Genomic DNA, 144179 nt, shown 5'->3' with positions numbered 1-144179 from the left:
CCGAAAAGGTCAAACTACAGTACAATATATTAGAGAATACAGAGCAGTGTGGTGTGGTCATGAATAAGTTACATAATAATCATAAAGAGTTAAGGAATCATGAAGAGTAATAAATTCATCAGAACAAAATGACTGAATAATAACAAAGCACCAACTAGATAAGAATTTCCATGTCAGCAGAATTACAAATGCATTAGGAGAAAACCCTTGATTTGTAAATTTGTGTTGTGTTTAATAACTACTTTCCATACAATATCCTTTCAACTATTGTGCAAATTTTGAGGATAATTACTTGCCCCAGAATTGTGTAGTTATAATAAGGTAAATTTTTGTTAAAACCAAAATATTCTGACTTTATGTTTGCTATTCTTTTTACTCTGTTGGGTAAAATTCCAATCACACAGAACTGGGATTGCTTATTTAACCAATGGATTATTCATCTCTCTAAAAATAGAGAATTTATGTTCATCAAGTAATTTTGGCAGGTTCAAATTTACTATCTAGCCAGTAGCTGATTGATTCTGCTCATAAACATTCACATTTAACAATCTACCTTTTTCTATGTTTATAGTCTTAAATGCGAATGTTTGATATTGAATCACTGGTGATATTTGAATAATGGAGTTTTATCAGTGAATTAAGTTACCACAGTGAACTCTCACAAAAGGTTCATGAAAGGCTTACCTGCTGTTTCTCAGTACATTTTAATGATACATTTGTATGAATTAAAATCACCCAGCTGTTGTCTAGACCTGAGAAAAATGACTTTTAATAGTATTTAAGATAAAAACTTAATAAATTGCCTATGAACAATCCAAATATAACTCAATAACCCTGACTCCTACCTAGTCCACAAGATTTTAGAGTATGAGCGTAGCAGATAGCTATTGCGTGTTTACACATCCAGTATCCATGCCCCTTTCTTCTGGTACAGTAGCATCTGGATTTTCCTTGAGGGAGTCACCCTTCCCTACTTGTAGTCTAGGCTCCAGAGGTGGGCACTCCAGGCCTGCTCACTAAAAATTCTTCTGGTGCTCTTAGGAAAGAAGAGCTCTTTCTCACACTGGGCTTGCAAAGATGGAGGAAACAGCCTGAAGCTGCTGAGGCCATCTTGCTACCAGATGTTGAGAGCTTGCTAGTAAATGAAATCAACACAGAGAAAAGGAAAGCTAAGAAACTGAATAATATAGATTCCTAGTATTATTTCTTCACACCAATTATAGCCAGGTTTTACTTTTGGACTTCAGTGAAGTGAGCCAATATTTCATTCATCCATCCATTCATTTAGTTATTTCATAAGCCTGTCTGATTTGTGTTTCTGTTACTTGTAACTGAAAATGTCCTTTGGGCACCTGGTGGCTCAGTCCGTTAGGCGTCCGACTTGGGCTCAGGTCATGATCTCGGGGTTCGTGAGTTCAAGCCCCGCGTCGGGCTCTGTGCTGATAGCTCAGAGCCTGGAGCCTGCTTTGGATTCTGAGTCTCCCTCTCTCTCTCTCTCGGTCTCTCCCCCACTCAAACTCTCTCTCAAAAATATACAAACATTAAAAAACAATGAAAGAAAATGTACTGATTATTACAATGTGTGGATGGATAATTTTAGTCCAAGACATTATGAGTTCAAAGTGAACAACTTTGAAAATTTTGTGAAGGCATGTTGGACCTCAAATATGAATTAGGGCCTTAAATATGTTTTTGTGCAACAACAGGGACTCATTTATTCAACTGTAGCTGCCAGTAATGAGATATATGAATACCTATGCTAGTGTGCCTGTTTAGTGTTACACACACACAAATAGGAGGATTTCCTTTCAGAATGGCAGGTGAAGTAGAGAATGATCAAATTATATGAATTAAGGATGAATCAAGTCTAGTGAATGTAATTTATAATTAAAAGTATATGAGGTTTTTTTCTGAAAGTAAGTCCAGGCTTACTCTTTATATCAAATAATATGAAAGAAATATGTTCCCCTAAAAAGGCCAAAACTTTTTTAGAACATACCTTTAATTTCTTCTTTAAGATAGTGACAAGAGATTTGCTCCTTTAAAAGTGACAGCCTTTTTGGGGTGCCTGGGTGGCTCATTTGGTTAAGTGACCAACTTCAGCTCAGGTAGTGATCTCACCATTTTGAGTTCGAGTTCCACATCGGGCTCTGTGCTGACAGCTCAGAGCCTGGAGCCGGCTTCGGATTCTGTGTCTTTGTCCCTCTCTGCCCCTTCTCCACTCATTCTCTCTCTCTTTCTGTCTCTCTCTCTCTCTCTCTCTCTCTTTCTGTCTCTCTCTCTCTCTCTCTCTCTCTCTCTCAAAAATAAACATTAAGAAAAAAATTTTTAAAAAGTGGCAACCTTCGTGTTCAGTTTCTGAGCCTCTTCTCCTTCCCTTTTCTCCCTCCACAAACATTTATGGTGGTACTGTCTGTTTCAGACACTGCTCAGTGCAAGTGTTGGAGGAGCGACAAGTTTGACATGAGTCCATTTCTTGTAGATAACTTGTAAATTTTATCATAAAGTTGTTACAGAAAAGGTACAAAAGTGTTCTAAGGTTTACCAAAATTAGAGATGCGTCCATTCCCTAGGCAAGACCGTACTGTAGGTATTTTATGCCAGGCAATGAGGTAGGAACTGCATGACATCATTTGCATTGTAGTCAGGTCAGGAAACAAATCCTTAGGAAGCTTCCTTCTAAAAAATAAGATGGAAGTTTCATTTATGTTCCCTTCCCTAACAAATTTAGTACCAAGTAACGACTCTTATCACTGCCACTGCTTCTGCCTTTTGTCTCAGAAGTCCCTTTTCAAGTATCTGAAAAGTTCTGGACCCTGAAAGGTGGCACGGCTCACTTGGCCATGGGGATTGATGGCAAAGGTTGCCCAAGTTACCCTGAAAACACAAACAGGAAGGCTTACCAAGAAACTGACCTTTTTTATTCATCTTTTTAGGAAGAAATTTTGGTTTAGGTGGCAGAGAAGTCACAACTTATTTTTAATAAATTTTGGTACCGAAAAGTTTCACCTATTCTATTAAAGTGACTTAAAAGGCAAACAAGAAAGTAGGACTGCTGGGCAAAGTGAAACTTAATTTTTTTAATTATTTACTTATTCATTTATTTTTGAGAGACAGAGAGCACAAGACAGCAAGGGGCAAAGAGAGAGGGAGAGCGAGTATCGCATGAGGTACAGATAGAGAGGAAGAAAGAGGGAGAGAGAGTGTGAAGCCCAGTGTGGGGCTGAAGCTCACGAACTGTGGGATAATGATCTGACTAAAGGTAGGTGCTTAACTGACTGAGCCAGCCAAGATCCCCAAAATGAAACTTAGGTTTATCAAGGATTTGTAGTGTGCTATGTTATTCTTCAGCATTGACTATGTAGGCTATTTCTAGGAAGGGTCATACATAGTTCTTGACATACACAATTGAAGGACAACAGACAGAATGGCGGTCTGTTCTGTGGTGGTCAATCTCATTAGTTTCCTTTGATAGAAAAGGTACCCTGTATATGATAGTGTAAGGGAGTTAGGTCCTTTGTAAAAGATATCCTCAAGGATTTCCTTTGAAAATGACAGCTTCAAGGGCACTTAGCTCATGCCTGGTGAATGGTATCTCTAGTCTCTTGACTAAATCTGTGCCAATTGACCTTTATCTAATTGTGGGTTAAAGTGTTTTCTCAATTTCTCTGTTTACATTAGGACTTCTCAGATAATTAACTATGTTGGGGCACCTCAGTGGCTCAATGGATTAAGCGGCTGACTTTGGCTCATGATCTCACAGTTTGTGAGTTCAAGCCTCACATTGGGCTCTCTGCTGTCAGCACAGAGTTTGCTCTGTCCCCCTCTCTCTCTGCCCCTCCCCTGTGTGTGCATGTGCACTCTTCCTCTTTCTCTCTCTCAAAAATAAACATTAAAAAAAGATTATTAAATATGTTAACACAAATGGTCAGTGACCAATAGAGATAGTATGTAGCATTTCCCCAAATTATTTGACCAACGACATTACATTTTTCTCTTGGAATTTATTAGTACTAGTGTTCTGCACGATGATTTTCATGAAGTTTATTGCTGATCTAGAAATGAGCATTTTCTCTGCTAAAATCAGTCAACTGGTTTTATTTATTTTTTAATTTTTTAATGTTTATTTATTTTTGATAGAGAAAGAGAGAGAAACAGAGCATGAGTAGGGGAGGGGCAGACAGAGAGGAAGACATAGAATCTGAAACAGGCTCCAGGCTCTGAGCTGTCAGCACACAGCCTGTCACGGGGCTTGAACTCCTGGAGAGTGAGATCATGACCCAAGCCGAAGTCAGACACTCAACCGACTGAGCCACCCAGGTGCCGCAACTGGTTTTATTTCAAATAGTGTCTGGAGAATTGTCACATTTAATGTGAAAATTAATAGACTGTATGAAAGCAATGGCTGTAATTTCTTTGTTATTTTTTTCAGCTTTATTGAGAAAAAATACACATGAAACACTATGTAAATTTAAGGTGTACAGTGTGATTTGATATACACATATATATGAAATGACCACACCAGTAAGGTTAGTTAAAACCTCCATCACCTCACATAACCTTTTGTGTCTGTGTGTGTGTATGGTAAGAACATTTAAGACTTACTCTCTTAGCAACCTTCAAATATATACTACAGTATTGTTAACTATAGTCTCGAAGCTATACATCAGATCCCACAGAACTTACTCATCTTACAACTGGAAGTTGTATCCTTTGACCAACATCTCTCTATTTTCTTCAAACTGCAGCCTCTGGCAACCACCATACTACTCTCTGTTTCTATAGGCTCGACTTTTTTTAGACTCTACACTTAAGTGAGATTCTTCTTTAAGTCTCTGTCTGACTTATTTCACTCAGCATAATGCCCTCAAGCACATCCATGTTATCCTAAAAGGCAAGATTTCCTTTTTTTTTAAGGTTGAATAATATTCCATTGTATACAAACACATTTTCTTTCTCTATTCACCTGTATACAAATACTTAGGTTGTTTTCATGTGTTGGCTACTATGGATAATGCTGTACAGAACTCAGGGGTACAGATATCTCTTTATGCATGTGATTTCATTTCCTTTGTATATATATATATATCCAGAAGTAGGATTGCTGGATTATATGGTAGTCCTTTTTGAGAAACATCCAGATTGGTTTTTATAGTGGCTGTACTAATTCACATTTCCACCAAGAGTGCACAAGAGTTCCCTTTTCTCAACATCCTCTTCAACACTTGTAATCTCTTGTCTTTTGATAATAACTTCTAATAGGTGTGAGGTAATATCTCATTATGGTGCTGATTTGCATTTCCCTGATGATTACTGTTATTGAAGACCTTTTCATGTACCTGTTGACCACTTATATGTCTTTGGAGAAATATATTTTCAAACCCTTTGCCTATTTTTAAATGAAATTGTTTCCTTTCCTTTCCTTCCTTCCTTTCATTTTTGCTATTGGGTTGTGTAAGTCTATTATTTATTTTAGATGTTAACCCCTTATGAGATACATTATTTATAATTATTTTCTCCCTTTACATAGGTTGCCTTTTCGTTCTGTTGATCGTTTCCTTTGCTGTGCAGAAGGATTTTAGTGTGAAGTAGTTTCATTTATTTTTGCTCATGTTGCTTGTGCTTTTGGTGTTAACCAAAATATTATTGCAAAGTCCAATGTCAAGAAGCTTTTCTCTGTTTTCTTCTAGGAGTTTTAAGTTTCATGTATTAATCCATTTTGAGTTAATTTTTGTGAATGGTTTAAGATGGAGGTCCAATTACATTCTTTTGCATGTGGATATCCAGTTTTCCCACTACCATAACGAGGCTCTTTAATGAAGAGTCTATCTTTCCCCATTGAGCATTTGTGGCTACCTTATAAAATATTATTTGACAATATTTGCATGGGTTTGTTTCCACACTCTCAGTTCTGTTCCATCTGTCTGTGTGTCTGTTTTTATATCAGTACCAATTTCTTTTTATTACTATAGCTTTGTAGTGCAGTTTGAAATCAGAAAGTACAAGTTCCTTAATGGCCATCTAGAAGAGACTTTAACTTTGTTAAGGAACCCTTTCTTTGGGCTGTTTCTAAATATCAAATCTACTTTAAAAAATGTTTATTTATGTTTTTGAGAGAGAGAGTGAGTGAGTGAGCCAGGGGCAGAGAAAGAGAGAGGGAGAGAGAGAATCCCAAGCAGGGGATGACAGCCCAGAGCCCAAAGCAGGGCTCCATTTCAGGAACCGTGAGATCATAACCTGAGCCAAAATGAAGAATTGGATGCTTAACTGACTAAGCTACCCAGGTGCCCCTCAAATCACTTTTAAAAGAAAGATTTGGTTTTCACTTATGACCAATTTGGAAAAAGAGGGACCAGATTATTTTCTCACCTGCCTGGAGCTTATTCCTTCTGATGCTGCTGCATCTGGACTCTCTCCCTTCTGCCTCTGTTCCAGAGTGCTATCTTTTTCCATATTTAAAGTCTATTTTTTTCTTGTAACATAAGAAAAGCAGCCTTAGCAACCTCCACACTAAAGCATTTCACACACAAGCTCTTTCTCATTCTTCTGACTTCCTCGCTAGAATGGAGGTAGGTGAGAAGAGATGGAGGACGGGGCACCCTATAGTTTCTTAAACACGGTAGATTGAAATGACCTTTTGTAAAGAGGAAGAATAAATAAATGAGTAGTAATAAGGTAATACTTTTGACCCTTCTTTTAAACTACTTTTGTATTTGCATTTTTGTCTTGCCCTTCAAACTTGTTTTGGCTATGACAAACATTGAGCCTTGTCCTGCTGATATTCCATTGTGTGTGCCTATACAGACATACAAAGCATGAGCAGGTCCTCAGAAATTCTAGCCTGTCTTTCAGTTTCTGGTCTTTGTTATTTCCTCCTGGTAAAATATTCTGTGCCTCACTTTTCACTTACCAGCTCCTATCCTTCCTCCAGATATCAGCTCAGATATCACTTCCTCCAGGAAAACTTACAGCTTAAGATTGGGATAGATGTTACTCCTGTGTGCTCCCAAAATACTCCCTGGTTAACATTTCCTATAGCCCTTCAAATTCTGTGTTGAAATTGCCTATTCTTTTCTGATTCTCCTGTTAAATTTTAAACTTCTTTGGGCGAGGATTATATCTTGTTCACTCATGTGTACCCAGTGCTCAGCATGGTGCCTGGAACATGAAAGCTTCTCAAAAATATTCTGGTTATTAGTCCAGGGTTACATAGCGAATGAGTGGCAGATCTGGATTCAAATCTGTGTACCTATGGGACATTTGTTTTGTGCTGTTACCTCTTACTACCATACACACTCATCTAAACACGTAGCTATTAAAAATCTAGTCTTAAAAGTACTGCATGGTACAGACAGTTTTTGTTAGGGAATGATCCACAGCTAAAGAAAAATTTTCTAAATACCTTCACTGAAGTGTGACAAAAGTTGGCACCACTTGTGGTGTTTCTACTACAGTGTGCTTTGTCCAACGAATGGGCCCTGATGCATTTCTCATGTGATGGAACAATAATAATCCTACAATCGAGCCATTTGGAATGAATAGATCATGGGTGAATTGCACAAAGTCTCCTTCTCCAATCAAACAATGTTATTGCATAAAATATATCTAAAAGTTAGCAATGTGTTCGTTTAGGTTAGGAGGAATGAACTGTTTTGTAAGTGTTTCTAATAATGGAAGAAATTACAGTTTAAATCTTTTCACTTAAGTATATTTTAACTGAATTGTCATTATGTGTTGTAATTTATAATGTATTTGTGCTACAAGACAATGTGTCTTTCAGTCCCAGCTGCAATGATGAATTATGCAAAAGTCTCCAAGTGTTTTTTCTTCTTAATCATTTTGGTGTTCAACTTTTAGATTATGGTAGCATTACAGGCTGCTGCAGCTGAAGAGAGAAAAGAGAATTTGATAATCATTCCTACAGCTGTACGCAGTGTATTTTATACCCTTGTTACTGAGAAAGTTTATTTGTAATTCAAGTGGCACAGGCTGAACACATAATCTATTCACTGTATTTATTCACCCTTTTTTAATGGTTTGTTGTTTGAAGGCCTTAATTGCCAATATCTACCTAGAGTAGAAGTAGTCAATCACATGGTGGTTTAAAAGCAAATGAGTTAAAATTTTTAAATTGAGAGATTTAGTCTCAAAATACATATTTCTGAGGTCTGAAAAACCAGGCAATCTGGGACAGATGCCTGCCTGTGCAGCATAATCTCTTGGAGTGATATAGCTGCTGCCTGGTTCCTTTCAGTCACCAGTATCTCTAGTCCCTTACGCCCACACATTTCCCCCTTTTTTGTTATCTCCTTGGCTCTCTTGGCATTGATTTCTTTCTTTCTTTCTTTTTTTTTCTGGCCATAAACATTCTTTTTTCAAGTTTGTATTTAAATTCCGGTTAGTTAACATGGTGTAATACTAGTTTCAGGTGTAGAATTTAGTGACTCGTCACTTACATACAACACCCAGTGCTCATCAAAAGTGCCCTCGTTAATCCCTATCACCCATTTAACCCATCCCACCCACCTACCTCCCCTCCAGTAACCATCAGTTTGTTCCTATAGTTAAGAATCTGTTTTATGGTTTGCCTCTCAGGGTTCCCCCTTATGTTCATCTGTTTTGTTTCTTAAATTACACATATGAGTGAAATTGTATTGTATTTGTCTTTCTCTGATTGACTTATTTCACTTAGCATAATACATTCTAGTCCATCCAGATCATTGCAAATTTCATTTTTTTGATGGCTGAATAATATTCCATTGTGTGTGCTGTATAATACACATACACATTATATACACATATATACATATGTATATACATACATACACATATATATATACACATATATACATACATATATACACATATATATGTATATATACATATATACATACATATATACACATGTATATACATATATACACCGTATCTTCTTTATCCATTCATCAGTCAGTGGACATTTGGGCTCTATCCATAATTCAGATATTGTTCATAATGCTGGTATAAACACTGGGGCTCATGTATCCCTTCAAATCAGCATTTTTGAATGCTTTGGGTAAATAACTATCAATTAGTGAAATTGTTGGATCATAGTGTAGTGATATTTTTAAATTTTGAAGAGCTTCCATACTGTTTTCCAGAGTGGCTGCACCAGTTTGCAATCCCAGCAACAGTAAAAGAGGGCTCTCCCTTCTCCGCAACCTTGCCAACATTTGTTGTTTCCTGTGTTATTGATTTTAGCCATTATGACAGGTGTGAGGTGGTATCTCATTGTGGTTTTGATTTATATTTTCCTGATGCTAAGGGATGTTGAGTATGTTTATATGTGTCTGTTAGTTTTGGATGTCTTCTTTGGAAAATGTGTATTCATGTCTTCTCCCCATTTCTTAACTGGACTATTTGTTTTTTAGGTGTTAAGTTTGATAAGTTCTTTATATACTTTGGATGATAACCATTTATCAGATGTCATTTGTAAATATCTTTTCCCATTCTGTAGGTTACCTTTTAGTTTTGTTGATTGTTTCCTTTATTGTGCAGAGTTTTTTTATCTTGATGAAATCACAATAATTTGTTTTTGCTTTTGTTTCTCTTGCCTCAGGAAACAGATCTAGGAAGAAGTTTCTATGGCCAACATCAAAGAGGTTGCTGCCTGTGTTCTCTTCTAGGATTTTGATGGTTTCCTGTCTTGCATTTAGGTCTTTCATCCATTTTGAATTTGTTTTTTGTGTATGGTGTAAAAAAGTGGTCCGATTTCATTATTTTGCATATTGCTATCCATTTTTCGCAACACCATTTGTTGAAGAGACTGTCTTTTTTTCCACTGGATATTCTTTCCTGCTTGGTTGAAGATTAATTTGCAATATAGTTGTGAGTTTATTTCTGTGTTTTCTGTTGTGTTTCAATGATCTATGTGTCTGTTTTTCTGCCAGTACCATACTGTCTTGATGACTATAGCTTTGTAATATAAATTGTGATGCCTCCAGCTTTACTTTTCTTCTACAAATTTGCTTTGGCTATCTGGGATCTTTTGTTGTACCATGCATTTTTAAGGACTGTTTGTTATAGCTCTGTGAAAAATGCTGGTGTGGTATTTTGATAGGGATTGCATTAAATGTGTAGATTGCTTTGGGTAGTACATACATTTTAACAATATTTGTTCTTCCAATCCATGACTACGGAATGTTTTTCCACTTCTTTGTGTCCTCTTCAATTTCTTTTATAAGTGTTCTATAGTTTTTAGCATATAGAACCTTTGCCTCTTTTGTTAGGTTTATTCCTAGGTATCTTATGGTTTTTGCTGTAATTTTATTTTTTATTTTTTAAAACTTTTTTTTAATGTTTATTTATTTTTGAGGGAGACAGAGACAGAATGCAAGTGCGTTAGGGGCAGAGAGAGAGGGAGACACAGAATCCGAAGCAGGCTCCAAGCCATCAGCCCAGAGCCCAATGCGGGGCTCAAACTCACAGAGCTGTGAGATCATGACCTGAGCCAAAGTCAGGTGCTCAACCGACTGAGCCACCCAGGTGCCCCTTTTGGTGCAATTTTAAATGGGATTGATTCCTTGATTTCTCTTTCTGCTGCTTCATTATTGGTGTATGGAAATGCAACAGATTTCTGTATGGTGATTTTGTATCCTACAACTTCAATGAATTCATGCATTAGTTCCAGCTTGTTTTTGGTGGAGTCTTTCAGGTTTTCTACTTAGAGTATCATGTCACCTGCAAATAGTGAAAGTTTGACCTCTTCCTTGCCAATTTGAATGCCTTTTATTTCTTTTTGTTGTCCAATTACTGAGAATAAGACTTCCTGTATGATGCTAAATAGCAGTGGTAAGAGCAGACATCCCTGTCTTGTTCCTGATCATGGAGGAAAAGCTCTCAGTTTTTCTGCATTGAGGATGATATTAGTTGTGGGTTTTTCATATATGACCTTTATGATGTTGAGGTATGTTCCCTCTGTCCCTACTTTTTGAGGGTTTTTATCTTGAAGGGATGTTGTACTTTTCAAATGATTTTTCTGCATCTATTGAGAGAATCATATGGTTCGTATCCTTTCTTTTATTAATGTGGTGTATCATGTTGCTTGATTTACAAATATTGAACCACCTTTGCAAACGAGGAATAAATCCTACTTGATAGTGGTGAATGATTCTCTTAATGTACTGTTGGATTCAATTTGCTACTATTTTGTTGAGAATTTTTGCATGCATATTCATCAAAGATATTGGACTGTAGTTCTCTTTTTTAGTGGAATCTTTATCTTATTTTGGAGTTGGGGTAGATTGAGGTGGGAAGTTTTCCTTCCATTTATATTTTTTGGAATAGTTTGAGAAGAAAAGGTATTAAGTCTTCTTTTAGTGTTTGGTAGAATTCCCTTGTGAAGACTTCTGGCCCTGGACTTTTGTTTGTTGGAAGATTTTTGTTGTTGTTGTTGTTGTTGTTGTTGGGGGATTTTTGATTACTGATTCATTTTCTCTACTGGTTATCTGTCTGTTCAACTTTTCTGTTTCTTCCTGTTTCAGTTTTGGTAGTTTATACGTTTCTAGGAATTTATCCATTTCTTCCAGATTGTTTGATTTGTTGGCATATAATTTTCCTAATATTCTTCTAAAATTGTTTGCATATCTGTGGTGTCAGTGGTTATTTATTTTCTCTCATTTGTGATTTTATTTATTTGAGTTCTTTCTCTTTTCTTGTTGATACATCTGGCTACAGGTGAATCAATGTTAGTAATTTTTTCAAAGAACCAGCTCTTGGTTTCATTGATCTGTTCTACTGTTTGTTTTTTTTTTTCACTTCTATATCATTATTTCTGCTTTAATATTTATTATTTCTATTCTGCTGGCTTTAGGTTTTGTTTGTTGTTGTTTTTGTAGCTCCTTTAGGTGGAAAGTTAGGTTGTTTATTTGAGATTTTTCTTGCTTCTTGAGGTAGGCCTGTATTGCTATATACTCCCCTCTTATGACCACTTTGGCTGCATCCCAAAGGTTTGGGACCATGGTGTTTTTACTTTCATTTGTTTCTGTATATTTTTTTTAATTTTTTCTTTAATTTTCTGGTTGACCCATTCATTCTTTAGTATGATGTTCTTTAACCTACATGTATGTGTTCTTTCCAAAATTTTTGTGGTTGACTTCAAGTTTCAGAGTGTTGTGGTCAGAAAATATGCATGGCATGATCTTGGTCTTTTTGTACCTGTTGAGGGCTGATTTACAACCCCATATGTTATCTATTCTGGAGAATGTCCCATGTACACTTGAAAAGAATGTGTATTCTGCTGCTGCTGCTTTAGGATAAAATATTCTAGATACATCTGTTAAGTCCATCTGGTCTTGTGTATCATTCAAAGCCATTGTTTCCTTGTTGATTTTCTGTTTAGATGATCTGCCCATTGTTATAAGTGGGATATTAAAGTCCCATAGTATCATTATATTATTATCAATGTGTTCCTTTATATTTTTCTTAATTGTTTGATATATTTGGATTCTTCCAAGTCGGGGCATAAATATTTACAATTGTTAGATCTTCTAGTTGTGTTGTCTTGCTGCTCTTAGGATTTTTTTTCTTTATCACTATATTTTGCAAATTTAACTACAATATATCTTGGAGTTGGTCTGCTTTTGCTGATTTTGTTGGGAACTCTCTATGCCTCCTAGATTTGGATGTTTATTTCTTTCCCCAGATTAGGGAAGTTTTCAGGTATAATTTCTTCACATAAACCTTTTGCCCCCTTTTCTCTCTCTTCTTCTTCTGGGACTTCTGTGATATGGATATTATTACTTTTGATGGAGTCACTGACCCCTAAATCTACTTTCATGATCCAAAATTTTTCATTCTCTCTTTTTTCAGCTTCATTATTTTCCATAATTCTGTGTTCTATATCACTTATTCATTCATCTGATTCTTCCATCCTTGTGGTCACTCCATTCAGTCAGTTTGGAATCTTGGTTATTGCATTTTTCATTTCAGCTTGGTTTTTTAGCCCTTTTATCTCGGTGGTAAGTGTCTCCCTGATGTCTTCCATGCTTTTCTCAAGCCCAGTGAGTAGCCTTATGTTTGTTGCTTTAAATTCTGCATTAGGGTTGGACTTAGGCCTGGCCACGGTGACTCAGACTCTGGCTACCATTGTCCTTGGTCTTGCCAGGAGACATCACACTGCTTCCGACCCTGTGATATGCCCTGTGTCTGTTTCCTAATAAAAGAAGAAAGTGAGAAAAAAAATTCTGCATCAGGCATATTACATCTTTTTCAATTAGATCCCTGGTTGCAACCTTTTCTAGTTCTTTTTTGGAGGGAATGGATTCTTCATCTTGGCATTTTGTCTAGCTCTTTGTCTTTTTTGTGTTAGAAAGGCCTGTTTTGTTTCCTGCTCTTGAGAATGATGACTTTATTAAGAAGAGGTCATATAATGTTCAGGACCTGGTACTTCAAGCAGTGTCTCTGGTGTGTGCTGAATTCACTGTGCTGCTGTGTTTTGGCTGCTCTATCCTTCAGGTCAATTGTCTGCAGAGATTCTCCTTGCCCAGAGTGGGGAGTGTTTGGACCTTGTCAAGAGTGTGGTGAATTTTAACTAGTTGTGCTCTGATCTGCTTGCTAAAAGAGACCTGATGCTATTTCCCCTAGAACTGAAGCTTTGCAGAACACTATGGTTAGTAGACATGGTATCTGTGGGGGCTTGTGCTGGTTTCCTAGGGAAGGACCCTGCCACACTGGTTCTTAGGCACACCTGCCAGAGAGAAGCAGTACCCTGGCAGAGGATAGGGGGGCAGGACTTGCTGTAAACAGGTTAGGCAGCTAGCGTAGGCACTGTGCTATTTACTGAAGTTAGCTTATGCTGAAGGGTAGAGGAGGGAAATGATGTCATTTCACTCCTTTGTCCCCGGAGAAGGGTCTCTGTGTTTGCTGCTCTCAGGGAAGCACTTTCAAAGGAGAGAATCCTTTCCTCTCATGCATTACAGGCATTTATCAGATCGCTGTTCTCACACTGTCTGTTTCTGTGTCACTTTCTTGCCTGGAGCCCTGCAGCACACCTTGGGCTCTACCTTAGCTAGCCTGCTGACTTTTAAAATTCCAAACTTTAGGGGCCTGCTGTGGCAAAGACATATGCTGATCCTCTGGGAAGTGGTCTTGCCACTTCTGGTCATGCCAGAGCACAAGGCATGGGCTTTGGAGCAAAGAAGGCTGAACAGACAGTGTCTGGGTTAGCTGCCCTCAACAGGTGTCTCTGTGCCTATGCTGAGGGATGGGGAAGAGAAATGGTGCCTGCCAACCCTATTGTCCCCATAGAAACAATGCCATCTCTCATAGATGGACTCCAAAAAATACAAACAGTCTCTCCTCATACAACTTAGGTGAACCTCAGGTCACACAGTTTGCCCTGGGGTTGTTTCTTGCCTCCTCCACAGAAACAAGGCACCGTCCTCAGGTCTCTATCCCAGCCATGCCCAAGGCCCTCTAAAACTCTAGTCTTTGAGTCCTACTGGTTGCAAAAACTCACAAAAATCAACCTTTCTCATTTTCCCAGCCAATGCCTTTGGAGAAGTGTTCTCCTTATGCCCCTGTACACTCAACTCTTTCTCACCTCTCTCTGTAACAAGGGCTCCCTCCCTCCACAGCACCCATGATCCCTTTCTCCCCCAAATCATGTCTCTGCACTTCCTTCCTGCCTTCCTCAATGTGACCTCTTCTCTCTCTCTAGTCGTGCAATTTGTTCTATCAGTCTTTAGGTTGATTTCATGGTTATTCAGAATGATTTCATAGTTATCTAGCTCTGTTTGAGGAACAAGGCAATCCTAGGGTCCTCCTACTACACCACCATCTTAGTTCTACCCCCCCTCCCCCGCCTTTTTTTAAAGTAAGTTCTATATCCAAGGTTGGGCTTGGTCAAATCATGGGCATTGATTTCTTAGTATCTGGGCTAAACTATTCCTGTTTGAGTAAATAATAACTTTGTCAACCAATCAAATGGATCCAAACAAAATCTATTTTCAAGACAAATAGCTATTGAGTTCTTTAATTTGTAAGTGCTGGGGAACATTTTTTTAAAAGAAGAAAGATGATATCATCCCTCAAATAAGTGAAATTTTGGCCACTATTATTTTGTATATGACTTACCTTTGTCCAGTAAGCATGTATTAAACATCTATCTATGAAGCCCTGAGGATGTAGCCATCTTCTTTCAAGGAATTTATAAATTTTCTCTACCTGTATCATTCAATCTCAACAAAACAGTAAAAAGACTGTGGGTTTGGGGTGGGATGGACTTCAGCCTGTTCAATAAAACAGGGTTAGAAGAATTCAACTTTTAAGAGCTATTTAGAAACATGTTAGTTCATAAATAAAGGTCATGGAATTTTCATTAAAGTGAAAGGAAACATAAATCTTTAAGTGATATTCTTTACCCCCACTTCCAACATCCCCAACACTCAAAAAAAAACCTAAATGTTTTGTAAGTAATTATTTTTCCTCTTAGGGAAAAAATGGAGAGTCCTTGAAAAGTAAAGTTCACTTGTGCTCTCACGGAGTATAGTTGTAGAAAGTAGGTCATGCTTTCCCCACCAAATTAACTAAATATGTTAGCCCTTGAACTTCAAAAAAAAAAAAAAATCACATTGTTAATGCTAGAACAACCATGGTGTTCTTCAAGGATCTGTTCCCTAGTTAGGAAACAGCTGTTTACATGTTCTTTGTCCTGGTTATTGCCTTCTAAATGCTTCAGTGTTTCTTCCACTTTCAAGACAGAAGGACACAGAGATTTGCCAATTCCTGGCACCAACTCTCTGGTGATAGCCCTAATATGGCATTTTGATTTTGATTTCTCTTATTAGTTTGATCTAATTCTCTATATTCATGGTAGCATAATGAAATGAATCCAGAATGAAAAGACAAAGTTATAAATCAGTTATCAAGCTTCAAGTCTATGAGTTTATTTTTTACTCCAAAACTGCTTCTTAATCTCCTTTAAAAATCCTGTGATTTTGGGGGCGCCTGGGTAGCTCAGTCAGTTAAGCATCTGACTTCGGTTCAGGTCATGATCTCACAGCTTGGGAGTTTGAGCCCTGCATCGTGCTCTGTGCTGACAGCTCAGAGCCTGGAGCCTGCTTTGGATTTTGTGTCTCCCTCTCTCTCCCTGCCCCTCCCCTACTCACACTCTGTCTCTCTCTCTCAAAAAATAAATAAACATTAAAATTTTTTTTTTTAAATCCTGTGATTTTTACCACCAATAAATACCACTTTTAAGATGGTACTGGTCTCATAAGTAAGTAGAAATTTCATACTTATTGGTTTTGCCCTATAGCCATGTTGACTTTCTTGAAGTCTCTACCAAACTCTACACACACAAATCAGTATTTTTGCTCCTGAAGTCCCTCTAAATGAAATCTCAGTACCTTCTTTCCATTCGATGACTTCCTAACTTTCTCAAACTGTAGCACAATTTCTGCTTTCACTATTCCATCAACAGATCTGCTTTAGCTGAGGTATCTAAGGAGATGCACATTGCCAAATTCAATAGATTCTCCTCAGTCTTTACATCTTTCTGCAGTGTTTGACTCTTTCCTTGGAACTGCTTTACCTTGTGACATGACACTACATTCTCCTAGTTTCTTCTTCCTTTCCTACTTAGTTTCTTTCACAGATTTCTCTTCCTCTGCCTCTTCCTTAAATAAAACAAAACACACTTTGTTTTTGGAACTTTCATGTACTTGTCTGTTCCTGGAGTGACCCACTACATACTTACGTATGGAGACACACTCTTATGCCACTAGCTCTCAAAGCTGTATCCTTAGTATAGATCTTTTTTTTCTTTCCCCACACTTTAATGTCCAACACTTGAATACACATATTCACTTATAAGGACTACAGTATTTCAACTTCAATTTACATTTTTGCATCCAAGCCTAATCCTACTTTTATCCCTTACCATTGGTGCCTTTACGTATGCAAAACCCTAAATTAAAACCTGAGACTAATCCTGATCTGCTTTCTCTTAATATGGAGTTCAATCATTTAATCCAGGGAGGTGGAAGAGAGTTCCAAAGACCATTTGCTTCTGTTCCAGTGACCTGCTCTTCATCCTGCCTGTGGCCTTCTGGGAATAGGCTCCCAGATCTTTACTTGGGTGATCTAATTATTCTTAGGATCTAATCTCAGCCTCCTTCTACCTCTACTAAAATCTAGTCAATGACTTCTTGAAACGTAAATCTGTCCAAATTACTCTCTGAAACAAATTTCCCTTTCACAAGCTCATTGCCTATAATAGAGGTTTAGAAACCTTTTTTTTAAATAAAGGAAATGTTATTTAGAAGCCCAAACAGTTAAAAGCTAAGAAACTTTTACTTCCAGCAAGCCCTAAGGAGACTCTATTCTATACCTTGAAAACCACTGGCATATAGTATAGAATCCAAATTCTTCCATATGGCAAACAAGCCCCTCTCTATCCAATCTTCCCTACCCTCATATTTTTTTTAACCTGCTGTGCACTGAATTGATCTCCCTATTTTTCCCTAAACTGGTCACTTTGGTTTGGGGCCTCTCTGCTGTTTCACATCCACTACTGGATGCCTAAATATTCTGCCTCAACTTGTATGACTGGTAACATCTGGCTTATCTTTGAGACTGTCCCCTTAGAGGCATATTTCAATGCTCCCCCCGTCCTGCTTATACCCTATATCCCCAGCAGCATAGATTGCTCCTGCTTCTGAGCACAGTAGTGTGTGTGTGTGTGTATGTGTGTGTGTGTGTAATTTTTATGTCTATTTTATGTCTATTTTATGTCTATTTTACATATATTTTAGGTTGTTTGTGAATTAATTTCTCCCTTGATACTATAAATTTCTTTAAAGTGAGCTCTATACTCATCTTTGTATTCCCAGCCTTTAGTGGAATGCTTGGATCAAATTCAACATCTGTTACCTTTTGCAGTGATTTTAGGTAATTTTCCTTTTTCTGGAAAGACATCTAATCTTTATCTTTAGAAGCACAACTGCACTTACCCCCTTCTGCACAGTTCTACAGTGTCCTATTGTGGTTCCTTTAGTTACGATAACAATAAGTACCAGCCAAGTGATTCACCTTCATACATTTTCATTTAAAATTTTAGAAGTTTTTTAAGATCTCTCATTCATTTGTTAATATATACAACAAGCATCCATTAAGAATCTATAGTATAGTAGGTACAGAGGAGAGAAAAGAAATGAGGAACGAAAGAGAAGCAGGGATATCCATTTTCCTATGTTAAGTCTTGCTGTCCATGGTGATAGCTTTCAAACTTAACACATTCTGGAACCTTTGAATTTGGCTTTTAATACACTAATCCTTAGAGCACATGGTGAAATTTAGGAAAGAAAGAATAAAGCCTTCACAATTCAGCCTTTACTTTTAATGTGTCTACCATACTGAAGTCATTATCACTTCAGAAAGGTATACTTATATGATGTGAAACTATAGCCAGAATTCATTTTCTATCTAAGAATTCTGTGATGTCTTCCTTATATTAAGGTAACTATGAAAGTTTCTTTGATTTTCAGTATTTCATGTCTATTACTTGTGTAATATATGTGTAAAGTGGTTTTTCTCATTTGAGTATATTTGATACACGATGTTACATTAGTTTCAGGTGTACTGTTTAGTAATTAGGTAAGTTTATATATTATGCTATGTTCACTACAAGGTAGCTACCTGTTACATTGTGTTACAGTGTCCCATTATATTGCTATTACAGAACCAAGGAATTTTTATCCATTTGGGAGGGGTGTGTGGTTTGGTTCATATGGCTGTAGGTCATTAAACTGAGAATCAAGAAGTGATTATATTATCTTTATAAAAAGTCCTGAGTTTATTATTGGGGAAAAAAAAGACACTATAATTAAAGATAACCCATGACTGCCAAACTCAAGCTATTTATTGCTTGGAATGTTCAAATTTTTATGCAATACACAGAGAAAACACTTGGCTTTTCTTGGATTGCTTTGCATTTTTAGGAAAAGAAAAAGGAAACTAATATTTATTGAATGTCCTTTATGTACTAGGATAACATCAGATACTTTTCCTTTAATCTTTCCCATGAAACTTGAAACAAGAGGTGTGACCTACATTTTTGCCAAAGTGGGAGATGGATCTCAGGGGAAGTGAGTAATTTCCCAAATTCTTCCCTAGAAATTGACAGAGTCTGATTTAGAATTCAGAGCTCCAAAGTCCATCCACGCTCTTTCTGTATGCAATATTGCCTCGGACACAAATGTTCAAGGCCAGTGATGAATAATATTACCCAAGAAAATGGGAAAAAGTATGCCATTTTAAAGTGGTAACATTTTAGACCTGACCTTTTGCTATTTGTTTCAGTGGCACATTCTATCTATTTGTAATGATGACTCACTTTTCACTATTCATAGCTCATTTCTAGTTCTTTCCTAAGGCTGGGAAGCTTATTAGAGTTGTTCTTATAGTGCAGTATACAGGACCTATAAGTCTACTAACTAGAAATAACAATTTAAAAAATTATTTTGGACATCAGCATAACAAGCATTTGTTTTTCTTACTGAATGGAAGGGAATATTGAGTGAACATTCCTTTTTTCTGCCTTATTTGACCCTGATGCAAAAATTTCTTTCTAATTATCTGTTCTTTTAAATTATTATGTGTTTTGTGGTTACTGAGGCTTTCAGAAGTCTCACATTCTTTTGTGATTATATGGTACACTGTAGTCCAGTTTTTGTATATTATGTAAAGAGATTCGCTGTGCAAATATAAGATTGCTGCAAGGGAAGTCTGTTCTAGAACAGCAGGCTTGGAACTAATGTGAAGTTTGATACTTTTTTATTGAATTAGAAATTTCATATTACAATTTTATCTCAAAGCTTTAAAATACATTGCAGTTATTACTTGAACAGTGGAATACTGTGTAAAATTTTTAAAAGATGTATGTTACCATGATTTCCATTATTTCTCTCCAGATCATATTAAAGGTTTCTACACACTCAGATGACAACTAAATATACTTCATTAACACTTATTCACAAACTTACTACAGTGTCATACACTTATCATAGCAGTAAGATGGCTACAGACTTTTCTTAGGCAAGAAAAAAATTAACAAATTTCAGCTTGTGCTTTTCAAATGAAGGCAGGCCATTATTAAAACAAATTGCAATCTAAAACAATGGAATAATGAATAGGAGGAATTAGATCTATATTTTAATATACTCACTTTTATGTTTCCATAAGCTTTAATAAAAGCTAAATTTAGCAATACTTCAAATTATAAATTAATAACTGAATATTTGAAATAACTGTATGACAGTTTTATTATTTTCTACAATTTCAATTAGATTCTGCTTTGAATTCTTACCAGTTTTATTTTGCAGAACAGAGAATCAAAAGAGGAAACTCGTATTTTTAAAATAGTAACTGAATAACAAAATTATGTCAATGCTTATCCTGTCCTGTATGCTAATCTAATAACTTCCTGGGTGTAAAGATTTCTTTATAGACACTGGCTATCTCCCTGCCACTTCTCCTGCCCATCCCCCCACAACTCTATCCTATGAAACAATCTGAGTTTCTTAATAGACACTTAGTAAGAAATAATTTTTGGTGAATTGAATCAAACACAGAAAAGAAGATGCTTTTTTTTTCTTAATCATCTATGTCGTTTGACACAGATGAAAGCCATAATCTCTGCCTACATTGTCACATTTGGTGGCAGAACCAAGTCTAAAATCTAAACCTCGACTGATATTTATGCCACACCACACTGTTGCTTATACTGAGTTCAACCAAGGATTTTCCCATGGTTTGTGCTGTGCATATAAGTATATTGCCTTGACATCTCACAGATTTTAAGGGATATTCATTCATCCCACAGGTGTTTATTGAGTATCTACTATATGCTAGAGATACAGTTATGACTTAGATGAACAAATTCCTCGCCTTACATTCTAGTAAGGGAGATGGACAATAAATAAAGTGTCAGATCTATAAGATAGTAATAGGTATTCAGAGCAAGGTAGGGGTTTAGAGTATTTTGGATAGTAACTTTGTGAATGTATTGTTTGGGTATATTACTTTTTTCAGTGTTTATTTTTGAGAGAGGGAGAGTGCACACATGAGTGGGTGAAGGGCAGAAATGGGGGGGAGGGAGAGAGAGAGGGGAAAAGAGAGAGGGGGACAGAGGATGCCAAGCGGGCATCTCTGTGCTGACAACAGAGAGCCAGAGACAAGAGAGCCTGAAGCAGGGTTTGAACTCAGGAACTATGAGTTCATGACCTGAGCTGAAGTCGGACGCTTAACCCAGATACCCCATATTAGTTTTTCAAGTAAGGATGGAATTGAGACGTTTTGGGGAATGTATTGACAGAAGGTATGCTTTTAACAACTTTAGCCTTTGTAATTAATTCAGTATATTCGCATACTCATGGACACACACACACACACACACATACACACAAAGTGGGTTAGTTAGATTGGCATGGCTTTTCTGAAGAATTATTAAAATGCTATTTTTAATACAGATTCATCTCTTTCATTGTGAGTGCTGCCATTCTCTTTTACTCCAATTTATTTTTTTAAAGAAACTTCCTTGTTTTTAAATTTTTTTAATGTTTATTTTTTGAGAGAGAGACACAGAGAGAGAGAGAGAGAGAGAGAGAGCACAAGCAGAGGAGGGACAGAGAGAGAGGGAGACACAGAATCTGAAGCAGGCTCCAGGCTCTGAGCTGTCTTCACAGAACCTGACTCAGGGCTTGAACTCATGAACCACGAGATCATGACCTGAGCTGAAGTCAGGCGCTCAACCAACTGAGCCACCCAGGTGCCCCTACTCCAGTTTATTTCAATGGAATTTTTATCTAACAATGTTAACACACCTAACTATTGATATAAAACTTGAAAGGCCAAGAAATACAGAAAAAATACAACAGAATGACTTAACAAAACAAAAAACACACTGGGGTCTCTTCATACAACTGTGAAGAAACTTTTCCCATTCCTGGAGGATTCCAGTGTATTGTGGAGAAGAAAGGCCTTATGTTCCCTCTCATCCTGTTTTATCAGGAAAGAGTAATGATGGTATTCATAACTTCTGAATGTCCATAAAGCAAGTAGCAAACGTTTTCTTTTTATCTCCTCTACTTTAATCAAATATCTGAGTTTCCTTCTGCAACTGAAAAACAATCATAAAATTGGTAATGATAATAGCTAACATCCAGCTAATATCAAGCTCTTACCACATTCTTAACATTAGCACTAGGAATTACTAATCACTAATAACTTCCTGGCAGTACATATGCAAGTATTTACCTGAATTATTTTACTGAATGAAAACAAAATCCCCATGAGTTAAATATTATTATGTTCATGTTGTGGGTAGTAGTCCTAAAAAGATTAAACATTTTGCTCAAGGTCACACATATAATTGGGGGAGTGGACACGGACCCTAGCAATTAGACTTACATTGTTAACTCTTAAGCAAAAGCCATCTATGTGAATCTTTTATTCTGATAAATAAACTTGTGGTTCTGGTTCTAAGTGACAAGTGGGGAAAAAAGGAACTGCATGCCATTAAGCACAAAATGTCTGAAGGTGCTGTTTGGTCATGATCAGTGCGTACTCCACTGTGGTGAAAGATTGTGGTTTTTCTAAGTATCTGTCCACTTTTCCTGAGGGTGATCCCCATGAGCACTACAGAGTTTTTAAACACATAGGTTGGTAGAAACAGAAACCTTGGAGAAAATTAGATAATTTTTTCCCTGTTGTATTTTAGACAAGTCCTCTGGGTAAAGCATTTCTAGAGTATGTTTGGAAAGACCAGGGAAAAGCCTCACAAATATCAACCAAAATCAAAAGAGTACTTGTGGTTGGTGGATACATGGCTTTCTGGTTTCTGCTTCTTCTTCTTCTGTCTCTTGTGGCTACTGAGAGTGAAATTATTCACATTTGCAGACACTTTCCTGATCATCTATTTATTCAACCAATATTTATTGAGCACCTACTCTATGTGAAGCATGGGGCTACAAAGTTGAGGTTTATAGAGATTAAAGAACAAATTCCTACTTTAAAAGAACTTATGGAATATTCCTTCTCTCCTTCCTATAGTCATTAACACATATTATGAGAGTAAATCATATGCAATATACTGCTTGGTTCTGGCTTACAACCAAAAACAAGGGAAAATATTTACCTGAGCTTGTACAGTAGGCATTCTAAAGACAAGACAAAATAATCAAGTAAACAAATACAGGCAGATTATGATTATTGCTGTGAAGGAATTCAGCAGAGTGCTGTGAGAGAAAATAATAAAATGTCTCACTTTATGGAGGGGAGATTACGAAAACCTCTCTAAAGAGGTGATATATAAGCTGAAATGGAAAGATGAGGTAGAGACAGTAATGGAGAAAGCCAGTCAAAAAGAAGTCCAGACAAAGGAAATGAAAGACTTAACATGGGAAGTAAGAAAAATAGGAGGAGGGGAATTTAGTGACTTAATATAGATTAAGAAAAAAAAAATTTGCAGAATCAAGAAAATCAGGTTTTCAGAGACTTATTCCCATGATTTCTGTTTTACTCTCCTGTTTCCAAGACAGTAAAATGAGTATTAAATGGACTGAGGAGCCATGAGGAGGAAAAAATTCTTTCAAATTTTAGCTGGTCTTCAAGATACTAAGGGACAAATTATATATCCAGAGAATTAATAATGCTTCATAGAGTAATAATCAAGATAAAATCCTTAGGTTACACATTCTTCACTTGCAAAAATATGTTATTTCCCAATAGTTAATTGAGACAGTGGGATGGTAGATGAGTTGTAAAAAATTTTTTGAAACTTCAAATAAAAGGCTTTATTGAAAATATTTGTCATGACAGTACCCCACTTAATGCTTTAGAAGAGTCATTGTTGAGGTCAATATCTGTGGAAAAAACTGACGTTATTTTTGTTTCGGCTCAAAAGTGGCAGAAATAAGTTTTCGCTAATGATTACTTCCTTATTTTAACGAGGTACTTTTTTAGTATTGTCACCCTAAGGTGCTGACACCTCATTACTCGGCAAATTTATATGGCTTTCAGATCTCTGAATTGTCGAAAGAAGACTCTGTGAAGCCCTAATTTACTCAGTTTCATTATTTATATGCCTGGCTAAAAATGAAGTCATGAGGGAAGCACTAACAATGTGACTGAAAGCCTGTGGTCAGCTGCTAGACTGTCAAAAGAATCCAACATGCACACACACGTATGCGGGCACACACGCCCAGACACACATCCTTGGACACAGACACGCACACATGAAAGCCATGTTTTCATTGAGCGTGGGCATAGGAAGGACAAGACTTTCACAAGCGCAACATTACTTCTTCATGCTTATGCTAGATGGTCCGAATACTCTTCCATACTTCACAGAGCATTGGAATGTCCCCACTCCCAAAGAGGAATGCTTCAGGGAATCTTGTTTTCATCTCTCCTTTCTTTGCAGCCCCTTCAATTTCATTCTTTCTTTCATACCTAATTCTTCATATCCTGGCTTCTTAAGGTGAGATCTATCAACCAGCAGCATCACCTGAGAGGTTATTTGAAATGCAGAATTTCAAACCCCACCTCAGTCCTGCTGAATCAAAATCTACATTTTAACAACAAACATTATATGTATATTAAAATTTGAAGCTCTCCTCCTCTACATTCAAACATGCACAGATTTTCCCTGACAAAGCTATCATCAGGCCTTGCCCCCTTCTCTTTGCTCTAATTATATTTTTCCTTTCTCTTGGGATCATACTTCCATGTGCTGCTTCATATATTCCAATTCCTTTTTGCTTTCCCCTCCATAGGACCCTGGAATCTTCCTTCGTGTCCAACAGTAGTGCACACATAAACATCACAGCCCCTCTGCATCCTTTCACCTTATCTCTCCTGGCCTCCACTACTGCTCCCTTCTCAGACTATGGTGTTCACGCCCCTCCCCCAGGGTACAGCATAGGTCCAGGTTAAGTCAAATAGTCAACCACATTCCTCCCTGCCAAGATGATTGATGCCTACAATGGGACGGGCTTGTGACCACTTAGAGTGATTGAGGAACAACCAGACTTTGTTGGGACTCCTGCAGAGGGAGATTTCTTAGTCTATTTCTGTGAGGTTTCAAGATGACAGGATGTGAGTTCTTGAGCTCCTTCTGCAATCCTTCCTGAGTTTAGACCCAGGTAGAACTGTCGTCTGACCTGGACCTTCATGCTCTGGTCTCCCCCCAGCTGTGCTTCTTAACACCAATCAAGGAATCTCTAAGGCCATGGGGAGGGATCAGGTTGCGCCCAAGACACCCCCTTATCTAGGAATCCGGGACTCTGGAATTCACTTTCCATTGACCCCCAAGTTGGCCTGCAAGGCTTGTGCATAAAGAAAAGTGCTTGTACACTTCTTGGACTATTTCCTGAAATGTATCTTGCTGCCGCTAGTGTTTGTACTTATTAGCCTGAGTGGTGTCCAGGGGAAGTTTTCTGTGAGGGGTGTGGATAGAGCTTGCTCTTGTGGGCTGTTTGAATCAAGTCTGTTTGAATCCACTCCCCACCCCTTCACCCCCTGCACCGTGGTGTAGGGTGGAGCCAGAGATGAAGAGTGGAATAGCTGTTAACAGCCATCATATTCATTTGCTCTTGGTAGCAAGAGATCCCTTCCACCATTTCTGCTCTGGAATGCCATCAATGACTTCTATGTTGCCACAACTTTACCTCTGTTTTCATTTTCTTTGTATGCTTTTCCTCTTTTTATACTATTGACTCTCTTAAATCTTTGAAAACTCAATTTTGAAGTATTTGTATTGTGTACATGTTATAAGCCTGAGTGTTGGGTCTGGTCCTCACCTTTAGGTTCTTCCAATTAAAAATTGTTTTCAATCAGTCACATCTTCAAATTCCTCACTGTGGATGTCATGTATTAGTTACTTCCTTAGATTTCAAACCAGCCCCATTCTTCTCAAATGCATCTTCTGTATAATCATGAGAGTGATCTTCTAAGAGGAAACTATTTATATATTTTCTCCTACTTATTAATCACCAGTAGTTCTTTTCCACCTATTGAATATACACAATCTTTATGATGGCTTACAAATCCCTTCAATCTCTGTCCCTTGCTTACATGTCCAACCTACTTGATTCATTAACCAAATATTTACTGAGTGTCCACTTGATGGTCGGCAGAATTCTAGGCAGTAGGATACTGTGGTCAATAAGATAGGGTGCCTGTTTTCAAGGAACTGTTAGGGTCAAATAGCTTGTAAACAATGAGCTAATAAGGGAATTTAGAAAAAAAAACATTAGTACACTCTCCTAACATAATGAAAATAGTTATTTGCTCTAGAATGATAAGGGACTAAATTAAGCTATGTGATCTGAGAAAGTTTTATAGAGGTGTGACATTTAAGCTGAGACTTGAATGGCTAGAATGTATGTGCACCTGAAGTGTAGCTGAGCGAACCTCCTACACAGAATTCATAGAGAGTGCAAAGGCCCTAAAGGACCCCAAACCTGCAATTTCTCAAGCATGCCAGGCTATTTCAAGCCTCTGGTGGTTTTGCATATGGTCTATCGCCCAGAATGCCCTATCCTTCATTCTTCCCAGACAATTAATACTCATCTTTCTAGTTCAACCCACCTGTTACCTCCTTTGTTAAGGCTGCTTCGACCACCACCCTTTGCCAAACAGATCGAGGTGTTCTCTCCTCTCTACTCCCGTCTCCTTGCATAAACTCCTGCTATAATAACCCTGTTATGGTATTGAAATTCTCTTAAAGGCAGAGAAAATGTTTTATCACCTTGTTTTTCTGGATCTTTGCGTATGTTATTCACTCAATGAGTATTTATTGAAGTTGAGGGAGGAAATTTTCATTTCAAACTGTCTCATTTATTCAGATCCCCGTGACACTCTGTTTGATTTTTTTTTAAGAACTCCCAGACTTCCTTATTTTTCTTCTTAGTGGGCTCTTCTTTCTTTTTCTCCTCCCTAGCTAGTCTTTATGATTCTCTAGTACTGAAGACTTACAGCTTTCTGGTTTGGAGATCCATTGAATTTTCAGAACTTGAACAACCACTTCTGTGTTGATTTAAATTTTTTTTTTAACTTTTGATAAGATGCTAGTATTTTCTTTTTTTAATTTTTTAAAAATGTTTTTATTTATTTTTGAGACAGAGAGAGAGCATGAGCAGGGGAGGGGCAGAGAGAGGGGGAGACACAGAATCCAAAGCAGGCTCCAGGCTCTGAGCTGTCAGCACACAGCCTGATGCGGGGCTCGAACTCACGGACTGTGAGATCATGACCTGAGCTGAAGTCGGACGCTTAACCGACTGAACCACCCAGGCGCCCCAATGCTAGTGTTTTCTTTAAAAAATATGTGTTCTTATTTATTCAGTTGATTTTCATCTCTTTGTTTTATTCCTTGTCCTTAAGATCATAAACATTATTGAGAGAGAAAAAAACAGATATTAGGCATAAATCAAACTCAATGTGTATTTTCAAGGAATCCCTGATGTCTATACATGTTATAATTGTCAAACAGCTTTGAGTTAGACACCCTAACTGCTTTATAAGTGTGCATTTAACTTTCTCAAGGGTCTTATCAAGTAGGTACTTTTATTACTTACATTTTCCAGATACGTCAAATGAGGCTTAAAGAGATTGAAAATTTGCTCTCAACTACCAGTAGCCTGTATTCTGACTCAAATCTATCTGATTCAACATTCAGCTAGTAGACCAGAAGAATACATAGGATGTGTTGTAAATATTAACCATTTTATGACAGTTCTTTACCTCCTCAATTTATCATTCTATAGCTATCTTTCAAGTAAAGCTAAGAATGCAATTCATCTTAAATTCCTGCAGCCATGGGGCAGCTGGATGGCTCAGTTGGTTAAGCATCCAACTTTTGATTTCTGCTCTTTCTGTTCAGGTCATGATCTCATGGTTTGTGAGTTCTAGCCCCGCATTTGGCTCTGTGCTGATGGTGCAGAGCCTGCTTGGGATTTTCTGTCTCTCTCTGTCTCTCTCTCTCTCTGTCTCTCTCTCTCTCTCTCTCTCTCTCTCCCCCTCTCTCTCTGCCCCTCCCCTGCTCTCTCTCTCAAAATAAATAAATAAACTAAAAAAAAAAAATGGGTTCCTACCACTACCATATCTATCTATCTATCTATCTATCTAATGTCTTTCTGAATCCAGCCACAATACTTGTGTTTCTTGAATACACTGAAACATTTTTACTACTGAAAAGGGCATGAATATGACTCAGATTGTGGTTTGGTAAAATACTTGTTATATAATTTAGAGGTTAGAAATTTGGAATTCACCAAGACTGCTAAGACAGGTACATTTTGTAAATCAAACGATGCTATAATCAGACTTCAGGTACACCAAATGGCTTCTTCCAGACAATATTTTTGAGATAAAATATTTCTCCCCTGAAGAACTGTACTGAGATCTGACAGCAATCAGATTCCATGGCTGGTTAAATACTTAGTGAGCTTCACAACTTCACACTTAGCTCCCGGACAGGCAGGATGGAGGCTTATGTGGGGGCATCCTAGCAGCTCTCCTGAGAGGAGGAAGGCAGTTAGGCCATACCTGGTCACTATAGTAATTCAATTACACACTGTAGTAATTCAATAACAACTAACATTTATTAAGACATCGCCATCACATGCCAGACACTGTTGTAGGAACTTGACGTGTGTTAACTCTGTTAACCCTTGCAAAATCCACATGATATAAGTATTATTGTCATCACTTTTGAGATGAAGGCACAAGAGAGTCATAGATCACATGGATCAGGAATCAGGCAGTGCTGTGCAGGACTCCGACTTTAACCACTCTGCCATTTGCCTCCCCAGCTCTGCAAGAACAACAAAATTCCTTCCATTTGAGTAGCAATTTATAGTTCTTGATGCATTATTTCATATCGGCACAAAAGAGATGTATAAATTAGAAGCAACAAGTATTATTAAGAAATTAAGGCTGAGCTTTGTATTCTGTAAGGTTCCACAGCTGTTCCACAGCTCTTCTATGACATGAGCTGACTTTGAGGGCAAATACTATCCAGCCTAGAAAGTGCTTACTTCTGAGTAGACAAAATGAAAAATCCAAAGGCAAGTGAATCACAGAATGGAGAAGCCAGAATACAATCTAGGAAGTGTGAGTTTTGCTTCCTAGATCTGCCAATAGACCAGCAGCTTCTTTGAGGTCTAGTCCTTGTGAGAGAAAGCCACTACTGATAGACCTCTCCATAGAACACAGTTTACCCTACAGTTTATCAGGAGTATAAATGTATTCAATGGGATTGAATTGAAGGAGAAAATGCTGCAGAGTTAGTGGGCATACAACTGCTTTGCCTCTCACTGCCCTAGGTGATCTGGCCTTGGGCATGCTCAGAAAATGAATCCATTTTCTCTGTTTTGCCCCAAGGAAGTTTTTTGGGTCACTTTGTATGAAGACAGAAGGGAATGACCATCCTTCTTCACAAAATGGGTTTAACTAACATTATATCTTTACTGTTATTATGGTTTAGTGATTAACAAACAAGTGTACAAGAATATGGGGGTTCACCCATTTATTCAACAAATATTAATCTCTGGTAAAGTGTAACATTTAAGAGAACGGGCTCTGGAGCGAGACCATGTTCAAGTCCTGTCTCTGGCTTTTACTGGCTGTGAGATTGATTAGTGTCACTGTTTCCTTACCTGTAAATTGTGGCTAATAATAGTACTTGGATCACAGGGTTGTTATGAAGATAAGATGCCTGACACATGAGTGCCCTGTTCATGTGAGTGTACTATCGAGCGCCTACTCTGTGATGACACTGTTGTAGGAATAAAGTCATAATCAAGAGAGATAAAACCTCTCACTTCCCTTGTCCTGCATTCAATCATTCTAGTCAGAAAGACAGATATTAAGCATCAAGTTCAGTATACATTTTGATCTCAAGCTGTAATCTAAATTGCATAATGGAAGTACATATTCATATGTTTAACAACATAGATAAAATTAGATGGGTCACCTAGGTGGCTCAGTCGGTTAAGCTGCCAATTTTCACTCAGGTCATGATCTTATGGCTCGAAGACTTGTGAGTCCGAGCCCCGCATTGGGCTCTGTGCTGACAGCGCAGAGCCAGGAGCCTGCTTTTGATTCTGTGTCTCCCTCTCTCTCTGCTCCTCCCCTGCTTGGGCTCTCTCTCTCTCTCTCTCTCTCTCTCTCTCTCTCTCTCTCTCAAAAATAAGCATTAAGGGGGGTGGGAGGGAGGGGAGGGTGGGTGATGGGTATTGAGGAGGGCACCTTTTGGGATGAGCACTGGGTGTTGTATGGAAACCAATTTGACAATAAATTTCATATATTAAAAAAATAAGCATTAAATTTTTTTAATATAGATAAAATTAGATAATACTCTACAGTTTTCAGGCACCTCCCACATCTCTTAAGATCATTGCAGTTATTCATTGGCCAAGAACTTATTAAGTACATATTATTTTGAATCCTCCTAAATTCTAAAAGCAAGAAACTGAGACTCAGAGAAATTCACTGTTATGGTAAGTAGTCGAGATAAAATCCAAACCTGCATTTGTATCACTTTGAAGTCAATGTCCCACAACTGACCTGTGCTGCCTCACAAGCCTGAGATTTAATGGGATGGAAATTACACCCATTTCCAACAGAGAAAATTGTGGTTCATGTTAAGTATTTTGGATCAAGGTCAAATAGCTTAGTAAGTAGAAGAGCTAGGACATGAATCCAGGTTTTTGGATTTCTTTTTCAGTTGTTTTATCTACTATTGCAAAATTGCAAAATTCCACAAGCATTTGAAGAATAGCTGAAAATGTTATCTAGTTCCTCAAACCACTCTCAAACTTTGTTGTTATTATTCATAGCATTCTAAGGCTTAAACCATGTATACTTTAAAAAATCCCTATCAAATGCGCCTGGGTCAGTTTTTTGGAATGGGAATGTAGCTCCTCAAAGCAACAATGTTCAAATAGTGGTTGGGTTCACAGATCAGCCCACAAAAGTATTATTAACATTTAGGGGCATGCAAATACAAGGTTAATGAAACCACTAGATACTTATGATTTGGATTTACATAAGGAAAGTTTTCTTTCTGGGGCAATCTTAAAGGCGTGGAGTCAGTGCTCAGTTGGGAAAGGAAATATGGAGGCTGATTGTAGAGAGGGATCACTCTGTCAACTGATGAGTCATCTTGTTAGGCAGGGAAGGCCTGAATTTTCATTGTCCCGAAAAAAATCCCATGATAGAGTGAGCATAGATGCTTCTGACTTTTGTGTGAGACAATAGTCATATTCTCTACAGTCCTTAATTGTTAAAAACTAGCATGACTGTATTCATGTCCTTCACCTCAAAGAGATTATATGTGGAAAGAGTCTTTGGAAATAACCTTCAAATTTACTATTTCTCTAGCACTCGCACAGTCTCAATGATGTTGGAAAAGGTGGCCAAAAGAGAGAACAATAGGCAAATCAATATCAGCAGCAGGGATATAAAAGGAAATTGTGTGGTGACACCACAAACTGTCCTCCTAAGGCTGTTAAACTGGCCAGAAACATTCTTTTATATTATGTGGTTTACCTTTTGGAAATACAAGCAAATGTATCCAGATGAATCCCAGAACTCTTTCATATTTCAGAACTTTTACTTTCATCTACCCACCAGTGAATATGAAAGGGACTTTTCTCTGTTTAATTTCTTCTTTGGAATCCTAAAGCATTTCCCTATAGTGTTTTTGATCCTCAAATACTTTTTTGAAAATCATTTTTCCCTTTTACTAAATGGTTCCTTTTAACCACTTAGATAAAAACATTTATTTGAAAATAGGCAGTATTATGGTTTCCAGAGTGTTGGAACATTGACGATTCCAGGAAGATTATATTAAGTGTCATGGTAAAGTGGAAACAACACTGAATTAAGAGCACAGAAAGCCAGTGTCCAGCTTGGTTCATCCACTACCACTCACTTAAATACTTTGAGTTTATTTGTTTCAGTACCTACCTGATACATTGTTGTGAGTTATACGAATAAATAATGTAGTATGGATTTACAAAATAAACGTAGGTTTTGGTGTTGGATAGAATTGTTTCTCTACATTGTACACCTGAAACTAATGTAACACTGTATGTTAACTAATTAGAATTAAAATAAAAACTTAAAAAAAAGTAAAAGTAGTCTTAATTCTGAAAAATTCTAAGTAACTTTTCAGTGTTAACTAATCTCTTTTTAGACTCTACCCTAACATCTTTCTAATAATTTTCATAATACCCACAGTGACTTGGGCATCATTTAAATCATGTTTGGCAGGATATTTCCTAGATAACTGGCAAACTATTATTTTTCTGCAAGGATGAATGGAATAGGAACAATCTATTTTATAAATTTAGATAATATCTATTTTATAGGTATAGACAACATAAGCAAATAACATTTTTATAATAGCACTAAAATTCACTGATTAGGTGTCTCCAAGAAGTTAATGCTATAAAGTGCTAAGGGAAGTTCAGAATAATTTAATTACACAGAGTAATTAATGTGAATAATCTCCCTCTGATTTCAGTCTCAAATTTGATATTTTGTCCTTCTTACATATATTGAAATTATTTTAGTCATGTTCATTTTAAAATGCCTTATTGATGACACCTGGGTCTTAAACACAGATTTGAATCTTAAAAATGTAAAATTTCTGTTGCTTAGTCCATTACTGAGGAATTGATTAATCAACTTCAAATGCAAATTATACCCTTTCAGTGAAAAGAAGCATTATTAGTTAAACAGCATTTAAAATTCTACTCAAAGAACTTTAGTAACTTAAAAGAGTTAATATATGTCTAAATTAAGACAAATTATCTCCTTCTTACTGGCAGCATCAGTCCCTAGGATGACACCAAAAATTATCACCTTGGAATTTAGGGTGACACATTGCTTTAATCACTTGTGCGTGGGGCTGTTTAATTTCATTTCCCCGAAATACGATGAAATATGCAGGCCTGTATTTACTTAAAATGGCATCCATGACTTTGAACTCTGCCTTTGGAAATTCATAAATTTCTTTTCAAATGGAAATGGGGGGAAACCACTGTAACAGTGTTCCAGTTAATTATTTTCTTTCAGCAGTGGGCATCTGGAAATGTGTCTACTCTCTACCCTAAGTATCATGTTAGGGGAATGTCCATGACATGTAATTTGGAAAAGATGAGCAACTGTGCCTCTTTTATCACTAATAATCTCATAAACAAGTTCATTTTAGCAAAAACCTCATCTAGTCCAAGAAAAAAAGTATTTCTTTATAAATTTCCCTCCTAATAAAGACCTCACTTCCTCTCTATTTTGGGGGACAATTTTAAAGAAAGATATAAATCTTGTTTCCTCTAAAATGTAGTAAACAAAAGGAATATAAATTCACCATTCAGTCATACATTCAAACTATGGTCAGCAAACACCTGCTGTATCCCACACACCAATGCTACCTGGGAAATTAATGGCGAAGAAACACAAAAATGGACCCTGCCCTCATGAAGTTTCCCTGAACAATAAATCTGAAGCTTACCTGAGCAAGAGAGAAACGTTGGTTATGATGAACCTAAGGTTTTGGGGTTTTTTTATACGTGTTAAAATCTGCTGAGAGATCAAGAAAGATGAAGACTGAAAAAAGACAATTGATTTTAGGGAAAATGTCCATAAGGAGAGCTTGATGGTAGTAAAATTCAGATTAGAAAGGGTTGAGGACTGAGAAGAAGGTAAGAAAACTGACAGCAAGTATATAGAGTTTCTGTCTACAGCTTATCAATGATGAGATGCAAAGATTATCACAGTTGCTTGGCAACAAAGTTTGCTGTTTTTGTAAAATGGGGGAGACTTAAGAGGTGTGTGAGTGAGAAAGGATTCTAATGAGAGAAAAGAGGTAGAATATGAAAGAAAATGCAAGAGAAAATAAGAGATAATTGACACTGAATATTTTTGTAATATAATAAATAAATAACCAATGAAAATGAGTGAAAAAGAAACAATGATGGAAACTTTATTTTATTTAGTTAATTTCATTCTTCTGTTTTGTTCTTGATGCCATCTGCAAGAAAAGGCAAATTCTTAGCTCATCCTCTCCATTGTGAGACTTTGGTATATTTAGAATTAGCCCTGGGCAAAACTCTAAGTAATCAATTTCTTATTTGTCTCTTTCATTAACTAGGCTCTTTCATGTTGCAAGAAATACAACACTGAAGGTGTGTTGAAAGGATAGAGAACCATGAAGGAACACAGGAAGTCACTGTGACATTTGTATGATTAAATGTAATTTGGGGCACAACTCAGTATACAACCACTAGAATATAGACACTATGAAGACATCGATTTCTGTCTGTTTTCTTCTCTGCAGTATTCTCAGCTCTTAGAACAGTCCCTGGCACATAGTAGACACTCAGTTAGTATTTGTTGAATGTGGGAATGACGAACGGCTCACCTTGCCTTGCCCTTATAAATGGGTATATCTCATAACTTGCAGTCTGTGATTCTGCCATTCCTGTGACTAACCTCTACTTTACTCTGCTTCTTTCTTTCTGTCACTGTCAATCACCACCCCTCCACCCTGCTGCTTTCTACTCCCACAGTCTCTGCATATTACTTAAGCTTTTGACTGGTTTGTGGTTTCTATTTTCCGTCTTGTCAAGGTGTTTATCTTGGTCTTGCAACACTCCAGAGCCCGAAGCTCTAGTTGAAGTTTTTCATTTGCATTCCATAAGAGAGATGATTTAATTGGTTAGTTAGTTGCAATCATATATGTGTGTGTGTATGTGTGTGTGTGTGTGTGTGTGTGTGTGTGTGTGTAATTGGGCATAGCTCTCATGCCAGAGTACCTCATAAGACCACCATTTAGCTAGGTAGTTGTCAAATTTGCCCACAGGAAGCAAAACAATTTACATTTGATCCAATATTCAAACACTCAAACACATGCACACAGACACACACTCACACACACTGAAATGAACACTTAATGAAGTAACACTCACCATTTTTAGTTCAAGGTACTCACATCTATTCTTTTCTAGTGTCTTCTATTCATTCCATGCCATTTATCTGATCAATTTTATTCTATTTCATTTCCATATACTGTATTTCACTTAAAAATGTTGACAAATTGATTCATAAACCACAGACAGGTCAAACATAGGGTGTGAAAAAATGTGGCTTAGCTTGCATATGGACAACTTTGTTTGGACATCAATTTTCAATCCAGTCATGTATAATCAGTCATCAATGGTCGGTCAGAGCAGTAGAGACATCTGTTAAAAGGCATGAAAAAGTATATCTGTGGCTAGATTCTTTCATGAGACAGGAGAGACACTCCCTTTCTACATGGGTGGGAGAGGCACTTTGTATGGTATCTCTGATACAGGCTAACTCCTACTTTTTAATTTAAATCTGCCTTTATTCCTCTTGCACTCTGTCCATTTCATAAACCATCCCTTACAAAATGTTGGCTAATGAATCTTTGTGGTGGCAATCCCTCTAAGGTATATTTCCATTTTAATATGGTCTTATTTAATTAATTGAATTGAATTGTTCTTGAGAGCAAATCACTTTTAGAACTGAATCATAGGTCTCTCAAAATTAGATAATGGGTGACTGCTGAGAAGCAGGTGATGTTTGGGTGAGGGGTGGCTCAAGGCCTTTCTTTATGCCTCTTCAATTATATATCTTCTTCTAAAATTGGTTCTGTGTGCAAATAAAACTATTTTCTTTCAACATCAGTGGGAAGTCTGTACAGGGTCCAGCTCTAATCCGAAAATACCATATAGAGTATTTCCCAAGGTGGTATACTGGCATTATAGCCAGAGTAATGGCCCCTCCAAGATGTCCACACCCTAATTCCTGGGACCTATGAATATGTTACCTGACATGCCAGGAATAACTTAGCAGATGTGATTAAGGCTCATACTTCACGATGGGGGGTTGGATATCCTGGGCTTCTCAGGTGATCTCACTATAATCATGGAGTCCTTTGCAGAGTTGCTTTCCCAGCTTCTGAGAGAGAGTGAGACAGAGAAACAGAGATAGAGTCAGATAGTGACAGAGAAAGGCAGACAGACAGAGACACCAAGAGTGGCAGAGAGACAGAAACAGAGATAAAGGGGATGCCAAGATTAGAAAGTTGTCACTTGTGAGGACTCAACCTGGTGTTACTGGCTTTAGAGTTGGAGGAAGGGAATCTAAGCTAAGGAGTATGGATGGCCTCTGGAAGTTGAAACAGGCAAGGAAATGGATTCTCCTCCAGAGTTTCTAGAAAAGAATGTACTCTTACTCCCACCTTGGTTTTAGCCTAGTGAAATTCATGTCAGCCTCCTGACCCCCAGAACTGTAAGATAATTAATTTGTGTTTAAACCACTAAATCCGTGGTGATTTGTTATGGTTGCAATGAAAAACAAACACACTCAAATGCCCTTGTTGGCACCAGCCAAATGTGTGAAAATATAAGCAGCCAACATCATATAGGTTCTGACATCCCAGATGGGAATCCTTATAGGATAGTGGATAAGTGACTTAAGACATTCCTTGTTTTCTATGTGAGAGAACACTGAATTTTTGTACCTTGTATAAACCTGTGTCTCTATGGATTTCAATCTCTTAACCCCAAGTTAGAGAATAGAGACTGTGGTTCAATACTTATTAGGAACATGCAAGATAAGAGGCAGTATTCCCATTGTATGAAATATACTGCTACTTTATTACAGAGCTTCAAATTGAGAGAAAAAATAAACTATTCCTGAAAAATGCCAATGATGGTGTCCATAGCACATAGTGGTATGTGGATAGATCTTAACATTAAAAAATGTCTTGTGTTGGGGTGCCTTGGTGGCTCAGTCAGTTAAGCCTCCTACTTTGGCTCAAGTCATGATCTCATGGTTCATGGGTTCAAGCCCCGCATTGGGCTCTGTGCTGACAGCTCAGAGCCTAGAGCCTGCTTGGTACTCTGTGTCTACATCTCTCTCTGCCCCTCTCCCACTCATGCTCTGTCTCTCTCTCCAAAAAAAATAAACATTAAAAGAAAAATTAAAAAAATGTTTTGTGTCTTTATGTAAAATTTAAAAATATTCAAGAACAGGGGTGCCTGGGTGGCTCAGTCGGTTGCGCATCCGACTTCAGCTCAGGTCATGATCTCACAGTTCATGGGTTCAAGCCCCACATCAGGCTCTGTGCTGACTGCTCGGAGCCTGGAGCCTGCCTCTGATTCGGTGTCTCCCTCTCTCTTTGCCCCTCCCCTGCTGACGCTCTGTCTCTCTCTGTCTCTCAAAAATAAATAAAGTGTAAAAAAAATTTAAAAAAAAGAAATATTCAAGAACATATATATAGTGAAGCATATTATATAAACCATATTAACAGATGAGATAGGAATATTTGCCATCCCCTTGTCTTGGCTTCTAGATTGTAGGTTTATAGAATAAAATTAAAAGTTGATATTTGACTCTCAAATAACTTACCATCTGGTATACCAGGAAGTCAGAGTAAACTCTTTTTCCCCCAAAGTACGTGCGCGCGCGCACACACACACACACACACACACACACACACACACAAAGTTACCTATTAAGTAAATGCAGAAAATCACTCTTTTAATCAAAATTCTACATTATTCTTAGGATTTAGTGACAAATATACACATATATACTTTGGAGAATTTCTGGAAAATCATGTAAGTTTGAGGGAAGTCGATGGAAAAACTGTTGAAGATTTTAACAAAAAGTGATTATGGTATAAAAGTGGCAATTGTGCCAATAAAAATATAGAGGAGTCAGCAAAAACAACTCTTTAGATTATGGTTAGGAGGCAAGTAATCCAAAGACATTCCAGAAAAAAACTGTACAGAGGGTTTTCTGTTGTTGATTAGTAGCAAAAGGGCAGCATGGAAACATCTTATGATCGTGCGAACAGTTGGCACATGTTTTTCTTGTGTGTTATCCTGAAAGCAGTGAACAAAAGAAAACAGTGATGAACTTCTCAACTTCTAAACGTCTACAGCTTGGTGGGGGTCAATTTATGGATGATTCATCTTATGGTTCAATAAGAAGCCAGAAAGATGTAATGAAGGAAAATATGAAATTGTAAGGACCATTTGGCTCACTTAATCTAGGGAAATAAGATCAATCTGACCTAAATTAACTTTGGCTGTAACATTTCACTATGATTGAGCTATTCACTGAAATTAACTGGTAAAGGCACAGTTATTAACTATTTTTGGAAAGTTACAGTGTGATCATGACTCAGGGACAAAGTGACCCAGAAAACGGATGTCACAGGCTGCCCAGGGGTCTGAGAGTTAGTACATACTGAAAGACGACAGAGAAAAAACTCCAGGGGGAACTTTCTTCTAAGCTTTAAATGTGGCCTTTCTCTCCAAGATAACCTCATACTGGGAAAAATCTAAGCATGTGGGGAATATGGCTGTTTCCTATCACTTTTTTCTTGTATATTTGTCCTACTGAGACCAAACATGAGTGACATTTAACATAGGTCATTGAAGGATACCAAGAAAATCCCCTTTTGATTATTAAGTAACACCCTGGGCATATTCAAACCACTGTTTGTGTTTGATTTCCCCCTCTGGATGCAGGAAATCACTAGCTATGCTCTCTTACTAGACACAGAGAGGGGATAAAGTCTAAATTCCAAATCAGCTGAAGAAAAAAAAAATTAGCTCTGCATTAATAAGCTACTGACAGCTTCCATGTAGTCAGAGAATTATAAAGTTAGAAGGAACTTTAAGCAAGGCTTCCTTATTTTACTGGTCAGTTTAATATAGGTCAACAAATGTGTACCATGACCAGACACTGTGGAATTTTTGGTATTTAGAAATTAAATTAGATCTAGTCCTTGATCTAATGGAGTTTAATAATAGTAGAGTAGGCAGAGGTACTGTCTGTGTCATTAAAGTAAGAGCTGTGTTAGGTGTATGTATCAGAGTTTTTGCCTCCAAGCAATAGCAAATGAGTTTGGCTGATATAAATTGAAAAGTAACACACCCACCCCATAGTTTCTAGGAAGGCTGGAGAATCAGACACACAGCTTGTGAAGCCAGAGCAGCAGCCAAAACAATGCCACTGGATACATTCATTGTTTCTGCTAACCCTAGAAATCACAGTTTGTATGATCAACATGAAGAGTTCTGGACCCTGCTTTCCATGGCCATTACAGCCACATTCAGAGTGGGACAGTGTTTACACTGCTGCCCCTGTTCACCAAGAGAGTGGATTCTTCCCTGTTCCTGATTCTTTTTGTCGCCAATTCCTAATCCCAGCTCCCAGATGGCTGTGTCTGATTAGGTATTCTAAGTGCTTTGCTCTTATCTGTCAGGATGGCTGGGTCAATGAATAACTGGCACTTCAGCTTCCATGTCGATTGTCACCATTAGATTGTGGATGGGGTGAAGCATATTTTAAATTCACAATTTAGGACATCACAATCTTCAGCTTAAATATTCTTTTGGGTGACTCCTTTTAATTTTCAATTGCTCATTTTCCTTAGTCTCGTTTTCTTTCCAAAATGGTACCTGAGTGTATGGTAGGAGGATAGACATAACATTCTGGTATGGTGAAAAGAAGGGGGGGCTGGAGCCCATGTGATGCTACTGGGTCTTGTCTGCTGCTGTGGAGTCTGGTTTGATTCTGGTGCTTGACCAATGGGCCTTTTGAGAACATTGTACAAGCATGGCATCCATCAGTGGATGATTCTTACCATTTTTCTAGAGTTGTAAAGGCATGGTGTAGCCTCTTTGCCTAGCCCCTGGCTTCTGCATGTCCACCTGGCCTCTTGGTACCTTCACATTTCCACATTTAAGGACATAGGTAGGGGCACCTGGGTGGCTCACTTAAGCACCTGACCTCGGCTCAGGTCATGATCTCGCAGTTCATGAGTTCCAGTTCTGCATCAGGCTCTGGGCTGACAGCGTGGAGCCTGGAGTCTGCTTCTGATTCTGTGTCTCCCTCTCTCTCTACCCCTCCCCCGCTCACACTCTGTCTTTCTCTCTCAGAAATAAATGAACATTAAAAAAATTATAAAAACAAAAAAGTATATAGGTATAGTTAGTACCTGCTTAGCTCTCCCAACTTGGGCAAAGCAGTACCTACCAATATGTTTCTATTGAAGCTTCCCTTAGAGTTCCATTCAAGCCTTTGTTTTGCTTTTTCACCACACACTGGGATCAATGGGGTTGGCTTTCCATTTTCTATCAGTCAGGAAATAACATTTGTCCACATTCTACTTATTTTTTAGGTACAATAAATATCATGGTTGCAAGTGATGATGATTTCATGAGTAGATGAAAATGTATTGGATTAGCATGGGCAAAATATTAACCCAGGCAGACATCTGTGTAAATCAGTACAAGAAAGATGTAAGGAGAAAAATAAAGGGTGAAGAGGTCAGAAAAGACTCTCTTTCTTTCTTTCTTTTTTTAAATTTTATTTTTTTTAATTAAAAAAATTTTTTATTAATGTTTACTTATTTTTGAGAGAGAGAGAGAGACTGAGCATGAGTGGGGGACGGGTAGAGAGAGAAAGAAGGAGACACAGAATCTAAACAGGCTCTGTGCTCTAAACTGTCAGCACAGAGCCCAAAGTGGGGCTTGAAAGTGGGAACAGCAAGATCATGACCTAGGAAAAAGATGGATGCTCAACCGACTGAGCCACCCAGGTGCCCCGGAAAAGACTTTCATAAGGAAAAACACTGAGGTATATGTTGAGGATGAACTCTGTGCCCAACTTTAGATAGCTTAGATTATGTTCTCATAGGCAGGTTAAGGGACTGACAGTCCTTATGACGTGATAGAGGAGAGTAAAGAAGACTTTTCCAGACAACAGTCACCTTCACCAGCCTGCCTTTGTGTCTGATGGTCCGTAGACATATCATTATGTGTCAGCAGGCTCTAGAAGGTTTACTTCCTCTACAGTGGCTGATAGCTACAAGACACAGTAGCGTGTGGGGACCAGGAGAATCCCGTATAAGCAGAGGTGTAAGGAACTAACTACTGCTGAGACACTTCCCTTCCTTGGGTGAGAGAGATTAGTGATTAAGAGCTATTTAAAGTAGTCCAAAGTTCACAGCTATTTCTTCAGAGTGGGGAGATTAGATTACAGGAGAAATGAGCATGAGATTCTGGAACTAGTGATCAAAAATCATAGATGAAGGCAGGGCCCAGTCTCCAAGATCCAGTCATGGGGCTGAGGGCCAGTCTTTGGGAAGGTATTAGGAAAATCAAGGACATGACAGGGCAGAGCTGGTGAAACAATTAGTGCTGATCCATGAAAGCCTTTACTTCAGGAACTGTCAGTAGTTAAAATGATAGATTTAATACCTTACCTTTTTGCAAATAATGATTGTGGAAGCCACACCAGACTAGACCATGTGGGGCGGGGTTGAGGGGGGGGGACTCTGATAACAGTACTCTATAGAGACATTTAGAAAGTTCTTTAAATGTGAATGTTTGTTTTCTGGGACAGATAGAAATGGTATTGGTATTAACATCCAGCTTAGAGTTAATATCTCATTATTTCATTCACTGATTATTTATCTGAGTTAGTGAAGGAGGAATAAAACAAGGTCTTGCCTTCATATTGGAAGGTAAGACTGCCTGTGTACACACACACACAAAACAATGAAACGAGGTATAAAACGTGTTATGACAAGACTAGATAGAATATTATGTAATTTATTAGGAAGGAGAGAAAGAAAGGAAAGAACTGAACATTTAAAGGTGGGCAAAGCATATTTTAGGGAGAAAAACACAGCACGGTAAACAAAATATATAGGGTTTGGGGAAATAGGAGAGCCATTTGTACTGGAAGGAACATAAATGACACAAAGGAAAGTTAGGTTCTAGTCAGGAGATTGAAGGACCTGTGACAAAGGAAGGGAGAACATCTCAGTTTGGATTGTGGGACCACCCGAGGGGAAAGTTCAACAGAACTCTGTGTGAGTGAAGTGGCTTGGGCACGTGGAGCCCCAGTGTTCCCTAGGCAGGTAGCACATAGAAAGGGTAGAGAGGAAATGCAGAAAAGGGAAAAGAAATTTCTCTTTTGTCACCATTCAACCACCTGCTTCCTATTATGTTTGGGGGCCCAGACCACTCCAGGGCTTGTCTATATCCATTTTCTGGATTTTGCCTGGTAGGAAATGAAAGGCTAGAAAAAGATGCTGTATGAGCAATTGGAGGAAACACATTTCTCAGCTTTTGTGTGTTTCTCTTTAACATTCTCTCTTCCCAATGTTGAAAAAAAAAATGAAACCATTATTGCACCTTTCATTTTACCCAAGTTTAAACATTTATTTTTCTTTTTTTTCCCTTCAGTTTTCGTGTTCTTGAGCAACCGGAAATAATGTGGAAACACAGAGAAGGAAAACACAAAATTAGAAAACGGAAGGAAATATCAAAAAGGGTTTCATTTTGTTCACATTAAAAAAAAATCCAGGGGATTTTTTGTAAGATGCAAAGGTGAAAGATCTCCACTGTGGCTGTAACATCTCTGAGTGGCAATCACAGGGCTGATGTAGGAGAGGCTTGTCAGACCTCCCCAGGGAAGTTCTCTTCACCTGCTCTACGAGGCAGTGAGGCATCCTTACCTCTGACTCACTCAAAGAGAATCTTGTGGGGCAGGTTCCACCCCTGCACGAGGATTTGTTTGCATGAGCAGCTCTTAGTCCTTGCCTACACCGAGGGAGCTTTCTTCTTACCTGGCAAGCATCAACCACTTTTGTTTCCTTTTATATAAATAGGTCAATATTTATAAATTATTCTTACATATACCCACCTGATCTGAATTTTTAATGCTTTACTTTACTGCTTTGCTTTTCCATTTATATACCCCTTTTTCCTAGGGTGAAACTGTAGCCATCCACTCTCTTCTCCCAGTTTCAGGTGAGAGGTCTGAATTGTGGGTATTGTAGTTCTTTTGCCTTTTGGGGTTTCTGGTTGGACAACCTTGGAGTCACAGTAGGAGGACTTCCAGTCCCAGGTGGCTCCATAAGCAGCAGGTCAGGCACCATACACAGAGGGAGACACGTTTGAAGAGAGTCCTTGGTTTTGGAAGGGTGACTTCCATTCACTAAAATAATGTTCCTGAAATGAAGAAGCTGGGGTTCATTTCCACAACTGTAAGTGTTGTTTTTTTAAAAAGGGAAGGTACTTGATATTCTGTGATTGTGTGGGACAGGGTTTAGAATAAACTTTGAGACAGAATAGAGCAATGCCTTGAAAAATGATTTTGAGTAAAATAATTTATAAAAAGAGGGGAAGAAGATATGCAACATTCAAAGTCAAATTAGAAACACACACACACACCACTTTGGCTTGCTTCAGATATTTCAGATGGTTGAAATGCTCTAAAATTGTAAGTATTTCGAAAGACAGACAGGTGTATTAAAGACTGTGGGCATTGAAGTCAGATAAAGTTGGATTTGGTGGCCCCACTGCTTTTTAGGTGTGTAACCTTTGGTAAGATGCTTCACCTTGTCAAGCCTCAGTTTCCTCATTTGTAGAGTCAATATGAAATCCACCTCATTGGGTTAATAGGGTGAAATTAGCATAATGTGCTGTACTAAATAGATAATTTGACAATAACTGAGGGACAATAAGCTTGGCTTTTTTAAATTAAGTTTCAACTAAGCCCCAAAAACAGATTAAAGAAAAAAAATACTGTATGATTCCACTTGTATTGAGGTATTGAGAGTAGGCAAATTCATAGAAACAGAAAGTAGAATGGTGGTTGCCAGGGGGTTGGGGAGGGGAAAATAGGAAATATTTAATGCGTACAGAGTTTCAGTTTTGCAATTTGAAAATGTTCTGATGATTGGTTGTATACAATGTAAATATACTTAATACCACTTGACTGTACACTCACAAATGGTCAAGTTGGTAAATTTTATGTTACGTGTTTTTCAGTAGAATTTTAAAAAATAGATCAAAAAGCATATAGTAAAAATTCTGGTGCCTTCAATTTATTAATGTGTCCCATTCTTAAAAAAATGTCTAAGTCCATTTTTATAGGGTCTAATTTCACGTTTGATATTGGATCACCTATGTTAGTATCTGGTAATCCTCTCCTTAACTTTATGTGATTATCTCCAATTTGTAATAGTGATGTTAAATATGACTTTATGGGTATTGTGCAGAATTTAGGAATTATGAAGTCAACAATTATTAGTTACAACTCAAATGCATTATTTAATTAGGTTTTCTCATCTTCCATGTAGTTAATTTATTTATTTTTATTTTTAATTTTTTTTAACGTTTATTCATCTTTGAGAGACAGAGAGAGACAGAGCATGAGCAGGGGAGGGGCAGAGAGAGAGGGAGACACAGAATCCGAAGCAGGCTCCAGGCTCTGAGGTGTCAGCACAGAGCCTGACGTGGGGCTCGAACTCATGAACTGTGAGATCATGACCTGAGCCAAAGTCAGACGCTCAACCAACTGAGCCACCCAGGTGCCCCCCATGTAGTTAATTTATAAACAGATTATTTTTATGTGTCTCAAGGCAGGATCTGTTAAACGCCACCTTATCTTAAAACGTATTGGCTAATTTGGAGGACAAAAGATAATTTGGAATTATATTGATTTGAAACTTGAAAGTTTGTCACTTTTGAACTTTTGGAAATCTTTTCTTGAAAGACCATATGTATACACGCTGTCTATTAAGACTGTTCCCTGTGGTATTTGGTGATAACTGAGAGTGAGAGCTACAAGTGTTTGTGACAAGTGTGTGAAGTTTTGCATGTGATATACCACATGAATTTAAATCCTCTCAGGAGCTATGTCAGCAAGCCCAGCATAGTACCAGAATAAACTTATAGGAGAAGAAAAGCTGCAGAAGCACTTGATAAATACCACCTAAAAGAGCCACATTGTTTTTGCCCTTCAATGCCATCTATGGCCTACTTTCTCTAGGAAGTGTCATTTATTTATTTAACAACTACTTCTATCAATCCTGCAATGTTCTCCCCCGGGCAAGGCCTGTAGTTAAAGAGTGACTGATGCATAGTCCTGAGGGAATCCTGACCTATTAGAAGAGAAATGTATTAATCCATTAATCATGCATGCCATTCATGCCATCACTGTTCATTAATTCCCCCTCCTTAGAAGGTGTGATGCTTAGTATCGGGAGATTAAAAAGAACTCCGTAAATCTTTGCTTGAACTGTAATCATTAGAGATTAGAAAAAAATAAACTTCAAAACTTTTATGTAAGTCGGTCAATAGCAAAATGGAGTGAAGAGATGTGTACAGAGATTAGCCGAGAAAGGGGAGGCCATCCTTTACTGAATATTGAGAGAACACTGTGGGAAGTGCTGAAGGTCTGGCCAGGTCTGGAAGGATGTGCGGAGCTGAAATCTGCAGAAAAACATGAAGAGACTATCTCATCTAGAGCAGTATTTCCCAGCTTTGCACGGATGAAATTATTTGGGACAATAGATAGACTGGACAATTAATAACATTGGTAATGCTATGAGAAAGTTAGTGTATTTTAAAAATTTCTTTCCATTTTTTTTACGGACAAAATTTTATTGTTGTTAATATGACTTTAAAATTCTTCCAACACTTGTTTTCCATTCTCCTTTATAAGAACTATAAACTGGAGCGCCTGGGTGGCTCAGTCGGTTAAGCGTCTGACTTCGGCTCAGGTCATGATCTTGCGGTCCGTGAGTTCAAGCCCCGCGTCAGGTTCTGTGCTGGCTGCTCAGAGCCTGGAGCCTGTTTCAGATTCTGTGTCTCCCTCTCTCTGACCCTCCCCCCGTTCATGCTCTGTTTCTCTCTGTCTCAAAAATAAATAAACATTAAAAAAAAAAAAAGAACTATAAAGTAAGTAGCAAGCTCAATGATTTTAGCAGGCAAAAGGTATTTAGTAGTAATTTAGCTATTAGAATAACATTTATTTTTATACTTATTGCCCAATAATTCCAGTAGATGCTGTTTTTTCCCCATTTAAGATACTGCTAGAAATTTGCTTTTACAATACTTATCTTAGCTAAAATGAGAGTGAATTTACAGAGAATAGTAAGTAAAAAATATTTCAGATGGCAATTGGTAATGGAAAAATAATGACGAGGTGCCAGAATCCCTAAAGTTTGGGAAATATTGAGGTAGTAACTCCACTGCAAAATTCGGAAGTGAAATTGAATTAGTTATTTTTATGTATAGCTGGGAAGGAAGGATATCTGGTATTCTACGATATATTTGGATAATGATTCAGGAATAAAGTCAAATGTAGAAGTTTTAAAGAGATTTGGACTTCAGCTTCTATGTGATGGAGGGTCCAAAAGGGCCCTGACCCAGGCACATGTTGAAAGTTGTGCTTTAGGAAGCTCATCTAATGGGGTGCTTGAGTGGCTCAGTTGTTTAAACATCCGATCGGCATCACACAGTTCGTGAGTTCAAGCCCCGCATCAGGCTCTGCACTGACAGTGCGAAGGCTGCTTAGGATTCTCTTTATCCCTCCCTCTCTGCCTTTCCCCCACTCACTCTCTCTCTCTTTCTCAGAATAAACATTTTTTTTTTAATTTACGCCCAAATTAGTTAGCATATAGTGTAACAATGATTTCAGGAGTAGATTCCTTAGTGCCCTTTACCCATTTAGTCCATCCCCCCTCCCACACCCCCTTCAGTAATCCTCTGTTTGTTCTCCATATTTATGAGTCTCTTATGTTTTGTCCCCCTCCCTGTTTTTATATTATTTTTGTTTCCCTTCCCTTATAATAAACAATTTTTTAAGGAAAATAAATATATAAATAAACTTTAAAAAAAGGGAAGATCATCTAAGAAATGGCATATAAGGGGGTTGGAGCACAGGGAACATGAATGCAAACAGAGTACTTTGAAAATAAGTCTCAATTTTCTGAGCATGGGTAAATAACAGCTGATGGGGAAAAATGGAAAAGAAGACAGAGATGAAGAAGTCAATCAACAAAAAAGAAAATTAAGTCATAATTATAAAAAGACCACCAATAAATTGCTCTTGAGTTGTTAAGTTTTGTGGCCTAAGAGAATTACAGTGACACTGAGGCAAAAGAGAAAGAGCTATTTTTTGTTGGGGAAATGATCCTTTGTGCTACAGCAGTTCGAAAATAAGATGAGTCAACCTCCCAGTGGAAAAGGAAACTGCATTGTTAATCACATGGTCCTGGAATTCTAGAAAGCCATCAGTGTTGGCCAGAGAAGTGGAGAAAGCAAGAACATACCTCCTTAAAATGAAATTTAGCCCTGCTCTCTTTCCTGTCCCACTCAAGGACACAAGAAGAGAATCTTCAGGTATCTAGGGAAGGGAAGGGGAATGGAGAAGAGGTTGACTATTTACTCCCCAAATTTTATTTTCTCTTGAGAATCCTTTCTTAATTACTATAGCCACCACCTTGCTCAGAGATGGGGCTCCTTTATAGGGTATTTCCTGAGAATAAACAAAAATATCTTCATCTTTAGCCAGGAAAATAGTCAGTCAGTGGCTTGAATTTCTAGGAAGGGTGGAGTGGAGGTTTCTGTGGGAAAGGCACTTAATTTAGATGTTTCCCTAATATGTCTAATACATAGTAGATGGATATTGAAAGATAGATATCACATACCCCCAGCTTAAATAATAAAATATTAGAAATTAAAAAACATAAAGCACTCTCCCTGATCCTGTTCCCCATTTTCCCGACTCAGAGGTTACTACTATCCTGTTTTTGTAGATTCTCTCTCCATTGTATGCTTTTATTCTCTCTGCCACTATGTGAATATGTCCAAATATATATATATAACATTGTTCTGAGTGTTTAAAATTTGTATACAAACATTAAATATATTATTCATCTGCAACTTGCTCTTTTCTCTCAACATTATACTTTGGAGATTAATTCATGTTGATTTTGTAGCACAACTTACTCATTTTCATAGCTGTATGGTATTTTACTGTGATAAGTAGCACTATAATAAATATTCTTACATATGCACTTACGTACAAATGTAAGAATTACTGTAGTGACGATATTAGGGAATAGATTTTCTGAGCCATAGGTATATGCATCTTCATTTTATGAGATACTGATAATAAATTGGTATCCAAAATATTTACACCATGTTATATTCCATGCCAGAATGAATGAGAGTTCCTGTTTCTCTCCATTCTCAACACATTTATTTATCTCAAGTGTTCCACATAAATAATTTTTCCAGATACAGCTGAAAACCAGACTCTTGTGGTATCTGAGAGAGTAAGATATATTTGGAACATTCCAATCTCTAAAGTATAATGCAAAATTTTATTTCAAATTAACTTTCTTATTTTTTAACCTATGTGAAAAATTAACTGACTTGTCCATTTAACATTTTCTTTAGTATTAATTATATTAATAATAGTGATAATAATATTAACAACCGTTAATGTCATTGAATGCCTACCATGTGCTAGGTGCTGTCCTAAGCACTTTAATTACATTGTCTTTTTAAGTTAATTTTGGAGGGCAGATAATGATATTATACCAATTTTAGAGATGAAGAAACTGATTCACAGAAATATTACATCAATAGTCAGTATGTAGGGCTGGTGGCTTTAGTATATACTCAGTGCATTCCAGCTAGGACAGGTGAGAAAGGATAGGTGGGAACAGACTGGGAAGAGAGACATTAAAGTATCATAATCCTTAACTCCACAAAATTTAGAAACCAGTTAATATTTAAATTATATCAAAATAACATAAGTAATAGGGAGTCTCAAATGAGTGCTACATTTGTAGTGGGAGAATTTAATTTTGCCTAGGAAAATTGGAAAATGATTCTTATGGATGATCAAACTTTACTGAGCCTTGGAGATGAGAAAAAAACGTTAAAGAGGCAAAAAAAGGAAGGGAGCAGCTTTAAAATTATTTTCAAATGTTTGTTTGTTTGTTTATTTATTTATTTATTTATTTATTTAGAGAGAAAGCATGCATAGGGAAGGGGGAGAGAGAATCCCAAGCAGGTTCCTCACTGTCAGCCCAGAGGCAGACATAGGGCTTGATCTCACAAACTGAGAGATCATGACCTGACCCAAAATCAAGAGTCGGATGCTTAACCGACTGAGCCATGCAGGTGACCCAGGATTAGCTTTTTATAAAGTATGAGGAAGTAGAAAGTACAAAATATATTTGGTACCGTTAATTTATCCAATCATTAATTCAACAAATAACTTCTGAACATCTGCTCTATGTGAGGCACTGAGCCAAGTTTTGGGATACAGCACTAAACAAGAAAGACACCATCCCTCCCTATAGATAGGTGTGCTTGGAGATTTGGTACTTGGAGAAATGGAAGCAAAAATATGAAGATAATAAGACTGAAAAGACAAGTTGCCTCTATTACAGAGGATTTACAAATATCAACCCTAGACGTATGCACGTTTTTCTGAAGGCAGTGACGAATCAGTATGAGTCACTGTGAGGTGAGCAGCATTATTCACTCATTTATTCAGTAAACATTTATCCTACCCATGCTTTGATGAGTGCTGGACATGTAGAGTTGGAGGAGGTCATGTGACAAAAGAAGTGACCAATAAGTATACAAAATTGATAGTACAGTGTGAGAACTAAAATGGGTTTGCATAGGATAGAGATGCCTAGCCCAGGCTGGGAAAGTGTAGCAAGGAGTGGGAGGGCCAGGGGGGGAGATACTTCAAGGTGAATTTGGGGATAAAGAAAATTTCCTAAAGAAATTGAATAACTATGTTTAGACTTTTTTTTTTTAAATTTGAGTAGAGTTGACATACAATGTTACATTACTTTCAGCTCTACAATGCAGGCTTTGGACATCTCTGTATATTAAGCTGTGCTCACAAGTGCAGCTACTATCTGTCACCATGCAACCCTATAATAATACCATTGACTATGCTGTACCTTTTATTCCTGTGACTTACTCATCGCATAACTGGAAGAAAACCTGTGTCTCCTGCTCCCCTTCACTCATTTTGCCCATCCTCCACTCCCCTCCCCTCTGGTGTTCTCTGTATGTATAGGTTAACATATACTTATTTCACTTAGCATAATACCCTCTAGACCCATCATGTTGTCACAAATGGCAAGATTGCATCATTTTTATGGCCAAGTAATATTCCTCTGTGTGTGTGTGTGTGTGTGTGTGTGTGTGTGTGTGTGTGTACTACACCTTTGTTCATTCATCTATGAGTGTAGTCTTTTATAGAATAGCATTTATTTGTATTTTTTTCCTGATTTCAAAAGTGTTGCATGTTCACTGTAGAAAACTTAAGAACCACAGTCATACCTAACAAGGATGTGCATCTTTAAGAATTGTGTGTATATCCTGTCTTGTTATGACTATAGTCGGTATTAAGAACAAATAATTTATAAAAAATGTTATGCAATCATTTTAGTTCACCTAATAATATAGTACACATTTCTGTATCATTGTATATTTTTCTATATAATATAATTTTAAGTTGCTCATTTGTCGGTGATATTATAACTTAACCAGTCCTTTAGTGTTGAAAATATCTGTTTCCCCCCATATTTGCTATTTTGAATAGTGCCACATTGAGCATTGTTGTACAAGAATCTTAGGACATATCTGAGTACTTTTAAAGATAAATTTGTAGAATCTGGATTATAGGTCATAATACCCACTAAAACTCCTGACCATATCATGCAAAAGAAGGAAAGTCCTCATATGATATTTAACTAGAAACTGAATTGATAAAACCTGCATTTTAGAAAGATTATTTTTAAAATATTGGGAATGGAGAATAGGAAAGATTGGAAGCAGCAGACCAGGTAAGATTTATTGCAGAAACCTAGGTGAGGAAAAAAATAGAGCCTACACAAATGAGGTGTAGTGTTGGGAATTAGTGTTGGAATATGGCAGACATTTTTAGAGATATTAATTTTGCAGCAATTAACAGATTAGGGGGAGTGGCTAGGGGGCAGGAATGGGGTAAAATTGTGGATTACCTCCTTGTTTCTGACATAGGTAACTAACTGGATGGTGGTGTCCTTGTTCCCTTAGATAGGGAAGATAAGAGAAAGAGATTTGGGAGCATAGATAGGTGAATTCATTTGAGGCTAGTGGACTTTGACCTGCCTGTGACTATTCACATAGATAAATTTTAAACAGTAGGACAGGTCTAGGAGTCAGGGGTATAGATAAATCAGAGAAAGATGTGGAAGTCAGCAATCCTTAGACATAGCTACAGTCATGGGTCAGGGTGGGATCTCCCAGAGGTATTGAGGACTGCACATGAGAAGAGTAGGGGGTTCATGGTGGTGCATTCTGACATAATAACATAAAGGTTTAATCAAAGGAAGAAACAACCATTATGAAGACTGTGGAGAGGCCAGAGAAATAGGAGGAAATTCATTGGAGAGTAGAGTGAGTGAAGACAAAGGAGGAGAACTTCCAATAAGGGAGAAGTTAGCAGTGAGTGTCACATGTCAGAGTAAGGCCTTAACAATAATGAATGGTGGCCTTTAAATTTCAGTGGATGTCTTGTCTAGAGCAGTTTCAATAGAGCAGCAGGGACAGACACCAGAATGCTAAGACTAGACCTGTGTTTCAATGACATGACTTTTATGGCAGTGGGCAAAATCGTGCAGGAAGGGGAGAGACAAGAAAGTGGAAGACTAGTGGAGAAGGGATTGAGGTTCCAGAAAGGATGTAATAAGGCTTAACTCGGGGCAGTTGCCATGGCATTAGTTAGAAAGAGAATGTGGCGATAAGGTGTACCAAGTAGATGGATGTGATGTGTGTGAGAGATGATGCAGTTCAAGGGGGCTCCAAGATTTTAATTTGATATAAGTGAGAAGATTGCAAAACCATCAACAAATGCAGAGTTCCTGAAAAAAAGTAGGCATTGTTTTGGTGGAGATAAAGAAGGAGAGACGAGTTCCACCGTGGATATGTTTGATCTGAGGCGTGTATGGGAAGGTATAAGGCTATGGCAGTATTCATACTGAGATACTCTGAAGGTGGCTGATAATGTTCTGCAGCTCATAGCAGAGCTCTAGTTCAAAGACAAAAATAACTGAGTTTTTCCCATAAAAATGGGACATGGAATCATAAGGAAGGCTGGAATAGCTCAAAGAGGTCACTGAGAGTGAAAAGAACAACACTAACAACAACAAAATAAATGGACAATATTTAAATAAACAGGTAATGCAAGTGGAGCCACTGAAGAAAACATGGAAAGCAAAGCAGGAAAACCATGAGGAGACTAATTCAAGAAATTAGAGAGAGAGTTTTAGGAAGCCAAGGTCATGACCAAATCAGCTGCAGGAGGACAAGCAGAAAGAAGACCAGGGAAGGCCTTCGGGATCTGGGCTACTTCTAACTTTTGCTTTATCTTGAAAAATACATTTTAGAATATTTATATTTTTCTGATACAGGGACTTATGCCGTCTTCTAGGTGTTTTTCCCTTCTTAAAAAATTTTTTAATGTTTATTTGCTTGAGAGAGAGAGAGAGAGACAGAGAAAGAGACAGACAGAGAGAGAGAGAGAGAGAGAAAGAGACAGAGAGCATGAGTGGGGCAGAGGCAGAGAGAGAGAGAGAAACACAGACCCAAGAAGGCTCCAGGCTCTGAACTGTCAGCACAGAGACGGGCGTGGGGCTTGTACTCACAAACTGCGAGATCATGACCTGAACCAAAGTTGTACGCTTAATCGACTAAGCCACCCAGGCACCCCGTTTTTTTATCCCTTATTAATTTCTGTTTTTCCTTTTGCATGGAGTTAAATACTTAACTTTGTTTAATTCTATAACACACCTTTTGATTGCTCTTCCTGACTGAAGTTACAGGAAGTATTTTATGACCTCACTTACGATACTAGAAACTAAACAGTTTTGATCTCATGAAAATTTATCAAAGGCACAATTTTATGCGGGTTTCTCTTCTTACTTTTGCCATTTTAGAGAAAATAAGTTGTGTTAATTCACATATCAATCATATACCAAACTTGTTTTTATTTACTGAAGTTTCCTCCTTGATATCTATAGCTAAGTTTAATTCTAGACCCTCAGACTAAACTACTAGGAGGGTCCTCTATCCTTGTTTGATTGAAAAATAGCAAGTCTCCAGCAAAGTGAGCAGTGTCTGCCCACTGGGTGATTCTCTTTTTGGATTATTGCAATAAACTGAAAATTCAGTAAAAAAATTATTTGTCTTTGAATATCAAGAATCAAGCATCATTTTCCAGATGTAAAGTTAACTCCTCCGTATTTACACATAGCTTACAAACTTAAAGTGTGAATGTGGTTTTATGTTATGCCTATAATCCAGTCTATTTTTCTGTATTCTCCTGGAAAAAGAAAGCATGCTTGTTATAGCTCACCCATTTGCTCAAAAATACAGACTCATTTATTCTGTCTTTGGTGTTTCAGTCAGGTTTCCAAAGGTTGATGTTATAAATGAGCTGGTTGGTTTATTTTAGGTAGCACATTTCACTCTGATTAGCATTTAGACAAATCTGTGTTAGGATGCCAGGGCTAAAAAAAAAAAAAAAAAAAAAAAAAAAAAGGTGCTAGAGACTGTGCCAAATGGAAAGACTTGAGAATAGTATTTTTAAAAAATTGGACAATCAAGAGAGGCTTTAATATCTATTCAAAATGTATTTACAAGGATATTTTTTAAAAAAACATAAAGTGATTCTTCCCCACAATGAAAAAATCCAGGTACTATATAAGCTAGAGAATGAAAAGTAAACTGAAACGCCAGATTTTGGGTTCCTAGTCTACAAACCCTCTCCCTGGAAGCACAGCATGGCAGTTTTCAGTTTCTTTTGAATTCTTCTAGGAGTAGATATTCTAAGCATATGGAGTGTTTGGTGCCCTTGATGTTTTTACTTAATATTTTGATGATTGACTCATATCATCGCATATGAAGATACCACACTCTTTTTTTTTTTTACCACAATGATCATAGATACGTCAAAATTTATTTATTGGTCTCCTATTGGCAGTTTGCACGTACTTCCTAGTCTTCAACTGTAAACACAGCTGCAGTGATCATTTTTACACAGTAACAGGATATTAAACGAAATTTTGGCTGAGATTCTAAGACAATTGATTTGAGATGCCAAAAAGAGGTATCTGACTAAAATTCCACCTGGGGATATTTTCACAGTTCTTGAGCTCCTCATTCACTTTCAGGTTATAAAGAAAGCTATAGGGAGGAAAAAATACTTGGAGGATTTTGTGAGAATGATTTTTAGAGAGCTACCCCAATGCAGAGGGGTAGAATATGAGGAACAGTACTTTTTATCTCAAGCTTTGAGGAAGTGGCTCTATTGCAAACTCCTGGAAAGCTTGATGTGTTTTTCTGGTAGAAAACAGAGCTGAGGGAGGAGTAACTGACAGAAGAATTAGATGCATTGCTCATTTCACAAGTGGTGCAGTCATGAGTTTCTCAGGATCCCTTAGAGTTCACTTGCACGCGGATGCACGCACCCACATACCCCCTCACACACCCCCCACAGTATCAGCAATAAACATCAGCAGAGACAAAACTAGCTTCCAGTCATACCAGTAGGGTAAAAATGCTCTGTTTTCTCTCTCCCTTTCTTTCCCCATTCTCTAACTTTGGAGACTTCAGTAACAGGAACTTGTAAGTTGGTGATGGAGGAGGTGAGGCTGGGAAAGAGAAGATGTGCACTGAACTCCCTCCCACAAAGGCTGTTAACCTGCAGGGCTAGGAGATCTGTTTTAAGATGGGAGATTAGTGTACTCATGAAAATATTGGATGGGACATTTTAATTTATGAAACAAAACTGCATTTTGCAACTTTAAGTAACCACAGGATTTTCTTTAGGTCAAGAGTGACCAGAAGATACACGAGGCTAACTGGGGGATTTTTATCAGTGGTATTGGAAAAAACTCCCCCCAGTGAATACATTTTTAAAAGGAAAGTGGTAGACAGAAATGCAGTTGCATTCTGATTCATCTCATGATTGTATTTAAAATGGTTATATATCTATCGTTGCCTATATATTAGGCACCATTCTTAAATAAGTGCAATATACTAGTTTATGGATTTCCAGACCAGAGTAGAGTTAACTAACTTTAAAAAGGAATAATTTAAAGTAAAACCATGTTGTAGGGTGCACTTTCCAATATGGTGATCACTGGCACATGTGCCTTTTAATTAAAATGAATTAAATTAATTAAAATAAATTAAAATTAAAAATTCATTTCCTCAGTTGCACCACCATATTTCAAGTGTTTAATAGTTACATGTAGCTCTTGACTACTGCTCTGAGAGAGCAGCTTTGGAACATTCCTAAAACCACCAAATTTTTGGACCTTATAACAGACATTAAGCCATAGAATTCTTAAAAAAACACAGCAGCAAAGGCATAATTATTATTTCCACTTAATAGATGTAAAAATCAAAGATCAGAGAGGTTTCAGAACTTGATCAAGTTCTTTTATTCCAGGTCCCATGTTCTTTCCTCTAAAACACATTAGTCAACCCTCAAAACAAATATAACATATAAAATCATTTTCACTCTACTTTAAGAATACAATGGGAATATTCTGAAATCTAGAAATCCCTAAGGGAAGGAGTCTTTGCCGTTCTCTCTGTCATTACTGTTGGTGGCAAACACCAATAGTATTTCTTGTTGTTAATACCTGCCATTTTAATATCCATGAAATTTATTCACAGAGATTGATGCAACTAAAAGATAGTTTTAATGAATGCAAAAGGTTTTAGTAGCAATAGCAAATATTAAATATCTGCACTTATCTATATTATCCCTTCACTTCAGTAGGATTCTCTAAAAAGTTTCTCACTGACTTGGATATGTATAGATTGTTTTGAGACTTGCTTTCTGTTGTTTTTACAAATGAAGATAAATGAAATTTATAATGAAACTGCTTCACACAAAACATCTAGTAGTGTGTTGGAGATGACTGTTTGGGAGGGAAATACAGGAGCATGGGGGGAAAAGGATAATTACCAGTAAGTGAGGTATGAACACACACACCCTTCCTTTATAAGAGGCCAGAAAGGTCCAGCTGGTGCTTGGACTAAGGGGGGTTATCCCCAAGTTGCATGTCCTTGGAGGCCGAAGCTCAAAAACGGAATCTAAGGAGGTCAGTTGGGCTCTGTCTACTCTCCACTCTCATGACCATTTTCCTAGTTCAGGTCGCTGCCACTTCTTGTCTCTGGTTCTGCTCCACTTTTTCTCTCCATAGTTCTACAATTCAAATCATAAATAGGATCACATCATTGCCTTGATTTAAACTCCTCTGCGTCTTCTTTCTTTTAGGCTGAAGTTCAAGTTCCTCAGATGTCTTATAAGGTCATTCACGACCAGCCCTGCTGGAGTCCATATCCTTTCCTCTTGCCACTTCTGCAGCCCTCTCACCAAACTCCAGTGTGGCTGGCATTTGAACACAGATATCACAATTTCGTAAACACTACAGGATACTATGGGGCAGACAGGCTCAGGAACCTCTCCTGTCCTTATGATCCCAGCTGCTACTTTCCTCCCTCTCGTTTATTATAACTACAGACCGTGTCAGCCTTCTTCTGGGTTGACCAGCATCCATCAAGATCATCTCTACATTTGATTCATCAATTGTGATGACTCAGTATTACTTCTCTCTCTTTAGAATATCTATTTTCAAATAAAGAAACATAAAAATAGACATCCATTCTACTAAGTAATACCCAGTCATCTTTGAGGACTTCAAAAAGGGAAATGAACAACTAGGTTGGGTAGGCTCAGATTGACACTTACCTGAGTGCAGAATGATATTCCATGTTTCTAGGCTATAATGGCAAGGGATACCTTTAGGAGCCTAACTACACATAAAGGGGAATATTTCTCCTGGCTCAAACAAACAGGAAATTAGATACTAATAGTTGTATGCATTGCTTTGTCTCCCTTCTTATGCAATTACATTGCTTGATCTCTCATGTCTCAAGTTGGGTTTGGCAGTTTCCTAAAGTTCAAATTCCCTGTGATTAACCTATGCACTCTTGCCTGTTGCAGTTTGACAGTTTATTTTCTATTCCAGGATGTGTCTTTGTGATCAGTAAGTTGGTTGAGAATGTTGATAACAGAGGTCTCTCAGTAACTTCTTTTCCTCTTGGATGCCGTCCCGTTTTTTCTTTGGTTTTTATTGTTATTATTATTTTGAAATACAACTTAGTACTGTTTGTTAATGGAGAGGTGTTTTAAAATGTATCTGTAGCTATCCATTTCTAGTACTCTTTTAAATGAGCATATGCGTGTGCATGCATGTGTGTGCGTGCGTGCACACCAAATGGTAGAGCCCCTAGTTTTTCTTTATTCTCTAGCTTGCTAATAATAATTGTATAGGATATGGCTTAATCCCAGCCACTTTAAAATTCTGCTCAAAAGACTTTTTTCCTTTATGAAAATTCACAGCTTTCTTATTCATTCATTTTACAGAACGTTTAGTTTTATTTATTTTTGAATTAAAAATTTTTTTTAATTTTATTTATTTTTGAGAGAGAGAGAGAGAGAGAGCCAGAGTGCAAGCTGGGGAGGGGCAGAGAGAGAGAGAGAGGGAGACACAGAATCTGAAGCAGGTTCCAGGCTCTGAGCTGTCAGCACAGAGCCCGATGTGGGGCTCGAACCCATGAGCTGTGTGATTGTGACCTGAGCCGAAGTTGGATGCTCAACCGACTGAGCCACCCAGGCACCCCTTACTTTTGAATTTATTTTAAACGTTATTTTTAAATAAAAATAACTATTTAGTTTTAAATTAAAATGGTCTTTTTTTTCTGAAAGAAGGTGGTAGGATTGAAAGTAGTTTCTCAAGCTTTATTTTGGATGACACTTTCTGTATTCTTAACTCACCTCTGCGATTTCCTCTTCATTCATTTTGGTGTTTAATTCTCATGTTAATAAGTGCTCTGTTGTCACTGTGTGCTTCCTATTTAATTTGAGCAATTGTACTTATTCCCTTATTCCAGCCTTGTTCAGAGCATGGTTCTGAAGTGATTACTTCCTGATGGTTATGTGATGATCTCCCTAGGGTTGATGGAGTGTGTGGAGGGGGAGGGTGGTGCTAGAGGAGGGGATTGGCTTCAGGATGCCAACGTGTCCATCCTGCTGAGCAAGGTAGACAGCCCTTTACCTGTGCATTTCACTGGTATCGCTTGGGTTGAACTGCTGCCTCCGACACTCTGACACTCCACCACACACTCTCAGGCCCCTTCTCTGTGTAATCCCCTTTTGCTTCCGATAGCTTTGTGTGGGACGGTGCCTACTTTTTGATATGTCTGGACAGGAGAAGGTCAAATCTGCCAACTCTTTATCTGTGGACCACATTCCCCCCTCTGTAGCTAAGGATTTTTCCTTCTACTCCCAGCTTCCTTGTGCAAGCCTTGTATAAGCCACACACTCTGTCTGTGTCTCAATGTCTTATCTGCAAAAAGAGCTCATAACATTGGCTACTTTTCTCCTAAGATAGCCCTGAGGATTAATAAGCTGGCATTCAAAAGCACAAGTGTCTGAGATGATAGGCCTTCCATAAATTCAAATTACCATTATTACCCTCCTCCCTTTTTACTGCCAGCAGAATAATAATTCATACAAGATCTAGTATTTATAGAGAGCTTTGCATTTTTAAAAGTATTTTATAATGTTTAATAATTTAGAAAAGCCTCCTTCCGCATAGTCTCATAATTGTACTTTTATGGACAAAGCATTTACTGAGTCTTCTGTAGATCTCTCTTTTTCATGAACTCTTCATTGTTATGCCAATTGATATTATTCTTTTATTGTCCTATTTTGTCTCTCATTTGAAAGATTTGTTTTATATCAAGGCTGATTGGGGTGCATGGCATTGATTATTCTGATTAACTGGATAATATATATGTAATTTGACTTATAAATTGGTGACCCTCATAAAAATCTTGCTTCATTAGAGGAATACTGAAGAGATTTAAAATGAGGCTGAGATTTGAAAGGAGAACCCCAGAATGGAGGCTAGGACCAGGTGCAGACTTCAGGAGATTATCAAGACGTGATTGAATAATCAAAGGGTGGACCCTGGATAAAATGTTTACTCGTCTGGGTAAGCCTTAAATGTTTACACTGACGAATTGATCCCCTTTCATCCTTTCATGCCCGCTAGGAGACCAACATCCATTAAACTCAAGTCTTTGGCAGTCCTGCTTTCTTCATTGTTTACATCCTGAAATAGCATGATTCTCTTGGCTCTTTATCCCTCTTGATCTCCCATGCTGCATTTGGATTCAGTGGCTAATTCTGGTTCAGAAAAGTCCCTGGGACTTTACTTACGCACTAGTTTAATTACTGCCAGGTTTTCCCCAGTCCTCATGAAAGGAGATCAGACATTGCTTTGATCAATATCTTTTTGTCAGGGGTTTGCTTCTTTTCCCACCATTCTCCTCCATGCCTCAGGTATCCAATGCTCTCAGGAACCTCCAGATGTTGTAGTCTTCTTGAGGTTTCATTGCTAATACCCAAACTTCAGACCTTCCTGTTATTCCCTCGACCTGAATGAGGCAGTGCCTGTCAGACAGGCAGAAGTCTGCCTTCAGGACTTTGCTGTTTCAAGGTTTCACCGCTAGAGAGTGTGGTTTTCTTCATATGATCCTTGAAATTGCTTATGTTGAAATGGTTTTTATCAAATAAATATTTCTATAAATGAAATCGCTTATATATTCTAGTTGAAAAAATAAGCCTGTATATTGTAAGGAATAAAAATGAAAACAAAGAGTAATAACATTCCTCTTAAAAGCCACTATGTTAAGTCTCATATTAGATGACCAAAATTTATTCTGTTTCACCTGAAATTGAGTGTGAAGAATTGTGATTTTGAATTTTGCAGCTCAAATATGGCTTTTAAAACTTTCCATGGCATATCCAGAGTTTGTCTAAAATCTTTGTACATAATGCAATTACATTCTATTTTCTTAGTTTTTGTCTGGAGACATTTGTAAAATAAACCATGCTTCCAAGTTAATTCATTCCTCAGTTAATTCACTCCTTAGTTCATTGATGGTGCCTACATAAGAACATGTGCAGGTTTTTCTAAATGTACAAAAGAATTTGATATGCACGCTGTTAAAAATCAAAGTCTGGCCAACTTTAAAAATGCCCAAGAAAGAAAAACAAGTTGTCACTAAGATTCCACAGAATCTTTATCTTAGCTATGCTTATTTATATACAAAAAAATGCAGGGCCACATGATTCTTTACTCATAGGGTCAAAATATTAGATCTATTGGGTTTGTACAGGGAACAGGCAAGTGACAGAGCCAGTGGAAAGCAAAACTGAAAAGAAGAGATAGCAGCTCCTTGCTGGATAGGCCTGGGAGGATGAAGAAAAGAGAGAGAACAGTGTTCGCTGCCTCACTGAGTTTAAGAAAATCTCAGAGTTTCTTAAATTTTTAACAAAATCCCAAATCACTCAACTCTTTTCAAACACCGCAATTTTAATGTTAATCCAAGATTGGGATTTATCTTTCTGTTGTAAAAGAAAATAAACATCTGGAAATCAGAGAACCTGAGATCTGGTATTGACCTTATTACCAACTAGGTAAGTGTTTTTAGATAACTCACAACTTCAATGTCTCAGTTTCCATATTTATAAAAGAAGACAAGTGAAGTTGAACAGTAGTGTTTAAATATGTACCATAGAGAACTAGGAATTCTGGGGAGTGACTCCAGAGTCCCTGTTACAGTGAACAGGGTGGATAGCAAGGTGAGGGTGGTGAGCTTTTATCCCCTTACCTTTCAACCAGATGAACTTTGCATTTATTTATTTATTTATTTATTTATTTATTTATTTATTTATTTTACAGCTATATCTTTCTAAGTTCTGGACACTATTTCCTTTAAAGAAATAGGTTATCCGTGCATGAGAGAACTAAGTTAGAAACCATTAGATTAAATAATCAATAAGGTCTTTTCAGTTCTAAAGATATGTCTTCTGTGACTATTAATGATAATATATATTGCATATAACACACACGCATATACATGTGCCAGTACACACTGTTACATATTTATATATTAACTTTACCCCATACAATTTGAAGTATCTAATCATAAACATAGACACAGAATAAAATTGAAAACCATTAACAATAGAAGCTAAGCCTCACATAATAATGACTAAGTATGGTGGATTGGGGTTGGAGGAGGAGATAACATATCAAACAAACAAACCAACAAAACATGTACAAACTGTACAAATTTCATACATGTCACATCTCATCAGTACCATGAATAAAAACCAAAGAGGTAATGCTGAGCCATCACTCTGTATAGGCCATTTTGATAGGAGCCTGGAGTAATATACTTTACTTTTTTTTTTAATGTTTATTATTTTTGAAAGACAGACAGAGTGCAAGTGGGGGAGAGGCAGAGAGAGAGGGAGACACAGAATGTGAAGCAGGCTCCAGGCACTGAGCTGTCAGCATAGAGCCTGATGCGGGGCTCGAACCCACGAACCACAAGATCATGACCTGTGCCAAAATTGGACACTTAACCGACTGAGCCACCCCGGTGCCCCATGCTTTACTTTAAAAAAAAAATTGTTTATTTATTTTGAGAGAGAAAGAGATAGTGAGCAGCAGAAGAGCAGAGAGAGAGGGAGAGTGAATCCCAAGCAGGCTCCACACTATCAATGCAAAGCCCCATGCAGGGCTCTATCTCACAACCCATGAGATCATGACCTGAGCCGAAATCAAGAGTCAGATGCTTAACCGACTGAGCCACCCAACCTTCCTATACTTTGCTTTTAATGCTGCTTTTTGATTGGAACTAATTTAGGGATAAGACTAGAAGAAGACCAGTGTGCTGTAAGTGATTTGCATATCCCCTTCTATTATAAATGTGGCTTTTTAATGGAAGTTATGTGGTAGGCAAGTTTAAATTCATCATGTGAGGACAAATCTGAAAGGAGGCTTTCCTTATTGCTCTTGAATACAGCAAAATGATGTGTTATGTGGAAGTAAAGTGCCTGAAATGGTCTTGCCTGCATAGTTGCCTCCTGTACCTCAGCCAGAAGAGGCCATAGGTTGAGTTGGCTTAGAGCCAGCACCTGCGTGAGGTACAGTGAAAAGAGTGAGGCCTACTTACGAGGCTCTTTGTACTTCTGCCACAGGGTCAGTTTAAAATGTCTTTCCCTGTGTTACTCTAAAGAAAACTAAAAGGAAAGGACATGGGAGGGGATTGTCTAGGATGTACTGTTTTCTAAGTTTGGGGAAGAGATGAAAAGCTGGGTTCCCTGCCTGTGTCACCACTGAACTGTGTCAGAGCCTGGTTTTCTGTGCCGTTCTTTTCTAGCACCTAAAATATTATCATCTGAAATTTGATCATTTAAAACTGTGATATAAAAAAGAGATAAAACCCACTCAATGGTGTGGCTTCACAAGCTCCCTACCTTTTAAATGTACCCCATTTCATTTATGAATAGAGTCCGATGGTGGTGACAGCAGACTGGAACTTGGTGATCACACCTTGACAATTCCTCCGTTTTACAAATGGAGACATGAGGCTCTCAACAAGCAAGGAGCCACTGCAGTCATATAACTGGCCAGCCACAAACCCAGAACTGGCCTCCAGATCCTGATGTTTCCCATACACCAAGCCACAATATCCAAAAAATTATTACAAAAGCTAATGGTCTCTTTAAATATGTCTACTTGAAGGTGTATCTGTGTGTGTGTGTGTGTGTGTGCATGTGTGAGTGTGTGCGTGTGCGCAGAACCATTCCTGTTTGTGTAAAGATGGCAGATATGGAGATGGCAAACAGTGTTTGCTTTTTGATTTCTGACTCCTCTAACAGTTTTATTTTGCCATTCATGAGAACAAAGGGGAAGAGAAAGAAGACAAACTTCCCCAAGAGTCTGAGTTTACCTTCCTAATGACAAATTTATTTTCCCACATCACATTTTGCAAAGATAGGAGAAGTGGCCTTCTACAACCCAGTTTGCTTTCCTGAGATTTGGGCGTTACAGCAATTCCATGAGCTTAACCACAGCTAATATCTCTTATTAAACCTCAGAAGCTGATTTCTCAGAGAGCTTGCATCAGTTACCAATGACCATAATGGGATGTGACTTAGAAGAAAAATGTGAATTAAAAAAAATTAAAGACTAAGTTGCATCTCATGACCATCACCTCAACATAACCCATTTTCACTTCTCCAAATTTCTTTCCAGTTTTTATCTGTAATGTATAATTTCTATACTTGCAATCATAGTTTACATAAACTTTCCAAATTAGATTTTTCATTTAGCCATACTATAAACAATTTCTCATGTTGTTAGAGATTCGTAACTACTTTTTAAAAAGATGACATTGTGCCCTGACTTGGTAGTTTATAATTTATTCAATTATTCATCTATTGTAGAACATTTGGGTTATTTTCAGTTTATTTTTCTATTATATATGATGCTGTGAGAAAGAGTTTTATAAACTTAGCTGTCCCTCTTCCTTTTGAACTATTTTCTTGGGGAAAATATAAATTACTGAGAAGGCTAAAAGAGTTTTAGGATTGTTAATGTGTATTCCCCAGGACAGACTCTATTTTGTGGGGCCTGAAATTTATACAATTTGGGAAGGGGAACCTTTGATAAAAATAATACAAATTAAAAACATAAATTTTTAGGGGCTCTCCCAATGCCTTTAAGGGACTCATCACATTGACGGGCCATCAGCTAAACTTGTATCAACTTCATATAGTCAAAAGAGTTTCCCTCAAATATTGTATTAATTTTCAAATTCATCATTAAGATATGACAACACTTCGGGGCGCCTGGGTGGCTCAGTCGGTTGGGCATCTAACTGCGGCTCAGGTCATGATCTCGCAGTTTGTGAGTTTGAGCCCCGTGTCGGGCTCTGTGCTGACAGCTCAGAGCCTGGTGCCTGCTTCAGATTCTGTGTCTCCTGCTCTCTCTGCCCCTCCCCCACTAGCGCTCTGTCTCTCTATCTCTCAAAAATGAATAAACGTTAAAAAAAATTTTTAAAAAGATATGACAACACTTCATTCCTGAATACTACGTTTCTATGACTTAATTACATTAGCTAGAATAACCTGGTTACCAAAATATGAATAATTTGCTTTGGTGTGCATGTTTTTGCTTATTAGAAAGACCATGTTCCATTATCTCTTGCTATGTAACAAACTATCCCAAAACTTTAGGGGCTCAAAATAAGCATTTTATTATACCTCAAAATTTGATAGCTGAAAGATTTAGGTAAGGATTGGCTGGGTGGTTTTCTGCTCATCGTGGTATGGGCTGTGGTTCTCGGCTTGCAGATGGGCGGTCTGGAGGGTCCAAGGTGGATTCACATTCATGCTTGGAACCTTGCAGGGGCTGACTCGGAGTCGGGGCTCAACTGGAACTGTTGACAAGAGCACCCATACATAGTCTCTCCAGCAAGGTGGCTGCAGGGCAGTCGGACTTTTTACATGGCAGCTGGTTTCACCCAGAGTAAGTTTTTAAGGAAACCTGGGCCCAGGCTGCAAGGTTTGGTGTGATTTAGCCTTGGCAATCCCAGCTATCCAGCAGAGCACAAAGGCTAATGTAGATTCACAGGGTTTCGCAAAGAGGAGACTAGCAAAGAATAGAATTAGAGGTCATCTTTTTTTTACCAAAGTCTAATAAATTTTTTTTTGTTTGCTTACTTCTTGCATAAGTTATCTGTTCATGAACACTATATGTTGGAATTTGAACAGGTTTAAGTAAAACATTAACATGGTTTCATGAAAGTAAGAAAAGATAGATATCATTTTGTAACTTGGAAAAATTGACTAAATGCGCCTTTATTAAAGTTGAAAAATCGGAATTTTTTAAATAGTAGGCTTAAATAGGAGCGCTTGGGTGGCTCAGTTGGTTAAGCATCCAACTTCAGCTCAGGTCATGATCTCACGGTCCATGGATTCAAGCCCTGCATTGGGCTCTGTGCTGACAACTCAGAGCCTGTTGCCTGCTTCGGATTCTGTGTCTCCCTCTCTCTCTCTGCCCTTCCACCACTCACACTATGTCTCTCAAAAGTGAATAAACGTTAAAAAAAAATAGTAGGCTTAAATAAAGTCACTAGTTTATTATCATATATTACACATTACATATTATATCCTTCTGTTATATCTTCTGTTTAGAGCTCTCTTATTTATCTATCTATCTATTTATGTATTTATTTATCTATAATTTTATTCTTTTGGTAAGATGATAAAAGTGAGATGCCAAATTCTCACTGGCATATTTAATATAACTATTTTAAATAAATATTACAGAAAAAATGTCATGGAAGATAGAAGAAGTGACAGCCATTTGCCTGTTTTCCTTTGGTTTCTCTTTTTGCTCTTCTGTGCTCTTCTATGTATTGTAGGTTTCTGATACTCCACAGATTACCTTCCAGGTTTTTATTTCCAGCAAAATTCCATTTAGGCCTTCCCAATGTGAGGTCCTAGCAAAAGACTGAGAAATGAAGGAGGAGAAAAGTAACTTACCTCCTGTTTTCAGCTTTTGGGCTCCATCTACATCAGTAAAGAGCTGTGGATTCCAGCATCCTCTGGCTATTCCAGTTATCCATAATACAGAATTCTTCCTTGGTTTCATGACTAACGCCACCTCAGATATCACAGCACTTGCCAGGTGGTGCTCCCCTCGGCTATCCCAGAACCAGCAAGCAGATCCTGTTTGTAACAAATAAACATTATTTGTTTCAGGTGAGTCTACCTCCAAGTTCGTGGTAATGTGCCAAGACAGGACATCATTCCCTTATTTCTAGAGGCCACAAACACCGACCACATTGTTGCAGACATTGTCTTAGAACTGGCAAATTCTCACACGACTAGCTGGGCGCTATAAGTCTCTGGTTATTGAAAGGATTTTTGTCCTTTGTCTCGATGTTTCAGGAAAGCCTACCTGACGAACATGTGAGCAGGTACCATGTGGTCTGTATTCAGCAATGAGTAGCTGTGAACACACGTGTAAAAAATTCAGATTCTTTTCTAAAAGGTAGATTGAAAATGGTGCTTTGCTTTATGGAATAGTCACAAAAAGAATGGGAGTGAGTGGTACCCAGCAGTTCTGGGTATACAGGGCCCATCCATGTTTTCAGACTGGTGTGTAACACACCTTGCACCAGCTTCCTTACCTCCAGCTGAGGTATGAAGGACCTCATATGGTTTCTCTTCTCCTTACAGGACCCTGTAGGTGTTGTGTTACTGCCGGTCATTTGTAGACATGGATAAAATGTCTAAGGAAGAATGTTTCAATTAGTGCAGCCGGTGTGACAGAAAGGCGAGCAACTCATTCATGAAACACTGGAGCTTTGTTTTTTGAGTTTTTAATACCCTCCCTTGTTCATAGGCTTTGTGTCACAGTACCTGTTGTGTTTTGAAGGAAAGACTGTATTTTCACAAAACATTATTGGGAGTAATGCTTGTTTTTCTTGTCCATGTCAAATTGAATTTTGTAACTGCAGAAGTCACAGGAATATGTCCACTGATCATTGTGTCATTAACCGTTCACAGGCGGGCTCTCAAAAACGAAAAAGTGGGTTATTCTTAGGAAAAAAGCTTGTGATAAAAACCTTTCCTTTTTTTCTGGTTGACAAAAACTAACAGATTTTGCCTTTGTTGCCATTTGAAGAAATGAACTGCTTTAGAATTTTCATGCTTTGGAATTTAATCTGTGTTGGGGTGCCTGGGTGGCTCAGTAGGTTAAGTGTCTGACTTCAGCTCAGGTCATGATCTCACGTTTTGTGGGTTTTAGTCCCGCATCGGACTCTGTGCTGACAGCTCGGAGCACAGAGCCTGCTTCGGATTCTGTGTCTCCCTCTCTCTCTGCCCCTCCACTGCTTGTGCTCTGTCTCTCTCTCTCTCTCTCAAATATAAATAAAAACATTAAAAAAAATTTAAGGGATTTTATCTGTGCAGTCTGTTGGACTGGAAAAAGACACTTCTAATTTGTTTTTGAACAAAAGGATCAACAGAGTAATGTTTATTTGTTAATAATGTTTATCTTATTGACTCACATCCGTTGTTCTTCAAAATTTGAATTGAGCAAAATTTTTTATTGTCAAGATAAACTAATATATTAGTGGTTTATTAGTTTATTACTTAATTTGTGGTTTCAAATATTATGTGTATGCTAAATAATAGTTAAAATAATGCAATCAAAATTTATTATTAAAGGAAGATAAGAGTAAAACTGCTTAAAATTAAACATTTAATTTGGCATTATTGTAATTATCTTTGGTATTCAGCAGACAAAAATAGTATGGTATGCATAGATTTGAATAAACATATAAAGTTGTCCTGATTTACTTTTTATCATCTTAAGCCTGGTCTTGTGACTACTAATTGGATATTTATCTTTATTATTTTTTTTAACCTTTATTTATTTTTGAGACAGAGAGAGACAGAGCATGAACGGGGGAGGGTCAGAGAGAGAGGGAGACACAGAATCTGAAACAGGCTCCAGGCTCTGAGCCATCAGCACAGAGCCTGATGCGGGGCTCGAACTCACGAACCGCGAGATCATGACCTGAGCCGAAGTCAGCCACTTAACCAACTGAGCCACCCAGGCGCCCCTGGATATTTATCTTTATAGTACAACTTATTTATAATTATTCCATGTCCTAGATGCTCTTCTTTAATTATTAAGTCACTTTGGAATACAAAGGACTGGCGTCAGTCAAGCTACCAGTTAACTTATTAAAACCAGTTGTGGCTTACTTAGTACATCACTTCATGAGACTGTTTTGTGAGCTCGGAGAACAATGCTTAAAACTAATAACAAAGGTGGGTCAAGAATGAGCTCTTCCAATCTTTACAGAATGAGGTCTTAGGATGGATGTAGACTAGAGAGAATCTAGACATTTACTAGCTCTCAAGTATATGAATCTGCAGATCATATAAGAAAGTGAAAATATTTGTGATCGTCTAGTCTACTCATAATATGTCACTTTAATCCTCTCATATAGCATAGATTAAAATATAAATGAGAAGGTAGAAGGATAGCAGTCAGAGTTTCATGTACTTTCTGGATCTCTCTCTCTCTCTTCGCTCTCCCCCTCCATCTCTCTCTCCCTCTCTGTCTCTCTGCCTGTCTATTGGACTGTCTGTCTCTGTCTCTCCCTCATCCCCTATTTGCAGGCAGTCTTTCTAGAACTCATAGATGGTGGAAATTAAATATGTCATTTCTTAGTCTTCTCAGACCTTTCACACTGTGATTGGCATTTCTTTCAAGAAGGCTGTTTAGTTAACTACCAAGAGATTCGCAAATCACCTAGAAAACCTTCACAGACTTCTGTTGATTTGTTGCACATTACTTCTGGTCTGTTAATCTAGCTTGTTTCTTTCTCAGTTTTCAAGGGGGGAGTGAAATCTGTTGAGCATTCGCTCCATAATTATTTATTGAGCACCTACTAGATATACTAGAAACGGTTCTAGGTTCTAGGGATAGAAAAGTGGACAAAAGAGACGAAGATATAAATCTTTACCCTTATGTTGTTTGCATCCTAATGTGGAGAAATGGCATATAACAAAATAGTCATATGAATTGATTATTAGATGTTATAAGTAGTATGGAGAAAAATAAAGCAGAGAACTGCTACAAGGAATGTGTGTTTGGTTATTAATTTTAAATAGGGAGATCAGAGAAGACCTCATTAATAAGGGGATATTTTAGTTAATATCTAAAGATGCTGAGGAAGTCATCATAGCTATGTGGGAAAAGAGTATTTTAGGGAGAGAAAACAGCAAGTATGAAGGCCCTGAGGCAGGAACATGCCTAGTGTGTTTGAGGAAAAGCAAGTAAGACCACTGTGAGTGGAGTCATGTGAGGAAGGAGAGGGTATTAGAAGATGACCTCATATTATACTGGCACCAGGTATTATAGAAAAGACCCATATAGGCTGTATGGCTTTCACTTTTATTTGGTTGTGAAAGGGAACCATTGTGGGGTTTTGAACAGGTAAATGATATGAACTGAGTGATATGGTCTAAATGTTTCAATAAGGAGAGAGTGATAAGCTATGTTGCCTGATACTGGTAGGTGAAATAAGATGAGGAATGAGAATTTTCCACTGAATCTGGCAATGAGAGGTCATAGGTGACCTTGAAAATAGCATTTCTCATGGAGTGGGGGGATTGGGTGAAAAAGATTGGAGAGCATGACTGAGAGGAAAAAAATACTTGTGAATAAGGAGACAAGGTATTTTGTGTGTGTGTTTGCTATAAAGGGGAGAGGAAGTGGGATGGCAGCTAGAAGGTGAAGTAAGGCCAGACAGGTTTGTTTGTTTGTTTGTTTGTTTGTTTTTTAAATGTATCAAAAGCATCAGCATGTTTTTATGCTTATGGGAAAGATGCAACACAGAGAAACACATTTCTAATGCAGGAAAGACTGAGGAGAGTTTTTGATGTGTTTCCTCTGCCTCGGTGAGCAGGTACGGGACCTGGGCACACATGGAGGGGAGAAAATTGTCTGGCAGCACCTGCAGCTCATCCACAGTAATAGGGGAGAAATCCCAGTATACGGCTCCAAATACAGGTAGTTCAAAAGATGTATATGTAGAAACAGGTAGAGTTTCTCTCTGATTGCTTCTTTTTTTAAAATCCTCAATAAAATAGAAGGAAGATCATCAGCAAAAAAAATGAGAGCCGAGAAGGGTGTTAGAGATTTGACAAGAAAGGAGAGGAAAGTGAATGTGCCAGGGACATTAAGTAAGATATCCTGGAAACATTAAGAGCTCACCTGGTTAGTTCTTTAGCTACAACCAGATCTCTGGATCATGATGAATAGATGAAATATTGGATTTGACCAAGGTATGGTCCCACTAATTGGTAAAAGAAGGATGTAGAGTTAACGAGCATGCAGGAAGGCAATTGTAATGACTGTCATTTAAACTGTGAATAGAGTAGGAGAAGGTTTGTGGGGGTGGCAGGTGAGAGCAGTGAAAAGGTGGTAAGATTGATTGGTTGCTGGTCCTTTAAGGTGAAAGGATTATTGCAATAGAGGGATTGCCAAGAAATACTAAACTAGTAAGTTTTTAGTTAGGAAACGTTTTCGGGGTTTTTTTTCAAATGTTTATTCATTTTTGAGAGAAAGAAAGAGAGAGAGAGCAGGGAAAGGGCAGAGAGAGAGAGAGAGAGAGAGAGAGAGAGAGAGGTTCCAAAGCAGGCTCTGTGCTGTCAGCATAGAGCCTGATGTGGGGCTCAAACCCACAAACCACGAGATCGTGACCTGAGCTGAAGTCCGACACTTAACTGACTGACCCACCCAGGCACACCAAGGGATTGAGATGAAATATTAATTTATGCTAGAATTGATCACAATTTTAAGAAATTTATTTTGTTCTCATTGTGATTTCTTCTTCATCCTGTTTTACTCTGCGCGTATCCCTCTTTAGAAACAAACTATGATTTAATTACCATGACCCGTTTTATGTAAAACATTTTTCATAAGAGAATATATATCATCAAACATTGGAAAATAGAGAAAAAGACAATGAAAATCAGTATTATGATTCTTACTGCTTACACACATGTACTATGGTACTTTTGACTATGTTGTTCCAGTCTTTTTTCCCTTCCTCTGATTTTGTAGAACATGATAATATAATAATAATTTTATGCATTTGATTTTGTTCAACATTTTTAAGTTTTCCATCTTACTGTCTCATAAGCATACTTTATGCTATTACATAGTTTCATCAAGATTATCTTTAATGACTACATAATATTCCAGTGAGGTGGTGTTTCATAATTTATTCAATTTTCTCTGTATTCAGGATATTTATATTAATTTGCTTTGACATTGAAATTGTAGAGTGATGAATATATCTATGCATAATTAAAATATTATTATTAGATTCCTTTAGGAATCTTTATAAATTCATTCTCTTCTTTTAACGTTTATTTATTTTTGAGAGACAGAGAGTGACAGAGCATGAATGTGGGAAGAGCAGAGAGAGAGGGAGACACAGAATGCAAAGCAGGCTCCAGGCTCTGAGCTGTCAGCACAGAGCCTGATGCAGGGCTCAAACCCATGAACTGTGAGATCATGACCTGAGCTGAAGTAGGACGCCTAACCAAGTGAGCCACCGAGGCGCCCCCCTGCCCCGTTTTTTTTTTATTCTTCCTTTTTTCAAACAAAATCATCCAAATTCTTCAAATATATTCTTAGAAATTTTGGTTTCTTTATATGAATCTTCTCAAAGTTTCCACATCGCATTTTAATAACTTTCCCACTGGATTTAAGTATAGCAGACTGATCTTACATTTTCAGTATTTCTGGCTCCTGTTTATTTATTTTATTATTTTACCCACTTTTCTATATGATTCTACATTTTTTATGCTTTCCATTCAGACCATAGCCATAAATTCTCATGTTGTTAATTAAAACAATAATTTATTTCAATTTTTAGTTACTTAGCACAGTGAATAAATATTTTATTTTTGGACTAATTTTTTTTCTGGTGAGTGTTTCCAGAACTGTTTAGAATGTTGTTGACAAATGCTTCATTTTCCTTATATTGCAAAACTCAAAATTAACATCCAGTTAGCAGGTTCCTTTCAGCGTATAAGAATCAAATGTGCTTTGAGATTGCAAGGAGAGGCGATATGAGGAATAAGAAAGAAAAACAACCCAACAAGCCAATGAGCAAGGTTTTACTGAACTAGAACCCCACTGTGGATGTAACAGGATCTCTGGCAACATGGCAGTCATTCTTGTAGTTGTTCCCTCGGAAAAGCTACTCAAGGCCTTCTGCATTAGGGTCTTCAGGGACATTTGCCTACAGATTACTCTGCTTGTGGTCACTGGGAGTGTGGACTCTGGAACAAGATTCTTGGGCTTTGACTCCTGTCCCCTTTATTTCCTACAGTATGATGTTGGATAAGTTAATTAATCGCCATGTATTTTAGTTTCCCCAACTGCAAAAAAGAGACAATAGTATTACCTATCCCACAGCCTTGCTGTGCAAGTTAGAAGAGATGACAAAGTACTTCGAACACAGCCTGGCACAGGATGCCCAGTGATTGTTAGCTATTAGTAATTACTATAAATTTAGGTTAATCTACATGAGACAGTCTTTTCCTTATTTCTGTCATATTTCTCATGTCTTCCATGTCTTTATTTTCTATTACTGTATTTTATTCACAGTGATTTAAAAATATTAAAAGTGAATTTTTCTTACTGTCCTCTATTTTCATCCTCTTCTCTTTGTAATTAAGCAGAATTAATTTTCTTTTTAATTTTTATTCATGGTTAAAATCTGTCTACAGGAAGCTTTCTATTCCCTTCCATATATTTTATAAGTGCCATTTCATTTTTAGCTTGGACATCTAAATCAGTTTTAAGAATCTTCCTTATTTCTTGCCTCTCTTCTATGATTACATATCATTTTCATTTAGTTTATGACTCTCTGACTTTATTTTTTTCTGTTCAGGTTTAATTGGAATGTTCATTTTGTTTATTGAATATGCCAGGAGATATACTTTGGAGAAATAAATGTTTTAATACAGTCTTATAAAAGCTTACAAGAAATAAGTGGCAAGGATGTTGGTAGAATTTTAAAGAACATTTTGTCTCTTATTAGTTCTTCTAGTAGCGAACTGTAGGCCTCTGTACGAATAACCATTTTTTGGTGACTCAGATTCAGTTTTTCTGCTTCTTAGAGAGGACTGATACTATTTGTCCTCTACGGTCTTACTGGGAAATGAAGAGAAATATATGTTCAGAAATGTGGAATAGGGAACATAAGGGAATATTGAAAATTTTATCAATCCAAAAGGAGGAGAAAAATAAAAGCAAATTTGTAAAACACAACATAAGATGGTAGGTAGAAATAAGTAAAAATCGTGAGGTTTTAAGTAATTGTAAAAGGATAACATTCAACTACTTAAAGACAGATTAAAAGTAAACATAATTTTTTTAAAATCCAGCTGTTTTCTGTTTGTAGTGGCATACCTAATAACCAGCCAGAGGTGTTGAAATAAAGAGGTAGAAAAAGATATGCCAGGAAAATGCTATATTTCTTTGAATTTAAGATACCATCCATTTTAAGACCCACCCTTATTTTGTGTAATAACAAATAGGAAAAAAAGCCAATTAAAATCTGACATCAATTGCATATGCATCTTGATTCCTAGAGATATTAAACTGTGTAAAAAAAGTGTCTTAAAATTGTAAAGTACAACAATGAAAAGAAAGCTGGTATGGCAATATTAATATCATATAAAACAAATTTAGGTCAAAAAGCATTTACAAGAATAAATAGAAACACTAGAGGATATTAAGAGAAAATCCATTAAGAAAACATAACCCTTGGGGCGCCTGGGTGGCTCAGTTGGTTAAGCGGCCGACTTCGGCTCAGGTCATGATCTCACGGTCCGGTCGAGCCCCACGTGGGGCTCTGTGCTGACAGCTCAGACCCTGGAGCCTGTTTCGGATTCTGTGTCTCCCTCTCTCTGACCTTCCCCCGTTCATGCTCTGTCTCTCTCTGTCTCAAAAATAAATAAACGTTAAAAAAAAAATTAAAAAAAAAAAAGAAAACATAACCCTTGCATACTTACTTGGTCTTAACAACAAAGCCCTGAACCTTATAAAGCAAAAACTGAGTGAATTACAAGAAAATTTAGCACCTTCAAAATTATAGTTGGAAATTTTATCACATCTCCTACAGAAACTTGTAAATCACACAATTGTAAAATAATTATAACAATGTAGTTCAAAAACTTCACCTAATAGACACAAAAGGACTCAGGGAGTTTTTACCTAACATCAATAATTTTTTAACTTCAGATATTTTGTGCTTTTGTATTTCCAACTATTTAAATGAGAAAAGTGATAATACATTATTATATCACCCCAAACCCTCAACTCCTTTCCTAAAAATGTTTTAAAAAATACTAAAATAAACATACACATTAAATACCACACAGTTAATGTAGTCGTATAAAAACCAAAAACTCAATATTGCTTACTGCCAGTAGCTTCAAAATTCACATGTCCTTTATTTATACTATCTTCATTTTGAAATGGCTACTTATGTTTCCAGTGTTCTACTGGCTGAATCTGAAATGAAACTTTAGGTTTTCTTGATATTGCTTAGTTAAATATGTTCCTTTGAGTTTAAGGGATTTTTTTTTTTTTAATTTTAAATACTTTTATTCCTTAGAAAGACAGTTGGCCAAAATATTGTAATGGGAGATTCACATGTTCTATAAAGTTTATGTATTAAAAACTAGAAACCTTTTTACTGGGAAAATGTTAATCAGAGAGATATTTTTTGGAATGTGCATGTGTGTGTGTGGGGGGTATGTCTAGGGAGAAAGAGAGAGCTAGAAAATGCCACCTGGAGCACAAGTAAACTTTCTTCCTAAGCTGCAGGTAAAACAAAGATTTATGCTAAAACAGCCATTTACATTATCTCAATATCAAGAAGTGTCTCCATCTAGATCTTATAATTCTAAGAAAACACAAGGAGATATGAACCGTTGCAAAGCAGTGTGAAGGAGAGAGTATTTGTCCCTAATCTAGAACAGAACTGGTCTTAGATATCATTCCTGGGCTATACTAGGAAAGGCCACACCACCCACAGAGAAGAGAGAATCCTGCAGTTTTCATTTATCACCCTGAAATCCCATGTCTAGTACAATGTCCTAATGCATGTTTTTGCCCCTGGAAGTGTTGCCATGTCGGGGTGAGCATCTTGAGCTGCCATATATTTTATTATGTCCAGTAATAAGTTTGTCTAACAAACCAAATGAAAAAAAATATTTTTATCACCTTATAATTATGTTAGTGGCTCTCAATCTTTATTGTACATCAGAATGTCTTGAGAGCTTTTTATAAAAATAATGATACCTGGGCTCCACCCCAGGATCTTGGGATAGGTTTTGGGCATCTACATATTTTTTTAAAGTTCTGAAGTTGATTTTGATGCAGAGGAACCATTGGGAACCACCATTTAATACTAACTTGGTTAGGGTAAATGGTCAGGGGACTAACCTGGACAAAGCTCCAGAACAGCAGTCCAGGAGGACCCTGACCTGGCATCCGATGGTGCTAGGGACAAAACTCTGAGCCTCCTTACAGTTTACCCATCTGCACAGGAGAAGCCCACTGAGCCCACAAAGCAGGATGGGTCTCAGCTGAGGGAAACACAACTCCTAAACCTGAGTATTACTCCTGTATGTTTATTTGTTTATTACTGTTTATTTATTTTTGAGAGAGAGAGAGAGAGAGAGAGTCCAAGTAGGGGAGGGCACAGAAAGGGCGACACAGAATCTGAAGCAGGCTCCAGGCTGTAAGTTGTCAGCACAGAGCCTGACACAGGGCTCAAACCCACAAGCCATGAGGATCATGACCTGAGCCAAAGTCGAACTCTTAACCAACTGAGCCACTCAGGCACCCTGAGTATTACTACTATTTTAAAAGAAAAGGGTCATGGAGAGGAAGAGAGAGAAAGGGCTTCTTCTTGAAAAGGTTTGCAGTCCCTTTAGGCTGCTAAGTGAGGGGGTTCAATTTTTTAGTCTGATTTAAGGAAATCAAAAGGACAATAATGGATAATTCTATTCATTCCATTCTAGACGATTTTCTTTGTTTTTAAGTTGCTGTTTTCATTAGAATTTAATACCTGAAAAGAGAATAAAAAAATAGAATTTGAACATTAAAATTAATCATTCCTGTACAACTCGGTTGTATAGATATTTGCTTCTCTTTTTCATGATAGTTTCAAATGGTTTAAAAATGTGTACAGATAGAAGGAATTTACATTGAATATTTCACAATCTCCATGTGAGGCCATGTATTTATACCCTAGTATTTGTAATTACAGTGACCAACCATCCTGGTTTTCCCTGGACTGAGAGATTCAAAACTGGATAGCCCTGGACAAACCCAGATGGATGATTGGTCTACCTACTTGTAACCCATATTTACTTGGGAAGCTGTGTTTTCCTGTTATTCGTCCTTCTAAGTAGGACTCAACACCTCTTATTATTCAATATAATTATTTTTGCATCAGTAGGTCATATGGACATTTCTGAAGATCATATGGGAGAACTAGATGGTAGGATTGGCAATGGATATGCCTAAGTGTTTCAATGAGAATATTGTCATTAGTTACATCTTCTTATTCCCCATCTCCCTTTTAGGCTGCAATCACCTGCAGTCCCAACTCCCCACCCCATCTTACCCAGGGAAATTTTGGGTTTTTTTAGCTTCCTTCTTCAGACTTCTAGTACAATCCACCGCTACTTGATACTATTTTCAAATAAGTGAAATTTTGAATATTCAATTGTCTCTCAGAAAGGAAAGAATCTAGTTTCCAGTACTCAGTGAATAGTGAAGCATTACTAATAGTAAAAAGATTTCTTGTTTGGCTAAATTATATATTATATATATATTATATATATTATAATTGTAATATATAAATATATTTATATATTCATCCATCTCTGTCCATTCATCCATCCATCTGTCTCTCTGAGTAGGACCACATGTTAGTATTTTTCAAGTTTGTGCTTTGATAAACACTTCATACTTTCCATGGTGTTCTCAGTTTACACAATTGATAAATAAAAACATGGTAATTCCCTAAAACATTACGAATTTGACATGGAGAACTTAGGGGAAACTCCTGCTTTACGCATTGGATGATGTTGCATAATGAGTGTTCCTTTTTTAAATCTTACCAGTTCTACCAAATTTTGTCCATGTGCTCATTAGTTCATGAACACTCTGTTCTCATTTAAAAGCCACTGAACGTTGAAATTTACTTTCTGCCAAGAAGGTAGACTTGTCAGATGATATGTAGATGATTCACAGCAATGTTCTAAGTTCAAACCAAGGAAGACTGTGGGTGTACACAAAATGTTTGTCAAAGGGTGTTTTTCTTTTGGCAAAGAATATTGGGAATCTTATAATTAATTCTGTCCAATAACATTGGGGCAACGGGTAGCTGAAAAACATTAGATTTTTCCTGAAAAGGGATTGATAAACTCTAGTTGGAAAATAATAGAGTATTTTTCCAATTATTCTCTTTAGAGAGGTGAAAAGAGCATTATCAGGTTGAATAATCAATTAAGCTAACATGGCAGTTAAACTTCCACGGTCCCTTTATTGTTCTCTCTTTTCCAATATTCCTTAAGTATCTTTGTCAGTAGCCACTCTTACTTCATAAAACCAAGAGAAATGACACAGATGTGAGAAAATAAAACAAACAAGAACTATCATGTTAAACAGTGATTAGTTTTAATTGGAGATTTGTGGTATTTGATTTGCACAACAGCTTTAAAAAATAAAGCTTTATTGAGATGTAATTCACATGCCATTATGACAACTACTTAAAATCTATATTTTTGCACTCTATCAATGAGAAAAAGTGATGCTCAGACCACTGTATTCATTTGTAAGCTTTGTTTTGAACCCATCTGTCTAATTTAGAAATCTGTATTGTTTCCACCATACCCTAGTGCCTCTGTTGTCAGAAACCTAGCACTCTTTCTGGCAGGAGCAATGAAAATAGGGGTGCCTGGGTGACTCAGTGGTTAAGCGTCTGACTTTGGCTCAGGTCATGATCTCATGGCTTGTAGGTTCGAGCCCCATGTTGGGCTCTTGTGCTGTCAGCTCAGAGCCTGGAGCCTGCTTCAGATTCTGTCTCCCTCCTCCTCTGCCTCTCCCCTGCTCATGCACTGTCTCTCTCCTCCATCTCTCAAATATAAATAAATATTTTAAAAAATTATTAAAAAAGAAAGAAAGAAAGAAAATAGCTGTTAAAATCCTCTATGGAGAGTGAATAAGAGACAATTGAGCCCCAAGATACAACTGGTCAGTAGTCTTTTTTTTTTTTTCTTCTAGGGAGTGAGGTCAGTGTCTCAAGCCATCTGAGGGAGAGGAACCCAAGCTTCTCAAGTGGGTCCAGTGGGAGAACTTGTTTCTACATGCTCAGGAATAATAGAAGGGAGAAATCAGAGGAAAAGAAAGAAAAAGGAATCAGCTGGTTGTACCACTTTTTATACGGTATTCCATTTGACTATTAAAGCTGCCCTATGAAGATTGTGGGCTCATTATAGAATAATAGAAGTAATACATAGTAATGTAATTCTTGCTATTCTTCTTTTTTACAGATGATAAATAACCCCACAGAAATGTTCTGTAACTTTCTCAAGTTTATACCCAGGGTCTAAAACAAGAGAATTCTAATTCCAAAGCCTGTATTCTCTGCACTTTACCAAAATGCATTTATATATAAGAAACAGAAAAACAAATACTGTTGATAGGTGAAAAACAGTGAGATCTCACAATGTCAAATATTCTATTAAATGATGGAGTTTTGTAGGATATGAAGCTTACAAAAAAAAAAAAAAAAAAAAAAAAGACAGAATTATGCCCAGGGCCTTGCAAAGGGCTTTGCAAACAAGGGTATTACAGGTTCAGCTTCGTTAGCTACCTTTAAAATCTGACTGTGGTTCCACCCCTTTTCAACCAGTAGTTGATCTCTGTATCTTTTGAAAAATACAAGCTAGGAAGCTTTTCTTGCACTGATGGGTGCAAGAAAAAGAGTCTTAGGGTCACTGTTACACAGTTCTTGTATCCAAGAACTTGCTCAACAATTGAACTTGTTCTGTTACTAGGGACAGGATTTACAGCTAGTTTATCTTTGAAGGTTTGCTAGGAGCATACATCATTTAAACTTAAACTTGAGAGGCACATCACTGAGACTATTATATGACAACAGGGGGCATTTGATAACAAATTTATTAAGTGTTTCCACAATGAAAATACTAAAGCCTTGCTCTGTGACTTAGGAAGTCATTACCACTTCCCCCACTTTTGTGGGGGAGCAATAACACAATTGTGTTCTGGGGAACATTTCAGCCCATGTCACAGCCACCAGATACAGAGGTAGAATGATCTGTTCAGGCCTACATTTGAGATATTTGTCTCAATTTTCAGAAGAATGTAACTCTCATTTTTAACTGAGTTGATTGTTTGGGTCTTCCAGAGAAAGTGCTGCTCTCAGTCCTCATCAAGAGCTAGAACTTCTAACTCCATGTGGATTAAGAACTAGAAACAGAAACTCAGTTGAAAGAACTAAATATGGTGGGTTTTACCAGATCAGATGATCTATCCTGTCTTTTTGTAACCTAACATGTATTTTTGTATCTGGTTAAGGCAGCAGATAGCTGCTTAGCTGGATCTGCTACTTTCCATCTGATTTGACCCCATTGACCTTGGGCAAAATGCCATCAGGACACATTAAGAAAGAGTTCCATGAAAGAGACCCCAGTGCTGAATACAGGGTAAAAGACGGGGTGAGGATACTGTTCCCAGCAGTCCTGGTGAGGCTGGTGCTTCTGCCAAGTGGTTTATTTGTATGGTATGGTCACTGTGAGGCTTGTAACTAACAATGTATTCCCTGCTGTGATCTCTTTGAGAAAGTGAGAGCCAAATTTGTGGCTGATGCTAGCAATAAATGGAACTTAAAGCATGATGTTCATAGTTATTTATTTTGGGTTTCCTACCAACTCTCTGCAACTGTCACCCAAATCACTTTTTTTTAACTTTCTCACTGAAGAATAATATACACTTGCTTGTTGTTTAAACACACCATGTTTTTTGAGTATTTGTAAGCATTTTCAAATTGTTTTTAAACCAAAGAAAGGTATATGTGTGTGTGGTTGTGTGTGTGTGCATCCTTAAAATGAATATAATGAAAACGAATATTCAAGTTAAAAATATATCTACTGATCATCAGTTATATGCTTAGGTCATTATTAAAAGATTCCTGATTTACAATGAATATTTATCAGAAGCCTGTAATACTCCCTTAAGCACTTCGATATCCATGGAGTATCCCCTGAACTTTCAAAAGATCCCTTACCTGATTTTTGGATGTTGGTTGTGCTCTGTGTGGTGGAAGAAGAGATGCTGCAAGACTGAAGTAAAGTCAGGATATAGAGGGCTGACCCTACCTATGGATTTGGTTCTCTCTTGCCTTGGCCTAAAAGTCATATTCAAAGACTCTTGGTTTCGTAGGAGGTATGATGCAGGAGGAGCATGAGGTTAGGGCCACTTTATTTCACTCTCATTGAGTTAAAATGTTTATCATTTTTTGCTTTGAGGTCTTAAAATCTATACTACTATTACTTTTGACATTACATAGCACCAAAACTTAAAAGGATCTCATTTTTAAGTCATAGCATCCATCAAAATAGGTAGAACTATTTTTATACCCTCCTTTTTTCCCTATAGAGTTCAACTTAGGAGATGACAATTTGAGTCCTGAATTGGCCAGTGATGAACCTGCTACTTTGAGCAGCTCATTTTAATCTCTTGCTGCTCATATTTATCATCTGTAAAATGAACATCCTTTATCTAAAATAGCACTTTTCATGTCTTCATGGTAACTTACAAATACAGTTATTTCTTTGGGTCTGAAGGCTAAGGGTTGCCAACTCTATGAACCAGGACTGGCTACGTAATTGCAGTGCCCAGTCCAGAATAAAAATAGGAAGCCTCTTGCTCAAAACATATTATATATTTTAAGATTTAAAGAGCAGAGCTTCTGTTAAGCATGAAGACCTCCTGAGGGTGGGGCTCTGTGTAGCCACACAGGTCACATACTCATGATGTGGGTCCTGCTGTGAACTTGGTGAAGCTCTCAGCGATTAAAATAAAGGCTTGATGCTACTCTCCAGCAACAAACCCAGGGCATAGTCTCAGGTCTCACTTCCACTGGAAGGGAAGGTCTGACCAATGGGTAGGAATCACAGAGTAGAGTTCCAAAGCTTGTTCTCCAGAGTCTGATATCCCTGTGTTCAACCATTAACCCTGGTGCTTAGTACCTACCTAATATTGGGCAAATAAACTCTGTGAGCCTCTATTTCCCTACCTTTATTTTTTTTTTAATTTTTTATGTTCATTTATTTTTGAGAGAGAGAATGTGTGTGAGCTTGGGGGACAGAGAGAGAGGGGACACAGAATCCAAAGCAGGCTCCAGGTTCTGAGCTGTCAGCACAGAGCCCGACATGGGGCTCAAACTCATGAACTATGAGATCATGACCTGAGCCAAAGTCGGATGCTCAACCAACTAAGCCACCCAGGCGCCGCATGAAAATATTTTTAATACCACATAGTCCAAGAGTTAAATACAGAACAAAACATGGAAACATGTAAAGATCTGAGGTGTTCAAGGAATAGTTAGAAAATACTTTGAACCTACTAAGTGGCTACAAGTAGCAATTTTCACTATATAATAGCTACTATAAGCACTTCACAGGAACATGTTATATTTTACTGTCTTTGGTCTGAGCATAACTTCATATTTTTACAGTGTTATATTAGTTTCAGGTGTACAGTAAAGTATTTAAACAATTCTTGCCTGTGCTCATCATGACAAGGGCACTCCTGAATCCCCATCACCTGTTTAACCCAACAAAGAAATACATTTTAAAGAAATTACTCTTTTAGGGGCACTTGGATGGCTCAGTCAGTTAAGCATCCGACTGTTGATTTCAGCTCAGGTCAGGATCTCGCAGTTCGTGGAATTGAGCCCTACCTCAAGCTCTACACTGACAGTGCAGAGACAGCCTGGGATTCTCTCTCACCCTCTCTCTCTGCCCCTCCCCTACACGTGCACACACTCTATCTCTCAAAAATAAATAAACATTGAAAAATGAAGGAGTAATTCCTTTAAATGATATTGCTTCCCTGGATACTCTTTTGCAAATGTTCCTCTCTGCCCCCCAAAATTTTCTGGGATCTTTTGCTAAGTTGTGCAGTTGGCAAATATTCCAGGTGCTTAAGGCCTAGTTTAAATAGTAAAATAAATGTAAAGCAAAACTTTGTGCATTGGCTTCTTAAGAAAAGAATAATGCATCTGTAAATCAGAATAAGTGTGTTGTAAAAGGCATGTTTGACAAGAATATGTCCCCAATTAAGTGAGTAGTAGACTGCTCTTTTCCCACTTACTCATTCTAGCCAAGATTGACTCATGCTTCTTTAGACAAAATTTTTTTTAAAAAAATCCCCTTTTAAGAAAGCAATTGCCATTGAGTATGACATTTAATTGTAAGAAAACACAGGGGAATGATAAATATGGCAAGTGCTATTTGCACCTGTGTAAACAAGCACTGACCTCAACAGGTCACCGTCATGGTCATTTTAGTCAAAGCCTTTTCCCGTACACCACCTCTCCTCCCTGTATTCATAGAACAAATTCATAGGGTGAAGCCCTGTAAGACGTGGTGTGTGTGTGTGTGTGTGTGTGTGTGTGTAAACAAAAAGATTGAGAGAAGGAAGATTTGTTGGAGGATAGTGGGAACAGGCAGAGAATAAGGAGAAATCTATTTGGAAAGAATTTAGCATGGTGGTTTTTAGAATGTAGTTCTCAAAATGTGCCCCTCTCTCCCCAACCCAGAGCCACAGCATCACATCACTTGGCCACTTTGCTAGAAATGCAAATTCTCAGGTGCCTTCCCAGTCCTTCTGGATCAGAAATACAGGGTAGGTCCAGCAAATTGTGTTTGATCAAACCTTCCAGGTGATTCTGGTACCACTGAGGTTTAGAACCACTAGTTTCAAGGACAGCGAAGATTTGCTTGAGCATTTGGAGAAGAGGGCTACCTCACAAAGAATTCCAGCTAATGACCACCTTGTGCCTTTGTTTCTGAAATGTTATGATCCTCCAGGACCATAGGTGCATAAGTCACCATTCTGATTCTTAGGTTGTTGAGGACTTTTAACTGCATTATTCTAGGTTATTAACTATTTTCTACACTAAGGGTTGTTAGCTTTGAAGGAATCCTGGATATAAACTCTTCCTTTCTGCTCTGTCCTCTACAAGAAATTAAGGGGTCTAGGGAGCTTTCTGTCTCATTGATTTTCCATTTAAAATGTACTTTATATTTTTAAAAAATACTTTTTCATGTAAGGATTTTTTTTTCTCATTTTAATTTGATTTGCTCAATGTTGCTCAAGGATGTGTACTTCGTTTTCTATTCTAAAGTTTTGGCTACCTATGGTGTGCCAAGGACTTTAGTTTTTGACACTGTATTTGGTAAAATCAACCAGAGAATTTTGAAGATCTGCCAGGAAACTTGAGGCTTCAGTTTAAATTGCATATTGCCCAGTTTGGCTTTTCACCCCAACTTTCCATGCAGTTTTGCCTATCAGGGGAAAAAAATTGTTATTTCACCATTTGAATTTTTTAAGTATGCCACATTATGAGATAATTTTGCATTTGTTTATCCACTATGTTTGGAAAACATGTTTTCCCCCTTCTTTTCTTTCCTTTCCCTGCCCTTTCCTCTTCTTTCTTTATTTAATTTTGTTCATTATTTTCTTGATACCAGAAACGGCTTTTGATTCCTTTCAAAAATAGAACGAATTTCTTTGAAATAAAATGTCAGGAACTTGAAAGAAGAGTATGACAAACATAGTTAAAGGTGAAGGAGATGTGGTTAATGCCTAAAGGAGAACAAGAAGTAAAAGTTTAGCATGACTAGCAGTTTGAATTAGAAGGTGGGATAGTCTGAGAATGTAGTATTGGGAACCTCGAGTCTGAGAAGGGGCGTATGCATCCTGGGTCACGGAATTTATGGAGTAGCAGTAATGTGAATGAAGAATTATGTCAGGGTCAGTTACTCACCAGCTGTTTGACCTCGTAGGCTAGTTATGTTCCGTTGCTGAGATTCATTTTTGTACTCTAAAATCTTACTGAAGATATTTATTTTTCAGTGTTGTCATGGGACAAAGAGATAACATGTATGTGAAGAAGGGTGAGTCACAGCAATGGGATGCTTCCAGTTAGTATATACTGATGCTTTTAATTGCAATTCTCCTGTTTTCATAGTTGCACGGTACTTCATTGAATTAAAACACCATATTTATTTCTCTATTCATATGACAAAGGATAATTGGGATGATTCCAGTTTTTTGTTAATATAATGAACATTCATGTATATCTGTTCTGATGTACATATTCAAGGTTTTACTACAACAAAGGTACTAGAACAAAACAACTGAGATAGGAATTGCTGGGTACTAGGCTGTAGGCATCTTTCCTAGATAATGCCAGATTGATTTTTAAGTGATTATACCAATTGACACTTCCACTAACAGTGTACATGAGTTCCCATTTTCTCCACCTCGTTGCCAATAATCGGTGTCGCAGATTTTTAAATTTTGGCAAATTTGATAATTGTACCTTAAGTGGTCTCACTTAGAATCCTCTGGCTTCCAATAAATTGAGCATATTTTAATATATTTGGAGGTCATTTGTGTTTACCTTTTAAAGAAATGCTTGTTCAGGTCTTTTCAAAATTGTCTATAATTTTGTTTTTATTTTGCTTATTAATTTGTAGGAGTCTTTTACAATCCAATCCTTTTTTGCTTTTTTCAGTCATATGTAATGGAAAGGTCTTCTCTCACTTTTTGGCTTATATTGTTATGTTTTGTAAATGATGTTTTTTGATCTATAGGACTTTTCATTCTTTTTACATTTTTTTTGAGAGAGAGAGAGAGAGAGAGAAAGAATGAGTGTGTGTGTCATGCACAAGCAGGTGGGGGGAGAGAGAGAGAGAGAGAGAGAGAGAGAGAGAGAGAGAGAATCTTACACAGGCTCTACACCTAGCACAGATCCCAAAGCAGAGCTTAATCTCACAACCCTGGGATCATGACCTGAGCGGAAAACCAAGAGTTGGTTGCTTAACTGATTGAGCCACCCAGGTGCCCTTCTCATTCTTTTTTAATATGGTTTGCATTTTGTGTGTTTGTTCTTTGCCTAGAAATTATCTACTTCTCAGAAAATGTAAAGATAATTCCTTAGACTCTATTTTCAAGTTTTCAAGTTTTGCTTTTCAGTCTTCAAATGTCTTAGAAATGATTTTTGTATAATCAATGTAATTTTGTTTAAGCATGAAAACAAATTGTATCTTTACCATTTATTGAATAATCCACCATTTCTACACTGCTCTGAGTGGCCACTTCTGTCATATAGCAAGTTTTTGTGTGGGGATGGGTCTGTTCTAGGGTTATTGTATGTCCTTAGTTTATTTCTTTTCCAATTTCACATTGTCTCACTTAGCACATATTGATAATAAGTGCTAATATCCGGTGGCACACTTCATTTCCATTCTGTTATTTTTCTGGATTGTCTTGAATATTAGCCCTTTGCTTTTCTGTAGAAATTTTTAAAAAGCTTAAGAAGTTACAAACACATACACATACATAACATCTTGTGATTTCCCTTGGAACTGCACTGAATGTATAGAACTTAGGGGAGATTTTCCAGTTTTGTGAATGTTTGTCCTCCAATCACCAAACAGGGATTTCCGATTTATTGAAGTTTCAACTTACTATTCCTTTTCTCTTGTCCTTGGGATTTTCATTAATTACTTTTTTTTATGGGATCAGTAATACATTTTAGTTTAGAATCTGAGCATTTTTCAGAGAAGTACTAATATATATTTCAGGATATCTAATCTAGCATCCTACCAGAAATAGAGGACCTATGTAGAGTATTATTATATGAAAGTTTCTATTTAAGGGTATGTGAATACTTTAAATTTAGTTTCTCTGCCACCTTGTACATGTATACTTGTAAAATATTTATTTGTTTGTTTGTTTGTTTATTGTCTAGGTGGGAAATGTTAACCAATGAAAGAGCCCATTTTTGGTCAGGAGGGATTTCACGAAGTAAGTCTGAGGGATATTTATGTGACATGGAAGGTCAAAAATCCTCAAGAAATTTCCATATTACAGGTACTTAATTATTTTACCCACTGCAAATAACTATTGGAGGGATACCTCTGAGAAGAGCTACAAAAGATTAAAAGAATTATAAAATTATTATAGAAATACACTATCATTAAAAAGATGAGCAAAACGAAATAGCCCAGGCAACAGATTATGTAAATCTTATGAGAAGGCAAAAATTTATTATTAAGTGAATGATATTTCTGGTACATATAATGAATTTGGAGGCTAAAGAGATCTCTAGAGATTGGAGTGTGCTAGAAAATCTTTATGGAGAATAAAAGAGTTGAATTGATCTTCAGAGGAAGAGTAAGTTTTAAGAGAGATGAAACCAGGTTGAAGCAACAAGGAAATAAGAGAAATGCAATTTTTATTGTTCAAGTGCATCTTCTAATTTTTAATATGTGATACTGAAAACTCATTTCAATCAAGATATAGCTGTATACATATTAAGCAAAAAAGTCTGACTGTTTACTTGAACTCATTTTCCAATTTTGGCTGGCCATTTGGCTTTCATTTTCTTGAAAGCAGTACTAGGTTCACCAAGTCCACAGAATCGTTACCAGTATTTATTGAGAAATGACCAAGTATGAGTTACTCTAATCATTAAAAAATGACTTTAATATTTGTGAGATATATAGAAATTCCTTACGGTTCATGTGTAAATATTTTAATGTGTTGGTGATTCTTAAACTACTTTCCAAAGAAATAACATGTTTTCATTTCATAGTGGTAAGCCTGTTCTTAGTCATTTTAAACTTGGAAAAGTTCAACGAATCCTTTCAAATAGTAAATCTAATGGTGACCAATTTTTCAATATTTATTGTCATGAAATGTTTATTTTTCTGGAAAAAACTTGAAGATTATTAAAACTCATCAGTGCAGTTATCAGGAAATAACCTAAGAAATGCATTACTATTTAATTTGGCATATTGTTTTTAAAATTTTAAATACAAAATTGCTTTAGCCGTTAACAGATGCGTTTGATATTTTTACACATGGAATATTATCAGAAAAGAAAAAAACATCAAATGAATAATCTAGGTATATTGAGACCAAATATTCAGTGTTTAGAAAAATCTGGATAGTTGACTGAATTATTCTGTTTGTTCAGGGGTTTTATTTTGTGAAAATAAAATATAAAACAATAATGCATAAGTGTAGGTAGTCTGGGTAATTTTCAAGGAAATGTGTTCAACTGATTACTGTATAAATTTTTGAGCACTTATTTGTAAATTATAGTGACTTAAGGTAAAATAACATTAAACATGGTAAAAAATAAACTGGCAGGACAGTTTCTCTTTTCCTGTAATATCAAAATTTGAGCAAATTTAACATTAATTTTGTAGTAGCTGTTACACTGGAGATCGAAAAGCAAACTAAAGAGTCTTGAATTGTTAAGCAATAGTGAAAATTACTTTTGGTTGTATCTCAGAACACCACTTCATCTTTGTTTTGCTTTGTTTTTGTCTAAATAACAAGAATGTCCAGACCCAGGATTTCTTCTCAATTGGCCAGATGCTTTCACCTGTCATGGCAATAGTGCTTCCAAAATTACAAATCCATTCTGGAATGAATTGTCTGCTTCTAACCCATTTTTGGATGACATAACTCAGCTAAGAAATAACCAGAAGAGAGACAACATTTCCATCTTGAAGGAAGATCCTTTTCTCTTTTTTAGAGAAATAGAAATCGGAAATTCTTTTGATTCCTCTGGCGATGAACTGGACGTGCATCAGTTGCTTAGGCAGTCTTCCCCACGGAAAGCTGGAAGATCTAAAAGTGTTTCAGAACTTTTGGACATTTTAGATGACACAGCACATGCCCATCAGAATATACATAACTCTGACCAGATACTAGAACAAGACTTAGAATGGCTTCAGAATGACAGAGAGGCTTATAAAATGGCTTGGTTAAGTCAGCGCCAGCTGGCCCGTTCCTGCCTGGATTTGAATATAATTAATCAGAGTCCTGGATGGGCCCAAACACAAGTTGCAGAGACTGTGACAGTTTGTAAGTTAAGCCACCAAGGAGGATCAGTACAATTACCTGAATCAGATATCACTGTTCATGTACCCCAAGGCCATGTAGCTGTGGGAGAATTCCAAGAGGTATCTCTAAGGGCTTTTCTCGAACCTCCACAAACGCTTAACCATGATCTTTCATGCACCGTAAGCCCACTGTTGGAAATCATGTTAGGCAACCTTAACACAATGGAAGCCATTTTGCTGGAGATGAAAATAGGGGCTGAAGTGAGAAAGGATCCTTTCAGCCAAGTCATGACAGAAATGGTATGTTTACACAGCTTGGGTAAAGAAGGCCCTTTCAAAGTGTTAAACAACTGCTATATTTATGAAGACATTATTCAAGTCAAGCTAATAGACTTGAGCCAGGTGATGTATCTAGTGGTTGCTGCACAAATTAAAGCTACTCAGTCACCAGCTGCCACCATTTGGGATTGTATCCACAAAACCACGTCAGTTGGAATTTATGGGCCCAGATATATTCATCCCAGTTTCACTGCTATTTTTATAGTTTGTGGACACAGTTATATGCCAGGAAAGCTTACAATCTCTGATATTAAGAAGGGTGGTAAAAACACATCTCCGGTTGTGTTTCAGCTTTGGGGGAAGCATTCATTCTTCCTTGACAAGCCACAAGATTTAAATATTTCTGTTTTTTCATGTGATCCTGATTTTGAAGTGAAGGCACAAGGAGAAAGGAAAGAAATTAAACAAAAGCAGTTGCAAGCAGGTGAAGTAGTTAATCAACAATTTTTATTTTCCTTAGTTGACTCCAGAGAAATGCACTTGTTTGTTTTCCGTGTTCAGGTGGAGCCTCCCAATGGTAGAGCACTTACACAGTTCTTTATCACTACACCTGATCCAGCTCCAAGCCTAAAAAGGCTCTCAAATCTGCCAGGTAATTTGCAGGAAGAGAAGAAAATCAGGTCTGCTCCATTGTTACCAACAGTGTGTATTAAATATCCCACATTTCAGGACAAAAAAATGAACTTCACCAACTATGGGGTAACCTTGAAGACAGTGCTAAGACAAAAAAAGATTGACTACTTACTTGAATATTTCAAAGGGGACACAGTAGCTCTTCTTGGAGAGGGTAAGGTAAAAGCTATTGGGCAGTCCAAAGTGAAAGAATGGTATGTGGGAATCTTGAGAGGTAAGGTTGGACTTATACATTGCAAAAATATCAAGGTGATTGCCAAGGAACAAGTAATATCTATGTCAGATAATGTCTTCACAACCAGAAATCTTCTTGAACAAATTACCCTACCCTTTAAAAAACTGACGTACATCTACTCAGTTGTATTGACCTTGGTGTCAGAAAAAGTTTACGATTGGAAAGCTTTAGCCGATGTCTTGGGTTACTCACATCTGGCACTAGAAGATTTTGATCAAATACAAGCAGACACAGAATCGGAAAAGGTTTGCTATGTCGTAAAGAAGTTAAAGGAAGATTGCCATGCAGCTAGACACACCAGGAAGTTTCTTTATGAACTTATTGTGGTGAGTATTCCTTGATCACAGTAATATGTTTACCATAGAGAACTTTATTAACTTAGCAATATTTACAACCAAACATATGAGAGAACTTAACAAAACTCTCAGCAGTCTCAAATAAACTGAAGTCACGTTATAGCAAATATAGAGATTTTCTTACAAGATAATATAATTGATTTCTAAGTTTTAAAATTCAAGAGTGATTTTCCCAGAAACTAGGCTCCAGAGGATCATCTTTCAAAGGAAGATTAAAGATTCTGTTTGTGTTAGAGTGTAACAGTTAAGAGATCTCTTCTCCTCTCTCAAGTAGTTGAATAGCTCTTAAAATATCAGAGAAGCTTCAATAAGATGAAAGTAAATAAAAACAAACTGAAACAAGATTGATTAACTTGTCCATTGCTATCTGTCCACTATTTAGTGTGTTTTTTTTTTAATTTTCAGCATTGCTTTTAAAACATATCGTCAGAATTTTAAAAGACCCATATCATCAATATCCTTCATATTATCAATTTGACATTTTTCGTATGCAATGCATCATAAGCCAAAAAATGATATTGCTAATTCTCTTCTTAATCCTCATGTTTTTTTTTGTTTTGTTTTTTTTAAACGTTTATTCATTTTTGGAGAGACAGAGCATGAGAGGGGAAGGGGCAGAGAGAGGGAGACACAGAATCTGAAGCAGGCTCCAGGCTCTGAGCTGTCAGCACAGAGCCCTTCGCGGGGCTTGAACTCACAGACTGAGATATCATGACCTGAGCTGAAGTCGGATGCTCAACCGACTGAGCCACCCAGGCACCCCTTAATCTTCATGTTTTAATAGAACTCTCAGGATCGTTGTTTTGGTTTTTTTTTTCGACATAGTATTTACTCAATGGAGTAATACAGGCTCAATGGAGAGATACAAAGTAGATAAACTGTCTTGCCTTTAAAATAGAGATTCAGTATTTTATAAAAATAAAAAGAGATATCAAGAATATATTCCTAAAATTAGCTAAAATATGAATTTATAAATAATAATAATGATAGCTAACACTCCTGTAGGGTTATCTATGTGTTTGGCCCTATGCTGAACTCCCTATACACACTATCTCAGCCATAAACTCTATGGAGTAAGTATAGCTAGCTGGTATCTTCATTGTACCAACAGAGGAAACTGAGTTTTGGGAGGCTGGCAGACTTGCCCAAGACCCCACAGTTGGTTAGTATCAAGAGGGGACTTGAGACCTTTCTGGCTCCAAAGCCACATTTGAAACCACTATACTTTCCTAAAACAGTTATAAATGTGTGTGTGTGTGTGTGTGTGTGTGTGTGTGTAAAAGTTTGTGTGAATATGTATATTGGTCTGTGTAGTAAATACCATTATAACTGGTCCTTAGGAGAGATGAGTAAGATTATACAGGCAGGTTCATAGAGAGGACAAAAGCTTTAATCAAGGTGCACATGGAGGAGAGAGATTTTTAGAGAGGAATTTATTCTGTGACATTAACAATAAAGAAATAGTATATATAAAACATTTTCTTTTCTTTATAATTTTTTTGATTCAACAGTGATACTGAGAAGGTTAAATTTTGAAAGCCCCAATATCCAGTCATTAAGTGGATAGTTTTATGATGGTGTGCCACATTCTCAATCTAGCCATTTAGAGTCATTGGCTGATCTACCTGGTTGAAGCTGCATGTGCATTTTGCAGTGATTCATTACCTTTCATTACCTCTGCCTTAGTTCACGTTCAGCGTGGACCCATAAAATCTTGAATTGGAAATTGCTTTTTTTGTTTCTCTTAATGGAAAAAAAAAGTTATTTTGGTCAGGTGGTCTGGAAGTTTAAGCCTCATCATATCTACACTATATTGGTGTATGCTAATGAATTTAGTGGCTTTGGTGACTACCTAAACAGTGCTGATGAAGAACTCATTCAAGGGAGTAGTTCCTAAAAACTCATGCTGTGCCTGAGCAGAGGCTTCAGGATTTCTGTATGGAAGGGGTATAGAGGCCATATCTTGAAACCTTATTTGCATAACAAGTACATGTTTCTCTTGGATTGTATATTAATTTGGAGTAGCTTGAAGGGAAATAATAAAGATTGTGGGTTCTAAAACCCTTAGTCATATCTTAGACATTGAGACTGGTTGTCTTTATGTACTTGACAATTCCTAAAGTACCTGAGTATCTGATTCGATTTTCATAAAGATTATGAGCAGCTACAGAAGGTGATATCACCACTGTATCCATTTTAAAAATCACTAAACAGAGATATTTTGTTATTTATCTAAAGGTCTATACTTTGTGTAATTGGATTTTAAACTCAGATTATGTAACTCCAAGTGTAAATTTCTTTTCCTTAAAGCAAGAACCTGGAATAAGCATTGCTAAAACCATTCCACAACTTACTAAAATCATCTTCAGGGGCCTGCTAGCTCAGTACTGCTTTTCCCTGAGGTCCTAGCTCCTCATCATAAATGTAAGGATGAATACAGTCAATGTCTAAAAACCATGGGTGGTCTTTCTGATGCTTCCATAGGAATGAACACTCCATGGACTTTACTAGTTGCCTTACCTGGCCATTCATTTTTACTTATTGTTTCATAGTGATAGATAACACTTTGAAATGCTGTTAAATGATGAGGCACTACTATGTTTATTTGCTTATTTGAAAAGAGAAGAGATAGATAGATAGATTTAATCCTATTTTAAAAAACATATTCAAGCCAAAGGGAAGCTCATAGATTTGTTTGAAATATGCATGGTCATTGACAAAGCTCAGACACCTAATTAAAATGAAAGAAGGAAGGAAGGAAGGAAGGAAGGAAGGAAGGAAGGAAGGAAGGGAAGAAAGAAAGAAAAAGAGAGAGAGAGGGAGGGAGGGAGGAAGGAAGGAAGGGAGGAAGTGAGGGAGGAAGGGAGGGAGGAAGGAAAGGGAAAACTGATGTTTTCCATTTTGCATTGTTGAAGACTGTTTTTAATACTAAATGGTTTATATTTAGCACAATTACAATGGGGGTGAAGGCAGAGAGTTATTTTTTTTAAAGTCATCAATATAAATAGCTTTGTTCAAAGTTGTAGGAGTATCTTATTTTATGCAAGAGGCATCATTCTGGGAAGTTTTAAATCACATTTTGAAGAAAAATAGAATAATATTTACCAGCACTAGTATGCTTATTTTTTTAGAAAAATCCTGTAACCAATTCTCTGGTAAGGAAAGGAATTATTTTTTGTAGAGTGAATAATCATTTCTGGGTTGAAAAATTATAGACTGCTAGAACCTCAGGGTATCTTTGGAAGTGTCCAGTTGAACTTCCTCTTTTTCCAATTAGGATATTAAAGAAACATATTAGTTGAGTGGTTTACCCAAGGCCTTATAATTAGTCATTGAGTTGGGCTTAATTCTCCCCTAATTTTGGTCTAGTCATATCCTCTGTACTTTGCTGGTTGGATTTGCTTAAAAGTAAATCAGCTTTTTGAATTTTAGAAACCTCAAGTATACATGTGGTGAGAGAGAGGATACCAGTTTCTAGAATGTATAATGAAAAAATTAACTTATAGGAGGAAGCCAAAATTAGTTGATTTTAACTATGGTATGTAATTGTTGCTGCAGGCTCTGCTGAAGATGGATTGCCAAGGGTTAGTAGCACAGCTCATCCAAGAGGCTGCTATTCTGACATCAGCTGTCAAACTTGGAAAAGGCTGGAGGGAACTAGCTGAAAAGTTAGTGCGACTCACAAAGCAACAGATGGAGGCATATGAAATTCCTCATCGAGGAAAAGCTGGAGGTATTGCTGTTGAGGTAAGATTTCTATTTGTCTAATTAAATAGTGAAAAATTGCAGACCAAGGAAATCAAACATAAATCCATATACATGGATTCATTGAGGCAGTCTCCTAGAGGACCCACTAATTGAAGTCACTGTAGCTATAATCATCAATATTATCTGAACTAAACCTACATCTCTCCTTAAAGGCCTCAAGAACCTTTAAAATATATTGATGTTTCTCCTATTGGATTGCATTTTAACATGGTCTTTGAGCAAATAAATTGAGCAAATTAGATAGCTAGCCATTGAGTAGGCAGGGCTAATAAGAACTTGAGGCAGAGAACAGATAAACTTTGAAGAGAGGAAATGGGGCCAAATCAGAATAAAGGAGGAGGATATAATAATAAGTATTTATCAGCCTCAGTTATAGACTTCGTCACCTATGATAAATAATGTTTGGTGACAAACATTAAGGAGGTGGGTGTTGTGGGGTTGCTGGTAATGAGAGCCTGGTAATGCAAGCTAGAAGTACCTAAGAGCTTCATTATTTCCTTTGTAATTTTGTATACAGTAAGAACTATAGACACCAAATATAGAATAACAACACTTAGTACAAAGTAAATACTTACCATGCAAATATTGTTTTTATTAATATCAAAACAAATGTACACTGGTAGGCCTAGATTAGGTAAATATTTTCTCTATTTACCATAAAGAAAGAGAATCCATTTTTATTGACTTAAATGAAAATATTCTAGTGATAATCACATATAAAATGTCCTGTGTCTTTCTCTCACATGAGTGAAAGCATTTTCAAGATATTTTTAGTTAAGGAAAGGTTATCTCTCTGATTAGATGATAACTTGGTAGGAGGCAGAAGCTATGTTCCCCACTTCCTATTTGGGCATAGAGCTGGGTTTTAATTTTTTGAGAATTTTTTCTTATTTTGAAGCAATATGCCAGCTGGGTGAGCACAACAAGACAACTTTTCCATGAAGCTTGAAGAGTCAGATCAAGTCAGGTAAATCCCAGCAGCTGCGCTGGAAGCTTCAGCGTTCCTGGAGCCTGGCTATCCAGCAAGGACTCCAAACAGACTCTTGAGGCAAGAGCATCCAGGACACATCCTCCCCCCTTTTAGATTCCTCCCCCTTGTAGACTACATTTACTTCCATATACTGAGAAGGACATTACAATCTACAAATCAGTTTTTACTGAATGAGCTAAAAGATGACACACCTTTAATAAGGAAAAAAAGAACAACATTCTGAGGGATATGCTATTCTGATATTTAAGTGAACTTGATTAATACATTGTCGATTGAGATACCACCACCTATCAGAATGGCCAAAATCCAGAACACTGATGACACCAAATGCTTTGGAGGATGTGGAACAATGGGAATCCCAAGTCATTGCTGGTGGGAATGCAAAATGATACAGTCACTTTGGAAGGCACTGTGGCTGTTTTGTACAAAGAAAGCATACCCTTAACTTATGATCACTCAATCACATTCGCTGGTATTTACCCAAAAGAGTTAAAACTTTTGTCCACACAAAAACCTGCACATGAATGTTTATAGCAACTTTATTCATAATTGCCAAAACTTCAAAGCAACCAAGATGTCCTCCAATAGGTGTCTGGGTAAATAAACTAGTAGATACAGACAATGGAACATTATTCAGTGCTAAAAAGAAATGACTTACCAAACCATGAAAAGACATGGGAAAACTTTAAATACATATCACTAAGTGAAAGAAGCCAATCTGGAAAAAAAGCTTCACACTGTATGATACCAAATAGATGACATTCTGGAAAAGGTAAAATTATGGAGACAGTAGAGAGATCAGGGGTTGCCAGACTTTCAGGAAGGAGAAGTGAATAGGCAGAGCACAGAGGATTGTTAGGGCAGTGAAAATACTCAGTATAATATCATAATGATATCTATATTTGTCAAAACTCATAGCATATACAACACATGGATATGCAATGAATATACAATGAACCCAAGGTTAACTGTAGACATTGAGTATTTATAATATATCATTGTAGATTCATCAATTCTAACAAATATACCCCTCAGGTGGAGGCTGCTGATAACAGGGTAGGCTATAGGCTATGCATATATGCATATGCACCTATGCATAGGTGGGAGATATATGCAAAATCTCTACCTGCAAAATCTAGATATATGTGAACCTAAAACTGCTCTAAAATAATTCTTTTTTAAAAAAAATGTTTATTTTATTTATTTTCAGAGAAAGAGTGCAAATGGGGGGAGGTGGGGGTGGGCGAGAGAGAGAGAATCCCAAGCAAGCCCCATGCTGTCAGCGCAGAGCCAGATACAGGGCTTGATCTTACAAACTGTGAGGTCAGGCTCAGTCTCACAAACCATGAGATCATGACCTGACCTGAAAACGAGAGTCAGATGCTCTATCAGCTGAGCCAACCAGGCACCCCTAAAAATAATTCTTTAAAAAAAGTTACCTAACTGAAAACCAGCCTTTTTTTTCTTAGTAAGGCCTCGTTTTTAAAAGGGTTTTCTTGAGAATTATTTACCAGAAAGTTTTTATTCTCTCAGGTTTGTTAAGCATCTAACTTCTCTCTAATTGTGATTGTTTATATTTTGTCTTTCCCTAAATCTTGATGGAAGCCAACAAACAGCCTACTTTTCCATTATTTACTTTTGCACAGTCCAAATCACAAATGACTAAGTGCATGTCTAAGGTTGATATATATTCAGAAACAGAAAGGAAAGTCCCTAGGTGTCTTTCTGGAGGTTATCATTCAATTTACTGTGGCTAATGCTGACAGTCATTGCTGTGATTCATGTTATTAAATGCTTAGAAAATTATGCATGATATGGGCCTGAACCCGTTCCAAATAATCTATGGGAGTCTAGACCACTTAAACTAAAGGGTAAATGTATGCTAAGTTTTATCCCCCTGGAAAAACAAAACAAAACAAAAACAAAAACAAGAACAAAAACAAAAACAAGAACAAAAACAAAAAACAGCTGTACAGTTTTGTTTTGTTTTGTTTTTTCTCTCAGGAAAGAGACTACTCACAAAAATGATCAATTTACAAGTCAAGAAATGATTTTAAAACACACTGATACTAGTTCTGGGTAGGGCATGCAGAAGGAGGGAACCAGAATTGGGGCACAGAGATAACAAGGCCTGGTGGTTCCCATGCTGCTTTTGTTTCCTTTATCTCACTTCCTCAGAGGGCATACTTTCCAACATTTTCTCTCTATGTGTGCCAATGTCTACAATCGGGCTCTTCACTCACTTTCATTCTTTTTCTATTTCTCTTCTTTGCTTTTGTTCTATTTTTATTTTATCTTAAAGACAGTTATCTGGCTCTTATTCTGTTCCAGGCACTATTCCAAGAGCATTACAAAAATTAACTTTATTTAATCCTTTCAACCAAAACTTCTGGGGCAGATATTACTACTATCTAAGATACAGAGAGGCTGAGTAACTTGCTTAAACATACATACCTAGGAAGTCATGGAACCAAGTTTGGAGCACAGACTTTGACTTTGGGACCTTTGTACTTTAACCATTATGCTCTGCCCACCCACACCAAATCCAACATGGTAGCTGAGTGGCAGTGCCAGAGGTGTAGTCAGGACTGGGGGTTTAAGCAACTCATTTCATTTTTTCTTTTTCTTTTTTCAAGCCATTGTATGATACTACCAAAATTTGCCTTAGTATCTTTATCAAGCTTCAATCCAATTAAAGAAAAGAGATTATTAATAGCATGTCAGATTTTTCTTGAGTACTTTTGGCCATTTCTTATTATTTTATAAGGTGAAAAAAAAAAGCTTCTCCCTGGAGACTTTGAGAAAGTCACTTTTTAAACTAACCACCTATCTAAGTTAAGTTATAAGAAATGTTAGTCAACTTCTCTGATGATATTGAATTTCTAACGTAAAAACAAAACTATAAAATTTTGAGTCTTATTTTAAGCAAAATATGTTTTTGGAGTATTGCCTTTGAAAAAGAAATACATTTGTACTATACAAAGATGTTTAATCATTGCCAAGGTTTTCCAGTGAATGTTAATGAAAATTCATTGGAGTTTATTTTCCTGAACAAATTTAGAGCTTTAATTTAAAAACCAGAATCAATAAAATATTAGAAAAATAGACCATTAAAAAAATTGGATTTTATAAGGAGAAAATGCTGGGGATTTCAGGGCTAAGATGTTCTTAGGCCTAACTTGGATACTCTTGACTTAAGCTTCTGGGATTAATGGTATGTGTGACAATTTTCCCAGTAACTGTCTTCCATTGGCCCCTGACACACAATGAAGAAGATACTCTCTCCATCTTATTCAGTCAGGACACTTACTTACCAAGGACACTAAACATTACTTCTTACTAAGTTACCTTCTACCGCACTGGGCTCCACGTCAAACACAGGCACCAATAGGCCTGTCAAGGCTGATTTCTTATCTGACCTGCCAGAATGGGCCGCCCTAATTATGGAAGCCTAAGGAAGTCAACATTGTTAATTGTGATATAGTTTCATCTCAGAAGCCACTCACCTATAGAGAGTTATGACTGGAATGGTGTGTTTATAAGTCTTTTTGCTCAATCAGTGAAGTCTGATTTTCTGTTTTGTCTTCAGCCATATATTTGTCCCCCCTTATTTCTGACTGGCAGCTATAGTGTTCAGAGCACTTTATTCTGGGTCTAGATTTAAAGTGAGAAAGTAGGTATTCCTCAAAGAGCTGACTTTATTTATTTTTATACACGAATAAAAGTTCTATATGGAATTCTTCCTACTTATTTAGTATCTTTCCTCTGAATCCTTGCTCTCAGTATTTAATTCATCTGTACTTTTAACATATTTACTAGGACTGTCAGTTCCCAGAATTGGAGCTTTAGGAGCTACAAAAATCACAAACAGAATGAAAAATATGATTTTTTTCTCCCTAAAGCCACATTTTATTTGGCCTGGGAATCGAGATAAATTGTTAATAACTTGAATTATTTTATTTTAAAAATGTATATGATAAGATGCTGAAATACGTGAAAATAATGAGAATGGTAATAGTTGCAATTTATTGTGTGTTTACTGTGTCAGCTAATCATTATGAGCATTTTATTTACTGTATTTCATTTATTTTAACAAACTTTCTAAGGAAGACATTATAACCATTCACAATTTACAGATATGCAAACTAAGAGTGAATGCATTTGTGTAAACCATCCAGAATTACATGGTTATTAAGTACAGAACTGGGTTCCAGACCCAGGTATGTTTTACACACAGTCCTATCCAATATGCACAACTAATAAGTCCTTTCAGAATTAGCTAAATAAAAGAAGATCAAATTGGGAAGGAGCTGTCAGAAGACACACCCTAGTCCTGAAGGATGGATAGCATTTGGATAATTGGAGAGGATTGGAAGGAGATTTCAGTGCTTCTGGATACCAGTGACTTCTAGAGACCATTGAGGAGACTATGTGGGCTGGAGGGGAGAGGTCATTTTAGTAATTATTGGGAGATATGGTCATATATGTATATATTGGAGACAATAGAGTCTTTAATGACTGCCAGAGCATAGAGGTTAAGATTGCTGGTCTGGATTCCCGATCTAGTCTATTATCTATTAGTCTTCAGCAAATAAACTTTTTTTTCTAGGAATATTTTTTTTTTGGAAAGTGATGTGAATTATACTATCTTGCTCATCGGATATTTGGAGGATTAAATGAAATAATATACATGAAATATTTGGAATAATGCTTTGCACATTGTAATAACTAAATATATATTATCTATTATTTTAACTAAGAGCAAGAGGTGAATTTGACAACTGTGTGACATTGAATGATTTTGGAAAAGGAAATATAGTAATTTTTTAGTAATATGGCTGCAAGTAACTATAGAAAGAATGTAGGCAAGGGAAAAGTCACCAATGATTTCAAGGTTTCTCTTCTAAAAACTGGTGGAATGGTAATGCATGGAAAAAATAAGAAGAAAAAAGCCTTGGCTAGTCAGCTTTTTTTACTGGTTTAACAATGTTTATTTTCCTTGGAAAATGTCTCTTGCAAAAGATAAAAGGAAGTTCTTGAACTCTTATGGTTTTCTGGCTCACACAGCAAGTCCTGGATTCTGCAGGGACATTGCATTGTCCACTTCTAGCCTTGGTACTTAACTGTATGATTTGCTGGGCTTTTACAGTATGAGATACATTTACAATTTCTTAAAGGTGGGAAAGTATTATATGGAAATTCATCTACAAGTGGTAACATGTATAGACTAATTTCTCAGTTCTTCATTGTTTGGACTACAGATTTGACACAGTAACATAATATTTAGATTACCATAGTCTATTTTGTACAATACTATAATGCTTGTTGCTACAATATTTAATTCCAAAAATTACTCCATTTCTTGAAATGATGAAATAAAGAAACAATGACATCGCAGTGAAATTCATGGGGTAGCACATTGTAGTCATACGATCTTCTACATTATATGTCTTATTACCTACCAAAAATCAAATAGAAATAATAATCATATTAATAAATATTATAAAGTTTAAATATTATAAAGATATCTTAAATTGGATTTAGAGACACAAATATTTTATTTAGAGTTTAGGTTTTCTTTATTGAGGTTTATTTTGAGGAATCACAAACAACCAGGAATATTAGAAAAACCAAACCCCAGCTAAGTATAAGACTTAAATCAGCATTGATTAAAACTGCTTACTACTGAAATAAATCCATGGCTATACTTTAATGAAATGACTCTGGATTTATAGCTGGGTGACCTGAATTCTCTTCCTAAATAGGAGTTAGTGAGGATGGCTCGTCCAGCCGGTTTTCCTAAGATGTTAGATTGTTTTGAGTAGATGCAGGAGCAAAGTATGAGTCCTCTATCTTCCTCTGGGTTATGCTTAACCCCTGATGTTCCAAGTGGTTATTCCTAGAGGAAGCAAAGCTGGCTGTACCCAGAGACTTTTCCAAGAGAATCTTCTGTCCAAGTTTCAAACAAGTCCATGTCCCTTCTAAGGAAATAGGGACTCCCTGATAGGTTAGCCTCCCTTCTTTTCTGAAGATAATGGTAACTCTCAACACTATTTATGTACTTACCATTTAAGGTGATAGAAAACCCACCTGGATATTATAAATGATGTACTGAAGATAGAACACATGTAATAATCTTTAATAATGCAAATTTGCCTTAATACTTCTTCAGCTAATTGTACTTAAAATGAAACATTGCTCCTATACTTTTATGAGGAAAGTAAGGGGGTTATGAATCTTTTAATGTGGAAAAATGTAATCATCCAATTATAGTTAACCAATTGCATCCTTTATGCTATTCATGTTTTATGAGCTAAAAAAAGACATAGAGTGCTAAGCTCAAATCTGAATTGCTTTTATTCATGTTGCATTTCATTATCCAGAGCATTATCTAATGAGTCTTACTGGCTTCTGGGAACAAGCGCTCTAAATTTGGAAAACTATTTTTTAAATTTCTATTCCTGTTTCATTTCTTTTGACATCTCACCACTTCTTTTATTGCTCTTTTACCATTTTCTTTGTCCTCTAATGCCTGGAAGATAAACCAAAGACATTTCACACAAATGCTAGGACTTTGGAAACTGCTAACCTTTAATAGATTAAATACTTCCTGATGCTTACTGATGCTCCCTTATAGAAGGAGATCAAAACACACAGTTGAGAAATTAACAACTCTATGCTTTTGTCAGCCTCGTGCTTCCTATTCAGAGATGAACCCATAACATCGTGAAGTTAACATTTAAAAAAATCTCAGAGTATAGGAGTAAGAGTAATGCCTGTGTGTCAAATAATTGTGTTAGAGGTGAAGAAGACTGAGAGAATTTGTTTTGTGGTTACGAGTAATTCAACAAAAACAAACCCTCAGGAGCATGCTTTCCTTTGATTTATCTACGCATTAGTGCAGAGTTTCTGCATATCATCCCTTAAATCATAACACTGAACAAGAACGGAAGAACTATTTTAAACCACTAAATAGATATATAAGATAACATAAACCTGGAAGAGATCATAGCAGTCCACAATCACTTCCAGCTTTCAGAGGACTTAGGTCATTGTGGAAAGAAAATTGTTTATTCTACTGATTTTATTCAAACATTTCCAGAAAACGTATGACTTTGTTTTCTCTTTAATTATTACAAAGCTGAGAATACTTCGTGGCTTTTTTTTAAGAAATTAATGTTTATTTTTGAGAGTCATAGAGACAGAGTGTGAGCAGGGTGGGGGCAGAGAGAGAGGGAGACACAGAATCTGAAGCAGGCTCCAGGCTCTGAGCTGTCCTCACAGAGCCTGATGTGGGTCTCAGACCCACGAACAGAGAGATCATGATCTGAGCCTAAGTTGGATGCTTAAACGACTGAGCCACCCAGACACCCTTCCTTTGTGGCTTTTAATGTGTATTTTTGGACCTAATTTTGTAAAGTCTATAGTTAATTAATGTATGCCAGTTTCCTCTTGTGTCTTTGCCTTCGATAGCATATGTTCACTTGCTGAATAAGAAAACGTAGAATGACAGACAGAAAGAAGTGCTGAAGAAACAAAAGTAAAATATTTAAGGACTTGAGTCAAATATCATATAGCTCTGTCGCAAAGGACAACAAAACACTGATTAGACTATTTATTGCATTGATGAAGGCTGGGCTTTTGTCATGCTTTGTTAAAGCAAATCTCAATGTAGAGAAAGTTCTATTTACCATACCTGGCAGAGACTTGTTTATTTCTCTTAATAAAACATACTTTTAAAACCTAGCCCCCGAGGGGCGCCTGGGTGGCTCAGTTGGTTAAGTGTCCTACTTTGGTTCAAGTCATGATCTCACAGTTCATGGGTTCAGGCCTGCATTGGGCTCTGTACTCACAGCTCAGAGCCTGGAGCCTGCTTCAGATTCTGTGTCTTCCTCTCTTTGCCCCTTCCCTGCTCACACTCTTTAAGAAATGAATACATGTTAAAAATTTTTTTTAAAACCTAGTTCCCCAAATTTAACATTTTTCATTTGTACCAAGTACACAACTATAGCATATGCTTTAAATCCCATTTATTCTCAATTATTCTTGATATTTTCCCTGTTCATTACCCTAACTCCATAATGATTTTAACATTTGTGTTGTTTATGTGTTCTGCTTAAAGGAAGTTAACTTATCTTCTTGAGAAATATGCTGCCTCCTTAATCTTCATCAACCCTAAATTATCTGGCTAGGGTAGGATTCAAACCAACCTCTCCTTTCAAATGTAAAATATTAGTCTTTATAGATTTTTTTTCCTTTTAAAAATAATTTATTCTCCACTGCTTCTCCTTCTAGCTTTGTCTCTCTTCTTTTAACTTTCAAATTCCAAATGTGACCCACTTTTTCTGTGGTTTCTAGTTCCTTGTCACCTGGTCCTACCTGCAGTCTGTCCTCTACCACTCTCTTCAAACTGCCTTCTCCATGGTTACTGAAGTCCTAATAGTGCCAAAATCCTGGATTTTTCTCATTTTTCCTTCATGTTTCCATATTACTTGACATTACAGGTAAGAGAGGGGCTAACAGAGAAGAGATGTCCTCAAAGAGTGGCATGCTGGCACACGTTTAATAGCTCTTCAAGGGAGAAAAAGCCCTAAATTATACCTTTGCCATCTTCCGTGGTGTAAAAACTCCTAACATTGATGATTTTCACCTCCTAGTGTGATGTCACTGAATGTGGAGTTGGGAGGCTATGTGAACAACAGGCTCTGAGAAGCTGGGGTGAGCTGAATGTCCTTTTTGGAATGCTATCAATCCTTGACTTTTGCAACATGAAGTACCCTGCTTCATTTTCTATGACTCTGACACCAGCTTCTCTCCATACTTATATTGCTTCTACTTTTTTCTTTTTCCTTTTTAAATCTTTATTTTATTTTTAGAGAGAGCTTGCACATGCAAGCAGGGGAGAGGGGCAGAGGGAAATAGAGAATTTTTTGTTGTGTTTATTTATTTTTGAGAGAGAGAGAGAGAGCGCACAAGCAGGGAAGGCGCAGACAAATAAGGAGAGAGAATCCCAATACTCAGCACGGAACCGATGCAGGGCTCTATCCCACGACCCTGGGATCGTTACATGAGTCAAAATCAAGAGTTGGATGCTCAACCGACTGAACCACCCAGCACCCCTCATTGCTTCTATTTCTTGTTTGTGGTCCCTAATTGTGGACTTAATTGAGGGTTAAATTTTTCACCCTTTCATTTTCTTCCTTGGCATTTTCCACTACTCTCATTTTTCCTCATCACTTTGGCATGATGCTAATAAATTCTTGGCTGCTTCCTGGAGGTCATCTCTCTATTCCAAAGTCTTACTGGAGATGGAGATACTCATGCCTTCACCTCATATGCATTAGGGTTAAAACTAGGTTGCCTATCTTTCTCTCACCCCAAAAGTACCCACTTTCCTTCATATCCTATTAAAAAGTATTAAATGCAAACTATATGCCAGATACTTTAGAAGGTTCTTTGGACACAGACCTGGGAAATTATTATCCATATTTTAAAGATTAAAAAATTCAAAACTCAGATACTTTGATTTACCCAAATTGACCCATCCAATAGGCAGTGCAACTCAGATGGCAACCCAGAGCTCTGACATCAAAACCCATCTTTCTTTCTGTTACACCACACTGCTTCTCAGTCAATGAACTCTCAGTTTTTATTACACTAAATGAAAACATGAAAGTAATTTTTGAGTTTTCTTAAACTGTTAATTACCAAATGCTGTCTAGTTATACAATAGGTCAGTGTTTGTGCAAGTGTCTATCTCCCTTCTATACTATAAGCTTCTAAAAACAAGCCATGCTATATTCATCATTTTGTTCCTTTGTGTAACAAAATTCTTTGTAGTGGTAGCTACTCAAAAACTCTTAATTTAATAAGTGAAATAATTAATGAACAACAATGTGTTTTGAATATATTCATTGTATTTGTGCTACAATAGTGTTTCTCTGTCATCTGCATGGACAGCCACACATGATGTTATATATAGCAGATCAGATTTTGCACTAAAGGAATATTCAGGGTTAGTTTGCTTCAAAGAGAAACAGAACTGGAATGCAATAGATACACATTTTAGTATAAATCATGAAGTTTACCATTGCTCTAGTGTTTTCAGCCCCAAGCTATTGTAACCCTTTCTATGTAGCTTATGGATTAGACTCCAGGAAATCCCCAATGAATTTAAAGCAGTATCCCTCCTTGCATTTCTGACTAATTCAGAGTACTCCTGGGGAGTCCTTTCACACTATCAGGTGTCTTAATTTGGGTTCAGGACTCAGAAGTCTATCCAAATTTCTCTGAATTGCAAGAACTGACCGAAATGTTCTGCTGTCAGTGAAAACTGCCAAATGTGAGAGTGTTATATAGCTCTCTGCATAAGTGAGTAGATAAATGTATCATTGGACTTCTGAATCTGTAGTTCCCAATTCCTGCATCACCTTGGTGTATTTCCTATTTCAAACAGCACCAAAGGACTGCTGCATGATTGAGTATGCCTCAGGGCTTTTCTATACATAGCAATCCACTGTGCTGCAGCAAGATATGTGGTGCAGAGTTGTGTGTGTGTGTGTGTGTGTGTGTGTGTGTGTGTTTACCAGGAAAGGCAGTGGAGCCATTTTGGCTGCCTCTATGATGTTACTTTGAATCTGCACACATAGTAGTGCATAAACTGAAAATTATCCAGATATGATTCTTTAAAAGACATCTGGTTTTTATGAGACTATGCCATCATCTGGGTACTGAAATGCTCTTAGATGCTATTTATCATAAAATATCTTCAAATACATCTATTTTTTTAAGTTTATTTACTTATTTTGAGAAAGAGAGTGCACGTGAGCAGGGGAGGTGCAGAGATAGAGGGAGAGAGAGAATACCAAGCAGGCTCCACACTGTCAGTACACAGCCCAATGCGGGGCTCGAAGTCGTGAACTATGAGATCATGACCTGAGCCAAAATCAAGAGTTGGATGCTTAACGTACTGAGCCACCCAGGCAGCCCTCAAATACATCTTTTTATCATTAAATTACTAAAGGACTTAGCATAAAATATGAGAAGGTTTTAGCTATAAACACCATTATTTTAAACAATATATGGCAAGTTGAAAAATAATGTACCAACTAGTTGAGCATCAGGGAATTTTAAATGAATGCAACATAGAATACAGGTCTCAAAGCTTTTACAGAGGGTTAGTATATACTCACTACAGAATAATTTACTTGTTTAGTGCATCTTTGCATCTGAGAAGTGGCAGGCAAGATTGAATCTGGCAAAAAGCATCTGTTAATATGCCTCAATTCATCTTCCATTGCTGAGATATTAGTGGTGACCAGCAACTGGGAGGTTTGATTTCAAAGTGACTATTCAGAAAAATAAACAAGAGAACATCTCATTCATAGTCTATCAGTGATGGAAGATGCAGTTCTTTGTAAATCAGGTTGGAGAGGGTAAAACTTATATACAAAAATCTGGGATCATTTGGGATGATGCATCATAACCTCCTGGATATAGTATAATATTGATAATTATTTTCCATTCAATACCTTGCAGAATCAAGCTTCATCAATAGAGACAAAGATATGGGTGTTCATGGCTTCCCAGGAATGCCAATTTGGACAAATAACATCAAACTGTTTTTTGAGTTCAATGCCTATCCTTTTATGTAGATTAAATTGATTGAAACTCTTTATTATGGTCTTTCATTCTTTTAATTTCAATTGTAGAGTATATGAGGCTATCAGAGGAGGGTGAAAAATTATATCCCAAAGCCCTACTTCATGTGATATTACTGTTAATGGAGGCTCTATTTAAGAGGGCAGCTCTGCATAATATTGAGCTCACAGTCTGTGTTCCTGCATTTGTGATAAAATCACAAATGAATTAGTTTAGTGAACCCAAATAGGTAGAGGTAATAAAGTTTATATTCCAAATAGTCCAATTATAAGTAGTACATGGCTCGTTTTTTCATTTTCTTAGAAAAATTTATTTTAAGCTCATTGTGTTTCTGTGTGTGTGTGTGTGTGTGTGTGTGTGTGTGTGTGTGTGTTTATTCTACAATTTATCTTCTTTGGTCGGCCTTTGTCTTTATTCTCTCTGAGCCCGGTTGCCTTGGTTACCATTACATACATGCTCGAACATGAAGTTCCTCTTTGACGTACATTTATTTCTATGGAAACAATGATGTCATTGGTATTGGTAGGTGCTTGGGGAAAGCATAATAAAACATTGAATATTGATCTTTCTTTTGGTTATAAAATGATTCATTAAATTATTTTTAAATTAGAGAACTGTATTTTTACTTTCCTTTTAAGATTTGATCATGAAAGTACATCTTTTCTTGTTTTCCTTGCTCAAATAAAATGACTTAAAGCATTAAATACACTGTATAGCTCCTTCTTGTGATATGTCGTGTAATAAAGCTCACCATAGATAGTATTAAAATAAAAGAATCATTATTTTTACCTTAAAAATCTTTCAGAGAGTGAAAAGTTTATCTCAGTAACATCAAAAAGTTACACAAAGAATTTTATATCATATCAAGGCAATGAACAATGTTTAGATGATGGATCAAGAAAAAAAAAGAGGCACTACTTGTCATTATTTTAAAATTTTTCTAGGCATAGAAACACAAAAATATAAGATGGAAGTGATAGCTATTGAAACGTTTTCTATGACATTAAGTAAGTCCATGTATAATTGGTATTCCAGTTTTTTTATGTCCTGAGAGGCTTTTTAAAACTTTTTTTAAAAGCATCTATTTTCATCTCTGTTTGTCTTCCAACTACTCCAGTCTAATTTTTTTTCCTTTATAGATGATGTGGAAACCTGCTTATGATTTTCTCTATACTTGGGGTGCTCACTATGGAAGTAGCTACAGAGACGTGTTACAAGACCTTCAATCGGCTTTGGACAGAATGAAAAACCCTGTGACCAAGCAGTGGCGAGAGTTAACTGGAGCTTTAATACTGATACATTCCTTAGAGTTTTTGAGAGCAACTGCATTCTCTACTTCTGAGGAAGTATAGGGTATGTTTTGGGGAAGAGGGAGAACGGTAGGAGGGAAATGGAGTGCGTGTGTGTGTATGTGTGTGTGTGCATGTGGTGTGTGCACACACACGCGTACATAAAGAATCTCAGAAAAGTATTACTTTTTTTTCATTTGTCAAAAAATATTTTTTCCTGGTGAAAGCACAGCTTAACACAAAAGCCAAGGATACATTTTATAATTAAACATGTAATTTTATATGTTTCAAATGCAAACATTAAGCCATTTTGTTGTTGAGAAAGGACAATAAAACCCTTGCCCCTTTCAAAGTTGCTTTAATTTCTTTAAGTCAAAACAAATGGCTGTTAGCATAATTACCTCACACAGTTACCTAGATAAACTAGAGGCTCCCAGTGTGAACACTGGAGTTTTACTTGTAGCGGGTCTAGAGAGAGGAGAAGCAAACACATACTCTGTGCACAGGCACAGAGCCACAAGCTTTCTATATTCCATCTTTTTTATTTATTAGTGGAGTTTGCTAACATTATTCCCATTTTTCATCTGAAAAGACTAAGGTGGTGAGGACACTCAGGGCAAATAGCCAATGGGAAATAAGTTTTCTGTCTGCAAAATCTGGTTTTATTATTTTTTTTAAGCATAGCACATAGCAAAATAGTAAAAAACTAAAAGTGCACATTAAAACTTATAGGGACATAGTAGCAACTTCATTTTAAGTGAAACTTGCTGCACTTTTCCACCATCTATTGAAAGACTGCCAGAAAAAAAAATATGACTGATCATCAGAAATCTGTTGTTTGCATCCATGGACTAGAGTTTTCACCATCTTCCTTCCCCTAGCATCTTGGGACATAGCTAACCCTGCCTAACTTGGATTTTTTCTTCAGGATCATTGTGCAGAGCAGTTCTTTAACTCTCAGGGATTTTTAATAAGAAGAATTATTTTTAAAATTTTTTAACGTTTATTTATTTTTGAGACAGAGAGAGACAGAGCATGAACAGGGGAGGGTCAGAGAGAGAGGGAGACACAGAATCCGAAACAGGCTCCAGGCTCTGAGCTGTCAGCACAGAGCCCAACGCGGGGCTCGAACTCACGGACCGTGAGATCATGACCTGAGCCGAAGTCGGACGCTTAACCGACTGAGCCACCCAGGCACCCCAAGAAGAATTATTTTTTAAAAACCTGACTTATCACTGTTGAATGAAGCAGTCGTAACCACCCAAAACACTGATATCTGTGGGTGTGAATGCTCATGTGCTCATACAAACACACGTGTGTGTGTGTGTGTGTGTGTGTGTGTGTGTGTGTATGTGTTTACCAGAGTGTTTCAGAAGCTTTTGCAAGACAGAGATTACATAGGGAATTAGGGCAGTGCAAATGCTAACTGCTGGTAGAGTTCACAAAGAGATGGTTTGTGCTTACTCATATGTTCAAACCTTTGGCCACATGCCAGTGTTTATGTGCTTTGGACAGTCATTCATTTATTGTATTTAATCAACAGATGGAGTATGTGTACCTTCTCTGTGGCAGGCACGTAGATGCTTGAGGTTAATAGTGGTGGAAGAAAGAGCATGATCCCTGACTTCAGTATTGCTAAGTTATAGAGACAGGCAACAATTTAAAACACTATACAATTAAATGTAAAATTAGATCTGTAACAACAGTTACAATGGACAGGCCGGAATGCCAAGGGATATAGATATGAAAGGCCATTTATGAATCCAAAGGGTCAGGGATGTTTTCTCTGGGAAAGAAATGGTGAACCGAAGGAGGATCAAGCACTGCTTTTAGTCCAGGGAAGGTAGAAGAGGTCGTTCCTCAATGCATTGAAGCCCTGAGGCAGGAGGGAAACTCCAGAGATGCAGAGAGCCAGAGTGAAGGGTTTGAAGGGGTGAAGAAGTGAAGGAAGGAAAGACACACCCTCAAAGGTAATATAATGAGCTGAATAAGGATTTTGTTTGGGGATCCTGAATAAAACATATCCATTTGGCTAAAAAGTAAAAGCAGAATCTTTTTAGAGCTTTTAATACACCTACCCTGGGGTATTTCTTATGCTGGCAAAGGTAATTTGAATTAGGTTTAAGAACAGTCTTTAAGGCTTTCAATATTTATATTTGATAATAAGAGAACATAGCCTGCCCAGGGAGTTATGTACACACATTCAAGGACAGAATTTATTTTAGTTGAAAATAAATTCAGGGAGAGGGAGGAAAGAAATAGTTTGTAAGTTCAGGACACAATCATTTTTAGTGGTGATTTTGCTTTCCTTAGAACATTCTTGGAATCTTATTAACATGTCAGCAAACCAGAGAATTTCGGGAAGAGATAGTAAGGAATTAATAACTGGGTTTTTCCAGGCTCCAAGATCTGAGAAGACAGAGATCTTGTTAGCTGATTAGGGTAGTAAGATTAAACAAATCACTTCAGGTTTACATCGCATCATGTGTTGTGACTGTGGCTGGGAAGTTTAAAAAGAGTTTAAAAAATGAAAAACATGAAGTGCAACTTAAGGATGAAGCATTGGCTTACATATTAATATATACAAAGATATCTTATAGTCTTGTAACAAATCCTTCCAGAGGAATTTTAAACCCATGTCCAAACATTCTGTTCTTATAAATATATTCTAATATTTTTATGAATCACTTTTATTTTTCTGAATTTTATATTTTTCTTCCTATAATGGATTTCATAATCAGAAAAGATTAACTCAGTAATCATGAATTTCCTTTAATATTTGGCAGCAAATCAAGGGAATTAATAAGGTACTTAAATTCCATCCTTGACATCATTAAAAGCATCAAAAGCCATTAATCTAAAACTTCTTAAACACTTCCAAAGTGGAAAAATCATAGTTCTTTCAGTACCTCAGGCTTTTTCTCTAATGATGCATTAGGATGAGATTTTAGTTCAGTGCTCAGCTTGCAATGTAACAGTTTTTCAATGGAAGCCACAGATCCTCCACTTCCTGTGTTAAAGCCTTAATATGGAGGCCAATTAAGGAGGTGCGTGCAACAGCAGATAATTAACTGTTCATACCCAGCGGGATGGATACAGCACATTTTCATGTCCTGTAATGTAGAAAATACCATATGAAGTTTTGACCTTGACAATGCCTAGATTTCTGGAAGGGGCAGAATGTAGTACATCAATGGATGGCATTGGTCTAAGAAATGCCACTGCTAATAAACAGGTTTGAATATGTGATATGAAAATACAATAGAAAAAGAAAATACAACAGAGAGAATATATTCAAATCATACTATGCTGTAACTAGAAGGTTCAAAACTTGAATTTTCATACTGTGCTACTGTAATTTGTATTTTCCGTAATTTTTTAATGTCTAAGGAATATTTGAGGCAATATAAAGAAAAAGGAGAATAATGAAAACATGTTGCTAGAGGCTTTTCTAGTTAAAATAGATGTTTTTTTTTCTTATTCCCACATAATTTGCCCTTCTTCTATATGAAGTTGTTTCCCATGTTAGTGAAGTTCCAAAGATCATATATTACCATTATGTTAGGTGAGGTTAACTCAAAGACATTCTTCAGAATAAAGTAATTGTTGAGGGTTGGTTTCTTGCATGTATACATATTAGTGCACAACACAAAATAAAAAGTGACTATGTGTACACAGGAAACTTGAATTTGTACATATCTAGCACCTGATGTTTGTCTCATATTCAAGCATCAAGATTTCACTAAATGTACAAATCTGTGGCTTTTGCATGTATTTTTTACGTTGATTTTCTATTTATGTATACCTAGGCTTATGTAATCCAGAAGGTTTTTCACCTAAAAGCTTTGCAATTCTGAATAATAGTGTCAGTTCATATATGAGGGGGTGAGGATGGAAATATCAGTACTGGAAAATAATTAGTAATGCCAATGGAGAAAATTCCAGAGCATGTGCTGCTGCTGTTATAGTGAACACAACAAGGATGGCTTCTTCTGCAAAAGAGTTGTCCAGGAGTTGAGAGCCCCTGGCTTCTGATCTTTGCCTATTACTTCCTAAGAGACTTTCCACCTGTAACCCAGCTTCCCTGGGCTTCAGTTTTCTCTCATCCATAAGACAAGGTGCCTGACAAAGTTCCTCTTGGGTTTAAATGTCTGTGAGTATATAATGAGCACGATATTTTATGGGTGTTTTTTTCTGTTTATTTGTCTTGCTATGCAGGAAGTAAAAGTGAGCTAAGACTAATAATTTGAATACTAATTATCTACATGATAATAATGTCTCCTATGTGTGAGGCATAGCACCCATAGCACATACACATAAACATACTGATCATTTTATGGCACTTTATAATATTACTCACATAACCTAGTCAAGTTGCTTTTGCAATATGTACTGTTTTGAATAGTTGAAAATCACCCAACTATTCAAACAGACTAGAAAATGGTGTATGAGTGTTGCTTAGAAGGGTAGCAGAAATTTACAAGCAGCTACCTAGAGCACACTGGCAAACATACTCCAGTCTTACTGCAAGGCCTTAGACCAGGCAACCTCTGCTGCAGGGATTCTCCAATTTCAGAGCAGCAGAACTGCCTGGAAGGCTTGTTGGAACACAGACTGCTGGGTCCCACCCCCAAGTTTCTAATTTAGCAGGTCTGCAGTTGTTCCCAATAACTTGCATTTCTGGGAAGTTCCCATGTGATGCAGATGCTACTCATCCAGGGACCCCACTTTGAGAACCACTGAATTACAGTTTCCTTCCTCTCTGTGAAAATAAAAGAATCTTTGTTAAGCCAGAAAAACTTGCTTCTAGACAAACAAATTTTTATGTGATTCCATCAGAGAAATAGTTTTTAAATTATTTTAAAAAATCATGTTATATAATAGCTCCATTTATTTATATAGAATGAACTTTTCACAGGAAATTAATAAAAGCCTTATTATTTCAAAATAATAATTTTCATTGAAAAACTAACTGAAATAATTAAGAACTCTGCATTTTATTTGAAATGTAAACATACTTGAATAAAAACAGGTTAGTTGTTTGAGATTAATAATAATTTCAGGTGTTAAGATGATTTTGCAAAATATACGTAATGATGCACTTGTTTCTGTATCTTTTGAGAAAACTTTGTTTTACTGGCCAATCACTTGGTACATTTTTCTTGTTGAATTCATTTTCCCTATTGGGGAAAAGTGGTGTTTTTTTTGTTTTTTGTTTTTTGTTTTTTCATTCCAAGGATACCATTATTTACTTTCTATTTAAATTCAAGTTAGTTAACATACAGTGTAGTCTTGGCTTCAGGAGTAGAACCCAGTGATTCACCTCTTACATATGACACCCAGTGCTCATCCCAACAAGTGCCCTCCTTAATGCCCATCACCCATTTAAATGTTTTTAACTAACGTGATCAATACAACTATCCATATGCCTTACTTTCATTGTAGAATTACAAAATGATTATAGGCACTCGTTAATAAGGTAGCCAGATGTTCTCTTTCCAACGAGTGTTTCCACATTTAAAGGGATGGTGGCTCTGAGAAGGGTGATGAGGTGGACAAGCTCATGTAGATATTATGTATCATATTTCATCCTCTGCCATCATTTCCTTTTTAAATTGTTCTTCTTTGGGTAACTTGGAGAGAACCTATGACTTTTTATTTCTATTCATATAGATGTTTGAGTCTGTCCTTTTGTACCTGGAGGCAGATTTTTAAATGATCTTAATATTTAAGTCTACACTTGAACCCTTGGAATTTACTGGACATTTAGCATATCCATATAAGCATGCTTAGTACTTAAAAATCAGAACTTAGTCATGATGAAGTTATGAGTTTTACTTAAACTGGTTCCACCAAGCTCAGTCTTTTAAAAAGAATTTGGGATTGGCAACTTTGGTGTAATGTTGACCTTACATGTATCAGGTTAAATTGTTTAATAGGATTAGCTACCAAACTCCTTCCTAGAAAAATTTATTTTATGGGAGGAAAATATACTCTTTTGCTCCCAGGAAATATGTACTCAATGCTCACCCAGTCCCCTTACATCATGGTTGAAAGGAAGGAAAGTGTGAAGGGGAGATAGAAAAGAGTTTGATTATGGTCTAAAGAAAGGAGACTATTCAGGGACAATGGGAACTTTGTCTTCCTCTGTTTGTGTTGGTCTTTCACTTTCATTTTTCACTTATTTTACAGAGAGAACATGAGCGGGGTAGAAGGGCAGGGAGGGAGAGAGAGACAATCTTAAGCAGGCTCCACACTCAGTGACAGTGCAGAGGAGCCTGAAGAAGGACCTGATCCCACAAGCCTGGAATCATGACCTGAGCTGAAATCAAGACTCAGATGCTCAACTGGTTGAGCTACCCAGCTGTGTCCTGTTCATCTTCTTAAAAATGGAGAGTATCTTCATTCTTCTCCTTATCTGATCAATAATAAGTTATCAATTAACTGCTGCTTGGTTTTCTCCAGGATAGATTTAATGCTGCTTAAGATTGCCCTTTAAAACTACTAAGAAAGGTCAGCTAAAGCAAACATTGCAGATCTATGTTAAGATTGCCACTTAGCAGTCTATCAGGAGCTAGTGTCAGAAAACCTACCTCAAACTGGCTAAAGCACAAAGAATTTATTGTCTCTCACACCTGAAAACTCTAGGATAGTTTCAGGCATTACTGGCTTCAGGACTTGAAGGAGGCAATCAAATTGCTTGTTTCCCCCGCTTCTCTGCATTTGATTATATTGGTTTCATCCTTGGGCTCCACAGAAGCAGCCCAGGAGTTCTGGGCTATCCTTTCACGGGCCAAGTAGGCTGCATAAACATACTAAGCACTTTATAGCACTTAACACTATTACATAACCTAGTGAAATTGTTTTTGCAATATGTACTGTTTTGAATAGTTGAACACCACCCAACTATTCAAACAAGCAAGACAATGGTATATGAGTGTTGCTTACAAGGGTAGCAGCATATTGGGAATATTTGAAAGGCCACAGTAAAGCAGCAGCCACTGTGACTCTTGGAAGGTGGGTGTAGTTCAGGCCCTATTGCAGACCCTGACTTCGTTTGTTGGCAGGGTGGGGGTGGAAGGACAGCTGCCTGACCTGCAACCCCAGTTTCCCTAGGTTCTCCTTCTTCCCCTTGTCCAAATCCTGCCCAGGTGTGAATGCCAATCTACAGCGAGAGCGCCACCTAACGTGGGTTATACTCAGCAGTGAGGCTGCAGATTTGAAGTCAGGGAGAAAGCAGAGTGGGTGCCAGGGACAGACAGATTCTAGTTGTACCTGTTCTTCCCCAGTCCATGTCCATCTTTTCTTTCCTTCAGCCTGACCTGTGACTTCAGGTTCAGCTCCAAGACAGTGGAGAGAGCCAGCCAAGACTCTGACCAGCTCTCACAAATGTATAAAGTCAAATCACCATAATAAATCTTTAGCGTACATCATTGTTGCTGGTTCTGTTTTTCTGAGCAAATGCTTATTAATAGGTAGGGCAAGAGAGCATTTCCTAATAACCTCACAGGAACGGTCCCTCTGATTGGACCGATTTAGGTGCGGTGTTCATCCCTCAGCCAATCAGTGAGAGCTGTAACCAGTGGTCATTTGGCCAGAACTGAGTTACAGGCTCCTCCTCTGACAATCATCCAGGACACAAGGTTTGAGCATCATTGACCACCGGGTGAAATCGAAATACTTTTGGAAATGGAAGGAGATGGATGTTGGGGAAGTCAACAGCAATTTTCCACTAAAAATGTGAGGTGAGTTAACCTCAGCACTATTTCCGGTACCAAGACAACTTTCTCCCTCAGGTGTAATTCACAAGGCTAGTCATCGGGGTCCTTCTTATGCGACTGGGTAATGGGCCTGCATCTATAAACTTCTACACTAAATCAAATCCTAAGTGACTGAGTTTTGCCAGCAATATCTGTCTTCTGCATACCACTTTATGAACTGCTGATGACATGATGGAGCCATCTAAAACCCCACTAAGACTATGGGTTCACCTGGCCCAGGAAGTCCAGGGGCAGATCTTCTATTCTTTCTAATTCCTCACTCTCAAAGCAAGGCCCATACCTAGTAGAAGCACCTTGCCTGCTGCCAGGAGAGACCGGCAAGAGTCTGACCGGGAGAGAGGGATAGAGGAGTTCCCAGAATGACTGATTGACAAAACTGTAACGTTAGCGTCTAATGGCCTCACCTACCAGTGAAAAACAGCATGACAAAATCTTTGAATATTCTCTGAATGCAATTATGAAAGCAAGCCCAAGGTCAGTGGTGTTTCTTTCTCAGCCATCTGACTTTTCATTGGAGACTTTTATCTCCTCTTTTGAATCAATAATGACTTCTAAATGTTGCCCGAGGGGAAAGTAGAACAGCACTATGAACAAGGTGATTTAGATGGTTCCAAGACTTCCGTGAAAAACAGGCCAAAGGAAAGAGATACACTGACAAAGGTGGTGTGTTTGTTTGTTCTACATACATAGTATCTTTTTAAGATATAATTCACATATCATATAATTCACCCTGTCTGTTTTTAAGAACCTATCAACATTTTCTTTCTTGATATATAGTTCCTATTTAATATATGTTTAGTTATATGAACCTATCAACATTTTCTTTCTTGATATATAGTTCCTATTTAATATATGTTTAGTTATATTCACAATTTCCTGTGTCTGGAGAAATTCTCTTCAGGAGGGAGTATCATATTTTTCTGTTTTTCAGGGTGGAGTGGAATACTGTGGGTTGTGGTAAAATAAGAGATTAGCAGTCAAGGTTTGTGAGAAGACTAGGAGAGAGGACTTGATGTAACATCCCTAAAGCCGTTTTTAAGAGGTTTCACTGATAGTTTGGAAGAAAAAAATCTGCAATCCTCCTTTCACACTTTTAGAGAACCTTTATATTTCTTTCCATTTTGATTGCTGAGAAGATTACTGTGTGCTTAGGGATGAATCCAAGTTCCCATGTGAGAGCTTCAAATGCACTGCAAGTAATTAATCTACCCACCTGGGTTCCTGCCTTAAGCAAGTTTCTAAATCTATCTTTAATGAGAGCTCTATTTTGACCACTTGGTATATTCTGTGTTTATCTACTAGAAAACTGTATTAATTTGCTAGGGCTGCCATAACAAAGTACCAGAGATAGGGTGACTTAAACAACAGAATTTTTTTTCTCACAATTCTGAAGGCTAGAAGTCCAAGAGGAAGGTATTGGCAGGGTTGCTTTCTTCTCGGACCTGGAGGGGAGAATCTGTCCCAGACCTCTCTGCTGCCTTAGAGATGGTTATCTTCTCCTTGTGCCTTCACAGGGTTTTACCTTGGTCCACATGTCTGTGTCCTAATGTCTTCCTCTAAGGACATTAGATTAGATTAAGGGCCACCCTAGTGACCTCATTTTAGTTCAATTACCTATGAAAGATTTCATCACCAAATATAATTACACTGGTAGGTACTGAGGGTTAGGAATTCAACATATGAATTTGGGGGACACAAAAACAATAAGCTTGTAACAAAAAATTTGTTGGCCATGATTTGGCCAAATTTGGGTTTTTTTTTTTAATTTCCTGAAATCAAATACATTGTTCAAATGCATTTTTTCTTTAAATTTGTTTTCTTTATTAAGTTATTTATATTAATTCCAATATAGGCAACATACAGTGTGATATTAGTTTCAGGTGTACAATATAGTGATTCAGTTATTCTACACATTACTCAGTGCTTACCATGAGAAGTTTACTCTCAATCCTCCTCACCTATTTCACCCATCCCCCTATCCACCTCCCCTCTGGTAAACCATCAGTTTGTTCTCTAGAGTTAAGAGTCTGTTTCTCTTTTTTTCCTTTGTTCATTTGTTTAGTTTCTTAAATTCTGCATGTGAGTGAAATCATACAGTATTCATTTTTCTCTCACTGACTTATTTTGCTTAGCATTATACTCTCTAGTTCCATCCATGTTGTTGCAAATACCAAGTTTTCATCTTTTATGGCTGAGTAATATTCCATTGTATATATCTTCTTTATCCATTCATCTGTCGATGGACACTTGGTTTGGTTCCATAATTTGGCTATTGCAAATACTGCAGTAAACATAGATGTGCATAGATCTTTTTGAATTAGTGTTTTTGTATTCTTTGAGTAAATATCCAGGAGTGCAATTACTAGATAATAGGGTAGTTCTATTTTTAATTTTTGAGGAACTTCCACACTGTTTTCCACAGTGGCTGCACCAGTTTGCATTCACACCAACAGTGCAAGAGAATTCCTTTTTTCTTCACATCCTTGCCAACATTGTTGCCTTGTGTTTTTGATTTTATCCATTCTGACAGGTATGAAGTAATATCTGATTATAGTTTGGATTTGCATTTCCTTAATGGTGAGTGATGTGGAGAGTTTTTTCATGTGTCTTTTGGCCATCTGGATGTCTTTCGTGGAGAAATGTTTATGTCTTCTGCTTATTCTTTAATTGGACTATTTGTTTTTTGGGTGTAGAGTTGTATAAATTCTTTATATATTTTGGATACAAACTTTTTATTGGATATGTCATTTGCCACTATCTTCTCCCAGTAAGTAGGTTGCCTTTTACTTTTGTTGATTGTTTCTTTCACTCTTCAGGAGTTTTTATTTTGATGTATTCCCAAAAGTTGATTTTTGCCTTTATTTCTCTGACCTCAGCAGACATATCTAGAAAACTTGTGCTTTGGCCAATGTCAGAGAAATTACTACCTGTGTTCTTGTCTAGGATTTTTTATGGTTTCAGGCCTCACATTCAGGTCTTTAATCCATATTGAGTTAATTTTTGTGTATAGGGTAAGAAAGTGGTCCAGTTTCATTCTTTTGCATATAGCTGTCCAGTTTTCCCAACACCATGTGTTAAAGAGACACCATGTGTTTTCTTCCCATTGCATATTCTTACCTCTTTTGTTAAAGATTAATTGACCATATAATCATTGATGTGGGGAACAAAAGCAGAAGAAAAGGTATATAAAATTAAATTGCCTTATAACTGTAGCTCACTGACGAATACTTGAGGCAGGGAGAGTATGACATTCTTCCAGGAACTCCCAACTGTCTTAGTATTAATGCTTTCATAGCGGGAAAAACAACCTTAGCTTGACAATAGCCTCCAAGATCCTGTGAGTCTTCTTTAGCATATGAATATAAAATTCCTTTTGGAAACTTTCCTTTACCTTTACCTCCCCACATCTCCCATCTCCCAAGTATATAATCAATCACTCCTCACAATCCCAGGGCAGCTCTTTCTGCCCACAGGTCCTGTCCCCATGCTTTAATAAAACCACCTTTTTTTTTTTCACCAAAGACATTTCAAGAATTCTTTCTTGGGCTTGGGCATTGGCTCTGAACCCCAACATTTCTACTTCAATTATGGGTTTGTTTCTGGGCTTTCTATCCTTTCCCATTGATCTAATATCTTTTTTTTTTTTTGCCAGTACCATACTGTTTTGATTGCTACAGCTTTGTAATATAATTTGAAGTCTGGAGTTTTGATAGTTCTAGTTTTGTTTTTCTTTTTAAAGATTATTTTGGCTATTTGGGGTCTTTTGTGGTTCCGTACAAGTTTTAGGATTTTTTGTTCTAGTTCTGTAAAAAAATACTATTGATATTTTGATAGAGTTTGCATTAAATCTGTAGATTACTTCGGAGAGTATAGACATTTTAACAATATTTGTTCTTCTAATTCATGAGCATGAAATATATTTCCATTTGTTGGTGTCATCTTCAATGTCTTTCATCAGTGTTATGTAGTTTCAGAGTACAGGTCTTTCACCTCTTTGGTTAAGTTTATTCCTAGGTATTTTATTATTTTTGTTACAATTGTAAATGGGATTGTTTTCTTAATTTCTCTTTCTGTTGCCTCATTGTTAGTGTATAGAAATGCAACAGATTTCTGTACATTGATTTTATATCCTGTAGCTTTACTGAATTCATTTATCAGTTTTAGTAAGTTTTTTTGATGGAGATTTTACTGTATAGTAAAACTATATAGTATCATGTTAGTTAGTATCATGTCATCTGCAAATAGTGAGTTTTACTTCTTCCTTACAATTTGGATATCTTTTATTCCTTTTTTCCTCTTATTTCTATGGCTAGGACTTCCAGTACTATGTTGAATAAAAGTGGTGAGAGTGGACATCTTTGTGTTTTTCCTGACCTTAGGGGAAAAGTTCTCAGTTTTTTCCCATTGAGTATGATGTTCACTGTGAGTTTTTCATATAAGGTTTTTATGAACTATGTTCCCTTTAAACCTACTTTGTTGAGGGTTTTTATCATGAATGGATGTTATATTTTGTCAAATGCTTTTTTTTAATCTCTTGAAATAATCACATGTTTTTTATTCATTCCCTTATTGATGTGATATATAACATTGATTGGTTTGCAAATATTGAACCACCTTTGCATCCCAGGAATAAATCCCACTTGATCATGGTGAAGGATTTTTAAATGTATTGTTGGAGTTAGTGTGCTAATATTTTGTTGAGGATTTTTGCATCTATATTCATCAGAGATATTGGCCTGTGGCTCTCTTTCTTTGTAGTGTCTTTACTTGGTTTTGGTATCAAGGAAATGCTGGTCTCAAAGAATGAATTTGGAAGTTTTCCTTCCTCTTCTATTTGAAACGGTTTGAAAAGAATAGGTATTAATTTTTTTCAATTGATTGATTGGTTGATTGATTAGAATAAATTCTTCTTCAAATGTTTGGCAGAGGGGTGCCTGGATGGTTCGGTCAGTTAAGTCCCCAACTCTTGGTTTCAGCTCAGGTATTGATTTCACAGTTCGTGGGTTTGAGACTCACGTCACGCTCCATGCTCACAATAGAAGGCCTGCTTGGGATTCTCTCTCTCTCCCTCTCTCTGACCCTCCCCTCCTCTCTCTTTCCCACTCTTTCAAAATAAATACATTATTTAAAAAAATAAATAAATGTTTGGTAGAATTGGCCTGTGAAGCCATCTGGTCCTGGACTTTTGTTTATTGGGAGTTTTTCATTACTGATCATTTTCATTGCTGATAATCAGTCTGTTCAAATTTTCTACTTCTTCCTGGTTCAATTTTGGGAGATTATATATTTCTAGTAATTTACCCATTTCTTCTAGGTTGTCCAATTTGTTGGCATATGATTTTTCATTATTCTCATAGGATTATTTGTATTTCTGTGGTGTCAGTTGTTATATCTCCTCTTTTATTGATTTTATTTGAGTTCTCTCTCTCTCTTTCTCTTTCTGATAAATGTGGCTAAAGGTTTATCCATCTTGTTGATCTTTTCAAAGAACCAGCTCCTGCTTTCATTGATCTGTTCTTTTTTTTTTTTTTTTTGGTTTATGTTTCATTTATTTCTGGTCTACTATTTATTATTTCCTTCCTACTACTGGTTTTGAATTTTGTTTTTTTCTTTTTATGGTGCCTTTAGGTACAAGGTTAGGTTGCAAAAAAGACCTTTTTCTTGCTTCTTGAGGTAGATTTGTATTATTATAAAATACAATGTATAATGCTTCCCTACTAGAACAGCTTTTGCTAAATCCCAAAGATTTTAGATTGTTGTGTTTTCATTTTTATTTGTCCCCATTTTTCTTATTTCCTAATTTATTGCTTGTTTTTACCATTCATGGTTTAGTAGCATGTTATTTAATATCTATGTATTTTTACTCTTTCCATATTTGTTCTTGTGAATGATTTCTACTTTCATAGCCATGTTGTTAGAAAAGATACACGGGGGGCGCCTGGGTGGCTCGTCAGTTAAGCGTCCGACTTCAGCTCAGGTCATGATCTCACGGTCCGTGAGTTCGAGCCCCGCATCGGGCTCTGTGCTGACAGCTCAGAGCCTGGAACCTGTTTCAGATTCTGTGTCTCCCTCTCTCTGTGCTCCTCCCCTGTTCATGCTCTGTCTCTCTCTGTCTCAAAAATAAATAAACGTAAAAAAAAAAAAAAAGAAAAAAAAAAAAAAAGAAAGAAAAGATACACGGAATGACTTCATTCTTTCTGAGTTTGTTGAGACTTGTTTACGCACTAATATGTGATCTATTCTGGAGCATGTTCCATGTGCATGTGAAAAAATATGTATTATGCTGTTTTAGGATGGCAAGTTCTGTATGTATTTATTAAATCCATCTGGTCCAATGTGTCATTCAAAGCCATTTTTTCCTTGTTTGATTTTCTGTTTGGATGATCTGTCCATTGATGTAAGTGGGGTATTAAAGTCCTCTACTATTATTATATTACTATTGATTGCTTCCTTTATATTTGTTATTAACTAATTTAACTATTTGGATGCTTTCATGTTGAGTGCATATTTATTTACAATTATTAGATCTTGTTGAATTGTTCCCTTAATGATTATAGTGTCTTTCTTGGTCTCTTTTTACAGTCTTTGTTTTAAAGTCTATTTTGTCCAATTTAAGTATTGAATTTTGCTACTTCAGCTCTCTTTTCACATCCATTTGCATGATAAATGCTTCTCCATCCTTTGACTTTCAATCTGCATATGTTCGTAGGTCTGAAATGAGCCCATTGTAGGCAGTATATACAGATTGGTGGTGTTGTTTTTGTTTTGTTTTTTTGTTTTTTATCTGTCATCCTGTCTTTTGATTGGAGCATTTAATTTATTTATATTCAAAGTAATTTTTTTTTAATTTTTTTAAATTTTTTTTAACGTTTATTTATTTTTGAGACAGAGAGAGACAGAGCATGAACGGGGGAGGGGCAGAGAGAGAGGGAGACACAGAATCGGAAGCAGGCTCCAGGCTCCAAGCCATCAGCCCAGAGCCCGATGCAGGGCTCGAACTCACGGACCGTGAGATCGTGACCTGAGCCGAAGTTGGATGCCCAACCGATTGAGCCACCCAGGCGCCCCTCAAAGTAATTATTGATAGGTATGCATTTATCGCCATTTTGTTACTTGTTTTATTGTTTTTGTAGTTTTCCTCCATTCCTTTCCTCTCTTGCTAACTTCTCTCACATCTAGTTAGCTTTCTTTAGTGATATACTTGGATTCTTTTCTCTTTATTTTTTGCATATCTATTACTGGTTTTTGATTTGTGGTTACCATTCAGTTTGTATATATCTTCCATAGATAGAAGTCTATAATAAGTTGATGGTCACTTTTGTTTGAACCCATTCTTTACTTTTCTCCTCCCCACATTTTAGGTATATGGTGCCATACGTCACATTCATTATTTTGCAAATCCCCTGACTTATTTTTACACGTATACTTATTTTACTGCTTTGTGCTTCCTATTTTCCTTAATCTTGCTTATGGTCTTTTCTTTCCACTAACATATTTCCCTTTAACATTTCTTGTAAAGCTGGTTTAGTGGTCATGAATTCCTTTAAATTTTATTTGTCCGGGAACCTATTTACCTCTCCTTTTATTCTGAGTGATGGCTTTGCTGAATGAAGTATTCTTGGCTACAGAATTTTTTCCTTTCAGCTCTTTGAATATATCATGCCACTGCCTTCTGGACTGCAAAGTTTCTTCTGGAAAATCAGCAGATAACCTTATGGGGTTTCCCTTGTTTGTAACTGGCTTTAAAAATGTTCTCTTTATCACTATTTTTTGCCATCTTAATTACTATGTATCTTGGTGTGCATCTCCTTGGGTTGACTTTGTTGGGGGATCTCTGTGCATCCTGAATCTGGATTTCTCTTTGCTTCCCCAGAAGATCTTCCATCTCTTGAAAGTAATGGCTTTATGAAAAAGAGGTTCTTTAGTGCTCTCCCTTGCAGTGTTCCCTGTTCACCAGAACCTGGCACTTCAGGGGTGTTTGCTATGCGTGTTGCATGCATTTTGCTGTTATGGCTGAGCTGCTTTTTTCCTTCAGTCCAGACATCTCCAGTGGCTTCTTTTGCCCATTGTAGGCAAATTTGGTCTCTGTGGTATTAGCGGACCAGTCTGGGGATGCCTTGGGCTTCAGTTGATTCAGACCAGGCATTTGCCAGAGATGCAGTAGCACCAATCTGTAAGGTACTCCCCCCGTATTGTCCCCTGAGAAGCTTTTTTGGTGGGCAGGCCCTGCAGTCAGACCAGTTGTCTGCCTCCAGCCCACTGCTGGGGCTTCCATCTGACTGGTGCATGTGGTTATTCTCCCTTCTCTCTGTGGTAGGAGTCACTTTGGAATGGTGATATCCACTGTATGGAGTTGATTGCACACTTCCAGGCCTGTGATGTCTGGCTCCAGTCAAGAGCATATTGCAGAGGGTGGGTGCACTGAAGTACTGCAAGAGATGAGAGTTACAGCCTGGGAGAGGTGCTAGCAAGCTTTGTGTGCCCCAGATTCTCTATCTGAGGGACCCTGCAGTGCCTGGACTGAAGCGGCCTGTCCATCTCTGTGAAAGCACAGCATAGCAGGGTGAGGCAGCAAGGTGGCCGTGCTAACAATCTTTGGGCATGATGGTTCCTCTGCAGGAGGGGCCCTGCAGCACGGAGAGTGAGGCAGGCTGTCTGGAGGGGGGGTTAGCTGAAGCACAGCATGGGAAAGGGTCATGGGGTGGCAGTGTTATCAAGTTGGGTATGGAGTTCAGCAGGTGGTTGTGTGTTTATGCTGGGGGGGGGGCGGGGGGAGGGAAATGGTGCCTATCAGTTCCTTTGTTTCTAGAGGAGTTCTCCAGAGATTTCTGTTCCTCTGGATAAGCTCTGAAATAAATCTCCCTCCCATATGCCCCAGGTGCCTTTCAAACTGTGTTTTTATGCTTTATCTCCACAGGCTGTTTGTTGTGCTTGATTTTTAAGGGTGGGGATTCAGTTTTCTCTCACCATCCCCCTCTCCTAGAGCTGAGCCTGTGTTTTTCTTTTTTAAACTTGTTTTTTAATGTTTATTTATTTTTGAGAGAAAGAGCATGAGTGGGGAGGGGAAGAGAGGGGGGAGAGGATCCGAAGCAGGCTCCGTGCTGACAGCAGAGAGCCCAATTCAGGGCTCAATCCCACAAGCCGTGAGATCATGACCTGAGCCGAAGTCAGATGCTCAACCGACGAAGCCACCCAGGTGCCCCTTTTTTTAATTCTAAGTTTTAAGTCTTGCTAGTTATAAGAACTCATGAAACTCAGCCCCTTTGGTTCTCAAAGTCAAATGTCATGCGGATTTGTCTTCCCTGTGGGAGCTCCCTGGTATGGGGGATCTATTTCTCTCCCCTCTGTGTACTTTTGGCGTTCCCTCCTCCTGTGGACAGTCCTGTAGTTCACTTCTCAACTGCATCTCTGCCCTTCTTACCTTCTTGCATGTGGCCTCTTTTCTAAATTTAGTTGTAGAGATTTCCTACACAGGTGATTTACACTGGTATGAGTTTTCTCTAGTTGTATCTGTGGGATGAGTTGAGCTAGGGTCCTCCTACTATGCCATCATCCCCAGAAACTCCTCAAATGAATTTTAAGCAATTTTGCAATGATCATTTGAAAGTTATGCTTCCTTGTTTCTTGATCATAGGCAAATCTTAGATGTCTGAGAAATGATGGGTGTTCCAGAGCCACAGAATGAGCAGAACTGTAAAGAGTTGGCAGACCTAGGTCTGCATTATCCTTTTACCTCAGGCAAGATAAAGCACTAATTCTGCATATTAGAACTAATGAAAAATATTGGTATGGATAATACATACTTGTAATGTAAGAGAATTATGTAAGAGAATTTCCCTTGGGTTTTCTGTGTTGTTACTAAAGGATCTGAGTGCTGCAGATAATGTTTTTATGACAGGTGGGGAATCTGAAGATAGTCTAAGAACAGACCATCATTGATGGGGACTATGACATAAATCTGGACTCCTTTATTTACTTGTTTATCTTTTGTGTGAACATGGAGATTCCTGGGAAGACAAATGTCTCTTATTGCACAAACAAAAATATTAGAAGGCTTAGGTCACCCAGAAAGCACACTGAGCAAATCTGGGAAATGTGTCTTGAAGAACGTGGTGGGTGGGGAAGAAAGACAGGATATGGTGAACTCCTGAGGGGGCTAAATAGATCACTATTCCAAACAGGGATTTGAGAGGAAGCAGAAAAATCTCCAACTGGGAACTGCAATTTGAGAGCGAAGGCTAAAAAACTGTTCCCCAATTATCATTTTTGAGTCCTTTCAGTGCAGTTAGTGTAAACACCCTTTCCCAGTTTGCCCAGGACTGAGGGATTTCCTGAGACTTGGCATTTTTATTGTTGAAACCAGGAAAGTCCCAGACAAACTGAGATAGTTTTTCACCCCAGGTACAAAACACGAAAGTCACTGATAAAAATAAAAGTGGCAACTGGGAAGGATGACACTTGAAATCATTGTCTAGCATTTTGTGCCATAGCTCAAATAATTACAATAGTTAACCCCATGGTAATGAAGGGACATAGGCTGTTTTTATAGGTGAAGAGAGTCATGAAAAGTAGCAAGAAAGATCGATGGCTTGGAGACAGGCTGTTTTGTGAAAAAGGCAAAACTTAAATTGAACACAAGGTGCAAAATTTGATAGGGAGAGATATGAGAACACATCTTGCTAATTAAAATTTTAGCTGGAGTTTTGGAAATTATGGAAAGAGTATTTGTTAAAGCAGTTATTTAGATTTATGAAGACCAGTATTAGGTGCATTCACCTGCACACTAAATTTAAAATATGGAGAAGGTGTGAAAGGGTTTTAAATGTCTAAGTGCGATTTTTGCAGCATCGTTGGAAATCTTTTTTAGGGTTACCTAGAACATGACAGTGACCTAACATGGACACAGTGATCAACCAGCCTATCAGTTAACATTAAAGATCACTGATATGTGCCAAATCTGGTATCATATGCATGAACAATGATCCAAATAAATTTAAATGGGAATTGATTGCTTTAATTATGGCATTCTGGTGTATGTCACTCTCCTCTGCTTTTTCCCCTTTCTTTCTCTTCCTCTTCACCTTCCTCCTCCTCCTCCTCCTCCTCTTTCCCCTGTTCTTTTTTCTCATTGGCAAAAATAATGGAAGGAGGCCTATAATTCTTAATGAAGTAACTATTTCTGAGAAAACAATATTCATGTTGTTCTACCATATCTAAAGCACTATGCACAGCATGAGACATAAAATCTTTCCATTATTACATCACCTTCTATCAAGTGGCAGAGCTAAGCATGTAAACAAATAATTATAAACATGGCAGAAAAAAAAAGCATTGGTCAGCAGTTGAGTTTACATGTAGAAAGTCACTGAATGAATGCTTATTATCTTAAAGGACTTACAAAACATATTAGACATGAAAAGTCGTGAGATCTGTTGTCATCAGTCCTGCAGTTCAGTCCTGCCGCTTCCCTTATGGCTTTGTGGCAAACAGCAGACGTGCTTGTGTTAACCATAAGTTGTTACTTATTATATTTACATTTAGTCTGATTCAAAGCTCATTTGACAGTTAATTTCAACTATTGCACATAGTAAAAACAGTGAACTTGAAGACTTTTTTCTGTTTGGACTACCTACTTCTTAAATTCCATTTTTCTATGTCCCGGGAATGCAAAGTACAATTGACCAGCTCTTCTGCCTTCCCAGCCCTATTTGTATATTGATAGTGTCTGTTATTTTGGAGCAAAAAACACCTTTGAATGGAAAGTTTCTAAAATCTTACACAAGGTTCCTTATTAAATATTACAGTGACAACTACATTAATGCACCCCTTGACTCCTAGAGGCAAAGGGCACTTGGAACACTACATTTAAAGCTCTCGGTAAATTCAGGAATCTATCTATAAGTCCTGACTCAACAGAATTAACTCAAGTTTGTGGGCAGGGCTCTTACATTAATAAAGGAGATTGTATTTCCAAAACATTCCACTGTTTAAAAGAGTTTTAGAAAAGCTACAATCCTGACTATTTAAATAGTGCTCAAGTAGAAATAATTCTGTGACAAAGTACTTTGTACAGGAAATAGACCTTGAGAGAGGCCTAGTTATAATTAACTGTGAAGATGTGACTTTGACAGTTGTTCCTATGTTTAGGAAAAAAAACTAAACATTTTAATGATTGGGATATAAAATATAAATAGTTTCTGGATATTAGATAAGGTAGTTGGAAAGAATCCCTGGAACAAGGGATTTGATATATCTCTCTAAAACACTCTACCAAATAAAATCATAGACTATCAAAGCATATCTGTGACAGGATTATCTAAAGTTATATATTATATAGGAATAGTTATAATCATATAATATCACGATTTCTAAGATGGTTGGAGAAACTTACCGGTGAAGCAATTTGAGTGAATATCAGTCACATTTATATTGGGTATAATTATCAGAATCAGTTGACCCAGAAAATATATAGTAGCTCAATGGATAGATCAGTGCATAGATCAGAATATCTTAAAATTGAAAGAAACCCACTGTATGATCATCCAGATTCTATTTCATCAGCCTCAACACGGAAAAACTCACCACTAAAAAGGCAGGTCATTCTGCTTTTGATCGTTTTTCCTTTTATGAATAAAGTCTGTCTATGCTTAAGCATAAAGCTACCTTTTGAACACCATTAATGAATTCATTCATTCATATATTCATTCATTCATCATTTAATAAATAGTGAGTGCCTGATTTGTGGCATAAGTACAGGGGATAAAATGATAAATGAGACATCTTTCCTGCTCTCATGGATCTTGCAGTCAATGGGAGAAGCCTTTTTCACCAGGACCATTCTATATTTACTTCTTTCAGACATTTGAGACAACTAACACTTCCTTAAATTTAACACATTTCCTCATTAGGCTACATACCCATAGGCTGCCTCATTTCAGATAAATTCCAGATTTTTCCCTGCATTTGTCACTTACTGTGGTTTGCCCATGCTCTTCTTCAAATTTTCCCAGTACTAAACCCAGTCTTGGGGAGGCCTGTCCAGAGTATGCTAATGTATTCAGTCATTCATTCAGAACAGTTATTTAGCACCTGTCATATGTAAGGCAAATGTGAATATGACCATAATTTCTGTCTTCAAGAAGTTCATGTTCTAAAAGAAATTCCAGAATGCGCAAACAACAGCTTCTCTAATACAGTCCCATTAATTCTGCCTGTGCCCTGCAGATAAGGAAGTGGATGTTCAGAGGCTTATGATTTAACTCTTCTTGTGTTAGATTTAGGGATTGTGGTTCCAGATCCAGGCCCAAATACAGCAAAATTCACTGAGAGTTAAACCAGTAATCTGCAACTGAAGACCTGAGAAATAGTGCAAGCTACAAAGTAATCAGTTTCTTTAGATGTAAAATGGAGCATAAACTTCTTCAGGGTTGTAGTAAGTTATAGAAAACCCAGAGATTTCTAATAGTATTAATTTGAAAATAGAAGAGTATAAATAAATATTTTTGATAAGAGTAAAATAGCCTTATATGTTGCCACCACTATGAAATATTATTTTGCTTTTCTTTTCTCTTCTTCCTCTCAACTAATGACAGCTTCTGAGGCTGGAACATAGCCTATCCATGATATCTTGGATATAAATCTCCCTCCTCTGTTCTAGTCTCTGTAAATGGGAGGACATTTCCTGCCCACTGTGTCTTCTGTGTTAAGGCTTTTTATTTTGAGAATATTTCATATTTGTGCTACAAAGAGAATTAGTGAGCAAAGTGGCTTTGCTAATTTGTCCACTCATACACCTAGTCATATTATTTCATTTATTCATTACATTTTAAAAATAAATTTCGTACCTGGTTCATATTTGGAACTCAGTTAACTTGAATGGAATGAGTGAATGAATGGGTAAGGATCTGGTTGACTCACCCACAGTAGATTAAGATTCATCTGCTTAATAAGGCAGGAACAGCACTTGGGTTTTTTTGCAGCCTCACAAAGCTTTAAGTCTGCAATGGGGAAATGATGCCAACAGTATCAGGGATATTGCAGAGTACCAGTCCTGTGGGGGACAGGGTGGCGATAATTATGACTTGATCCTGTGCTTCTCAAGTGACCAGCAAGTGTCATAGTGTTATGCCCTAACAAAGCCAGGGCCAACAGGAGTATATTTGATGAATGTTAATGTACCTTTAGACCTTTCTTATGATAATTTTAAAGATACCTTATTTTTGCTGCATAACATTAGGTATCAGTATTGATTGGTCTGTGCCTATGCCTTACTTGTTATTAAATATTGTAAATATCACCCCTGCCACCATGAGATCAGCTTTCAGTTCAGACATCATTTGGAAATGATTCTTCCCATGAGGGGTTTATAGTGATCCTCCAGTATTCCCAATATGACAGAGAAAAAAGCACAGGTGCTTGGGTTGGTGAGCAGTATTGCTGAGTTGAGAAAAAGTAGGTGTCATTTCCGAGCAATAAATATGTAGGCAGCCAAGGTTTTAAAAGATGAAAATGCTTATAGACATTTATTACTAAATGTTGTTCTTGTGTACATTTTGGAGAGCTATATAAGCAGAGATTCAGAAGTAAGGATCCAGACACTGAGAAGAGATCAATCCCCAAATAGAAAATAATAGCATAGAAAACAGAAACTAGATGAAGAGGAATTCAGGCAGAATGAAAACAGAAACTTACCTTGGCTACTGGTTAGCACTGGTACCTTAATAAGAAGGAACTGGAAACTGCAAAGTCATTTCAGAAACCAGACATAAGCAGTTACAAGGATTTTTTAATGCAAATTTAACTGTATAGTACAGTGAGTGTGGTAGGATAAATTTTCTGAACCTGCTAAAAAACCAATTTAAGAAACTTCTTAGAATGTGTTGTATATCAAAGTTTAAGTAATACAAGTGGGGTTGTTTTATCAGTGGAAATCACAGTGAAGAAGTTGATAGTCACATTCTGTACAATGATACCTAGAAGATCTGACGGCAAGAGGTTACTTTTCATGGGAATTTCTGATTATCTTTTAGACAGTGTGCCTGAGACCAGACTATGTAGAGCTTGTTTCTTAATGCTCAGGATTTAAAGCTGCTGGGCTCCTATCTGTCACAGGAATCCATGATATAAAGGATAACTAACAAGCCATGTGCAAATCCAAAAGAACAGGCGGTTCTTGGTATAGGACAAAACAGAAACTTGGATCTGTAGTTGAGGGTGTTTGAGAACTCAAGACCTCAAGTGATGCTTTCTTTTGACTGCAGAGGAGGTCATTTGGTATACTCAAAGTGTCCAGGACTTATATTCTTTGCTTTATATTAGTTAGCTGGGGATGCCATAACATAATACCACTACAGACTGGATGGCTTAAGCATCAAGAATGTATTTCCTTACAGTTCTGGAAATTGGAAGTCCAAGATTGAGGTGCTAGCAAGTTGGCTTCTCCTGAGACCTCTTTCCTTGGCTGTCACTGGCCTCCCTTTTGCTGCCTCTTCACATGATCATCTCTCTGATACCCATGGTGTCCCTTTCTCTTCTTGTTAGGACATAGTCATATTGAATTTGGGCTGTTTCCTAAGGGCCTCATTTTAACTAAATTATCTCTTTAAAAATCTTTTCTCCAAATACAGCTACATTTTGAGGTATGGGGCAATGGGACTTCAACATATGAATTTTGAGGAGGACACAATTTAACCCATAACATTGTCATATATGGCATTCAAGACACAAATATAAATAGAGTAGAGAAGATATGTCTAAGTCCCAGACACTGTGTAGAGTTTGTATGGAGTGAGAGAACATTCTGTGGGTGCCAGTGTGTGTATGTGGCTAAGAGAATGAACATTTATTATGGCCCACACCATATTCCATGCCTTCTATCAGAGACATGTGGCTGGGGGTTACAGTAGCAAAACAGAATTTCCAGTTTCAACTGTAGATTATTATAGTCTCACCTAATCTTTTGTTATCGTAATGCAGTTTGGAATCATAAAATTGTCCAGATATTACAGATACCTAGGTTGATTTGCCCTAATTTAAATATTTCATAAAAATGTCCACAGCCAAGTGGACCTTATCAGAGGGTAGGCAGGCCCCTCTAGGGAACACTCTTCTCAGTGTGTTTACCTCCTTGATTTGACATTCCAAAAAGCATGTCTATATGTAGCTTTTTGTCTCAGTAGTCTGTAATTATACATGTGAAGATAATAGAAAATTAGAAGGAAGAGTAGTCTTCGGGCTTAAATATCACTTTTTCTTTAACCTTTTGTTGTGAACATCAAATAAGGGAATGTAAACAAAATTGATTTGTAGAGGTATTAAGTGATATCTTCAAATAATTCTTTTATAGGAAGTTTGTCCCACTGCCACCCCGTGGTGGTGCTTCTGGCATTTATCTAGTATTTGGGTGAGAGACCAGCACTCTTATTGGTCTAACTTTCAGAGTTTCTCATTAATATTTTTGTCTATTATAAAAACAATATCCTACATTTTATATGGTATGACAGTTGAGTCCTAGAGAAATATCACTCAAGAAGCCACTGAGTTATTAAAATTACTTATAATTGCTTATGCTTTAGTCATACAACAACAGGTATGGGAAATTAGAAATTTGTGTCAAAAGGACGATGCCTTGAGGAGTTTTCTCAGACTAAACGCATGAATAATGCAGCAAGTAAGAAATGCAAAATAATTTGTCAAAAGGAAGACATTTGCAAGAGAGTTCCTGAGGCATGTGGGGGACTTTTAGGAGATTTTGTTGGGTGGCAAGGTTTCCAGGGAAAGGAAGAGAAAGAGTAGTTCTTGCCAGGGCTATAACTCTTAACTGGGCTGAGAAGTGATACAGAGCCTTTGTAAACCCAGGAAATTAAGGCAGGTGGACAGGAGTATTGGAGAGACAGCCAAAGGGAAAGAAGCCTAAGTAGGGGCTGACTAGGACTGGGATCCCAGAGTATTTGGAATTCTCCACCCTTCTTGGTGGATGCCCCTTATTCTAGAGTCTCTCACGATGTTTTCCAGCTTGGTTCCTTATATATAATACTTGACATTGTTGTACCTCCACTCCAATTTTATTATGTCAATTTCTCATTTTCTTTAAGAAGTATACCACTAAATCAAAATTACGAATACATAATTTAAGATACACAATAGCCTTTGCCTTACGGGAATCTGCTATTTAAATATGTGTTTCCTTCATAATCATATCTTTTGCTTACACCTGTCATATGCCTTCACACCTAAGGGTATAATTTATATACCTAAAGACAATACCTTCTAACTAAAAGCTAAAACAAAAACATGATGTTGCATGAAGAAAATACAGTTAAAAGGAATTTAAACAATATGTAGCCCTTCATATACATTTTTAAGTATATAAAATTATTGTATGTTATCTATGATTACATGCATACCTATGTAGTAATTGGGCATAAGACCTGCCTAGGGGAAATGCATGCAGTTTCAGAAAAGCAATCACATTTAGAGGAAGGAAGAAACAGATTAGTAGTGGGGCATGGGCTGTTTCTATTACATTTTTTTTAATGGAGCTTTGAACCAGGTACAGCAAAAATTAACATGCATTTAATGTAGTTATTTTTGCATATGGATGTTTGTATGGACAATACATCCTGTGCTTTTTCTCATGTTTGATATACCTGGTAAGCCAAACTAAATTTAAAAATTAAAACAAATTAACAACAACAAAAAAAGCCTAACCCCTATTTTTCTGCTAGGAAAAATTTTCAGCAGACTTCCTCACCAAGCAGAATCTTAAATCATTCACCACTCTTATCTTAACTAACCTCTCTACTTAATAGTTGAGAGCTATGCTTTCATCCAACATTAAGTGGCAAGGATGCTACCTTTAAAACAATTAGTTATGTATTCGTTTTATAAAAGATCAGTCATATGCAAAGATAACTGAGTGTGCAAGGGACCAAGAAACTTTGAGATTGCCACAGTTTTCCTCTAACACATTAAAATTGCACACAAGTTACATATATGGATTGCCTCTCATACAGGGAGATGGGTCGTAGTGAAGAACTCTGAGCTTAGGACTAGGAAACTGGTCTCTAGCTCAGTTCTGACATTTAATAGTAGTTTAACCATATGCAAGTTAGTTGCCCCCTCTGGGTCTTCACCTCTTCCTTTATAAATTGAAGACTTGAAATTCTTTCTAGCTCTGGGTCCTCTCCATAGGTGGCAAAGTGGCAGAGATAAATTAAAGAAGTAGGTTCTGGGATGAGACTGGACCAGACTGTCATCCTTTCCTTATAGGGTACTTATGAGAACTGAATAACAGAATACAAGCATAGATCTTAGAACTGGATTATATTTGCTATTTTACATAACTATTTCATATTTGAAGTACCTGGCAAATATAGAAGGCTCAGCTCTTCATTACTGTGATAAAATGCTGTGACTCTGTATGCTGAGAACCATGCTAGGCTTGTGAAAACTTATGATACCAAATGTTTTGGTTTATCACATGTAAAGTACTTTCACACTATTGCATTGCATCCCAGAGTGAAAAGACATATATGCTCTGGTCCTGGGCATTCAGGATTTAACAATGTAGTTGAGATATAAGAAGTAAAGTACATGGGGTAATTACTAGTTCATATAAGGCTCTATGCAATAAAGAGCTAGATGGTGAGGTTCACAACCAATCTAGAGGAGATTGGGATGAGATACACCAGTGTTGGAGTTGAGCTGGAATAAAAATGATTCCATAACTATCATGGGAACCTAGCTAAATCTCAGAGTCCATTATTATCTTAGGCATCTTCTCAGGCATTGTCAATGCTAATTAACAGACTGGAATAACAAAATCCTGAGTGCTTTCCTCCCTGACAGGGAGGGTTCTGGGAAGACTCTGACTTAATTATTTACAACTTGAGGCATGGATTGATAACTTCTTTCTTAAGCTAAGAAGTTTACATGCCAAAATCTACATTCCCTCATTTAAAAGTATGAATTCCATTTGTTCTAAGGCTCAAATACTCTTTCCAAATAAGCTATTTACTTTTTAATCTTTTCTGCCAGGAATCCTTCTGCATGCTCATTACTGATCTCCTGCTCAACACAGCAAGGCATTTGGTCTTATGCTTGTTAGTTTGAACCAGGAGGATAATTCAGTCTTCACAAAAGGAAGAAATAAGCCTTGAGCAGAGACTTCTTGCCCACCATTGTTGTCTAGAATGGTTAATTCCTTCCTCCCTCTTAGGAAGGCAGCTGTCCTTAGAGAGCTAGCCATTAAGTCCTTGTAGGAATCAGGATCTAGAAGAGTTTATCCTGAGTCTCTCTGACTGACAGTGCAATGTGGTGAACTACTGTTAAGCAAGGTTCACAGGCAGATGGATCTGGGTTGACCTCTCTCATGCATACGTATCTGCATGATACGTAGAATTAAAAATATCCATATTAGTTTCCATTGCCTTGCTCTTTCCTAAAGTAAAAGTAAACCACAACATTTCAAAATAGTGAATTTGTGTTTTATTTTTATTCTTTAGAAAATGGAAAGAAGAAATTCACATCTCAAATAATTGATATGAAAACCCAAGACTTTAATCAAGAGACAGAAGACTATTATGAGCAGAATAGCGCCACACTGTTCTTTTTATATGGCCCAAGGCATTTAAAGAGGTGTTTGTTTCCCCAGTCCATGTTCTGTTTTCCACATTTCTAAATTTTTTTAATGTTTTATTTATTTTTAAGACAGAGAGACAGAGCATGAGCAGGGGAGGGGCAGAGAGAGAGGGAGACACAGAATCTGAAGCAGGCTCCAGGCTCTGAGCTGTCAGCACAGAGCCCAACGCGGGGCTCGAACTCACAAACTGAGATCATGACCTGAGCCGAAGTTGGATGCTTAACCAACTGAGCCACCCAGGCGCCCCTGTTTTCCACATTTATTAACATTTTATATGTGAGGATCACAACTTCCCTTTGCTAATGCCTTTGAACATGTCCTTCCAACATCAAAGTTTTTGTTTCTCTTTGTTTTATAGTTACTCATATTCTCATGTTATTGGGTGTAAAAAGATTTTGAATGAAGAGGCTTTTCATTGAGCTGAGTCAGATAATCTCAGAAATCTGACTTAGAATCCAAACTGAGTTGTTGTGTTCCTTTTGTCCCATACTAATCCTTTTATTGACTTAATTTGGCTCCCTAGTCCTTAAAACTAACCAAATCTTTGAAACTCTTACATCGCCTCTTTTGTGCTGCTTTTCACAAGGAAGTACAAACAAGCGGTACTATTTTTGACAGAAAAGAAGATACACAGAACTGATAGCAACTTCTGTTTTTACCCTGTGGTCCTCTCTGTATTCTTAGTGTGGCTTTGGTCTCAGAAGAGTAGTAGCTAAAAGTGGCTCTTCCAAGAATGGCCCCAAGCGTCTGATATCTTCCATTAGTTATAGCATTTCTGGAACTCAAGTATTTTCTTGTGTTATCCTTCCTTGGCTTACACAAACACAAAATATCCAGACCTCTTCCTGAAATGACTGTGATGAACTGTATGTGGCTAAGGAGAGTAAGGATATACTTGTGTACTCTCTAATGTTATTACATAAAGGTAATGGAAATGGATTCCACAAGTGATCTTTAATTTTACCAATGCCTCTTTTCTATGTAGCTACTTACCTCAATGAGAGAAATAGCTAAAGTTTATCAATCATTGACTGCATGACAGGCGTTGATAGTAAATGAGTTAATATGTGCATATTACCTACCTGTGAGGTAGGTATTGTTATCATATGTGCTTCAACAATGAGAACACTAAAACTCAGAGAAGTAAATAACTCATGATCACACAGCTGGTAAGGTTAAGTGATAGGCCCTGGAGTAAAAAATTAGTCTTCGGATTCCAGCAGACCACATTTTAGAGAGTGTTCTTATAAAAAGCTGCAGCTTGTCCAAGGATGCTGTTGTTCCCAGATTCCATTTGGATTTTGTGGACAAGATAGTTTTGAAAAAGGAACACCCACCCAGATTCAGGATCCATTTTGAACAGCTTTGTCTCAGCTAGTTACTTCAGTGTTTCTCATATGCAATGAGGCTCCCAAGTATCTTTCAACCCCAGATGGCTATGGGGATATTAGGAAAAGCACAGATGATATTAGGCTATTGATTAAAGACCTATTATAAGAATATTATTTCCTGAATTTATTATAAATTTCCCAGGCATGTACTACATATGTTTGCTATTTTAATTCTTTTTTTTTTTTAAGTTTCAATCTTTTAGGAGGAGAAATAGCAAGTTGTTACAGAGAATATGTATTTTCACTCTTTTTCAATGCATATATTTCATCATGTATATAAAAAGACAGATTAAATGGTATGGGGGGAATGTGAAAAAAAGAACTATAAGAAGAACCTTAAATAACAGAAATGTGTTATGTGTAGGCAGGTCACAATGGAGAAATGAAAAAGGAGAGTGTGAATCAGAAATATTTAGTGGAAACTCACTTTTCACCCCTACTTGGTAATAAGCAATGAAATGAATGGGTTTTTCTAGTTATAGCTCAGAAGGAACTAATTGAGTAGTGATATCATTCATCCCATAAGGAAATACTAGTTAATGCTAAGAGAGAAAGTGACCCTCTCTGTCATTGAAAACATTTTCTCCTTTTTTTGTGACATAATACAAGACCCCTGTGGATTTTTTTTATAGAAATATGCATTAATGAAAACAAAAGTTTTCCCCCAAAATTTTGTGTGGGAAATAGATGTGCAGGGGCATAAAATGTTCTTCTGAATTACCCTTTCTCTCAATTGAGTTAATTATCATTCATTCTTACAATCGCATGGACTCCAATATCTACCAAGACACATGAAGTCCCTATATCGTGATTTTCTTGCCTCTGTAGTCTTACAGGTATTTATATCTTAAAATGGCAAAGATTTTAGAATAAACCTTAAACTTGAACTGCTATTATATATGGAAACTTGCAGCTAAGATCTCTTTTTATTTATTTTTAACTTTTTTAAAAGTAATCTCTATGCCCAGTAGGAGCTTAAACTCAGGACTCTGGGACCCAGAGTCACATGCTCAGGCTCTGTCAACTGAGCCAGCCATTCCCCCGCCCAAGATCTCTTTTAAATACAAACATCATGTATTGGTATAACTGAGGATAAAAACCTATGACTGACATATAAATATATTTTCCCTTTGAAAAATTATTGTCAAAATTCAGTGCAATTAGGACAGAAATATATGGCCATCGGTAAGTTGGAATCTTTCAATAGAATAGAACAACTTTGTTCTTATATGTTAAAATTTCCAAATAAAGTAATACTGTCCTTACCTAGATTATGCAATATTCCATGTAAATGTAATCCTTTTAGATGAGAGTACTATTCTTTATGTACCATCCTTTCATGATTTTTAAACAATTTATCCCACAGTCTTTCTTAGATGTGTTACAACATTTTCTACCAATATATACTAATTATACACTGAAAATAATGTATTTCTGAATGATGTAGGTTACTCTATTGCATTCCATAAAAGTGTATAAGGTTTTAAATTTTTCTGGTCTTTTCCTTTAGTTTTGTCCAGCTTTTCATATTTTAACTTTTGCTGATAACCAGGGCTTCTCTATCAGCCTACTTCTTTTGTCAAAGTTGCTATTACTAATCTGTTGTAAACACAGAAGCTGGATAATAGGTCTTGTATGAAGTTGGATTTAACAGGCTCTAAGTTAGACCTCCCTTGGGTCTTTGTAACACTGATTCTAGCTTATTTGGGGACCTGTTTAATTTTATCTCAGATTCTGGTCAATATCCTAGAGGGTTGACATTTCCAGATATTTGACCTCTGATTCAGTTAGGGAAATGAAGAGCTTTAGGTAGGGTCCCCAGACAGTCCAAGCAACATGAAGAGAGACAGGGATGGTCACTGAAGATATGGTGTGTTTTGAAAACTGCAAGTAGTTTAGTAAGTCTGCAACCTCAGCTATAAGGAAAAGAAGGAATGTGGGACATGGCAACAAGTGACAAGGAATGGAATAATAAGCAAGGGCTAAATAACAACAGCTCTTATATTTCATGCTAAGACATTTTAACTTCAACAGTGAGGTGTGAAATGGCATGGAAGTGTTTTAGAAAAGGCAACATCATGGTTATGTTTGCACGTTAGAAGGTCACTATGTCACTGAGAAGGGTTGCTATAAATGACTAAGGAAATAATGTTAATATTATGTATTGCATTAGCTGGCACCATTTGATTCAACAGCTGGGATAGTGGAAGAGGGTTGTGTTTAGCCCTTGTTTATAGTATGACTTATTTTTATATCTAAAGTTTTTTAAAACTATGCAAACTTAAGCTAAGACTCAAATGTGACAGTAATAGGTTGACTACTTCCTACAAGGGACATAGAGAAAAGAATCACTTGTATTCTTTATGGCTTCTTCAGAGAATTCCAGAATACTCTGGTATGTATATTTTTGGCATCTGGTATATAGCAATGAAGCCTGGAAAAAGATCTAGAATACCCTCCTCTATGTAATGCATTCTAATTGAGAAAGAATGCAAAAGATGACATGTAGAAAATTGAGTTGAATGAAAATATCATGAAATGCCAGTTGCCAAATTATTAATAATTTTTATCATTATTACATTACATATGTAATAACCATTATTTTCACATTTAAGTGATAAAAGAGGTGTCAGGAAGGATAGGTGCCTTGCTCAAGAAGTAAGTAGTAAAGATGAATATACAAATACGTCTTTACTTAAAGTTGTGTAAGGATTTGGTCACAAGAGACGAGGTTTTTTTTTTCTCTTGTACTGGTCAAAGACTTTAACCCCGAGTATACCAAATTGTCTGCTCTAGGAAACTGGAATGGAACTATGAGAAATATTCTGCTACGCTGTCATGAACACAATAATAATAATAACAATAACAACATGATAATTATGATGGTAGTGGTGATAAGGATGATGGTTATACAATTTCCCTCACTGGCTGTTGTGTCCTTTTGTTATCTGTTACGGAAACATTCCAATAAATAAAGTGTAGGGGGAGTGAAATATATAAAGTTGATTTCAGTTTGCTTATTATTTAAGGAGCTAGATGAAATCATTAAATTCAATCCTTTAATTTTATTGATTAGGAAATGAAAGCTCAGAAGAGGTAGAAGACAACTTAGCTGGACATAGAATTTCAAAGCATCCTGCTTCATACACTTCACACTTCAGTACAAATTTCTCATATATTGAATGTCCCTCAAAATAACTGGTCTTGTGGGGCTCAGTCCCTTAATTCATAAGGAAGGTAAGGGGGAATATGATGGAAGTGGCTTAACACCACTGAAATCTATCCCTAGGTTAATTGCTTCCTTGACTCTACTCAGCAGATGTCCATCCTGAGGTAGGTATAATCACTTCTCTTTAGGAGGGCAGGGAGTGTAGAGGCTTCTGCTAATCGACTCCCCAGAGTGATGAGGAGGCATAGATAAATCACCCAGGATTTACAGGTCTGTGCCTCATATTTTCTCACTTATATGTTTATTTAGATGACTTCAGAATTGAGCTGGGTATCATTGAATCCAGTTGAACACCATGTAAGTTTGATCACCCCATGATACCAGTATCTTGTGGCAATGTCCTAGGCTTAGATTTTGCAATATTGGTGTCATTAATCTGCTACAGAAATATCTAATTTTGCCCTTCGACTATATTTTTTATTAGTCTATTCTTTTTCAAACCAGGATGGGAATTTTTTTAATTTATTATTAAACTATTCTAGTATAATAGTATTAGCTTGCTGTATTTCAATAAGTTTGTAGTGGTCTCCTTACCTAGGAAGGCAAAATCCTGAGAAAATATATAGGCAATTAAAAAGTATAACTTATGATCTAAAAATTGTATGATGGTTAGGTGTGTCTAAGATGTTGCTGAAAAATGACTTAAAGAAAATGTGTGACTATCTATGGTGTGCATCTGAGAGCCATTTTGATAGAAAATGCTCCCTTATCCTATATGTAGTGTGCTCCATATTGCAAGTGGTAAAATACAAGTTTTATGCATATTATGACTATGAAAGCTTAATAGATTTTCTTAGGAACATGTTGTCATGAAATGCATGAATGATGTGTATCAAATCGGTCTTTTTAGAGGAGACCTGGAAAGCTGAATCAGCCTCATTCTAAACCATCAACATCTGTGACCTTGGAACAAATCAATAGAGTCTATTCAGCTTGTCTTAGGGAAATGAAGTTAATCCAACTTCTAATTCAAGTCAATTAATATCTATGGATCCCTCACAATGTTCCTGGCTCTAGGGGTATAATAAATGGTAATTTTCTTGTCCTCCAGTAGCCTACCAACTAGCTAGGAGACAGATTTGTACACTTTGCACCAAAATACAAATTTGGGCTATGGCCATCACACAAGCAAAACATTAAAGGGAAATAGATGATGACTAAAGGTTGAAGGAAGCTGGGGGAGGGGAAAGCTTTACAGAGGAAGTAAAATTGAAGTTAGATATTCAAGGAAAAGTGCCTTTTTCCTTCATTCTTACAAAATACTCAACGATCCGGTAGAATCACATACCTTTTCTTCCTAACTGATCAGATATTTCTAATATGCTAGTATGTGAACTACTTTTATCACTAGAGAATTAATGAGTTAAATTGACCTTTCTAGAAATGTAATCATCTTATCTTTATTTATTTTTGAAGACTAGAGTTGGAAGGAAGTAGGTATTCTCATTTCTCAAATGGGAAATTTGAGTCAAAAAAAAAAAAGATAATTCAGTGGAAAACCAAAAGAGAATCAATACTTCTGTCTTTACAAAGAAAACACTATTTTGCCTGGACATTTTCATTTTCATTATCAAAACCAAAACCAACAACAACAATGACAATGACACTGACGTCAAAGCAAGCATTTCAATTAGATTCCTTAAAGGATTATATATTTGTTTGGAAAGGGGCATTAGAAGAATTCTGTTAAACGTCAGACCTCAGACTAAGACCAATGATTTGTGTACTGGATTTGGGCTTCAAAAAGGCAAACTTCTAAAATAAGAGTGGCTCAAAATTCAAATGGAGTGCCTTGGAAAATAATGTGCTTTTAGTTTTCATATGGAAGATCACCAACCTTCCAAATAAAGTTAAGCTCTGGGGTTATGGTAAACATAAACATTTCCTCAAGAAGCAATTTTTGATGGACTCAAGTAGTCAAGGCAAGAGAGTTGCATTCCATTGAGTAATACAGAGATGACTTTGGCTCAAACATTAAAAATAAAATGAGCAGCTGACAGGGAAAAAGAACAAAAAATAACTTTTTTTTTTTGGTCTGAACCATTTGGGAATGTTATATATCCAAAAGATATATAAAAAGATAAGTTTAAAAGAAACTGACAAATCTTTTTTATTTTCCTTTTTTCCATTATGAATTAAGAGCCATCTGTACAGCCAAACTGCCTGAACAAATACAAAGTGTTCAATCATGCAGTAGACGAAATGAGTTGATAAGGGGCTAGATATGTATGCAGATTTCTTTGACAAATACTTATACATTGAAAATGTACATTTAAAACATTAGGAATAGGTGTGGATTAACCTCTTTAGTACTTCAATTATAATTTTGCTTGATATCACAAGAAGGTTGCTCAACCTAGAGACAAGCAAAGAAGGTGAATCTCAATTCCAGCCAGATTGTTCTAAGCATAATTTTCTAAGCCAATGAAAATGCAATGCTGAGTTGGATTTTTCTGGTAATAGGGATTGATATGATATTAACTGAGAATGGATGACTTCTAAGTATTTTTTTTCTTCCTATCAACAAAAGGGAAGACTTGTATCATTTGTAATATTCTTTCTTAGTCAAGGGAGAAAGAGGACTTGTAACATTTGGAATATTATTTCCTGTATTTCTGATCCTTGGGATCAGACCCCTTGTATTTCTACACAGAGCTCTGAAGGCATTTATTTGTCTACCCCCTATTTTTTTTTCTTCACTGAGGGTCAGCCACAATAGATGAATGGTGGAAGGAAAAGGGGCTTTATGAGTTTAAACACGTTCTAGATCTAGGTATTTTGTTCTTATGGATTCCTTAAGGTCTCTGCTAACTTTTCCAAATGAGTCTCATCTGCCTCTCATATTCCCAGTTTTCCTCGGTGAGGGACACCAATAATTTTGTCCTAAATTTCCACTCTTTCTACATACAGTCTCTCTTGATAGAGAAATATGTCTTCCTTTTGATGTGATTTTAGGTGGTAGAAATTTTCACATTTTTATCTTTCTTACCAAGAATTGTAATTAACTTTAGAATGGAATGGTTAGTGTGGTTCCCTACACTTAGCTGTCACCCAATGAATATGTTGACTACCAAGAGCCATGAGGCAAGTTTGGTAGTGATTTGGTAAGAATATTGTTTTTTCAAACTGACTTCACTTCTTTTCTTTTTTTCTTTTTCATAGATTACAAGTCAGAAGATACCATAGACATAATACACCTGGTTTTAATGAATTGTCATGTGATGTCCTTAAATAAAATTCAGAGAAATACTAGCTCAGTGATGGTATGGTTTGGTAGATCTATAGCTTACTGAACAATTAGAATCTCAGTCTTTTGGTCAGTGGTTCAATGGTAGGCTATTTCCTGGGGCCGCATGCTGGAATGCTATTCTGGAACTTCTCAGAGTTCTACAAATCAGAACAGCATCCTAGAGGCTTATTTGTACCATCATTTAAAAGGACACAATAATATATATTTAAAATAGAAAATTGAAATGATCTCTTTTTTAAAAAAAAAAATTCCAGAATAGTTAACATACAGCATTGTATTACTTTCAGGTGCACAATATCGTCATTCAACATGTCTGTACATTACTCACTGCTCATTATGATAAGTGTACTCCTAACTCCCTTCACCTATTTCATGTCTTTTCTTCTCCCCTCTGGTAACCATCAGCTTGTTCTCTAAGGGTAAGAGTCTGTTTCTTGGTTCGTCTTTTTTTTTCTATGTTCATTCGTTTTGTTTCTTAAATTCCACAAACTATCTCTTTAAACATACTTTTATATTTTTATATCTACTTGTGAAATAAGGGGAGTCATTTTATAATACACTTTTTCTTTAAATCACTGTGAAATTTCTTCTTTCTTCTGGGTCGCATGTTGGCCAGCCTATTTCGCAGACACTACTGGGAAAATAACTGAGGAAATGAAGATAACAGTGCAGCTATGGATTCAGTATTCATTAATTTGGGACCTTGCAATACCTATACGATAGCCCAGGCTCAGCTCATGGCTCTTGGTAGGGAGTGGAGTGGCTAGTAAGAGAGGGAACCATACAGAAAGAACTAATATATGCTTTCCTTTCCATGTGGCCCTTTCCTTTCATTGTCTCACTCTTGTTAGATAATAAGTCAAACATATTGTAGAAAACTAGTCTACAGTAATAAACATCGAAAATGCTTATCTCTGAGGATGGTGATAACTGGAAAGGCATAATGAGGTGGTCTTATGGGATGCTGAACACATCTTGTACTTTGGTATGGGTAGTGAATACATGCATTTACATATATTAGGTAAAAATTAACTGACTATTTTGTGCACTGAACTGTATTTTATTCTTCATTTCTTTTAAATGGAAGCTTATAATGATTAAAGACGTTAGGCAGTAATAAGCAAATAACCCGACATTAAATCAGTTTGACTAGAGTGGATGGGTTTCTTTGGTAAGTAATTAGAAGGAAGAGTTGAGAATGTTGTTTCACATTAAGTTCTCAGAGTTTTAAATGCCATGATGGAGAAGACAAACTTTATTCTTCATATCTGAAGTAATTGCTGGGCATTCTATTCTTGAACACTTAATCTTACACCTCATGGGAATGAATTAATGATTGCAGGAGTTGACTGGAGATCCTTTGGAAACCGTATTGTCATCCCTAAGGGAGGATATCCTCTAATAGGTCATGACTCCTGAGTGTGTCAGAGTCACTGACTTCTACCCACCATAGGCAAAAGTGGATTAGAAGTATCCTTAAGAAATTCTGTGATTTGGGGTGCCTGGGTGGCTCAGTTGGTGGGTTTGAGCCCTGCATCAGGCTCTGTGCTGACAGCTCAGAGCCTGGAGCCTGTTTCAGATTCTGTGTCTCCTTCTTTCTCTGCCCCTTCCCCACTCGCGCTCTGTTTTCCTCTGTCTCAAAAATAAATAAACATTAAAAAAAATTAAAAAAAAAAAAAGAAATTCTGTGATTTTTGGTAGCTGGTTTTAAAATGAACTTTGTCTGGAGAATGTAAAGCTTGGAGATGAAAATGAGAGGGAATGCAGAGTTCCTTCCTGGGTAAGTCTCTTGGTATGAAGAGAGGCAATCCAGGGCAATCCAGGGAAATAATGACCTTTCTACATAAGATGATTTCCTTACCTTCTCCTATAAGAGCCT

General features: G+C 37.0%; 1 protein-coding gene across 3 annotated transcripts; it reads left to right on the top strand.

The window, feature by feature from the left end:
* The first annotated feature begins 42841 nt into the window (after positions 1-42841).
* On the top strand, positions 42842-110908 carry MACC1 (MET transcriptional regulator MACC1). 3 transcript variants are annotated; one of them, XM_049641597.1, is made up of 5 exons: positions 42842-43153; positions 85629-85750; positions 87227-89268; positions 92857-93045; positions 106858-110908. In XM_049641597.1, the coding sequence occupies exons 2-5, from the start codon at positions 85636-85638 to the stop codon at positions 107068-107070; spliced, it is 2559 nt and encodes an 852-aa protein (XP_049497554.1). In that variant the 5' UTR covers positions 42842-43153; positions 85629-85635; the 3' UTR covers positions 107071-110908. The 3 variants fall into 3 exon arrangements, with proteins under 3 accessions (XP_049497554.1, XP_049497555.1, XP_049497553.1); XM_049641598.1 differs by lacking the exon at positions 42842-43153 and adding an exon at positions 83706-83766; XM_049641596.1 differs by lacking the exon at positions 42842-43153 and having other exon boundaries at positions 85193-85750.
* Positions 110909-144179: the final 33271 nt, after the last annotated feature.

This window comes from Panthera uncia, chromosome A2, assembly GCF_023721935.1.
Source record: "Panthera uncia isolate 11264 chromosome A2, Puncia_PCG_1.0, whole genome shotgun sequence".
NCBI classification, from domain to species: Eukaryota; Metazoa; Chordata; class Mammalia; order Carnivora; family Felidae; genus Panthera; species Panthera uncia.
The sequence above is the reverse complement of the archived record's forward strand: the minus strand, read 5'-3'. Positions and strand labels throughout refer to the sequence as shown.

What these genes read in the sequence shown, in the direction of transcription:
- MACC1 (XM_049641596.1), top strand. Translation starts at nt 85,579, where the DNA reads ATGTATACTTGTAAAATATTTATTTGTTTGTTTGTTTGTTTATTGTCT. An exon ending in TTCTTTATGAACTTATTGTG is followed by an intron (nt 89,269 to 92,856) that starts GTGAGTATTCCT and finishes TTGTTGCTGCAG; the next exon opens with GCTCTGCTGAAGATGGATTG. An exon ending in CTGGAGGTATTGCTGTTGAG is followed by an intron (nt 93,046 to 106,857) that starts GTAAGATTTCTA and finishes TTTCCTTTATAG; the next exon opens with ATGATGTGGAAACCTGCTTA.